Below are 111425 nucleotides of genomic sequence, written 5' to 3'. Positions count from 1 at the left end.
TCTGAGGGCATCTTTACTCCCTCTCTGTTCCGTCCGGTCATGTCTCATCCCATCACGTCCCATCTACATACCAAACGATACCTTAAGGACCAATCAGACAAGGGGGAAAAAATGACCAATGGGAAGATGAGAGAAGCATCCCTCCCCATTTCATCAACCCGTGCACACCACACAACCCAGTTCAACCTCTCATTTTTCAAGTTTGATTCCGGCCAACTCCGGTGGAGTTTTTCGACGCCACCACCATCGCCATCTTGAAGCTCTCACTCTCTTCTACAAAACCCACCCAAGAACCACCTTGATTAACCAGGGTATGTGACGGTTTTAGGCCACGAAAGTCGACGAAAATCAACGGTGCTTCGGCCACTCTTTTCAATATTCCAACGAATCGGCAAAGCGATGGCCGATGCCACTACTTGAGCTTTGTAGCCCATCATCTCAGGAGAAAATCTCAACCAACCTTGACCCCGTTGGACCACCATAGACGATGAATCAACGCCGGGAAGCTTTAGGCACCAGTCGGCTTTGTGAACAAAATTGACCACCTTCCGTCCACTTTTGGACTTCGTGGCAGGTGAGGATCGTTCGTGACATCTCGATGTTCGTGCTAGGGAGTCGTAGCGCGAACCTCAGGTGAGTGGGTCTTTTCTTTTTTTCGTATATATATATCTATGATTAATAATTCCACAAATATTTTTAAATTGATTTATGCATTTTATGCCCTGTCATATATATATTTATATATTCTAAAATTCTATGTTATGGCTAAATTTTAGATTACATTATAGCATATCTATATGCATATTATCTACACATAATTACAGTGAATGCTTTGAAGTACTAAGTTGAACTACGAATAGCTTGATCCCGTTTGAGAGTACGTAGGCAGTCTAACAAGACAGTTAGATGCAGCCATAAAACAATCTAAATTTAACATGGTACTTGATTTCTTTAAAGAAAGAAGTTATGAAGGTTAACAGCGTAAAGATTAACCTTGATTTTATTCTGGCCTATCACTGGGTATAGTTCCGATTAAGAATGTTGGGACGTTAAAGTGGTTATGCCAAATAACGCTGCAGACGCCAGGTAAACTTCAGGTGAGTACATATTGATGATAGTGATTGCAGTGTGTATGGTTATGTTTATATTCATTTAGTGCTCATTATCATGCACATTGATGTTAGTGCTCTGCCCGAGGACAGGGGCTATCCTTCACGTGATCGTTCACCTCCCACACTACACGCTCACATTGGATCCAAAGTAGGTGCTAGCCTGTCGTACATACCACATTAGGTGGCTCCGACTCGTAGGTGACTTGCGATACTTCGTACAACCTTCACGTAATTGTAGCACTTGAACTTATTTATTTACACCTTGCATGTCCTACAGACCACTTTAGGTGGTTCTGACTCGTGTGCAGGAATTGATTAATGAGATATGGGTAAGTCATACAGGTCACTATAGGTGGTTCCGACTCGTGTGCAGGAATTGATTGATGAGATATGGGTAAATCGTACAGGTCATTATAGGTGACTCCGACTTACGTGCTAGCATTGATTGATGAGATATGGGTAAGTCGTACAGGTCACTATAGGTGACTCCAACTTATGTGTTAGCATTGATTGATGAGTTATGAGTGCAGTCGTACATGTCACATTAGGTGACTCCAACTTACGTGCTAATATAAATTATTAAGTACATGATTATTTATATTGCTGATGAGATGCTGTGTTGTGGTATATTTATGGAATTACTGTTGATATACTTTTGATTTCACATGGATACAAGGTATGATTTTCTAGAAACTATACAAGTGTTGTAGCGAGGGGTAATATAGTTGTTTGGGCCCAAAAATATTGGTTTGGGCCGAGTTCAAAATTGTTCTCGACCCAGTATTGGTTGGGTCGAGTGTAGAATTGTTCTTGGTCCAGAGGCCGTGTCTAGGTGTCATTGGGGGTTATCCAGCTATAGGCCGCGCAGTCGAAGCTGACCGTATCCTGTCGGGAACTTGTGGGATGTGGTTGAGTCCTATTATGAGAAGAAGTTTTGACAGGATAAGGATGTTGGAGTTTGAAATTGAATGCGGCCTGATAACAAGTTAAATTCAAAATCCTAGTAGGAGAAGGACTGGCCGAGATAAGGTTGGATCGGGGAAAGGAGTTCTAATCCGAAAATGATTGGTATTCAATACAACACTACTATAAATAGGGAGAGAGGATATCGAACAATGCCCCTCCAATTCAACACACAAACTGCCATGCGCAAACCCTCACTATACGTGAAACCTCTCAATAACCTTGAAATTTTTATTTTCCTTTTTCGCCAAAACATCTTCAGTTTGGATAAACAGCACTGTGAAGGCAACCAGCGAGCATTTTCAGTTTGGATAAACAACATTGTTGTCGTAGAATTAGCCGATCGCGAATCACCTTCAGTTTGGATAAACAGCACTGCGACGATGCCAACTGGTTATCTATCCAAGTCTTAGTCGAGAACGATTTTCAAATCCTTATTGGCATATGACATCTCATTAGCCTTCTCGGCGAAGTGAGGTGTTCCGAATTAATGGGCTTGGCACTTTGAACGCCGAGTTGTTTTATGATTGGATACTCACAAGTAGGCTTTAGAGTTCGACATGCTGACGGTCGAACCACTTTTACAATTAAGACGTACATTTGTTTTGAGTATTTGTGTCCCTATACTTTGGTATTGATTCGGTGTGCTTATACTCTCACGAATATAATCACCGTGACCGAATCAGGTGCCGACGATTTGTGAACTTCGCAGAACTAGTAGCCATGTCTTCAGGCTCTAGAACCCGAAGACCGAGAGTGTTCCTTCCTCGGTCGCAGTCGCAGGATTCAGAAGTCAACAGCGCACCCAACGTAACATCAAAAAATTTTACTCCTCGGTCGAGCTCGGCCGACGAGTTGGCACGTCCCGCATACAACCGAATGACATAGTTAACTTACTAATTACTTGGCCTGTGTGCCACGTAGGCTTGGTAGTTTTTAAGGTTAACATTTTGGCACTTCTAGTGGGACTCAGTGCTAAAACTACGAAGTTCATGACCATCGAGACACGATCAGTAAAAAAGAAAACAACCATGGGAAAATCAGCGACTGATCTACCGGTTCAGAGTCCTGGACAAGAGGTGTCACATGCGCGAAATCCTATCGTTGCTGTGACCCCTGAGGCTGCAAGTGTGACACACCAAAAAAATGAAATGTGCCTTGGTACCCAGCCTCGAAATACAGAAGTACCCAACCGAACCACAAGCATTTTCATTGAAGGGATAATGGAAGACTGCGACGAAGACGGTGATGAAGGCTCTAACCCTCCGACTAGGTCGTTTCTTAGAAGACGACTTGATGAGCAATCTTGACAAGTTGAACAGACAGTGGGTCAAAAAATGAACAGTTTGCTTGAAGTGATACAAAGCAATGGTGAGACCCAAACCAGATTGCTAGAATTATTAGTTAGCAAGGTCTTCGAATGAGGACCTGTTGATCAGGCTTGGCAGCTTCCATTTAAAGGTAATCCCCTACAGGTCGAAGTAGTATGTACTGGGCCCAAAACAATTGACTTAGAAAAGAGGGGAGAATCAAGTAGTAGGTCAAATGGATCTGACCAGAGAGTCAGACCAACACCCGTCGATATGACCGAGGTCCAACGGATGATCGATTCGGCCATGAAAAAGGGCTGAAGTTCCCGAAATTCATCCACCCACATCCAGCTTATTTGGAAAAGTTCGAATATCCTAAAGGTTTCAAGATTCTAGATTTCAGCCTTTTTGCTGAAAAATCGTCCTTATCTTCGTTAGAACATGTGGCTCATTTCACTGCGCAATGCAGAAATGTCAATAGTGATTTTCATAAACTACGGTTGTTCAACTTTTCGTTGACAGGCTCAACATTTGCATGGTATATCAACCTCCCACCTAATTCTATCCAAAGTTTGGAGGAGTTGGTCGAGAAATTTCACGAACAGTTTTATCGCCTAGGGATGGAAATGTCAGTTTCTTCATTGGCTAGGATGGCTCAAGCATCTAATGAGTCACCAGTGGATTATCTTACAAGATTTAAATCGGCCAGGAATTGGTGTCGAGTACCTCTTCCCGAAGTCGAATTTGTTAGGCTTGCTCTGAATAGGCTCGATGTAGAGTACAAATAGAAATTTTTGGAAGCAAACTTTTGGGATATGTATGAATTGGCCCAGCATGTCGAGCAATATGATTATTTGCTCTAAGAAGAAAAGATCTCAAAATCTCTATCCCGATGAATGATTTACAAGAATTCCACGGTCGGCTACACATCGATCGAAGGCGAAGACTCTCAATATGTCAGCGTGGACGCGACCGAGATAGTGATAGATAAACCATACGTTTACAAGGCACTGACTTAAATTAATTCCAAGGATGCCAAAACCCACTCGGCCACTGAAGAGACGGCGAAAACATTGAAAGTTTACACTTTCGATATCACAGAGGTCTAGGCAATTTTCGACCAATTGTTATTAGCAAAGATCATCAAACTTCGACCATAACATAACATTTCTAAGGCCGAAAAGCTTAAATGAAAGACGTATTGCAAATATCATAACTCGACCAAGCATGCCACAAACAATTGTGTCGTATTCCATGATGATATCCAAAGCTGGAAGGCAAGCTAAAATTCATTGAAAAACGAATGACGGTCGACACTGATCCATTCCATTCGACAACAGTTGGCATGGTAGACGCCCATTTGCCCAAAAGCAAAGGGAAATGGAAGGTCGAGTTTGTTCCAGTACAACACGTCCCAAAGAAACATTCTCAGCCACGGCTCAAGATCGACCTATTTTCCAATGAACCATCTATCGAGTTTTCGAGACCGACTGTAGTTGAATCCATGTCAGATTCCAGTGTAGAAGAAAATGACGGGCTGATAGTTTTATGTAGTAATTGTAGAGCACGCGTTGTATTAACTGAACCCAAGGAGAAACTGCCTCAGACTCAGACTCCGACATCACGACAACAATCTACGGCCACGGCGACACCGTCGAATGAACCTAGTGAAGGCCAGCTTCGGAAAGTGTTCGATAGGCTCAGCCCCTAGAAACGGACGGACGACCCTACCTCGGTTAGACGGCGCCTTGATTTCGACGCACCATTTTATAACGAGGATTATTATTCGCGTAATTCCAGTAGCTCAAGCTCATTAGCAAATCCAAAAACCTTCAGGCCACTTGAACCACGTGATCAACGTTGGTATAGTTACAATTCTCCCACCGGCATGTATACTGCGCTTTCAAAATCTCAGAAACGTCGACGTCAACGTATCGATTACATAGCTCGACGACAGCTGAAAAAGGTGGTATGGACTGACTGTTTTGACCACTAAATGGCAGCAGAAAGAGGCGGTAGGGAGCGGAGATGATCGGCCAACCCTAAAAATCATGGTCGAATGACAAGGGCAGAAGGAAACCAATCGTGACTTCGAAACTACAATCGAAGAGTCCGAGAAGAGCATCAAACTCCTCATTCGGCTCGGGGGGATGAAAGCTTGCTTCGAGCAGTTTAGGAAAGAGGCCGAAAGCCAACTTTCCCCATTACCTCCTAAAGAGCTGCTAATAAGAGTTCGGCAGAATCTACACCCCCCATTCCTCGGTGAATCTTTGGAGTACATGAAAGAGTTTCATAAGAAATATTTTGCCAACGATTTTTACGATTTACCTAAGGCGTGCCAAGAAGCTCTTGACATGGCAATAACTTGCCCTGATGCTAAACAAATCATCCAAAAAACCACCGATCTAGCGATGAAAGCTAGATTCCAGCACATACGAGAAGCTAAGGTTCTCGGCTTCGAGGTTGACCCATATAGGGACATTGATATAGCCGAGCTCTTTTTTTCTCTCGAATACCTTCAACACCTTCAATATCACTTTGAAATCTTCTTGGCTGTATCCTTATTCAGTTTAATGGCCGATGAGAAAGATCGGGTGGCATGTTTGGACGCCTACCTAGATACAAGAGACGTCCGGATCATATATGAGGAACGCGTTCGTAAGACACTACAGGGGAAAAATCAGACACCAGACGCAAGTGGGCCCGACAACGATAATCAAAAGGAAACAAGGTCGGATTACATGGCACAAGAGCAAGAGCATGTTGAAACACACGATAATCAAGTTGAGGATGTTTTAACGCACGATGCTATAGTTCTTAATAACCTGAAAGACGACAACCAAGATCCAATGGGCCTTTCAGTCATTGAGAATATGGAAATCAACATGGTCCATGTTCTACTTGCTGAATTCCAGCTAACTACACACCAACCAAATTCCTTGGATGTTGATGTGGTCACCAGGAAGCAACACAAGTTGATTTCGTCACCGCCACTGAAGATGAGCCAGCAAACAACGACGATAAACTTAAAACAGCCCTAACCATCTTGTTTCCCTGCAACTTATCGGCTAATCTTCAGCATTTAAAACCCTTGTATGTCACGACCCACATTAAAGGTTACCTAATCTCTAAATTTTTCGTCGAATGCTGGGCAACGGTCAATATCATGCTTATATCTATCATGAAAGCATTACGACGATCCAACGACGAACTCATTCCTTTAGGAATAACCATGAGCAGCTTCGTTGGTGACAAGTCTCAAACTAAAGAAGTACTCCCTCTAGAGGTGAACAATGCAGGTCGTAATCACATGACTGTATTTTTTATAGTTGACTCCAAGATCGAATATAATGCTTTGCTCGGGAGAGATTATATTCATCAAACGAATTGCATCCATTTTTCTTTATACCAAGTTCTTATTTTTTGGGACGGCAAATCGGTCGTGGTCCACCCAGCCGATAATCAACCATTTGAAACCAACATGATTCAAGCCCGCTATTATGACGACTACATCAACTACATTACCCTACAGAGTATTAATGAGGATGAACGGCTGACTCGGATCTCAGTCCAAAAAACCATCGAGGTAAGTGCCCAGACTGTCCACCAGGATTCAGCAAGACTCGGCTTGGCCAACTTGATCCATACCATTAATGATTGACGTCAAAGGCGAGAGGCGTCGGGCCGCTGTTTCATCCACGATGGAACGTCTGCTGGCCCATTGGTATGCTATTTCCAAGCACCCACATTCGGGCATCAACTTAATTGAATTTTTGGCCAATGAAGATAACGGCCCAGTACTGTCATTAGACAAAGTTCAGGCCGCACCGGCCGAACTCGAAGATAGTCGACCCCAAGTTAAGGACCCCTTAGAAGAAATAAATGTCGGAACGACCGATAACCCTCGGTCGTTATTTATTAGTGCATTGTTACCCCATGACATGAAAGTCGAACTTTGTCAGTTACTCAACGAGTTTAAAGATTGTTTTCCTTGAAGTTATCATGAGATGCCAAGTCTTAATTGGTACCATCGTTGAAGTCTACATCGACGATGTGGTCATCAAATCAGTACAGCGGCAGACGCATTTGGATGACCTCCGTCAGGCATTCATGCGTATGCGCCGACACAATCTGAAGATGAATCTTGCTAAATGTGCTTTCGGTGTATTAGCTGAAATTTTTTTAGGCTTCCTCGTACATCACCATGGTATTGAGGTCGACGACAACAAGGCTCGCGCAATCATTAATGCTTTACCACCGACGACTAAGAAACAATTATAGTCATTGCTTGGCAATATCAACTTTCTTTGACGATTTATTGCTAACTCGGCCAGGAAAATGAAAGCCTTTTCCATGCTTTTGAAACTCAAGGACTCCGACACCTTCGAATGGCGTGCCAAACACTAAGAGGCGTTCACGCATATCAAAGTCTCTTTAACGACTCCATCCGTCCTCGTTTCACCACGACGAGGTCACCCTCTTAAGCTATATATCTTGGCGACCGAAGAATCCATCAGTTGCCTTCTTGCAAAAGACAATGACGACGGGCGAAAACAAGCCATCTTTTACCTTAGCCAAAACCTCAACCCACCAGAGATTAATTACCCCGTTGTCGAGAAGCTTTGTCTTGCCCTATTTTTTACCGCGTCAAAACTCAGACATTACATGCTCCCATCAGTCACTTAGGTGATCGCCTAGACTGATGTCATTCGTTACATGCTCACTCAACCGATCGTAAAGGGCCGAATCGGCAAGTGGACGATGGCCCTTTCTGAATTCAGCTTGCAATATGTCCCCCTGAAAGCTATCAAATGTCAAGCTCTAGCCCATTTTTTGGCCCAACACCCTTCCCCGTATGAGTTCGAGGGCAATGACGTTGACATTGGCCAAATACAAACACGTGATAATTACTGGACGATGTACTTTGATGGTTCCAGTACTTCAGTCTCGGCTAGCGTAGGGATCGTTATTCAATCCTCCACTCATAATCGTTGGTATTTTTCTATCAAACTCGATTTCGAGTGTACAAATAATCAAGCCGAATACGAAGCCCTTGTTATTAATCAACTTAACGGGATTTTTCGTTGCATGAATTGTACTCTAGCGCCTTACCACATGGTTCCCAGCTATTTGGAAGAATCCTTTGACGGTGTAACTTTCAAACACATTTCATGAGTTCATAACACTGACGCCGATGAATTGGCTCAAATAGCCTTTGAAGCCCAACTTATGGGGGCAAATTAGGTCGAGAAATACCTGTGTCACGACAAGCACATTCGGCCTTGATTAATCAGCAAGTTCTCCAAAATGATTGCGTGATCCATACATGGGTCATGTCTTTACCTTCGTTGTTAGAACGGAAGGACACTATTAAGGTTTGTGCCATCGAGGCATTACCAGACGATTGAAGAAGGACGATTATGAGATATATTGATAACCTTAACGAAAAACATGACCGACGGACAAGGGTTCATGCCACAAACTACATATTATACCAAACTGAGCTGTATCAAAAAGGTAAGGATGGGTTACTGTTACTGTGCCTCAGCCCGTAAAAAGCTATTCAAGCAATGGCAGAAGTACACGAAGGAATTTACGGAGCTCACCAATCTGGACAGAAAATGCGTTGGTTGCTTCGATGACAAAGCTATTTCTGGCCGAGTATTCTGAAGGATTGTATTGAGTATGCAAAAGGGTGTGTACAATGTCAAATCCATGGAACTATACAGAGAGTACCGGTCGAATCATTACATTTGGTCACCAAACCATGATTGTTCCGAGGATGGGCCATGGATGTTATCGGTAAAATCACACCATCGTCTGGTGCAACCAAACATGAGTGGATACTTGTTGCAACAGACTACTTCACCAAATGGGTCGAAGCCAAGTCATATGCCGAGCTAACGTTTAAGGAAGTTTGTAGTTTCATTGAAGAAAACATTGTGACTAGATTCGGCGTGCCAGAAACAATCATAACGGATAACGGTACGATTTTTACATCCGACAGATTTAAGGACTATGCAGCAAATCTAAAGATTCGACTCGAGCAATCTACGCCATACTACCCTCAAGCGAATGGACAGGCCGAAGCAAGTAATAAGGTTCTTATTGGTATTCTTGAAAAGATGATAAAAGAGAGGCCAGACATATGGCACTTAAGGATAAACGAAACATTATGGGCTTATTGAACCTTTATATGGATAGCCACCGGAATGACTCTGTACGCGTTGACTTATTGACACAACGCAATATTACCCATCGAGCTAAGTATAAACTCGTTGCGAATAATTGAACAAAGTAATTTGTTCAGTGCCGAGTATAGTCAAGCCATGAGACAAGAGCTAGAAGATTTAGAAGAAGCTCGGCTTGATGCTTATAACTTATTAGTGGCTCAAAAGAAGATCGTCGAGCGTGCATATAATCAACAAGTTAGATAAAAAACGTTCGACATAGGAGAACTGGTTGGCAAATCGTACTACCCGTAGGAATTAAAGACCCAGGTTCGGCAAGTGGTCGCCGAATTGGGAAGGGCCATTCGTTATTCATAAAGTCCTCGGCAATGAGGCATACCATCTTAAAGATCGAACCGGTATTGTTCACAAGTTGCCAATCAATGGAAGGTTTTTAAAGAAATACTATCCAGTCACATGGGAGATGCGAGAATAAAATTTCATTTCATTAAGTTCATTTTATTGGTCGATCAGTTTACAATCAAATAATTCTAGGGTGATGAAGGAAGAAAAGATTCAAGAATAGCCTTCAGCTCTAACCACCTCACCTCGCCCATCGTGACCTCAGCTTGCCGATTCCTCTTGTCCATCTTTAGCTGCTCGACTCACTTCACGCTCGTCGCATATTCGGTCAGGCAAGATTTACCGCCCGACTCAAAATCCTTCGTAAGCTCAGAAGCAATTGCCGACCTTCGATTTTGAAGTTCGATAATTTGATGGTCAAGGTCGGCCAGGGTCTTCTTTTTCACCTTTAAAACTTCGACCTTCGAACGAAGAGTGTCTCGAACAGTTGTTACAGCTTTCAAGTCATCATCAGCCCGAATAGCTTTCTCGAAAATACTGAAATATTCTCAGGTCCATTCCAAGGCGGACGACACTTGAACGATAACTTCTCCGCTCAATTGACCATCAGCTCCGAGATCGTTCAGACATGCACTCACCAAATCAAGGCCCTTGCGCTCGAGGACTTGCGAAGCTGAGAGAGACAAAAACTCCTCCAACCGAACAAGAATTGTTGATTCGGCGGGTTCAGTCGTAGCCGCTGAATAACCAGCCACTCCCAAACTGCTCGATAGGAGATCATCAAATTCGACTTCCCATAAAGGCTGCACATGAAAATAGTTTAGGCGCAGGGAACTGCTCCTTAATTCACGCGGCCGATGAATGTTATCTATGTTCGATGGCTACTAAGGTGGCCAGGAAATATAGATAACGCCTTTCGGCGCATAAAATTCTCGATGAAATGAATAACTGGGCACCTGACAATTAATATTTTCTTGGTTCAGATTTGTTACAACAGAATTGACAAGAGAAAGTAATCAAGCCTTACAAAAGTCGAGGTCACTTCTTGAGAGGGGATGCCGAGGTCTTAGTCCTGTGGGTGAACTAGAGTTTCAGGCGTCGCTTCAGGCTCGACGAAAGGTCATTTTCCACGATCGGCTATTGGATGATCGACTTAATCAGCCGCCTCAACCACAGAAGAGAGGTCGATGGAAGAAGGTTCAATTGGTCAAAGGCAACTCGATGGCAGAATCTCGTCGCTCTCGTCATCCTAAGATAAAAGAGCTGTCAGCACTTTAAAATTTAGTGAGTGAAGAGAGTTTGCCAACATAATCATACATCTTCCAAAATGAGTGTCGATTGTTTTGGATTCTTGGGAAGATTCTTCTCGATTAAAGAGGTTGCCTCCCCCAAGACATGAGCTCCAATCGACCCTGGGGTTGCAGGTGTCTCGACCAACGGGATAACAACTGGATCAACCACGACCTCGATGACTTCAGGAGCCGGGTGAGTTTGAAAGGTCAGGCCGGTTCGAGTTGGCCGGTTCTCCGATGATGCCTCGATAATAGGAGCATGAGGGGAGGTGCTAGGAGCGGTCGTTCCGGTAGTATGGTTGGAGATAACATGAATCTCCTAGGCTCCCTTCTTCACCAGTTTCTTGACACGTTTTAGGGGACGGGGGGCTTCACCTGCCATTTCGGCGTCTGGGTGAGACCGTTTGCTTAGTGTGTTTTGAGCGGCGAATTTGGATTTCTTGAAGGAAAATGGCCAATTTTTTCTTGACCATAACCGGGGTGACCACGTCTACTTGTTTCAGTACCCGGCCAACTGAGAAAGCAAAATCTCGTTAGCAAAATAGTCCAAGTATTTGAAGAATAAAGGTAAAGACAATCGTATACCTTGGGGCGTTTCTTTAGATTGAGAAGTAGAGGTTTTCTTGGGCCAATCATCAAAAATCTTGTTGACTACGTCCTCGGTCGAAGTGCCAAAAAAGTCGTGGGTATATGCTTCCCACCAGTCGCTGAAAGTGTCGGTGTCGAGAGATTCAGGAATAGTTGGTCGAAGGTGGAATTTCTTACACCGTTCCTGAAACTTTTTCTCGATGTCTCTTCACTCCCTTTCGGATGAGCCAGATAGGCGTTTTCGATTTAAAAGGGAGTGGGAAGTAAGTAAAGGCATCGGGCAACCTTGGAGGTAGCCAAGTTGTCAGGCAGCAAAGTGGGGGTGGTAGACTTCCCAGCTTGCCCGACAAGCATTGCAACCAAGGGGAAGGTCACGAGTTAACACGAATAACCCCCAGTTTTGACGAAAATCGGCATCTTCATTTTCGTTCCAGGTTGATGTGGGAAGTCTGATGGAGTAGGGGTGTTCCTGACGACGACATACCAAGAATTCATCGTCGGAAATGACATCTAGGCCAAAAAAATGTTTAAAATTTCTTCAGCTCGGTGAGGAAGCACTGGTCGATAAGCCAATTGAAGGCTAAGTGCCGCAGTAGATTGGAGGTTGGAGATTTCTGGCTGAAGGGTGGAGAAATAGACTTGTAGCCAGAGTTGGAATACCTAGAGAGGTCCATTCTGGTGTGGGTTGATCTTATTGGCAGTTGTCTCAGCGAGGTAAGGCAGAAGACTAGCAATGATAGCCGGACTGAGTGTCAAAGAATGACCACTGGCCAGGGCTTCCGCCACGGGCATATTTTCGATCGGACACTTATTTGACTTGGTACAACAGATGAATTTTTTGTACCAATAAAATAGGAAAGCTTCATGTTCGCCTCTTCGTAGATTCGTGTCCTATCGACCAGCAAAATGAAGGATGAGGGTGTTGTAGTTTAGAATATTCTTGTGCAACTTTTGAACGTCCTCTTTTGAAGGCTGTTGACCTTCTTGGCTCAACGTATCGACAGCTTTTTCGTTGAACAACATTTTAAGGTCGAGGTTGGATGGGCATCCAACAAGGGTGACGTTTATTGGCATGCCAGAAGGAGAAGTTCCGAGGATGGCCGAGATGTCGAGGATAGTGGGGGGTCATAGGGCCAAATGGAATGACCATGGTGTTGGTGGCTGAGCACCAGAAGCTTAGAGCCGCCATGAGAAGTTTTTTATCCATGGTAATCTCCATGGTCGAGAGTTTGATGGCATCGTAGATACCAAGGGCTTCTCATTCTTTGCCAAAGAATTTCTCCATTCGTATGACCCAGGCCACCCAGTTCACATTGGTTGAAGGCCAGGCTCCTTGGGCTTTGTCTGGCACCACTTTGACCAGTCAAATCCTTGCAGCAAATATGTCAGGCAGTGTTTTTTGAATAGTTTTGTGATGGATGACGGTACTGTGCCTTTAAAGAGTGGGCCCAGAATTTGGTGAGTATTGTTTAGGTCACTCTCGAAATGCAAAATCTTGATGGCGTTCCGATTTATGAAGTCCTTGCACTTGTCGCACTCGGTGGAGAGTTCTGAAATGAAATAGGCCATTGATGAAGGCTTAAAGATTTTTGAGATGAAAGCTTAGGATTTTCTGATTTTTGGAGGTTTTTGAAAATAAAGTGATGAGGAAATTTCAAGGGTTTGGAAAGCGTAAGGTACAAACGGAAGGGATTCGGGTATTTATAGGCATTTGGAACGGAAGGCTAAATGTTTGATTTTCAAAATCAAGGGTAGAATCAAGCGGGAGAATCACTAATCATTATACATGCTCAGAGAATCAAGGCAAGAAGACCAAAGTTTTCGCAGTTTGAGGACGCACGATGGCGTGTTGTGGCGGGTTTAGTGCAAAAGAGGCGTTTCGGCGGTTGCATGTTTTCGAGGATCATGATTGAAAGCTGCTAGGGTAATCAGGGTGCTGACATGTGGCAAGACAGTTGGGAAATCAAGATCGTGGGGTTACGTCTCATAAATGCGCATGGTGGTGTTTCCCAAGAGTCGGTTTCACTTCTTCAAGGTCGAGGCTCGAACTAAGGAATATGGGTTGACGACCTCAGAAGTGAGGGGGCATTATTTGGGCCCAAAAATATTGGTTTGGGCCGAGTTCAGAATTGTTCTTGGCCTAGTATTGGTTAGGCCGAGTGTAGAATTGTTCTCGACCTAGAAGCCGTGTCTAGGTGTCGTTAGGGGTTATCCAGCTCATGGGCCGCTCAATCGAAGCTGGCCATATCTCGTCGGGAACCTGTGGGATGTGGTTGAGTCCTATTATGAGAAGGAGTTTCGACAGGATAAAGATGTTGGAGTTTGAAATTGAATGCGGCCTGATAATGAGTTAAGTTCAAAATCCAGTAGGAGTAGGACTGGCCGAGATAAGGTTGGATCAAGGAAATGAGTTCAAATCCAAAAATGATTAGGATTCAATACAACACTACTATAAATAGGGAAGGAGGACATTGAACAATGTCTCTCCAATTCAACACACAAACTGCCATGCGCAAACCCTTTCTTTATGCGAAACCTCTCAACAACCTTGAGATTTTTATTTTCCTTTTTCGCCAACACATCTTCAGTTTGGATAAACAGCATTGTGAAGGCAACCGGTGAGCATCTTCAGTTTGCATAAACAGCATTATTACTGTAGAATCAGCCGACTACGAAGCACCTTCAGTTTGGATAAATAACACTGCGACGAGGCCGACTAATTATCTTTCCAAGTCTCAGCCGAAAAGGATTTTCAAATCTTTATTGGCAGAGGTCATTTCATTAGCCTTCTCGGCAAAGTGAGGTGTTCCGAATTACTGGGCTCGGCACGTTGAACGCCGAGTTGTTTTATGATTGGATACTCACAAGTAGGCTTTAGAGTTCGGCATTCTAACGGCCGAACCACTTTTACAATCAAGACGTATATTTGTGTCCCTATACTCTGGTGTCGATTCGGCGTGCTTATACTCTCACGAATATAATCACCGTGACTAAATCAGGCGTCGATGATTTGTGAACTTCGTAGAACTAGTAGCCTTGTCTTCAAGCTCTAGAACCCGAAGGCCAAGAGTGTTCCTTCCTCGGCCACCGTCGCAGAATTCAGAAGTTAGCAGCGCATCTAACGCAACATCAACAAATTTTACTAATTGGCCGACGAGTTGGCATGCCCCGCATACAACCGAATAACGTAGTTAACTTACTAATTACTCGGTCTGCGCGCCACGTAGGCTTGGTAGTTTTTAGGGTCAACAATAGTTTAGAAGGTTTCTATTCAAATTTTATTTCCAGGGCCACTCACCCTTGTTTTGTTTTCACCCTCTAGGTTTATTAGCTAAGCTTTCATATCAACGAGGTTTCGTGGCAAATCTTAGTATTGAAGATTTCTTTCGATGGTATAATTCTCCACCCATCCTACGATACTTACTTATGCTCTAACGTCACGTGTGAAGTGGGTTTATTCCTTCTCACCAGCGCACTCTGGTTCTTAGGCACTCTTAGATTTAAATTTATTCACATTTTTCCATATCATCACTTTATGGCTTCGTCACCTTCCTAGTGTCAGCCAATACAGTTCGATTCGGAGTCCTAGTGGACATCTCGAGTCGGGGTGTGTCATTTAAGAAACAACAATATTGATCAAGAAATTTTAATCGCACGTTAAGAACGTGCACAAAATACGAATGTTAATATATAATTATAAAAATAATAATTTTAAATGACTAAATTGATAACAACAGTATTGATCAAGAAATCTTAATCGTACATTAAGAACATGCACAAACTACAAATGTTAATATATAATTATAAAAATAATAATTTTAAATGACTAAATTGATATCATATAAAGTTTTTACAAATAATTAAAAATTCATAATACTGAACTCTAGCATAATCCGTATCAAAGCTCATATAGCTCAAAATAACCAAACAAATCTCAAGGTATTTTAGGGGCCACATGATAATTATTTCGTTTTCAATTTTTACTTTTTAAAATATTAAAAACTGAAATCATTGTTTGGTATCTACTTTTAGTTTTAAAAAAATGAAAACTCAAGGAGCCATTTAATAACCATTTCGTTTTTACTTTTTTTTTGTTTAACTGAATTCTTGTTTGGTAACTACTGATAGATTTAAATTCTTAAAAACATGAAAACTGAAAACTCAAGCCTAATTCCTTGTTACTTTTTTAAAACTGAAAACTGGAAAACGAATTGGTTATCAAACGACTAATTTTCAGTTACCAAACAAATTTTTAATTTTTAATTTTCAAAAAAGTGAAACAAAAATCTGAAAACAGAAACCAAAAAAGTTATTAAACGGCTTCCTAAAATCACATATACCATGAGGGTGGTAGTAATTATCCAATAATATATAACGCAAGTTGTCAAATATAATGTATTTAGAATAATCAACATAAACGCCTTTTTTCTTATGGCTAAAATTCAATGAAAGGTTAGGCAAATACCACCTACATTTTCTTTAGAAACGAAAGAAGAAAGTAGGCATAATATAAAGGGGTTTTTGAACATTAGTCCTTGTAAAAAATTAAAACTAAAAAAAAAACATGGTACTAGATTATATATCCAATTTAATCCTTTGAAGTGTACTTTTTTTAAATTTTATATTCAATTTTTTTCATTTAATGGGTATATTTATTTAATCTCTCCACATTAAATTTTAATTTTATTAATATACACATATTTAGTTCTTTAATTATCAATGAAAATAAATGAGAAAATATTAAAAGAAAATTGTGATACAAAAATATGTAGATAAGCAAGTGTACAAATATGATTATACCGAAGTATATAAAATTTTCTTTTTTGTACCGAAATGTTTGTACCTAAATGTTTATACCTAAATGTTTGTACCGAAATATATTATAATGAACCTAAATGTATAAATGTATTATATTGAAATAATGTACCTAAATGTATATACCAAAATGCATGTACCAAAATGTATATACCAAAATATAGTATATTGAATTAGTGTACCTAAAAGTCAATACCCAAATGTCACATCCTGGCCCAAGCCCTCACCACATCCCGGGCTCAGCTCCGCCGTTGTACGATATTGTCTGCTTTGGGTCCCGACCACGCCCTTACAGTTTTGTTTCTAGGAATTCACGAGCAACTTCATGGGATTGCTCTCGCGCGAACTCGCTTAACTTCGAAGTTCTGATAGAACCCGAAGTCAATGAGCTTCCAAAAGGCCTCATGCTAGGTAGAGATAAGAATATACATATAAGGTTTACAGAAACCGCTCCACTGGGCTATGTGGGATGTTACAATCCACCCCCCTTAGGGGCCCAATGTCCTCGTCTGCACACATCCGGCCAGGGATTGGCTCTGATATCAAATTGTCACATCGCAACCTGGGTTGCTACCACACCTCAAGCTTGACTCTGCCGTAGCACGATATTGTCCGCTTTGGGTCTCGACCATGCCCTCACGATTTTGTTTCTGGGAACTCACGAGCAACTTCCCAATGGGTCATCCATCATGGGATTGCTCTCGCACGAACTCGCTTAACTTCGGAGTTCCAATGGAACCCGAAACCAGTGAGCTCCCAAAAGGCCTTGTGCTAGGTAGAGATGAGAATATATATATAAGGCTTATATGATCCACTCCCATGCGCAATGTGGGATGTTACACCAAATGTGTGTACCAAAATGCACCATATTGAATTAATGTATCTATATGTTTGTATCGAATGATATACCGAAATATTCAAATGTATTAATATACCTATATGAAGAACATACAAAATTGTTGTCAAAATATATTAAAAAAAAATAGTTTGCCTAATAGACATTAAAATATATTATGATGAATGAAATGAAAATTAAATTTAAATGTAATTAATACATTAAAAAGAAAGAAAAAGACAATAAAACATCAAAATATAAATAATAAATAAGATGATTAAATGTATCAGGAACTAAAATTGGATTTTAATCTTACACAAGGTTATAGTCTAAAATTCATATTTTTTAAGGATTAAAATGAAGTTTTCCATAATATAAATCCCCACCAACTTGATGATAGGGAATTAGGCTTTACCTATCTGAGTAGCCAACTCCACCTATCGAATGGAAGAGGGAGCAAGGACGGACCACATCACTAGCATAAAAAATAAGGAAAACTAATGAAAAGAACTTGAAAACTTTGAGTTTTAATGAAAATGACAAAATAAAGAGTAAAGTGAATAGTATTGAGAGCTTTTCAATAAAGTTATCTAAAAAATATTACCAATAATCCTAGCTAGCTTGAGAATGCATGAATGGAACTAACAATCCTCTAGCAAGCTTAGCTAGTGAGTGGATGTTCATAGTTAGGTGAAAATAAGGTCATATTGTCATGTATAATAGCAAAGAGATGGACAATAAAACCTGCTTCTTCCAAACCAACTAGTTCTTAGTTTAGCATGTAGTAGACCTCCTTTGTATGTTGAAAAAGATATGTCCATTGTGGGATATACAGTGTAATGGGTTTATACAACTTGATTTTTTAGTGTCATTTACTCTAAACTATGATGACTTTGCAAGAGGTTTTTGTTAATACATATGTTGTGGGACATGATGTGGAGGACTCGTGTCGCACCCCATATTTGGTGCCAACTAAACCATCGCTGGTGATTTTTCACGCCACTTTTAAGAGCAAAGAGTAAATACTTCAAAGTCTCAAATATGAACATAAACAAAATCATTACCATTTCTTGTATAAACCTCAAGTGATGAACTACAAATATTCTAAAATCTAGCACAAAGGTACAACCCAATGTTATCAAAACAGCCACAAAAACATCTAAGGTCTTCCAAAACGAACCAACATCTTCAAAACAAGTCAACTTCTCACCCAAGTTGATCTGAAAGGAAAGGGGAAAAGGGTGAGCTACAAGGCTCAATTAAACACATGAACTCAATGAATCAATATCTGAAACGATCGAATGCACATTCAAAGATATTGGATTCAAGAGTTGCAATACAATCAAACACATGAACTCAATGAATCAATAACAACACAAATATTTTTTTGCAATTCTTCATCGCTAAATCTAATGAGGTCTTACTCTCATAGTGGTCTCATGGGCCTTATTGGTAAACTTTATAGGCTCAACATGATCCACTACCACTATCACTAATGTTGTCATAACTTAACCACCTATTAATAGGTGAGTTTTATCACAAAATGCCTTAGTGATATTGGGGGTGAAATCACCCCCTGTATTAGTTATATATAATTTTGTCATATGTCGATGTGGGATTTTATAATCCAACATACCCCCTCACAAATTGCCCCACACAAGGTAACAAGGAAAACCAATTCCTACATAAAAAAGTTGGTCAAATCATTAAACCCAGGCTAACGCCAATCTTTTCGAGAGCTTGGTCGGTCGATATTCAAGCACTAGACAACATTAGTCGTTTTGAAGGCCCAATTAGTATTCAGTCATTGGAACCAATGCCAACTTTTTGAAAGCCCAATTATTCAGTTAATACCCTTAAGTTGGAGCTAGCGCAACTTTTGAAAAGCCCAACTTAAGGAAGCATATTTAAGCCCAGTAAGTTGGGCCCATGATATTTCGAGAGAATAACATGCTTTGATACCATGATAAACTTTATAGGCACATCATGGTCCAAGACCAATATTACTAATGTTGTGACAACTTAACCACCTATAAATAGTTGTTGGGTTTTACCACAAAAGGCCCCGGTGATATTATGATTGGAATCTCCCATATATTAATTGTACATAAGTGTGTCATATGTCTGATGTGAGACCTTATTCTCTAACACTTGTTACCAATTGATCAAAGGCCAAGATTCATCTGATAAAGGGACGCAAACACTATTATTCAGAAGAATTGAATCAAGACTATCAATCAAAGAGACTTGTGGTATATGCCTTGACCCTCGGATGGGCTAGTCTCCTGTCCCCTAAACTTTTGGCAAACAAACAAGAAGAATTGAATCAACCACATGTTCAAATGTTAGTCGATTCGATTACAAACACTTTGAACAATGAAAAGAAGGCAATCATATCTGAATCAACAATCAAATGAGGTACGAATAACAAAGGAGGTAACTATAAATTTAATCAAAGCTTAATAACGACGTAGGTTAGAGATTCAAAAAGAAGGAAGCAAAACAAACAACACAAGGATAATTACATGATTCACTATGTTCCAAACTATGAGTTTCAACAACTAACAATTTCTCCAGGTATTTCTTAGCTTAGATCCTTCTCTTACAAACAAACCCCTTTATTTTTTGTTCTAAGATATGTCAAAAAGGGCTGAAAGAAGCAAAATTTGTCAATAAAAAGAAGACAACTTTCTTTAAGCAGGTGGTGGAAGCTTATATCTGTTGTGGGTTAGCTTATCAAGAAGTGGCAGCTTACTTTACATGAGAGTTTGCTTAAGGAAGAGGTGGCAGCTTAACTTTACAGATGGTGTCTAGTTGTTGTGCTAAAGTCTATCATTTTTCACCCAAACAGTTTGGAAAGTTACACTAAGGCCTCAAAAGAGCTAGGTTGTTACAACTCAAAGGCGTTTCAACTTGGGATCACTAGAGCTCCTGATGCCCTTACGCGTCGTCAAGCCAATGATTCTGCCCATCGTCTTGCTCGACATGCTCTTAACTTGGAGTTGGTTTTTTCATGGTTTAAAGAACCTCCAAACCTCATTTGAGATATTTTAATTGTTTGAGAAATGTAATAGTGGTTTGTGTTGTTTTCTTATATAGTTAGCTTTTTTTTTTTTTTTTTTTTTATGTCAGATCTTATAATAGTTAGTTGGGTTGCCCCAGTTTTTTGTGTTGATCATGAAACTTCTATCGTTGTCTTCAAAGAAAAAAGAAAGTTCAAATTATTCGTTGCCAAACATCGATTAAAGTATAGTCCAAAGTTGTTAATAACATTGACATGACATGTTCATTTGTCTAGATTAAGCATTTCATACTCAAGTATGATAAGCCAAGTCAGCGGTCCAGTCAGCGCCTTCAAACCTGCTGCTGTCTTCCCGCTCTTCTCCGCAGCACCAGTGTTCAAATATAACTCCAACTCTTCAGGAGATCACATCTGTTGGATAGTTCAAAGTCCTTCATTATCTCATGAATTTATCCTTGTAGCTGAATATCCCATGTAACCAATATATATGGAATACAGTGGCTCACTTGAGGGTTTTCTGAGTTGAGTTGATAAAACTGAAACCGTGTTCTTGCTGCAACTTACTGTGCACTGATATCTTTCAAAGTAACGAGAGCAACAACACTAGCAAGGGACATTAGTGAAACCAAGATCACGTGATGCTGCCTCAAATAATTAAGGGTGCTCTATAACTATTACTTCTACTAATAATTGATCATAGTATCTACTGTTTCTCTTTTTCTTTATTTGTTCTTTATATTAGGTCTTATTATTCCTTTGCTCAATCAAATCTCATGGCTACCCTTTTACAACTATAGCGGCTTGAATCCCTTGAGTTTCTAACCAATTTGTAACTGTGTCCCCCAACTATGGACGACTATTTGGTGGAATATTTTGGCATGCATTCCTTCAAATGTTACTGGATATTATAAAAAGTCATCATACACATCTCTCTTACTAAACATGAATAAAAGTATCTAAGACCTATCGAATTGGTAAGAGACACTTTCTCCGCATTCGCTTAGCAAATTCATTTTTCTGTTCAGTTTTCTTATCCCATTCAATTGTACACAACATCACTTTTCTTCCTCGTCTTTGTTCATAGCATAATCTTTACGCTGAAAACTTCTCTAGATCTATGCCATCGTCTGATTGGGGTTTTCTGAATTGGACCATGCACGTAATGCTTAAGGATGTGTTGTGCGGCTTTTAACTCGCTTCATTTCAAGAGGAGGCAAGTTCAAGAAAACCGGCTCTCCTTTTCCAGTACCTTCTCTTTAATTTCAAGAGAGCGCCTTCGTAATATGTCAATAAAATTCCTTTCTATATTTAATTATGCAAATACTTCAATAGTTTATTTAATATGTTTAGATGAATTAGAGAGAGAGTAGAGTTAAAAACTGAACTATTGTTGGTATGTAGTCCACAATCCACAACCTTATTCTTTCTTTTTGGTTTAACTTTTTTCTTCAAACTGCATCTTACCTCTATCTCCTTATTTTGGTTAATCAACGAATTATTATATCCTAAGCTTCTTGAATCAGTTTTAGATGGAGAAATGTTCTCATGTAATCAGTGAGGTCACATGACAAACATATATTGGATACTAAGATGATTTTTTAACACGTGATAATCATTCAATAAACTGATAACACTAATGAAATGATACATTAATTGTAAGAGAGAATCTCAGTATATGAGTAGAGCTAGTTATCTTAGATTCCCTACAAAAATTAATCTCTTATCCCGATATTATCTGTAAACCTCAGAGAAAGACCCATGATCGTCTTGTATTTGTAATCTATCAGATTGTTATTATAAGTATTCATGGGTTTAGTTTACTCATAGCTGGCAAGTTAATTTTGTAATTGATTTGTTTTTGTTTAACGTGCCTTTTCATGCCTCGATAAGCTCTCTCTATTTCTTGAATCTTGATTGGAGCATGCATCATGCATGCATTGTCTTGATCGAATCTAGTTGCACTTGCAACTCTACTGCCGTACTCATCCACAGTTAATAAACCGTGTTTAGGGAACTACGACTTTCTCTTTACCGATGACACTTGTTACTTTTCCTCGAGAGTGACATGCTTTACGAAATCTAATTATAATTTGAGAATTATAACTTTCTGACTTGGAAGAACAGTCATCACAAAAAAATAATACGTATAAGAAGATAGAATGCACTAGTAGGGCCTCATTAAAATTAAGGAAAACTAATTAAAAATGTTTGAAAATTTTAAGTTTTAATGATAGGGACAAAATAAAGGGTAAAATGAATAGAACCAGAATTAACTTTTTAATATAAAATATGGTTTTTTGTTAAAGTGAACAAAACCAAGAGTTTTTCGTTAAAGTTCCCTTAAATTTATATATCGTGCGAGGTTTAAAAAATTGATACATACAGGGGCGGTTCCAAGGTGGTACCCATGGTCCTGAGATCCTATGAAGATCGAGAAATATGGGAGAAATATCTCCAAGAACCCTATGACCATCTGATATAAGACCTGAAAATGCCCAAACAAGTTGATGAAATGCCCATTCAGCAAAATTTGGCATGCATTGGCAAGTGATACTTGATAGGTCTGAACATCAAGTGGGAAGACAAATCTATACATAACGATTGGGCCACAAAGTGTTCAAATAAATGCCTCAATAAAGAAGAAAAAAAATTTAACGATGCCCGCGTATGAATCTTTCACATCGAGTCTGTGAGATTAACGTCTTAAATCCACCACAGGATACAGTACCTCTCTATTTTCATTAAAACCTTGATTCTGGCCAAACGGATCTTAAAAGGTCAAATCTATACTATCTGGAAGGGGATTTGGATCCTCGCCCGATCCCCTCCCTGGGGATCCTAGGGATTAACACACATGGACCGTCGATCAAAAATCATGCGGCCCCAATTAAATACTTTTTATATTTTTAAAAGTAAAGTAGCCTCGTTTTACGTGAAAAATATAAAAAATGAAAAAATTGTGACCGCACGATTTTCTATCAACGGTCTACATGCATTGATCCCTATGATCCCTAGGGAGAGGATCCGACGAGGATCCCTAGGGAGGGGATCTAACAAGGATCCAAATCCATCTGGAAGGGATTAAATTTTACAATTAAAAGTGCCACGGGCCATATGGTCCCTTGATAATAAATAAATGACAACATACAATGATGAGATGGTTGTGTGCGTTTTGGTTTCGATATAAAAATAAAGAGGAATGCTAAAAAGACTCTTAAAATTGAGATTTTCTATTAATTTTTCGTCATTTCATGTACTCATCTTGAGTCTTTAGAGAGTCCCATAAGCATTTCTCAAAAAAAACTAAATAAAAATGATGAGATTGGCTCAAAGCTTCGATTAGAAATCAGTTGACCCAGCTGACAGATCTAATATACACATTCAATAATATAAAGTATTCTGCAGGTTAATCAGAAACCATGGTTTGCACACATATCCACACCATTAACAGCTTACGCTCACATGTAATGCAATTGAAAATCGTGATAACAACTAGAAGCGATTTTAGTAAAAAAATATTAAGGAGATTAAATAAGGAATTATTATTAGCACTTTAAAAATCTCATTTGACATTCTAAACTTTCTATAATTAGTAAGAGAAATACATTTGTGAGGAGTGTAGAATGAAATTTTTGGGGTTCTAATAATAATTCCCATTAAATAATGTGATTATTAATTATTTTATTATTATTTAAATATTAATTAACGTGCTTATTTTCTATTGATGGTGATACATCCTGTTAGTAATACATATAAAACTATTATTCAAATTTAAGTGTCTTTTAAAAAGAGAAATGCTAAAAAACCTTTCTTATACGTAAAACTCTTCAGGAGCTCTTTATCACTTTATATTTTTTTTAAGGTATTACTTTCAATTTTTCATGTCAAAAGCTGCCATAAACCGTTTCGGTTATTTGAAAACGCTTAAATTAACCCTAACTATCAAGCAAAACCTAATTGGTATTTGAAAACATTTTTAATCTTTTTATTTTCACACTGACACAAAACCTCATTGATTGTAGTGAATTTATGTGATCATACAACGAATGAAGATTCTTTTCGGATTCTCTTTATGAGAATTTTCTAATCATATTCGTTCATTGTATATCGTGCAGCAAAAAATTATTGTAAATTTTTTTATTTAAAATTAAACACAAACAATACTTGACGAAAATTAACCGCATGATATACGATAAACGAAAGTTGTTTATATCATACTTAACCAATCCCGAAACTACTGAGCACCGGTCAATGTTATACCGTCAAGGACCCAGAAGAGTTTCCCTCCAACCAGGAGGCCAATCACAGCGCGACACGTGTCGACATCAGAAGCCAATCATAGCGCGACACGTGTCAACATCACAAGCCAATCACAACACGACACGTGTCAATGTCAGAATGAAACTAGAAACTCTCTTCTATAAATAGAGATCATTCTCTCACAATATTTTCGAATGTCATTTGTACTAAATCATTCACTTGTACTCACTAAAGGAGAGCTTGAACCTAGGTACTTGTGTAAACCCTTCACAATTAATGAGAACTCTTCTACTCCGTGGACATAGCCAATCTGGGTGAACCACGTACATCTTGTGTTTGCTCCCTTGTCTCTATCCATTTACATATTTATCCACACTAGTGACCGGAGCAATCTAGCGAAGGTCACAAACTTAACATTTTCTGTTGTACCAAAGTCCTCACTGATTTTGTACATCAACATTTGGCGCCGTCTGTTGGAACGACACTTATTCCCACTCTCTTCAGCTTTGCCAAGCTGGTTTCCACCATTCGTACACTCTCTTTTGACCAGGCATCCCTCTCCAACATGGGGAGCGAAGGAAGCCACAACACACAGAATGACACCCCTCTTGCACTTAGTGGGAAGCAACGAAAGAAGGAAGGAAATAGGGTTGTTCTTCAAGCTAAAGTCGATGAGCTAGAAAATCAGAACAACAAGATAGCAATGAACAATGAGGTCATCCAGGGGCAGTATGAGAAGTTCTTTGAGACGCTCCACGAAACTAGGCATATAAACATGGGAGCTCGTTGCCCCTGTGGACATTAACCATCATCTGGGTGCCCCCTAACATGGATGGTTACCTCCCTTCGACATGGGTATCCTTGATGAGGAACGAGCTAATCATCAAAACATTGATCAACACGAAACTTCTCTCAACCCAGATGCTTCGACTCGAAGTAGAAGAAGTGGAGGAAGACACCTCATTGAAGAAGGGTTGGAAGGATCGAAAGCCGTTTATCGTGACTGCCGAGATTTCCTAAAGCAACGTCAAGAGAATCCCTTCCATATATGCTCGAAGATCAATGACCCAAGGGTTTCTAAAAGACTCGGTCCCTTCCCACGACCCAAGCCAGCTGCCAATCTTGGGAAGGAACGACAGGTCCCAGCGGAACATGAAGGTACGGGGGACTCTGAGGTATTCCGACAGACTCGCTCTAGAAGTCAGTACGGCGAGTCCAAGAAAAAACCACACACCCTTACTCAAACTTTCCTACTTCCAAGAGGCAATGGAGACTTACGAAAGAAAACTCCCGTGGTACATGACTCCACTCAATACCCCCTTGTCCTACAGCTCATTAAGGAAGTAAACAAGTTGAAGGCCGAACATCAGGCCGAGATACCTGACAGGAACCAACCCAGGCCTGGCCCTCTCATAAGAAGGATCATCACACCCCCTTCAAGCGAAGACAAAACAAAAGCTTGGTTTACAACTCTATACTGGAAGGGAGGACCCAATTGAACACCTTAACCTCTTTGAGTCCACCATGGCATATCGGATCCACACCGACGAAGAGCGATGTCTTCTCTTCCCCTCCACCTTCTCTGGCGGAGCTCTAAACTGGTATTGCCGTCTTCTACCTGAGACAGTAGACTCATTTGAGGAATTGAGGAAACTATTTGTCTCTCAACACATCTGCCAGACTGATCACTTGCATTCTGCAGATGATTTGTACACTATTCACCAGAAGCCGGACGAGTCACTACGAGAGTATGCCGGTGGCTTCAGCCATGAGTATTCTCGCTGCACTGAGGCAGATGACAAGACCGCCCTCAAGGCCTTCACGGCATGCCTACGTGATTGTTTATTCAAGTATATGATCAATGCCAACACTTGGAAGACTTACTCTGAGGTGATGGCACATGCTTACAACCACGCCTCCGCCGAAGCAAAGACATACCAAGGGAACCCCCATATGGTTAACCCCTATCAACAAATGGGAAGTGGAAGTCAAGTTCTACCAAGTGAGGAGATATTGGCCATTCAGACGCCCATTGCATCATCTTCTGCCTCATTTCGCTACTCGCTAAGTCACCAAACGTATATGTCTCTTGATAGCAACCCATTACAACAAGAGGGATAAAAGTTCGTATCAAGATAACCAGGGGTTAACGTACCGTCGACTATTATGACTATGAGGCCAAGCCTCACTCTTTCAAAGTGGAGGACTAGGTACTGAAGGAAATGCTATTATAAGAAGGCATACACATTACAAATGTTTTGACTCTCAATCGCTTGAGATCTTTTGTCACACAAGCCATTCGACAAATATTTAAAGAAGAGGGAATTCAGGCAACTTCTTCTGAGTCTTTTGCGTTCCTAGCTCTAGAACACTTGGTCTACGCTGACCTACCCTTATACTCCAACTCAGAGCTTCAACATGCATACTTTGACACAAAGTATGTGATACTAAGTGTTACAACCAACATGGTTCACATATCAAAAGCATGGATCCTTTCATGCATAACAAAACATTCATAAGCATCACTCATATCAATCAACATAAACATTATACATTCCAACACATTCATACATAAATATCATACATTCCAACACATTCATACATAAACATCATACATTCCAACACATCCATACATAAGCCAACTATGCTTCGAAAGGATTCAACATACTTTGTGTCTTCGACACTTGCTACAATGTGCCTCGACACCTTACCCTTATTCTCACCAACCAGGTGATGAAATGTGAAGAAGGAACTCATCTTCATGCCACCAACTAGGTGATGAAATGTACAACCCGTACTCTCATTCATGCCACCAACCAGGTGATGAAATGTACAACCCGTACTCTAATATCTTTTGGCAACTTGCCACTCATGCCACCAACTAGGTGAAGAAGGAACTCATCTTCATGTTACCAACCAGGTGATGAAATGTACAACCCGTACTCTAATATCATTTGGCAACTTGTCACTTATGCCACCAACCAGGTGAAGAAGGAACTCATCTTCATGCCACTAACCAGGTGATGAAATGTACAACCCGTACTCTCCTTCATGCCATCAACCAGGTGATGAAATGTACAACCCGTACTCTAATATCATTTGGCAACTTGTCATTCATGCCACCAACCAGGTGAAGAAGGAACTCATCTTTGTGCCACCAAGCAGGTGATGAAATGTGATGAAAGGTGATGAAGGAACTCACCTTCGTACCACCAAAAAAGTGATGAAAGCAACTTACCATTCATTCCACCTACCAGAAGACGAATGGTACAACTTGTACATGTGAACTCCTATCATTCATAAATAATAAAAAAACCCTCAAGCTTGACAACTCAACTAGGAGAGCACTTATGCCCAACAAGAGTTATAGTCACCAACAAAGTCTTATTGCAAGCCAACAACAACTTTAGTGCATGGCATACTAAGATCAAGCTATTCAGCACTCTTACATCTGCTTCAGACATTTCCCCTATGTAACAATGCAAACACTACAACTTGTAAAAAGCTTCACACACTCTTGATCAAGACAGTGTGAAGCAAAACCAATTTATGGTGCCAACAAGAGTTTCATCAAAAGAGTTCAACCACAATTCTCAAAAGCTTCACACACTCTTGATCAAGACAGTGTGAAGCAAAACCAATTTATGGTGCGAACAAGGGCTTCATCAATGGAGGGCAACCACAATTCTCAAAAGCTTCACACACTCTTAATCAAGACAGTGTGAAGCAAAACCAATTTATGGTGCCAACAAAAGTTTCATCAATGAAGGGCAACCACAATTCTCAAAAGCTTCACACACTCTTGATCAAGACAATGTGAAGCAAAACCAATTTATGGTGCCAACAAGAGCTTCATCAATGGAGGGTAACCACAATTCTCAAAAGCTTCACACACTCTTGATCAAGACAGTGTGAAGCAAAACCAATTTATAGTGCCAACAAAAGCTTCATCAATGGAGGGCAACCACAATTCTCAAAAGCTTCACACACTCTTGATCAAGACAGAGTGAAGCAAAACCAATTTATGATGCCAACAAAAGCTTCATCAAAGGTGGGCAACCACAATTCTCAAAAGCTTCACACACTCTTGATCAAGACAGTGTGAAGCAAAACCAATTTATGGTGCCAACAAAAGCCTCATCAAAGGAGTTTAACCACAATTCTCAAAAGTTTCACACACACTTGATCAAGACAGTGTGAAGCAAAACCAATTTATGGTGCCAACAAAAGCTTTATCAATGAAGGGCAATTACAACTCGTAGAAAGCTTCACACACCCTTGATCAAGACTGTTTGAAGCAAATTCAATTTATATGGTTCATCCAAACCTTCGACTACTACAAGGCGTGACTTGCATCACAATCTCTTGCTCAACAATGTGGAAGCAAAATTTGTATATGTTGTCTCTCTCACATTTTCAAATTTCTAATTTTCCCAAAAAAAAAAAAAGGAAATTGGGAAATTCAACAAATTTCTAGTTTTCCTAAAAAAAAAAAAAGAAATCGGGAAATTCAACAAAGTTTCACCACAAAAGCTTCACCAACAAAAGCTTTATCAATGGATGACAACTACAAATTCTCAAAAGCTTCACACTATCTTGATCAAGATAGTGTGAAGCAAAATCAATTCATGGTAATCAACAAAGCTTCACCACAAAAGCTTCATCAACAAAAGCTTCATCAATGGAGGACAACTACAAATTCTCAAAAGCTTCACACTATCTTGATCAAGATAGTGTGAAGCAAAATCAATTCATGGTACCCAACAAAGCTTCAACTCCAAAGCTTCACCCACAAAAACTTCACCCACAATAGCTTCACCTACAAAAGCTTCACCCATAAAAGCTTCACCCATAAAAATTTCACCAACAAAAGCTTCACCTACCACAAAAGCTTCACCCACCACAAAAGCACCCAACAAAGCTTCAACTCCAAAGCTTCACCCACAAAAACTTCACCCACAATAGCTTCACTTACAAAAGCTTCACCCATAAAAATTTCACCAACAAAAGCTTCACCTACCACAAAAGCTTCACCCACCACAAAAGCTTTACCCACAAAAGTTTCACCTACCACAAAAGCTTCACCTACAAAAGCTTCACCCATAAAAGCTTCACCTATAAAAGCTTCCTCATAAAAGCTTTACCTACAAAAGTTTCACCCACAAAAGTTTCCCCCACCACAAAAGCTTCACCCACAAAAGCACCAACAAAAGCTTCACCCACCACAAAAGTTTTACCCACAAAAACTTCACCCACAAAAGCTTCACCTACAAAGCTTCAACACAAAAGCTTCACCTACAAAAGCTTCACACTATCTTGATCAAGATAGTGTGAAGCAAAATCAATTCATGGTACGCAACAAAGCTTCATTTACAAAATTTCACCTATAAAGCTTAATATATATATATATATATATTTTTTTTTTTTGGAAATTTTTACCTAGGCTTCCTCTTCTTTGGGCCTAACAACTTTCATAACAAATATATATGAAGGAGGAGTTTTGGGCTACCACTTAGAAAGGAAAATGGTGAAGTTTTGTTACTTTGGAAACTTGGCTACTAGCAAGACACGACCGGAGACTTGCGGGACTCCTACCATATGCTACTGCACCTTGATACTCGGAAGTCTCACGACTACTCAGTGACTTGGATTTTTTCAAGTCTCAAACCGAGAAGTTTTCCTCACTCGGGAAATTAAGGGAGCACTATCTCTACCTACATGCTTCACTCACAAAACTTCAACATACAAGCTTCAACAAAAGGAAAAATTCAAAGAACTTAGTGAAGAAGGCCTTGGTGTATTTAACACAATACGTTAAAATGAAGCAAAGCTTGTTTATTGATATCTCCGATAAGTTACAAATATGTACATATACATGAATCAAAATAAACAAACAAGAGGGAGCCTTCACAAAGGTTGCTCAGGAGAAGTCTCAGCAGTCGGCAGAGCCCCAGAAAGAGGAGGCACCAGAGGATGATTATTCGGAGCCTCAGTACTAGGCAAAACCCCATAAGGAGGAGGCACCGAAGGTTGATCATTTGGAGCTTCATTACGCGGTACAACCCCAGAAGACGAAGGCAATAAATGCCTTTGGAACAAACCCACAAACCTCTGATGATTAAGTAAAATCTGACCATCAGATTCATGCAGCTGGTCGAGCTTCATTTTCATGTTTGTAGCATAGTCATGTGCGAGCCTGTGCAACTGTTTATTCTCATGCTTGAGCCATATGATCTCCTGTTTGAGACTTATCACTTCACCCGCCAATGATTCAACTTGGCGGGTTCGAGCAAATAGGAGTTGGGCCATATTAGACATAGAACCTGCACACTGAACACTGAGCCAGAGAATCCTTAACAGCCAACTTATCAGACCGTTTGGAAAGTAGTCTGTTATCTTTGGGAGTGAGAAGGTTCCTGGCCACCACCGCAGTAGTCATATCATTCTTCATCATAGAGTCCCCAATAGTAAGATGACCAGTATGGGATAAAAAGGATGGGCGCCATATGTTGTCTTGAGAAGGCATGGTTACCTTTTCACCAAAGTTCAAGTCAAAACGACGGTCAGATGGGCCAGACATTCTCAGAAATGATGAAAGAGAAATGAGGTGCAATAAATCTTTGAAGTAAAGAGAAAATTCCTACAAGCAATAACTCTCTGAATGTACTTCTTGCACACAATTGGTGCCCTTATAAAAGAAAGGGCAACAGGGTCGTTGGTTCAAACATCGAAGAGGCACCACTTTCCACACGCAACAGCAGCTCCTAGGGTACTACAAATAACTTTGTCAAAGATCTCTAACAAAGTTTAGACACATAAATTTTGAAGGTTCAGCTACCCTACCATTACTCACAAGGGTAAAAGAACAGCACCACTGCTTGATAACTGGAAAGTCTCTGTGTGTGTTAACCTCTGTGCTCCGTGGCAAGGCAGATTGGCAAAAATACCAACCTTTACTCACATCGAGAAAACACTCCCAACATGATTACTTGCTCAAAAATCAAAGAGGCACCGTTCCCCGAATCTCGATAGCCAAACTCCCAACAGGATTACTTGCTCAAAAATCGAAGAGGCACCGCTTTCCGAATCTCAAGAGCCAGACTCCCAACATGATTGCTTTCTCAAAAATCGAAGAGGCACCATTCTACGAATCTCAAGAGCCAGATCCCCGACATGATTGCTTGTTCGAAAACCGAAAAGGCACCGCTTTCCAAACTTCGAGAGCTAGATTTCCTTGGATAAAGCTTGTCTGCAATCTTCACACGCAACATCAGCTTTCCAGTTACCACAGACCACTTTTTCAAAGTGCTCTGACAAAGTTAAAACATGTGAATCTTGCAACTCCCACTACATTGCTATGATCGAGAAGGGTAAAGGAACATCGTTACCACTCGCTGTTAGGACAATTCCTATATATGTCGACCTTCATCTTCCACAGCCAGGTAAACCTGCAAATAAAAAAAAAATGCTCAACTTTTCTTCACATCCCAAAGGGCACTCTCAGCAGAGTCTCTTGAAATACTCAGCTTCTTTTCCCCCGATAATACCTCTGCAAACAAGCCACACCAGAGTAAGAGTATCTCATATCATCAGGCTCAAAAGCAAGAGTATCCCATATCATGCTTTTTCCATGTCTTTTCCTTTGGCCTTGTTCTTACTTGCAAGACAAGGAGAAAAAGTGCAATCAGTCAGCACTTGGAATCAAGCTTCCAGTCATGAACTGACTACCTGGAACCCTTTGATTGACTACTTACCTATCATTGCTCTCGAGTACTCATCTTCAACATCTTATGCTTTCAGAGAGAATACCACATCTGCCTGAGGAACAGATAGGGCAAATGAGAATGATACAAGAAAGTATGTGGAGACAAGCGTAACAGAACATGTGCCGACACATCTACTACTTTGTCAACATCAAAAGTATCCCATATCATCAGGGTCGAACGTACTCTAAATTTGATGGACTTGTTTCGACCCTCAAATTCTTGAGTCGGCCTTATACTCTGGAGGAAACTAGAAAACCCTCCAGCCCAGTTCAAGAATAAGCCTGTGGAAAGTTACTTCTTCAAAAGCAAAAGTATCTCATATCATCTCTTCTCCATTTGTTTCTCCTTATCCTTGTTGCTGTTTACGATACAAGAAGAAAGAGAACAATCAACTGGAAGCCGAAGTCGAACCTCTGATCCAGGTTGCTTGCTTGGAAGTCTGATTACTTACCTTGTCTGTTACCTCATTCGGCAAATCTCCTAGCTCGGCGACTTGGGGGACTCCTACTATAGGGTTTGTATAGCATTTGACCAAGCTCGAAACTACAATTAAGCTTCAAGTGAAATTGATACATTACCTTGTGCATCTTCATCGGTTAAAGATACCACCCCTGGATGGAGGAAAAATACTTCCAGAGAAGATGCCACATTTACATAAGAGACAGATAAGGCAAGTGAAAATGATACCACACTTCGGTACTTAGAAGTTTGGTGATTACTCAATGACTTGGATCTTGCAAGTCCCTAACCGAGGAGCTTCCCTCACTCGGGAACTTAGGGGAGCACTGTTTATACCATACTTGACCAATCCCGAAACTACTGAGCACCGATCAACGTTATACCGTCAATGACCCAGAAGAGTTTTCCTCCAACCAGGGGGCCAATCACAGCGCGACACATGTCGACATCAGTAGCCAATCATAGCGCGACATGTGTCAACATCAAAAGAGAATCACAACACGACACGTGTCAATGTCAAAATGAAACTAGAAACTCTCTTCTATAAATAGAGATCATTCTCTCACAATATTTTCGAATGTTATTTGTACTAAATCATTCACTTGTATTCAATAAAGGAGAGCTTGAACCTATGTACTTGTGTAAACCCTTCACAATTAATGAGAACTCCTCTACTCCGTGGACGTAGCCAATCTGGGTGAACCACGTACATCTTGTGTTTGCTTCCCTGTGTCTATCCATTTACATATTTATCCACACTGGTGACCGGAGCAATTTAGTGAAGGTCACAAATTTAACATTTTCTGTTGTACCAAAGTCCTCATTGATTTTGTGCATCAACAAAAGTAATTAGAGAATTTCTGGAATCCTCTCACAAACGATCCGGAGAGGATCCTCGCCTGCAATCCAGCACACAGTGGCACCTTGGATTCTTCGGTAATTCGACTAATGCACTAGTTAACTCACAAGATATCTTACATATTATACATGAAGTAAACCCCACCTTTCACGTTTCGGACACGTGACACTTAACCATACATGCATCAATCTAATCAGTACGCACTAGTGTCATCAAACGCAGCAGTCAGCCAAAATAGAGAGGAACGATTTTTATTCAGAACACTATTCTATCATTATTATTTCTTTTAATTATAATATATATTTTTCTAAGGTTGTTTTCCTTCCGATTCTTAGCCCAACTAATTATTAGAATGAAATCTTGTTTGTTAAAACAGTTTGATCGAGATTCCTAACATCATTTAAGTGATTTAATTTTTGTACTTATTATGCATTTAATGTTCTACAAATTATAAAATATAAGCAAATTCAAATAATATTTTGAAAAATATAATAATTACTTAACAATCAATAATCGAGTAATATTTTTCTTTTCATAGTTCTAAAAAAAATTAATGCATTTGCATAATTATTAATATATTTAAAAAAAATATTATTGATATGGGTACATTCAGCAAAAAAAACCATGGTACAAATTATATTAAGAAATATGGGTGCATATTAAAATTTAAAATTCATGTGGGTACAAATAAAAAGTAAAAACAATATTGATACATTATAAAATTGGTACAAAATAAAAATAGAAGTATATGAAAAATACAAAATGTATATTTGGAATGGTTAATTAATAAATTTTTTATTTTTAAAATTGACATGTAAATGATTTAATATTTAAGTAATGACATGGACGAAAGTCAAAGAACCTTGATAAAAAAAACAAAATACAATTAATGTGAAATGAAAATTTAATTGGGAATTGTTATTGGCATTCCAAAATTCTCATTCTACAATCCAAACTTTCTATATTTAAAAGAAAACTACACTTGTGAGAAATGTAGAATGAGATTTTTGAAGTGCCAATAACACTTCCTATTTAATTTATCGTTTTTCCTTTATTATACAAGTGGAACATTTTACTCACGTCGTTTATAAATTAGAAAAACCAAAATTTCTAAGCTAAATTTAATTTAAAATTTTGATTCACTACCATTATCTTTTTTTATTATAATACTTGAAAAGAAATACGTCACTTGTACTCATAAACAGAGAGAGAAAAGAAAAGTATGGGATTCAAACATGGGAACCTGCTTATCTGCACTTCTCATACACTTTAATCCTCTTTTATAAGTATGTCAACCATTTATATTAATTTTTTTTATAGAAATAATAAAATAAAAAATAATAGTAATATAAAAGGTTAATTTGACTTAATTGTGATCATATAAATAGAAAATAATAAAAATGTATGAAAAGTGGGAAGGCAGATAAGCCAGTTCGTGGAAACCCCCATCATCCCATGTGAGCTTCAAAACCCAGATCCACTCAAATTTTAACGTACAAAACACGACCCACCACCTTTCCAAAAAATGATGGACCACAAAAACCCTCATCACGCAAAAATCATTATCAAGTAGCTTAATTTGCTCAACACACCAAAATGGAGTCGTCGAGGACGAGAAAAGATCCGACCAATGATATGACCAAATCCAATCCTCACCCTCACCGCCGTCACCTCCACCAAAAATCACAAACACTACCACCCTCACCCTCCCACTCCTTCCATTCCTCCTCCTCCTCCTCCGATTTCGAGTTCACCATCTCTCTCTCTCCTCGCAAATCCTCCAACGCCATCTGCCCCGCCGACGAGCTCTTCTACAAAGGCCAGATCCTCCCACTCCACCTCTCCCCTCGCCTCTCCATGGTCCGCAACCTCCGCCTCCCCTCCTCCGCATCCTACTCTTCCTTCTCCGACACCACCACGTCGCGTGACTCCACCGGCAGCTCCTCCAACGAGTCACGTGACTCCACCTCCTCTTTTGCCAGCGACCTCGTACTCTTGGCCGACCAGTCATGCGACTCCTCCCGCCGCGACAGCTCCGTCGCCGAGGAAAACAACGAGGACTCGTTGTTCAAGCGCGCCTTCAACTACAACAATAACAAGTACGTGAGCGTCCACTCCAACGACAGCGTTTCGAAGAAGAAGTACTTTTCCTTGTCGATATTCTCCTCCGTGTTTAAGAAGGAGCCGAAAGTACAGAAGAACAACACGACAGATCCTCACAACAACACCGCCAACCCCGCCACGGCGGGACTCGGGTCTAACAATGCAGTGAAACCTAAACGCATGAGCACTACTGCCAAGGAGGTTATTAGTAAGTACTTGAAGAAGGTGAAGCCCTTGTATGAAAAACTCTCCCAAAAACAACAACAACAACAACAACAAATGGGGGGAAGAGGAGGAGGATTGGGGATCATGACCACAACATCAATATCAACACCGAAAACATCCGACAAATGCACGGGGGTGGCGACGGCGAGGAACAATAATACAGATTGTGGTTCTAACAATCATGTATTAGTTTCTCATTCCTTCTCGGGTAACCTCAGGTACCCAAGAAGAAGAGAGTACATTTCTAGCTGCCCTTCTTCAATGAGGGGATCCCCGAGCCACTCTGGGGTTCTTTCCCGCACTTTGGGTCTAACGGGCTCGGGTGGTGGCGGCGCTAGTAGTAGCACGTCGTCGTACGGCGACAGATCGTCGATGGAGGAGCTTCAGAGTGCAATTCAAGGCGCAATTGCTCATTGCAAGAACTCCTTGGTTCATGGCAAGAGCACTATAACAATGGTCAGTCATGAGATTTGAGATCCAAGTTAATTAATTAAATGTAAAATAATAAATTATTTTGTTTGACTAATTAGACCTCAAGTTAATTGTAAGTGTTTGCATCTCTGTGTTTGTTTCCAAGAGAGAGCAGGTCAGCTGAAAAGCTGCATGCATGCATGATGATTCGAGGACTTATGTGAAATAAGTGTACTATCATTATCATTGTAGTAGTGTTTTGATTCAATACTATAGTACATGTGTAAATTTAACTTACATGCTTTAGGTTCTTGAACTAAAACGTTACGTAGTATATGTTTATATGCAAGTTGCTCTCTGTGATGCATGTGATGGGTGGTATTTTGGAACCCACTCATTTGGTTTTGGTCCCAAATATTAAGGAACAGATCAAAATGAGTTTAGTACACACTTGCCCTTCGAACTTGAAACTTATAATCTTGTTTTTCTAAGGCTGTGTTTGGTTTGTTAGCTTTTGGTTTTTCGATTAGTGACCCCAAAAAAAACCAGAAATGTTAATTTGACGCGAATTATTGTAGCATGGAAGTTATGCTTTTGGCTTTGCTTTTTCCGTGTTTGTTTGTGAGGATTATTTCAGTTGTCATAACCTTTTATAGCTCTCTGGATTCCTTCCACCTAATCACCTAATTTGAACTCTTAAAATTTGATCTAACGGCTAAAGTTATTATAAATTTTAAAGGGACCTCCTATTTGTAGCCATTTGATCAAATTTCAAAGGCCAAAATTGATTGATTTGGTGGATTTGATAGAAGGGATCATCCCGATCCCTTTGCTTATAGATCAGCTTTTTCTGGAAATGTGTATGATTTTTTTTACTTTTATATATTTTGTAACTTTTTTTGTTTTTTGTTTTCCTATAAACTGGGAATTGCATTACCTGGGCTAATAAGCCAAACATACATGGAGAGCTTACCGTGAGGCAAGCAAACAACATAGCAAAAGAAAAAAAAGGACATCATAGGGAGTTACAAGACCAGCGACAATCCTGAAAAGCCTCCCCTAACCGTTTAGCATTCCCTAAGGAAGGGTAGGCCTCCCAACTGCCATTCGCGATCGAATCCGACAGAGAACTAATAGAGTTATGGGAATTAGATTCAACAACCTTTGTAAGCCTCATTGCCATACCAAATTCACAACCTTTGAGGATTGCCACAACTTCAGCAGTACCCACAGACGGAGCCCTAATAGCATGTCGTATCGTAGCCACGAAAGAACCCTCAGTATCCCGAATGATAATCCCCACAAAACTAGAGCTCAACCGAGCCGACCAAGTAGCATCGACATTAACTTTTGAGTATGTCGCGGTAGGAGGGAACTAGCGAGACGACCGATCAACCACCATCAGAGGTCTAGGGGGCTCTGAATGCCTGCGGACAGCTTCAGAGAAGGCTCCAATCGATGTAGTGATAGCACATATGACCTGTGAGGGATTGATTTATCTCTGATCATGCAAAAAGATACACCTAGCTTTCTAAATATGCCAGCAGGTGAAAGCAACATACGATAGTAAATACATTTGGTCACCACTAGAACCAACATGCAAATTGGAGAATGAAAATAACCATTCCACCCAATTTGAGACTTCATACCTGTTAATCCTAAGATTTAAAATCCCACCAAACCAGATGGATTCCACCCATGGGCATTGTAATAATAAATGTTCGATTAACTCCACCTGGTTATGACATATTGGACAATTCGGATGAAGGGTGCAACGCCGCTTACAAAGCATTCATCGTGGCCAAAGCTCCATATGGAGGGTCCTCCACATAAAATTACAGATCTTTGTCGGGGTTTGGAGCTGCCATATGAATTTCCAAACTCGGCTCAGTTAACACAAGATGAAGCAAGATATTACAAAGGCAGAAGGTGAGATCGAGATTGCACCCAGTGGTATCTAGTCTTCATAGAGTACCTACCATTCTTGGTAGCTGGCCAAATGAACTTATCACAACTCCTCGAATCTTCAATGTGTGTGTCACGAATAACATAAAGATCATCCACAGATAAGAAGGGTTGTAGGGAATGGAAATCCCATGATCGAGATGATGAACAAATAAGAGTTTCCACATACATGGGCATCTATGGTGATCGGCACCGTACCAGCCGGAAGATGATGGTTTGAAGGTAGGGATGGGAGCCACCGATCAACCCAAAGCCTCATAGTCCGTCCACCCATGATTTGCCAATGCGCCCCTTGCAACAGAATATCGCGTCCCACTAATAAGCTAGTCCAAGCCCAAGATGCCTAGCTTTCGCACTAAGTATCAAGAAGAGAACAATGTGGGAAATACCTGGCCTTGAGAACCGAAACCCATAATGAAGTCGGCTCAAAGATTAACCTCCAACATTGCTTAGCAAGAAGAGCATCATTGAAGGTTTTGAAGTTCCGAAAACCCAAACCCTCATCCCGCTTCGGGAGTCCCAATACATCTTTTGAAACCCAATGAATTTTCCGCTCTCCTTGCTTTTGCCTCCACTAGAATCCAGCTCATTACAAATTGCATCCGGAAATTTAAAAAGATTCATCGGGTACTGTGGGGTAGCTTAAGCCATGGCCATAATCAACACCTCTTTACCAGCCTAAGATAGAGTGCACTGCTTCCACCCTTGAATTAACCCCAACAATCGAGCTTTCACATAAACGAGCCCACGACATTTGGACCAGCTCCATATAGCTGGAATTCCTAAATAAGTCCTAGGATTAGAAACCACCGGTATACCAAGAACATTCCCCAACTCTTCTGCAATAGCCAGTGAGGTATTGGCACTAAAAAATACACACGATTTTTGAAGATTCACCACCTAGCCCGAAGCAGAGCAATAAGACTGAATTAAACAGCCCAAGTATCTGCAATTTACCGTATCCGCCTTAAAAAAGATTAAGGTGTCATCAGCAAAGAAAAGATGGGATATGGACGGGCCATGAGCACTCATCCTTACCCACTGCAACTATTTAGTATCAATAGCCCGACTAATCATCTTTGATAACCCATCACTAACCATTAGAAACAAATATAGATAGAGCAGGTCACCTTGCCTTAATCCGCGGGAGGGAGCAAATTTATTCCCAGGTTGCCCATTAAGGATTACAACAAAGTTATCCGAACTCACACACCCCATTATGAGCTTCCGCCAACCTGGGTGAAACCCCATCTTTGCCATGACCTCATCCAGAAAGTCTCATTTAACACGATCATAGGCTTTATGCATATCAAGCTTGATACCAAGTTTGAACTTACATTTAGCTTTCCTCAGCTTAAGGAAATGGAAAAGCTCATGCGCAATCCTAATGTTGCCTTGGATTTGCCGTCCCCGACAAACACGTTCTGCATGAGAGAAATAAGACTGGGAATGAGAGGCTTCAGTTTATTAGTTAAAACATTAGATAATACTTTGAATGAAAAATTGCAAAGACTAATAAGCTTGAATTGATAAACCAACTCCGGGTTCGGAACTTTTGGTATTAAAACAATATGAGTCGCATTAATTTGCCTAGGACACACATCACCAGTCATAAAAAATCTGACAAGCTAATTAACTTCTGTGCCAATATTATCCCAAAATGAGTGGTAAAAAACACTTGAAAATCCATTCGGACCCGGGGCTTTTAAGCCTCCCATTTGCCGAGCAACCTCTCTGATTTCCTCATCCATGATAGGAATCACCAACGCTTGATTCATAGCATCAGTGACCATCAGAGTAACACATTCCAGAACCTGCTCTCAATCTCTCTGCCCAAACGATGTAAATAACTTGATAAAATACTCATCAAATAGTTGATACACACGGTATGGGTTCTCCTCCCAACCTCCATCATCCTGCTTTATAATCTCAACTTTATTCCTCCGTCTTCTTTGCAATGTAGATTGATGGAAGAAAGTAATGTTGGCATCACCTTCCCTAACCCATCACTGCCTTTTCACTGAGTCGGCTCACAATGGATTACAATCGGGGAATGGTCTGATGCCACAACTGGAGCATATATAACAGCTGTGTTTGGCCACCTAGCCAACCATAATTGATTACAAAGCCCCCTATCTATCCCCTCGTCCACTAACTCCTCATTTCGAGTCCCTCGCGATGTAAATTGTGGTCCATTAAATTTAAGATCCATGAGCTCCATTGCTTCCATAAAATTGGCCAAATATCGGGGCCTGTTATATAGAACTGTTGCCCTTCCAGATTTTTCAAACTCTCAAATGAATTCATTAAAATCACCCTCACATAGCCACAGAATGTCTAAAGGCTGGAAGTGAGAGTGCATCCATTCCCAAAATTCTTCCTTCTCCTTCCTATATGATGTACCATAGATTCCAGTCACCCTTACACACCTAGTATCTCATATTCCCCAAACTCTAGCATCTATGATGTGTTTTGAAGAAAACATGATATCAACTTCCAATAAATCATCCCACTAGAGATTAAGACCACCAGCCCTACCAACATGAGGTACATTAAATCCACCATAAAAACCCATTCTTCTACAAACCCCATCAATTCTATGATCCTTTATTTTAGTTTTCGACAGAAAGATCATAAAGGGTCGATATTTTCTAATGAGCCCATATAGAGGTCGAACCACTGTGTCCGACCCAAGACCACGGCAGTTCCAAAATAAGTGTGCCATGGCAATCGTGCAGCTGTTTCAGGCCAGCCGCCACCACTTTGAGTACTCTTTCCCCATTTTCGCGCTAGAAGCTTAGCCCTTTCAACCTTTGATGCTTCCTTCATATAGTCCCACATCTCCTGATAATCTTCCGAAGTCTCCAGCAGTTCCTCTTCAGCATATAAAGCTCGTTCCATCATCAGGCACCTTTCCCTAATACTTATACCCTTCCATTTACTTGCCATTCTTTGTTTGCGTTCCTCTCTGCTCTCAAAATTCTTACTATGTTTTTTAGGTGATGGACCTATCTCCATATCACAGGGCTTCGCACACTGCTTCAACAGATTACCTTCAATCCCCCCACTAATATTTAACAGTTCATCCTGATTCTGTCCAAGCTCCTCTCGAATCTCGTCAATATCCACAGAGGACGGGCTTCCTTAATGCATCTGCATGACTGTAAAGTGTGACTGTGAAATACCTACATGACTATCATCCACCAGAGCATATCGATTAAAATAGTTGTGACCCTCCTTAAATTGCCATGTAGACTCATAGTCATCTTCCTATGTCCTCTGTCTTCTCTTCTAACCTCTGCTAGGCTGCTGTGTAAACTTCTGGGTCCTCAACTCCACACGACTGCTTCCTTCACTACTTGTATTCCCCTGACCTTCCATCGCCGTAAAAGGTAAATTATTTGACCTCTTTCCTCTTCTTACCGTACTAGCATGTTGTCTCTCACCCATGCCTATGGTTATAGGTCTGGAGTTATCCAGCATCTCACAGATTGGAGCCACCTTAGTCCACTCTTCTAGAGAGATTTTTTAAAGTACCTTTAATATAAAGTTGTACATCATGTATCAGAATACGAAAATAATTCTATTAAAAGTGGAATTTTTTATAAACTCCCTGTCACTTCATATTTTTAACACAATATTTTATAATGATGACACAAGAATTGATATTAAAATGTGAGATGGTAGAGTCTATAAAGAGTCTCACTGTTGATAGAATCCTCATAATATTTCTCATTATAATATAAGTGAAATGACACTAAAATTATATTATAAAATAATACATACTAATTTTGTTGTCTATTTATATTATAAAATGTAGTGTAACACCTTGTACACTACACACAAAACTCTCTCCAAGTTCCCATTTTGCATGGCGCTTATTGCAGTAGCATAAGTAATTACATCTATATACTCTGGTGCATATTCGATCTCCACCAATATTTTTTTTTATCAAACGATAGATTTTATTAGATTAGATGTTAGACTAGCCACTAACAAAATTTGAACTCACATTGTCATGCAAATGCTCAATATTTTTCTAATTTTTTTCCCTAACAACTAATTATTTAACTGCACAATAACGAAATTAAATGGGAGAAAGTTAGGCACATGGTCATTTCGGTTTGTTGAGGCTTGAGTTGAGGTCAGCCATGTGCAAAGCTTGAGAAGTTGTGATTGGATAAGATGGTGGATATTAATACGGGAAGCAGCTGCGAAGCCAACTTCCAATATATGACATTTTTCAAATCTTAGTTCCAGAAGTACAAAAATTTCACGCAACAGAGTAGGCCCCTAAATTTTGGTTGGAAACAGATGGGTAAGGTTACCATTTCCGGTAAGTTGAGTTTGTTTTCCGGCGTGTTTTGAGATTCCGCGAATTTGTTTGGTTGTAACTTGTATGATGAAAATTTTGAACCTATCATACTCTTAACTCATTATATTAACGTCATGAGAATAAATGCATTTTTGTTTATTTTTTTATTTAGTTGTTGCGTGGTGAGGTTTTTCGAAGCCAATATGAAACAAGAACAAAATTTTAATTAATTACTATGCTTAAATTAACTCTAGGAAAATGATCCTAAAATATTTCATCATTACATCAACATATATAATTTGAAAGAATAAAAATAAAGGCATGATAGTCATTAGGATTTATCATTGGATCTGTAAATTTATTTGATGGACTCTATATATTGTAAATCTAAACTCTAAAAGGAAAAATTTTCAATGTGCTTGAGACACAGTTTCAAACACCAAGTGTCATAATACAAGTGGTTGAAATTTTTATTTAAATATTTAACCACTTATATTATGACACGGTATACAGTACCGTGTTTTAAACACACTAAAATTCTATCCTCTAAAAATAATTTGCATTAATTAAACGTGGACTAACGATGCTAACGCAATGGAACGGGAACTACTAGAAAGACGATTAGTGTAGTTTACCCATATGAATTATGTTCGAGGCACAATTTATAAAAAGTTCTATGTCACATTAGCATATAAAGATATTTATGGATTGAATAATATTAAGGAGATCGAATTTTTATATCAAATTTACAAATTAAATAATTTGTCATTAATAAAAAATAAGCACGTTAGTCAACACTTACTAATATAATGATTCAATCATCAACTATATCATTTAGTTATAAAATTTGATTTAAAAATGGGAAAACTTGATATAAGTCCAATTTTTTTAGCCAATAGTAGGAATAGTCCAATTTATTAAAATAAGTCAAATTCCTTAAATTTAATTATTTTATTATCAATAATTATCTATTCAATGAGAGAATTTATTATAAAAATCAAATTTCTTCCTAATTATCTATTTGATTATTTATTTTTTATTTTTTGTTATTCCTTGTTCTTCCTCCTGCTTTAAACCCCGTTTATAGATTTTATTTTTAATTTTTATAATCAACCTATATTACAGGTTAATTATTTTTATGTATCTATATGACAGATTCTTTTTTATAATAAACGTGTCACAAATTAATATGTCTTGCTTGTAGGTATATTATGTTTTTTCCTACCTTTTAGTTCGGTTTCATATCTCGCTTATATGTATAATATATATTCATATATTTGTTACTTGAGTTAAGGTATAATGTTTTGTAGATAATTTATGTTAGTATATTAGTTTTTGTTGTTGTAAGATATTAATTAGATTTTTTGAAGTTGAAAAATGCATGATATTAGAATATTTTAATTGATTTTTAATATTTAAAAAAATATAAAATGAGTATAAAAGAAATAAAAACATGTAATTAGATAATTGGACCCACTCTTAAAAACCATCTATATTTTTTAACCTAGATCTAAAAGCCCCTTTAAAAATTTGTTTGCTCTAACATTACCTTTATAGATTTTTTATTTTTATGGCAAATATTCTTCAAAAACAAAAACAGATGGAGATAGACAAAATCACATGAATTCGCACCTGATCGTTTGTCTTTGTCAGATCGATGAGACTCTTCTGAATCTAACTTGTTTCCATGTGGACCTAGCAATAATGCAATGGCATGGCCCTCCCCATGAACATTAGCCACACCTTTCACACCACGTACTGATAGTACTTGACGGTTGAGAGGCAATGTATGTCAAGTTCGAATAATATCTATCAACTCTTGTAAAAAGTTTATGCATGATATTGTACCAGTATTTTAAATTAATCAAACATTGTAATACATAATGAATGTAAAATACAACGGATTGTGCGATTGTCTTTTTGGCAGGGCAAGAGAAGAACCATATTTTAAGAGGCCCTAAAATGCGTATATTAGTTAATTATGTGTGGTTTACATTAATTTGAAAGGAAAGTTTCACAAATGACATATGAAGTTTTCCAAATTTGTCCAATCACAAACTAAATAACTTTACGATTAACCACCCAAAGTTTCTTTACTAAAAAAAAATTAAAAAAAAAAAAACCACCCAAGGTTCAATTCGTCTTACAATCAGACGTATACGTCCAGTTTCGTATGTCTTTCCATCAAATAATGATATGGACAAAAATAAGACCTATTTTTCAAGTCCATTCACCTCATTTCACTCGACTATGTAGTGTTTATAGTTGATAAGTGTTAGACAAAATGAAGGGAACATGTTGAGCTATATGAAGAAATTAAAAAAAAAATCCTTATATAAAATAAATAATTTATATATTCTAGTTGGTATTAAGGTGTGTGAGTAGAGCACCTCCTCACTTAAAAAGTGTTAAGGCAAGCGGTCTCATTCAAGGTGAAGAAATTGAATGCTTTCTGGTTGTCTTCAAGAGTATAAAGATACTTGAAAGTTTCAAGGATTGTGTTTGCTTCGAGAGATAGCTCGTCCACGATGGAAATTGTTGTAATTTGGATCATTGTTAGTTTTGGTTTTCAAGAATCAAGGCCATTTAAGTTGGAATTGATTTCAGGAAGTTGTAGCGACCTGACATCGTGTGTCGGGTTACCGATCGAAGTCGTTACATGAGGAACGAGAAGCAAGGGTGATTCATTGGCATGTGCAACCCAATCGGTTGATTTGTACAAGAGCTTCAAGTTGCAAGGATCACGTGGGGAGAGTGGTAGGTCTAGCTAGCAAGCTGATCGATGCGTAGATAATGTAAATTTAGTTTCTGAACGACCAAGCAGCCGAGACTCTTTAGGCCAAACTAGTTATACAACTCCAACGCCATCTAATCCGGTAGTCGCTTTGGCTGGTTGATTTTAGAAAACGCTTGCTAACCAGGCAGTCATCGTTTGTCGATTGCCAACCCAAACCTATCTAACTAGATTGAATTTGCGTTGGCTGTCAGTGAGTAGTTAGTGCTTTTCTCAAAAATGTGAAAGGTTTATCATAGAACATTAACTTGTGTGTTGAGTTGAAGGTTCTTCCTATGTTGCAAACCCTCTATGATTTTATACCCTCCATATGTGTTTGGCTACCAAGTAGCAGAACTCCACATGATAACTCCATATATATATATATATATATATATATATATATATATATATATATATTATTCCAAATAATATTATGTTGAAATATGATCTTATCTTCTGCAAACTTCAAATGAAAAGACATGCGCCTTTAAATGATGCGTCTTATGGTCTAAAATATCTATAATATCCCGATATTTTCATCGAAATTTCCGTGTTTTTAGACTACCGATATTTTTTTGGACTACCGATATTTCCGATATCATCGATATTTTAGACCTTGCTAAGTCACTCATGTATCTTACCATGCAATGTATAAAGTGTAAAATATTGTACTAATTCATTATATATAAATGATTATGGTGTGTTTAAACTTCTTTCATTAATTACTACATATTTTCTACACTCACAATGTTTGCCAGCTCGCTATATAATCAACTTAAATAAGTTATATCTATCATGCAATGCATTTCCTTCCAATTTTTTGTGATAAACTAATAGATAATTGACTAAATAAACATCCTGCAAAGTTTCAATAAAAATTTCCAAGTTTTTCTTACAATTTCCGTGGTTTTTATTCAATTTTAATCGATATCGATAATATCTCGATATTTCCATCGAAATTTTCATGTTTTTAAATTACTGATATTTTCGATATCATCGATATTTTATACCTTGGAACCAAAATGACTCCCTTCTCCATATTGCATGCCCAATATGCCCAAGCAATCACATGCAAATGAATTAAGTAAAATTCCTATTGCAAATAAATTGCAAGGCTGCTTGTCCACATCTGATTAATTAATTAGGTACTTTTCTGCCCTTTATCTGACAACTTTTATATACATGGCAGCCAGCCAAATAATAAAGTCCATGCACTCTTGGACTCTTCTCGCTCTTACGTTATGCAAAAGATAATTCCACAATATTCATGATAAACTCCCACATGTATACCTTTACCCAAAGATATCAGAAAATACTAGTAGTAGACGCATTAGAGTAAATATTAGATTTTGGATACTTTAGGAAATTGAGTCCTAAGTTCCCTCTAAAGAACAAGGGCGAAATAATATAAACGCAAAGTTAAAACACAAGATTAAACCAATCGCACAAACAAACATAAAAAATTTCATCAATACGTGCTAGTCCCCATATTGTTCCTACATTCTCACTCTTTATACTATTTATTAAGCAAACCTTATTTCTCAATCAAAATCTCTACACATAACATAACAAAAAAATTGTACGTTATTAAATCATGTGTAATTATGTCAAACAACAAAATGACTAATTTCTTTTTAATTTATAGAAAAAATGAATGGGGTGTGCTATCCACACACCCCATTCTACTTCTCACACACCTCTTGATAATTTATGTTCATTGATCTTCTTCGATTCATCCGATCTAACGGCCGAAAAATAAAAAGATGTGTGAGAAGTAAAATATGATGTGTAGATATCACATCCCAAAATGAATTGGTTAAAACTAAAAAAAAAAAAAAAAAAAAAATCCACGTTCTAGAAGTCCACCATCTCAAATAATATTAACACACATTGTGCGTGCAACAATGTTAGTAAAAAAAGGAGAAGAATTACAACCACTTGAGTGTTTCCTCGTAATCGCCGAGTAAAACTTAAAAAAACATACATGCATGCATATGTAAAATACGATTTTAGAAGTATTTAGTGTTACCGAAGTTTCTCTTTGAATTAATATATTTTTTTCTCGAAAACAATAGAAATCTAATATATTATGTACAACACCTAGGTGAGTTGTCTTACTTCATTACAAGCAATGCAATGATAGGATACTTGAACTAATTGGAATCTCGTCCAAAAAAAGAACTAATTAGAAAACGCTATGTTTGTACAACTCGATAAATGAGGAGTTCTTTCTCAAGATACTTTGTTACCAATTCATAGAATTTCATGCTTATGATCATAGTTGTTTATATTATAAAATACTTTGTAATGATTTATAAATATGATATCGTTTAGGCATCAAACTGTATAAAAACAACTGGTCGAATACGGTAAAAGCATCGTGAACCTTCTATCTATTTACTACAATTGACTAACTAAACAACCTTATTTTAAATTAATTTTTTACAGAGTGGTTTATCACATGAACGATTCCAATTACAAACACAAAATTTTATGAATTAGTTACAAATTATCTTAAAGATGAACTCGTTTAAGGAGCCAAGCTTTCCTTGTTGGTAAATGTGGGTGGAATTAATTTGAAGGCGTCGGAGTGCAGCATCCGAAAAGATATATAGCAGAAGATCTAGTTGAAACTTGAAATACTGCATGCAGAGATTAATTAACACTCCACCTTTTAAGTAATCCTATAATCACGGCCCGATGAAAATGCTCATGCTAGACTGCAGGCAGGGGAGACACTCTAGTCTGGGTCTCACCCGGCCTATTTGTTACCCGTTTTTGCCTAATTTTTCTCCGCCCTCAAATATTTCTATTGTAATGCTAATAAATAGGCTGGTTAGAGAGCGTTTTTGTAGGAATCACTTCTAATTATAAGCATTTTTTAAGTAAGTGACCTTAGGTTTAATAGATTTCTGACGTGTAATATTGCTTCACAATCTTCACAGTTTTTTTTTGTTAGAATATATAACAAAAGTTCTGTTATGAAGCACTAAAAGTATCTTGTCTTTACGACCTAGAGAAACCAATCACTTGCAGAAGATGATGATTCAAATTCAATCCACCAAGCCTATCTATTATACTGTCTGAGTGTCTGGCCTGGGTCTTACAAATGACAGTGTATGTATCCAACTGTAAGTAATTAAACAAACACGAGGTCAAAGAGCTTAGCTCTCTCTCTCTCTCTCTAGAGTGTGCTGAACCTGCATGATGGAGTATTTAAAATGGTCTTGTAATCCTCCCTATACGTTAACAGCTGGGCTTTGCATGAAACCAGAGTAAACCTCCTCTTAATCTTTAACTTAATACAGTGGTCCATCATCTCTATATATGCTAATTAATAATTAATGGTCCCCCATTCTTGTAGAGTCTTTAGCCAGCCACATTGCTTTGCCTTGGAGTTTTTATTTCTGGTGGTGATTTTTGCACTCCCTTTTTGACTTCTGACGTTTTTTCCTCTGTTTCTAACTATTCGAATTGAATTAATAAGCTAAAGAAGAATCAATAGACAAAATTAAAAATGTTTTGTAACCTCAAACAAAAGAATTACTCTTGTATTTTTTTCACCTTTAATCCTTACAAAAATAAGTACGTCTAGAACATCAAAACTTGTGGTCCCCTTTCTCCAAAGTTATACAATCCAATGGGTCACGTATTTGACAGATAGGAAGGGTACGGCCTTTTACTCTCGTCTGTCACAACACTATACATAATAGTAACTAGTTGTTTGTAAATAGTACTCACTAGCTTTCAATTTCACGAGGCGCATCTCAATACAGATACGAACATTGTCGGAACCATTACATAAAAAATATTATGTTAACATGTCATATGACATGCACTTCTCTTTACCTTAACCTTGATTACAGAATCATTTCCCAGTCATCTTGTCACGTCAACATTACGTATGAGGTACATTGTCGCGCCTCGATTTCCAAAGACGCCTATGATCGATATATGGCAGCAGAACGTGACAGTACGATAATTACATAGAGTTTATTAGAACTACATAACAAATAATAAGTGGAAACGAAATTACAATAAAAGGTAACAAACCTTATTCTCGACCACACTGCACACACCAGCTGCACCCTTGATATCCTATATCTCTAACAACTACATGTACCCTCCAATTAATCATGGAAACGGTGCACCTCGCAAAGCAAAAATTCGAATAAGCTACGAAGCTCGTGTGAATGATAATAATACAACATATATGATTATAAATCAATCAATCTTAGTCATAAAACATATCATAAAATCCTTTGCATATATAAAACAATCTTTACTCACAAATCTTGATTGAATCCACCCAGACTCTTTCATATATATAATAAAATACTAGGGCTAGTAGGCTAGTACAACCCGGCAGTTTCTGATGCGACACAGTGATACGACACGAAAATAACGGATTTCGGATCAACATGATAACTAATCGGATCATTATTGGGTGACCCGTTAAGAACCTGTTAATAACAGGTTCTTAACGGGTATACACGCGGGTAACACGTGGGTAACCCGTTTCGACCCATTAAGAAAAAAATTATTTTGATAATTTTAAAGTTTAATTACTAAAAAATTTATTATAAAATACAATAACCATATTAATAGATACAATATATTCTATATTAAATATATAGTTTTGTATTATTATTCTATATAAGTTTAAAAAAAAAAAGTTTTAGTCATTATTTATTTTTATTATGAGAGTTCCTTATTATCATAACTAGAATAAATTTTATTTAACATGTTGTTGTCCAAAATTAAAATAAACTAGTATAGTATTTGTTTAGGCAAGAACTAAGAAGACATACATACAAGTATGAAAAATGTGAAAGAATATATAAACACTCGTGATTCTTCATTATTCCCCCACGAGTAGATAATGGTTACACTTACATTATTTAGATTTTTAAAATCCTCCAAACCCTCGTGAATAATGTTTTTTATTTGAGGGCAAAATTAATAAAATTAATAATTATTATAGTAGAAGTGTAAAAAAATGTAAAAAAATATACAATCACTCATAGTGACAAGCTTTACAACTTCCATGAAAGGGTCAGCTTCGAATTCCAACACTATAATCCATAAACCTTGTTTGTACCATACTTGACCAATCCCGAAACTACTGAGCATCGGTCAACATTATACCATCAAGGACCCATAAGAGTTTCTCTCCAACCAAGAGGCCAATCACAGCGCGACACGTGTTGATATCAGAAACCAATCATAGCGCGACACGTGTCAATATCAGAAGCCAATCACAACACGACACGTGTTAATGTCAGAATAAAACTAGAAACTCTCTTCTATGAATAGAGATCATTCCCTCACAATATTTTCGAATGTCATTTGTACTAAATTATTCACTGGTATTCACTAAAGGAGAGCTTGAACCTATGTACTTGTGTAAACCCTTCACAATTAATGAGAACTCCTCTACTCCGTGGACGTAGCCAATCTGGGTGAACCACGTACATCTTGTGTTTGTTTCCTTGTCCCTATCCATTTACTTACTTATCCACACTAGTGACCGGAGCAATCTAACGAAGGTCACAAACTTAACACTTTCTGTTGTACTAAAGTCCTCGCTGATTTTGTGCATCAACATTTGGCGCCGTTTGTGGGATCGACACTTATTCCCACTCTCTTTAGCTTTGCCAAGCTGGTTTCCACCATTCGTACACTTTCTTTTAACCAGGCATCCCTTTTCCAACATGGGGAGCGAAGGAAGCCACAGCACACAAAATGACACCCCTCTTGCACTTAGTGTGAAGCAACGAAAAAAGGAAGGAAAGAGGGTTGCTCTTCAAGCTAAAGTCGATGAGCTAGAAGCTCAGAACAATAAGATAGCAATGAAGAATGAGGTCCTCTAGGAGCAGTATGAGAAGCTCTTTGAGACGCTCCATGAAACTAGGCGTACTCAAACACGCGAGCTCATTGCCCCTGTAGACATCAACCATTATTTAGGTGCCCTCCAACAAGGAATGTCACATCCCTTCGATATGGGTATCCTTGATAAGGAGCGAGCTAATCATCAAAACATTGATCAACATGAGACTTCTCTCAACCAGATGCTTTGACTCGAAGTATAAGAAGTGGAGGAAGACACCTCATTGCAGAAGGGGTAGAAGGATCGAAAGTCGTTTATCGTGACTGCTGAGATTTCCTAAAGCAACGTCGAGAGAATCCCTTCCACATATGCTCGAAGATCAATGACCCAAGGGTTTCTGAAAGACTTGGTCCCCTCCCACGACCCAGGCCAGCTGTCAATCTAGGGAAAGAACGACAGGTCCTAGAGGAACATGAAGGTACATGGGACTCTGAGGTATTTCAACAGACTCGCCCTAGAAGTCAGTATGGCGAGTCCAATAAAAAAACCACACGCCTTTGCTCAAACTTTGCTACTTCCAAGAGGCGATGGAGACTTACGAAAGAAAATTCCAGTGGTACATGACTCCACTTAGGACCCCCTTGTCCTACAACTCCTTGAGGAAGTAAACAAGTTGAAGGCCGAACGTCAGGCCGAGATACCTGACTAGAACCAACCCAGGCCTAGCCCTCTCACAAGAAGGATCCTCGACACCCCTATTCAAGCGAAGACAAAACAAAAACTTGGTTTACAACTCTATACTGGAAGGGATGACCCAATTGAACACCTTAACCTCATTAATTCCACCATGACATATTAGATACACACCGATAAAGAGCGATGTCTTCTCTTCCCCTTCACCCTCTCTGACGGAGCTCTAAACTGGTATTGCCGGCTTCCACCTAAGACAGTAGACTCATTTGAGGAATTGAAGAAACTGTTTGTTTCTCAACACATCTTCCAGACCGATCACTTGCATTTTGCAGATGACTTGAACACTATTCGCTGGAAGCCGGACGAGTCACTACGAGAGTATGTTAGTCGCTTCAACCATGAGTATTCTCGCTGCGCTGAGGCAGATGACAAGACCACTTTCAAGGTCTTCACGGCAGGCCTACGTGATTGTTTCTTCAAGTACATGATCAATGCCAACACTTGGAAAACTTACTCTAAGATGATGGCACATGCTTACAACTACGCCTCTGCCGAAGTAAGGACATACCAAGGGAACCCTCATATGGTTAACCCCTATCAACAAATGGGAAGTGGAAGTCAAGTTCTACTAAGTGAGAAGATATTGGCCATTCAAACACCTATTGCATCATCTCTTGCCTCATTTAGCTACTCGCTAAGTCACCAAACGTATCTGTCTTTTGGTAAGAGGAAGGATTTTTACTCTCAGCAAGCCCATTACAACAAGAGGGATAAAAGTTCGTATCAAGACAACCAGGGGTGAACGTACCGTTGACTATTATGACTATGGGGCCAAGCCTCACTCTTTCAAAGTGGAGGACTAGGTATTGAAGGAAATGCTATTATAAGAAGGCATACACATTACAAATGTTTTGACTCTCAACCGCTTGAGATCTTTTGTCACACAAGCCATTCGGTAAATATTGAAAGAAGATGGAATTCAAAAAACTTCTTTTGAGTCTTTTGCGTTCCTAGCTCTGGAACACTTGGTCTATGCTGACCTACCCTTATACTCGAACTCAGAGCTTCAACATGCGTACTTTGACACAAAGTATGTGATACTAAGTGTTACAACCAACATGGTTTACATATCAAAAGCATGGATCCCTTCATGCATAGCAAAACATTCATAAGCATCACTCATATCAATCAACATAAACATTATACATTCCAACACATTCATACATAAACATCATACATTCCAACACATTCATACATAAACATCATACATTCCAACACATCCATACATAAGCCAACTGTGCTTCCAAAGGGTTCAACATACTTTGTGTCTTCGACACTTGCTACAATATGCCTCGACACCTTGCCCTTATTCTCACTAACTAGGTGATGAAATGTGAAGAAGGAACTCATCTTCATGCCACCAACCAGGTGATGAAATGTACAACCCGTACTCTCCTTCATGCCACTAACCAGGTGATGAAATGTACAACCTATACTCTAATATCATTTGGCAACTTGCTACTCATGCCACCAGCCAGGTGAAGAAAGAACTCATCTTCATGCCACCAACCAGGTGATGAAATGTACAACCCGTACTCTAATATCATTTGGTAACTTGCCACTCATCCCACCAACCAGGTGAAGAAGGAACTCATCTTCGTGCCACTAATCAGGTGATGAAATGTACAACCCGTACTCTCCTTCATGCCACCAATCAGATGATGAAATGTACAATCAGTACTCTAATATCATTTGGCAACTTGCCACTCATGCCACCAACCAGGTGCAGAATGAACTCATCTTCATGCCACCAACCAGGTGTGAAATGTACAACCCGTACTCTCCTTCATGCCACCAACCAGGTGATGAAATGTACAACCAGTACTCTAATATCATTTGGCAACTTGCCACTCATGCCACCAACCAGGTAAAGAAGGAACTCATCTTCATGCCACCAACCAAGTGATGAAATGTACAATCCGTACTCTCCTTCATGCCACAAACCAGGTGATGAAATGTACAACCCGCTATCTAATATCATTTGGCAACTTGCCATTCATGCCACCAACCAGGTGAAGGAGGAACTCATCCTCGTGCCACCAACCAGGTGATGAAATGTGAAGAAAGGTGATGAAGGAACTGACCTTCGTACCACCAACTAAGTGATGAAAGCAGCTCATCATTCATTCCACCTACCAAAATACGAGTGGTATAACTTGTACATGTGAACTCCTAGCATTCACAAATAATAAAAAACCCTCAAGCTTGACAACTCAATTAGGGGAGCACTTATGCCCAACAAGAGTTTTAGTCACCAACAAAGTCTTATTGCAAGCCAACAACAACTTCAGTGCATGGCATACGAAGATCAAGCTATTCAGCCCTCATGCATCTGCTTCAGACATTTTCCCTTTGTAACAATGCAAACACTACAACTCGTAGAAAGCTTCACACTCTTAATCAAGACAGTGTGAAGCAAAACCAATTTATAGTGCCAACAAAAGCTTCATCAAAGAAGTTCAACCATAATTCTTAAAACCTTCACACATTCTTAATCAAGACAATGTGAAGCAAAACCAATTTATAGTGCCAACAAGAGCTTCATCAATAGAGGGCAACCACAATTCTCAAAAGCTTCACACACTCTTGATCAAGACAGTGTGAAGCAAAACCAATTTATGGTGCCAACAAAAGCTTCATCAATGAAGGGCAACCACAATTCTCAAAAGCTTCACACACTCTTGATCAAGACAGTGTGAAGCAAAACCAATTTATGGTGACAACAAAAGCTTCATCAATGGAGGGCAACTACAATTCTTAAACCTTTGAGGCAAATTCAAGACTATTCGAAGCAAATTCAATTTATATGGTTCATCCAAACCTTCGACTACTACAAGGTATGGCTTGCATCACAATCTCTTACTCAACAGTGTGGAAGGAAAAATTGTATATGTTGTCTCTCCCACATTTTCAAATTTCTAGTTTCCTAAAAAAAAAAAAGGGAAATTCAACAAAGCTTTATCAATGGAGGACAACTACAAATTCTCAAAAGCTTCACACTATCTTGATCAAGATAGTGTGATGCCAAATCAATTCGTGGTACCCAACAAAGCTTCACCACAAAAGCTTCACCAACAAAAGCTTCACTAACAAAAGCTTCACGAACAAAAGCTTCACCAACAAAAGCTTCATCAATGGAGGACAACTACAAATTCTCAAAAGCTTCACACTATCTTGATCAAGATAGTGTGAAGCAAAATCAATTCATGGTACCCAACAAAAGCTTCAACTCCAAAGCTTCACCTACAAAGCTTCAACTCTAAAGCTTCACCTACAAAGCTTCAACTCCAAAGCTTCACCTACAAAAGCTTCACCCACAATAGCTTCACCTACAAAAGCTTCACCCATAAAAGCTTCACCACCACAAAAGCTTCACCTACAAAAGCTTCACCCATAATAGCTTCACCTATAAAAGCTTTACCCATAAAAGCTTCACCCACAAAAGCTTCACCTACCACAAAAGCTTCACCCACAAAAGCTTCACCCACCACAAAAGCTTCACCCATAAAAGCTTCACCCACAAAAGCTTCACCCACCACAAAAGCTTCACCCATAAAAGCTTCCCCCCACCACAAAAGCTTCACCCATAAAAGCTTCACCTACAAAAGCTTCCCCCACCACAAAAGCTTCACCCACAAAAACTTCCCCCACCACAAAAGCTTCACCCACCACAAAAGCTTCACCCACAAAAGCTTCACCCACAAAAGTTTCACCCACAAAGCTTCACCCACAAAGCTTCACCCACAAAGCTTCAACACAAAAGCTTCACACTATCTTGATCAAGATAGTGTGAAGCAAAATCAATTCATGGCACCCAACAAAGCTTCAACCTCAAAGCTTCACCTATAAAGCTTTATATATATATAATTTTTTTTTTTTCGGAAATTCAAAAATTCAAAAATTCAAAAATTTGAAAATTCAGAAATTCGAAAATTCGAAAATTAAAAAAAAAAAAAATATGCCTAGGCCTCATCTTCTTTGGTCCTAACAACTTTCATAACAAATATATATGAAGGAGGAGTTTTGGGCTACCATTTAGAAAGGAAAATGGTGAAGTTTTGTTACTTTGGAAACTTGGCTACTAGCAAGACACCTCCTTCGTCAATTCCCTCGATTGGAGACTTGGGGGACTCTTACCATATGCTACTGCACCTAGATACTCGGAAGTTTCACGACCACTCAGTGACTTGGATTTTTTCAAGTCTCCAACCGAGAAGTTTTCCTCACTCAGGAAATTAAGGAAGCACTACCTCAACCTACATGCTTCACTCACAAAGTTTCAACACACAAGATTCAACAAAAGGAAAAATTCAAAGAACTTAGTGAAGAAGGCCTTGGTGTATTTAACACAATACGTTGAAATGAAGCAAAACTTGTATATTGATATCTCCGATAAGTTACAAATATGTACATATACATGAATCAAAATAAACAAACAAGAGGGAGCCTTCACAAAGGTTCCTCAGGAGAAGTCTCAGCAATCGGCAGAGCCCCAGAAAGAGGAGGCACCAGAAGGTGATTATTCGGAGCCTCAGTACTAGGCAAAACCGCAGAATGAGGAGGCACCGAAGGTTGATCATTTGGAGCTTAATTACGCGGTACAGCCCCAGAAAACGAAGGCAATAAATGCCTTTGGAACAAACCCACAAACCTCTGATGATCAAGTAAAATCTGACCATCAGATTCCTGCAGCTGGTCGAGCTTCCTCTTCATGTTTGTAGTATAGTCATGGGCGAGCATGTGTAACTGTTTATTCTCATGCTTGAGCCCTCTGATATCCTGTTTGAGACTTATCACTTCAGCTGCCAATGATTCAACTTGGCGGGTTCGAGCAAATAGGCGTTGGGCCATATTAGACACAGAACCTGCACACTAAACATTGAGAGCCAGAGAATCCTTAACAGCCAACTCATCAGACCGTTTGGAAAGTAGTCTGTTATCTTTGGGAATGAGAAGGTTTCTGGCTACCATCGCAGCGGTCATATCATTCTTCATCACAGAGTCCCCAACGGTAAGATGACCAGTAAAGGATAAAAAGGATGGGCGCCATATGTTGTCTTGAGAAGGCATGACTGCCTGTTCACCAAAGTTCAAGTCAAAATGACGATCGGATGGGCCAGACATTCTCAGAAATGATGAAGGAGAAATGAGGCGCAATAAATCTATGAAGTAATGGGAAAATTCCTATAAACAATAACTCTCTGAATGTACTTCTTGCACATAATTGGCGCCCTTATAAAAGAAAGAGCAATAGGGCCGCTCGTTCAAAAATCGAAGAGGCATCAGTTTCCACACGCAACATCAGCTCCTCGGGTACCACAGATAACTTTGCCAAAGATCTCTGACAAAGTTTAGACACATAAATTTTGAAGGTCCAGCTACCCTACTATTACCCATAAGGGTAAAGGAACAACACCACTGCTTGATAACTAGAAAGTCCCAATGTGTGTCAACCTCCGTGCTCCGTGGCAAGGCAGACTGGCAAAAATACCCAACCTTTACTCACATTCGAGAAAACATTCCTAACAAGATTGCTTGCTCAAAAATCGAAGAGGCACCGCCCTCCAAATCTCGAGAGCCAAACTCCCAACAGGATTACTTTCTCAAAAATCGAAGAGACATTGCTTTCCGAATCTCAAGAGTCAGACTCCCAACATGATTGCTTTCTCAAAAATCGAAAAGGCACCGCTCTCCGAATCTCGAGAGCCAGACTCCCAACAGGATTACTTGCTCAAAAATCGAACAGGCACCGCCCTCCGAATCTCGAGAGTCAGACTTTCAACAGGATTACTTTCTCAAAAATCAAAGAGACACTACTCTGCGAATCTCAAGAGTCAGACTCTCAACATGATTGCTTTCTCAAAAATCGAAGAGGCATCGTTCTCTGAATCTCGAGAGCCAGATTCCTGATAGGATTGCTTGTTCGAAAATCGAAGAGGCACCGCTCTCCGAACTTCGAGAACCAGATTTCTTTAGATAAAGCTTGTCTGCAATCTTCACATGCAACATCAGCTTTCCAGATACCACAGACCACTTTTTCAAAGTGCTCTGACAAAGTTAAAACACGTGAAGCTTGCAGCTCCCACTACATTGCTATGACCAAGAAGGGTAAAGGAATAACACTACTACTTGTTATTAGGGAGACTCCTATATATGTCGACCTCTATCCTCCACAGTCAGGCAGACCTACAAATAAAAAAAATGCTCAACTTTTCTTCACATCCGAGAGGGCACTCTCAGCAAGAGTATCTCATATCATCAGGGTCAAAAGTAAGAGTATCCCATATCATGCTTTTTCCCTGTCTTTTTCTTTAGCCTTGTTTTTACCTACAAGACAAGGAGAAATAGAGCAATCAGTCAGCACTTGGAATCAAGCTTCCAGTCAGGAATTGACTGCCTGGAACCCTTTGCCTGATTACTTACCTGGCATTGCTCTCGAGTACTCATCTTCAACATCTTATGCTTCCAGAGAAGATACCACATCTGCCTGAGGAGCAGATAGGGCAAATGAGAATGATACAAGAAAGCATGTGGAGACAAGCGTAACAGAACATGTGCCGACACATCCACTACTTTGTCAACAGCAAAAGTATCTCATATCATCAGGGTCGAACATACTCTAGATTTGATGGACTTGTTTTGACCCTCAAATTCTTGAGTCGGCCTTATACTCTGAAGGAAACTAGAAAACCCTCCAGCCCAGTTCAAGAATAAGCCTGTGGAAAGTTACTTCTTCAAAAGCAAAAGTATCTCACATCATCTCTTATCCATTTGCTTCTCCTTATCCTTGTTGCTGTTTACGACATAAGAAAAAAGAGAAGAATCAACCAGAGGCCAAAGTCGAACCTCTGATCCAGGTTGCTTGCTTGGAAGTCTGATTACTTACCCTGTCTGTTACCTCATTCGGCAAATCTCCTAGCTCGGCGACTTGGGGGACTCCTACTATAGGGTTTGTATAGCACTTGACCAAGCTCAAAACTACAAGTAAGCTTCAAGTGAAATTGATACATTACCTTGTGCATCTTTATCGGTTAAAGATACCACCTTTGAATGGAGGAAAAGTACTTCCAGAGAAGATGCCACATCTACATATGAGACATATAAGGCAAGTGAAAATGATACCACACTTCGGTACGTCCTCAACTGAGAAGCTTCCCTCACTCAGGAACTTAGGAGAGTACTATTTGTACCATACTTGACCAATCCCGAAACTACTGAGCACCGGTCAACGTTATACCATCAAGGACCCAGAAGAGTTTCTCTCCAACCAGGAGGCCAATCACAACGCGACACGTGTTGACATCAGAAGCCAATCATAGCGCGACACGTGTCAGCATCAGAAGCCAATCACAACACGACACGTGTCAATGTCAGAATGAAACTAGAAACTCTCTTCTATAAATAGAGATCTTTCTCTCACAATATTTCCGAATGTCATTTGTACTAAATCATTCACTAGTACTCACTAAATGAGAGCTTGAACCTATGTACTTCCCCATTCACAATTAATGAGAATTCCTCTACTCCGTGGACGTAGCCAATCTGGGTGAACCACGTACATCTTGTGTTTGCTTTCTTGTCCCTATCCATTTACTTACTTATCCACACTAGTGACCGGAGCAATCTAGCGAAGGTCACAAACTTAACACTTTTCGTTATACCAAAGTCCTCGCTGATTTTATGCATCAACAAACCTTAAATTTACATTTAACCGTCGATTGTCATTTATGCTGTATTCTTCTTACTGAATTTCATTTTTAAAATTTTCTTTTTTGAAAACATGATCATCTGGCGGATGTAAGAAGATGAACGGTTCATATCTTTGATATCACGTTTCGATATTTACAGTTAACTGAAATATGAGTCGATGTCATATAGTTTGTAGAAACTTTATAAACATCCAGCAATATTTTTATTAACCGTAAAACTCTGAACATAATATCAACGATCCAAACCGTTCATCTTCCTGCATCCTCTAATAGATCATGTTTTCAAAAAAAGGAAAATCTGAAAAAACAAAATTTGATAAGAAAAATGAAGCTTAAATGTAAACAACAATCAACGGTTAAATTTTGATCTATGATTTATATGATTATAGTGGTGAATTTCGAAGTTAAGCCTTTCACGAAAGTTGTAAAGCTTGTCATTACAAGCATTTATATATTTTTTTTTCCATATTTCTTCCACTCTACATTAATTAAAAAACAATTAAAAAAATGTGCAAGGTTCCACTGTTCTAATGTTCCAATGTCCTTAATTTTGCAAATCTTTTGAACATTTGATATTTTGTAATGTTCTAATGTTTTTTTATTATGCTCTTATTTTGGGTATGTAAATATATACTTAAAAGAAAAATCCGTTTTTGTATTTTGGATGTGACAATATGGTATGTATATACTTATTTAGTATTATGTTTTTCATTTGATTATTTATTGGTTTAAAATATATCTTCCTTAACGGGTAACGGGTCGGGTCATATTACTTGTTAATATTATCGGGTCGATTTCAGATTGGGTCATTTTACCTGTTTATTTTAACGGGTGCTACACGATATGACCCGTTAAGATATCGAGTATGACACGAAAATGACACAAACACGAAAAACGCGACACGAATGCCAGGGCTTCACAAATCACAACGTTCCGTATTCCAGACACACTTATGGCAACAATAGAAAGAAATATATAGATATTGGATTCCAGACTTACTCATGGCAACTCGAGTAGAGTTTATGTCCCAGACTTACTTACACACACACACATACATATATATATATACAGGCCCTTTAAGGGAAGGGATCCCCATTTTTCAAAAAAAATGGTGACACCCTCTTAACCATTAGATTTGGCTTTAATGAAATTCTGTGGTTGAGATTAAATCACAGGCCACAGAATCTCAAACACATGATTTCATTAAAGTCAAATCTAACGGTCAAGAGGATATCCCCCTTTTTTTTTGAAAAAATGGGGATCCCTTCCTTTAAAGGCTTCTTACATATATATATCATTTCACAAAACAGATCGATGACCGGGTAATACACGTTTATAATTCCATGTCATATCCACAAAGTATATCAAGATGAGGATTTCCATAGACAAAATACTTATTTTTACATAATATTAAAGTAACTCACCCGAATTCTAGACCACTACCAACTAGCACAAAGATCGAAACACTCATACATGATCAACGCCCAATAAAACACACAAGTCTTAACTTAGGATTTAGTCAGATACTAGAATAATTCGAGGCATGTTGACTAAAAAGTCAATTGTCAGTCAAAGTAGGTCCCATTAGGGTCATCAATCCTAGATTCTCAAATCCGGAGGATTTGAACGTTAGATTTTCATTCCACAAGTTTTCAAAGGTTTGATAATCAATAAATAACATACTAACAAAATTGAACGACGATCCAACAGTTAGATTGTTTTTACTACGAAAACCAAGCAGCGGTACTATTATCCCAAAAATTGAATAATCGAACCATCACATCGAATCTCAACAAAACCTTGAATATAGGCTCAAGACATTGAGCATATCGTTTTGGCCAAAATCCATGTCACTTGAATTTCTCACACGATGCCGTGAGCGGTGGTTTCCGGCGAATGAAAACTCAAATTTTCGACTAACTTCAAGTTTCACCAAATTTTACAAGCATGTAGAGCTTAACACCAGGAAAAACTTATGCTAGAATCCATAAAATTTTGTGGCCTCGTAACGCCACGTGTGGTAGTCTATCGAAGTGATTTTTGGATGAGTTTTGTAGAGGGAAATGAGAGCTTCAAGTTGGTGGTGGTGGCATCGACTAATTTGTTGGAAATAGCCGGAATTTGTGTCAAAATATTCGAAAGGAAACGGGTCGGTAGGTCATGTCGGGCTAGGTTATGGGTTTCCGGGTTAACTTTCCTGATTTCGTAACTTTTCAAATTTGGCAAGTTCATAATTTCTGAAACAGGAAACTTACTATTATAGTAAGTAGAAAAAAGGCAAAAATGCCCCTCACTTTCAATGCTCATAACTTATTTGTTTCAACTCCGATTCATGAACGGTTTGTGCCTAATCGCTCGTAGAATTGATCTCTACTGTTTATTCTAAACCACCTTCAAACACTAAAGTAAAATTTAAAATGGTCAAAACTCCCTTAAAATCGTTTTTCCCAAAACTGTAAAATAAATAAACTATAAATTTTGAGACAGGATATCACATGCCTAACACCATAAACTATTTATGATTTTGAGCTTATTTAGAGCTACTTATGTAGGAAGCATTTCTAATCATAAACACTTTTACTAAAAGAGGTTTTAGTAGAAACATGTTGAAATTTTTATTAGAATTCAAAGTGCTTCCTGAAAAAATCTTGAGGAAGGTCAAACTTAGGCTAATTCCTAAAGTTAGGATAAAGCTTGAGTAAGGTCAAACTTATATGTGCTTTGGTAATCAACCTATTATGAAAATATGAGGGAGCTTTAATTAAGGGATACTTTAAATAACCTTATTCGAGGAATTCATTCCAAAAAATTGTGCTATTTGTCTTACATTTTCTACACATAATCATACTTGTTTAATCTTAATTGTAATCCACACACTTAGTTCTCTTTGTTTACACTTTCACCAAGAGTGGTTTGTAATGAAAATGCTAGCATTAATTGATGACTGCTAAAACCAAGAATAATTTGGGCATCACATGATGGTTAATGTTGTTTATTAGATTAAGTAAGCACTCTGGACACATTATTGCCCCCCTCAAAAGTCATACAACAAAGACACACCAAACAAGAAATTATACAAAGAGAGGACAGAGGGTGGACCACTCAACATCTGCAATATTTAATTACCCTTAATAATAATAATAATAATAATAATAATAATAATAAGATGAGAAATGTTACAGAGACTTTCTCAAATTGAAACATTTTATATATTTTTTGTCACCTCATAATTTAACGGCAATTTTCAGATCAATATTATAAATCATTGTACAAAAAACATGAGGTAGTAGAGAGTCTATGAATAGTCCCACTATTGAAAGAATCTCCCTAGCATTTCTCAAATAAGATTTACCCCCAAATGTTCATTAGCTGTCGTGATTAACCATAACTACCCAAATCTTAAAGGAAGCTTATTAAGCTATTGGGCATGATATCTACCACTTCATAAGCCTTTCAAAATTACTGGAAAACCAACCCAAGATGGGCAATTCACATGAAATACCAGGAAGGGCCAAAACCAATAGAAGGGTATTTTGGTCATAAAATGTATCTATGATTCAGAATTTCACATGGAAGGAAATAACTCTCATGTGACCACATGCTTGGGACCCCTCTCCTTGACTAATCCAAACTCATTAGATTAATTGCCACTAATCTATGAGATAATCCTAATTAAAGTTTCCTAAACCAAATGTTTTGTTTTTAATTTGGAAAGCAAAAGATCCCCATCTCAAACTCAAAGATAATCACATGTATCTTGCAAAGTTCAGGATTTACCCCAGTTTACAAGCTAGAAAATAATACAAGACAAAGCATGAAAATAATTTAGAATTACAATTCTAACATCTGATATGTTATATTGTGAGATTATGAATCAAAATTATATGTTTAGCATAATGAATTGCCCAACTCATCAATGTCACAGTGTATACTTTATAGGGAAATAATTTCCAACACTTCCCTCTTTTTTTCCAGCCGTCGAATTAAATAAACCAAAAGAAAATTCATAGTTCAAAACAAAAGAAAGAGTGTAGATGGAAAAAACGGAAGTGCAAAAATCATTTCTTTTCTTTATAATATTGTAGGTTAAACCCTTACCCAAGAAGTTACTTTTTACTTTTTCTAATCATATTTGGGTTTTAGAAGAACAAGAAAGAAAACACTAGTTAGAATTGCATAATAAACTACGGTTAAACTTTGTTGTTTTTATTAAGTTCCCAAAAAGGTAAAGTTGTCCATGTGCCTGCTTCTATATTCTAAACACCACCTGAGCTCTCATGTTTCGCCTTCGCCAGACCACCTAACTTTTATAATCTCAGCGTCGAAACCATGATTACTAACCCAATTAGCAATCACAAATCACACAGATTAACAATTTACTCAAACATTAACATTAATAAAGCATCTCTTCCTTCCTTTTATATATTACATACCCTCATGCATTTGCTCAAAAACACTCTTTCACTACCACAAAAATGGGGTCCCTAGAAATTGTTCCAGCAACCCCTATATTTGCCGACTCGATTTTGAGTCTGCGGATTTCATTCTTGGTCAAGTTTCTCGACGATGAGAACTTCATCTCCATCACCCCGAATTCGCACGGCGAAGTACAAGATAAAAAAATGGAGTGTGGTGATCACCAAAAGGTATGTAACCCGGATTTTGAGTTTCTCTCGAGTAATGTGAGCAGCCATGCCATGTTGTCTGCAGATGAGCTATTTTTCGATGGGAAGCTCCTACCCTTTTGGCAAAAGCAGCACGCCGAACAGCTTGCAAAGCTCAACCTCAAGACCAAGGATGTCGAGGAGATGAGAATGAGGAGGTGGTGAACAAGGAGGAGAGCCGAGGGAGTTGGTTTGTGGACGATGATCCATCTTCGAGGCCACCTAAGTGCACAGTTTTATGGAATGAGCTACTAAGACTGAAGAAACAACGCGCTTCATCGTTTTCCCCGTCTTCCTCATCCTCGTCTTCCTCTTCTTCCTTAAACTCGTTGGCGGATGTAGCTACGATGACGGATCAAGAGAAGGAATGGAACAAAGAGAAGTATATGAAAAGGATAAAGAAAGGGTTGGAAAGAACAAGATCAGCAAGCATAAGAATAAGGCTAATGGTAAATGTGCCAATTTGCACACAAGTGAAGAGCAATGCCTTGCCACCTTTGTTTCCTCTCAGAAAAGGAAGAGTGCTAGGGAGGTAGAGATGTTGGTCTGATCTGCAGGATTAATTGTCCAATACGAGAATTTTACCATGCTCTGGTACTGTACAACATGCACCAGCTAAGAATCCAACAACCAAGGATCCCGGTGCATACTAGAAAATCCTCGTCCAAGATGTTCGCAATTTTCGCAATATTTTTTTTTATTTCATTTAAAATTTCCGTCTCATGTTTAGAGTGTTACTTATGTTGGATTTGAAGAATCATAATGTAAATGCTAACTTTTCTAGTATTTTGCCACAATATTAACCAAAATTTGTTTGATTTATTTATTTATTTGCCTTAATGTATTGTCCAAAAAGTACATACATTATCTGCCAACCGGCTCTCCCAAATAAGTGGGTAGGAAAGGGAGAAGACATTGCACATCTGTGACTCAGTCGGTCCAACATGTGAGCCATTGCAGCACTTGGAATCTGATTTTTGGCCTTAACCACCAATGAATATTTGAATTATTTTTAGCATATGAAGAAAGGGAAGAGGACCACATTGGTAGGATTCTCTTTGAACATGGTTTGAATGTAACAGGATTCAAATTCCGATTTTAATTTACGGGGAGGGAGATTCAAACTTAGGTGCAGGAGATGGACATATTGCCAGTTGGCCTAACGCACATCTGTAAATGTAATAAGGACATTTGACTAGAACCATAAGAAGAAATTGAGGTAGAATGTCAACCATAGACCTAAGTAAAAACAGATCAACACCAATCACTTCAAATAAGATTTACAAACAATACACTGTGTAGATAAGGGAAAATGTGTATTAAAGAACAAGAAAAATTAATATGGACAACAACAACATCGACTAATTACATAAAGAACACGACAAATCAACGTGGCTGTATATGAACAATCGGGTACAAAAATGTAGGGTAAAATTTCACTGAAGATCTCAAACTCCACCAAAGCTAAAGAAACATAGGCACGAGAGCTTTCGACTACAGATCCAAAGAGCTGGCAAAGGGAAAATTTGCAGTCCAAATTTTGGAGAGCTCTTTATGTTTAGAGTTTGGATCAAGTTTCTTGGAAAAAATATTTACCTTTGAATGCGTAATACTAGCTGTTCAAGTAGGCGGCGGCGCTGAAAAAGAATTTCCAGACGTCCTGAAACGCAAGGAAAAACAATCAGCTTAAGGTGCAACGTAAGGTTTGAGTGGTAAGACCAGTGAAATTTCAACTACCTTAGGTCCAGACCAGATTTTCCAACAAGGCTATCAGGAACTTCACCAGTCAAATTATTGTTTTGTAAGAAACTGAAAGAGACGTGGAAGCAAGTTAGGACTCAGAAACATCAAGTATCACGGCAGAATCAACGCATGTGCAAGACGAAAGAAAGGGAAAAAAAAAAGATAGTTTGCCCAGTTGTGATGTCATCTAACAGCATTGTGAGCTTAAAATCGGCATAAAACCTGAATTATCCAACAAGAAGAAAAAAAAGATGTAGAATATCTTCCATAAGAATTGAAAACAAGGTATCAGTCAGATAAATATCTACATCTGAAACCATAACAATATGCCCGCATAAGTTCATAACATATTAGTCTTATATACTGAGATCAATGCGCCGTGCGTGCATATATTTCTGAAATTGGTGAGAATCCTTTATCAAATCACAAGGTTTAGACCATGATAGACTTCTAATGGTATTTGCTTCTGACCAACAAAACAGATAGAACATGTGGACGCCCTAAAGTATTCGTCTGTAATATATAGCACCCTGAACGTGCAAATTTTTGTAGCAGCCATTCAGATTCAAATGCTTTAAAAAGTAGGTGTTTCCAACAACAAGAGAATCGAGAGGTATCAATACTAGGGTTATACCATAACTTGAACTCTAATCCATAAAGTTCACAAATCAGTGACAATTAATTTTTTTCGACAAATAAATTAAAATGCTAACATTTCCACAATTAAACAGTATAGAACATAAAATTGTTTGAGAACCAAATTCTTCTCATCCATTTTCTATACAAATAGACATTTTAGAAACTGTGAGTAAAAATCTCAAATTGATACCAAGAAAGAACAAAGAACCAGCTTTGACTGTTTGACATCACTTACAGTTCATGCAAGCTATCAATGCTCCCGAGCGATGAGGGGATATTTCCACTAAAATGATTATCTTCCAAGTGCCTTAAATGAGGGAAAAAGAAAAATTGGATTAGAGAAAGCCATTTCATGCAACAAGGAGACTCAGAATATTCAGATGAGACAATCAATGCAATGTGAAAGTAGCACAAAACCGCTAAAATAGATAATTAATCACTTAATCACACCAGTACAGTTTCAGGCCATTGACTTCCAGAATTCCATTTATAGTGGCTAATGCTTCCATATGCCACAATGTGTTTCATTGCAAATTTAAAAATAAAATGATCAAGAGGCAGGGGAAAAACATGGGAAGTAAATTGTCACAACTTACAGTTTCTCCAGTAACTTCAATGAACTTAGATCGGGAATAGGCCCTGTAAATTTATTGTTCCTAAGCAAGCTATCAGAAGTGCTAAATCGTCAATCAGGCATTCAACAAACACTTGTGAACAAACTAAATACAGTTAAATTTTCAGAAATCTACATATTAGACAATGCGGTCATATTGGCAATGCTAGGTGATAGCGATCCTGAAATGCCCATACTCGTCAGATTTCTGAAAGCATGAGGAAATAGATGTAAGTTTTGGCCATGTTGAGATGAAAAAGAGAAAGGGAAGCAGACTATAAGCAATACCCAAATCAAGCAATGAAAAATGATTACGACAATTTTCAACTCACAAAGAGACCACTCGAACCCGAGGGCCTAGAGAGCATGTAATGCCTGTCCACGAGTACTGACGGGGCAAACAAGGATCACCACTCCAGTCAGGTGGAGGGTTCTGAAGACTTTGTTTTACTCTTTGCAAAGCAATAACTGTGAAAAGAAAATGGCCACTCCCATTACAAATTCAGAATTGATATCACTAAAATGAACACCATCAAGTCTTGCATCAAGCCTATGTACAAATGGCATCTAAACTTTGCAATTTGAGTGGGCTTATGTACAAATTTCTAACATGGGTTAGTTCAAAACTAAAATATAATCCCAATAACATCAAAAGATAAGCATACCATCTCGAGTAAGAGTTGTTCCTCCAAGGGGCAGAACATCAAACAACCCGCCGGCATTAATCAGAGCACCACCGCTTAACCTCCCAGAAAGGGTCATAGTAATCCTAGTAGAACCAGAAAGTAGCCACTACGTCGCATATACAACAAGCCCTCCTGGCTTCATATCCAAATCCTTGTAATACAGTACACCATTGATGCTAATGTTGATCACCCTTGAACCCGAGGAATCCCCTGATGCAAAGTATAGAGCTATGTAATAATTCGATTCAGGAACCGACCCAGGAGGCCAATCCAACTCCATGGCCTCAGCTTGCCCTGTCGTCAATTCGCTTTTAAAAACTTTCGAAGGGGGCATATTCCACATGCCAGAAACAGACGCATTTGAGTTGCTCACATTGATCGAAATCAGCGGATTATGCTCTTCAAATGGCGCCCAAAAACGATCAAATTGGTCATCAGGGTATCTGAAAATAACCGAATTCCAGTTTCTAAAATCTTTACAAATTTGACCTCAAAGTCACTGAATACACAAAATTTTGAATGTAAACAAAAGATAATGGTGCATTTTTGCTTATCATCGCATTGATTGTCGTTAGACGAAAGCCAATTAATCTATAAACTACAAAAAATTCGAAATTTAAACTTGCAATCATTGGGGTGGTAAAAAATCATTCATCGGATTGTGCCCTCCAAATGGCATCCAAAGCTGATCAAATTCCTAATCTGGTATCTGATGACTGTGGAGCCTAAAATAATCCCAAATATTCTAGAGGCGACACGTAGATTTTTATTCAAAAAGACAAGATTGCCCTAAAGACAAGATTGCCCTTTGGAGGTCTGATTAATTACCCAAATCTTATCTTTAATACATTCCTAATTTAAGATTGACTCAAATAAATTAGGAATAATCACACCATTATCTCAAGATATTATTTCCTATTTAATATATTGGGAATATTTAGAGAATATCTCTCCATTAAACACTATATGGCCGACCCTAGCCCTATAAAAACCCGGTATTCTACCATTAGAGCTTTTGCAACCCTAAAAAACTCTAAACACTTTACTCTCTCAGAGAAACTAACTTAGGCATTAGAGATCCGTTGACCTAACCCCCCTCGTGGGCGCGTGAGGGCATCGGAAATCCGCTGACCTAACCCCCTATCTCAGGCGCGCGTGAGGCTTAGGTCTTTGATCAAAATTGTAGATTGTTTTGCAGATGCATTTTTGTCAAGACTGAAGAAGGCGAAAATTTGCATCTACAATGATAACCCAATTTTGGATTCTAAACAAACTCAAATTTTGACTTCAAAGTCACTGAATTTACGGATTCTACAAGTTAAAACAAAGAGAAGGGCGCGTACCGAATGATGGGTCCAGTGTACCCAAATCTGTTTCGGGCGACCAAGCAAAGGCCGTACGACTTAAAGTTGGTGGAGTTGTAAAGTGAGTCTTCGAGTATCACAAACTCCAGGGCGGATATAAACGGGTCAGATTCGATGTAATTGTTCTACCCGAGGCACACGTTCATGGTCTTGGCCTGGGCGAGAAAGACCCCACGTAGTATGATGACATGTTGTTAGAGTAGTTCTCGGTCGTGTTAACGACAGCCCAGAAAGTGCCGTCCACAATCTGGTCGAACACCGGCGGCGAGTCGCTGCTGTTGTAGTAGTAGGTGGTCCGGACCATGTACTTTGCATTGCGGTAAACCTGGACGGTGTAGCAGAACTTACGGTGGGGATAGTTCAGGAACAATCGGGTGGTGGAGAGGATGGGGACGAGGCCCGGGGTCATTAAGTTCAGCGAGGTCCCATTGGATACAAAGTCGGTATCCGGTAGCCATTCGCGGCCGTCGATTTCGGATTTGAAGGCGGCGCCACAGTTGATTAGAGTACCTGTTCGAAAATTTAAAAAATTTGAAATTCGAACGCCAGCATCGAACCCGAAAATCAATTGGCAACTAGAAAATAAATATTATATTATATAATTACTATACAGGACTTGACATTTCCAAATTAAACCCTAGGGCTAAGTCTTCCCCTCAACGAGGATTTAGTACTCTTCCAGGTGAAACCCTAGGGCTAAGTCAGGTACATTTCTTATCTCCAAGGCCTCTTTTTGCCTCAAACTGTATTCTTGTCTTGACCTGGTCCTTTTGGCTTTTCGCAGCAAGTCCTGAAAGAGACTTTCCCCCAATCGTCTGGTCTGTAAGTCAAAGTGCTCCCGTCCTCATTTATCTTCTAGAGGTACAGAGATTCCCCCTTCTAGAATTGAGAATATCAGGCAGACAGAGATTGCCCCCCCAGTGGGCATTGCTCCATTAGAGGGAGCTGCAGTGCAGGATCCTCCTTCTTTTCCATCCTCAAACCCTGCTAAGTTGCCCAAACTTTTTGAAGCACTCGGGCGGCTTGAGACGAGGTTGAAATCCTCAGGACATTCTTCAGCAACCTCCAGTTCTTCAGAGCAACAACGAGTCTTCCAAGAATGGGCGAGGAAGGACTTCACTGCATTATTCAGCCTCAAGGCTCTTTATGATTTAGAAAAGGTCATAATTAAGTCTTTCAAAACTGGTCGGCTATCAAAACCTCAGCACGATTCCTTTCTCTCTTTCTTTGAGAATTTAAGGGCTCTTAGGGAGCAATACCAGAGAGCTGATAGACAAGCTAATCGGGCAAGATGCTTTATGGAAAAAGAGTCAAGCATCTCCGCTCAAGTTGATCGGTTGATGGATGAAAGCTTGCAGACAAAAGAAAGGGTTAGAGTTGTTACTTCTGAAATCCAAAAGCTGGAGGAACAACTGGTTGCTCTTAAAGCTGAACAAGCAACTCTTCTGGATACCCTCGAAAACCAAATTGAGGGAGTAGAGAAGTCAAACTCGGAGTTAGAGCATACTAGGTCCCAACTTGTAAATAGCCATATTGTTTTGGCCGAACCTAGTAGGATATTTGCCATTATGCAAACATATCATTCTCGAATAGTGACCCTGAGTGAAGATGTTAATTTTTTAGAATAGGATGATTTGTAACCCTTTTCTTATTGGAATGAACATGTGTTTTGTCTCCTGCTCTGCTCTTGGTACTGTTTGAATTGACTTCGTGCAGCTCTTTCCCCCCTTGATTACTTTCTTCTTTCTTCTACTTCCCTCGTCAGCACCAATCTTAGGGCCTGATCTTGATTCCTTGGTCCCCTTCATGGTACTTTTATTCATGCAGGGGTGTTGGGACAACCCGGGATCTTTTCTTTCCTCTGCTGTACCAACTGGTGACCCTGGCTCTTCTTTTTAAATGAGGTTGATCATATTGATAGGAGCCTCCGGGAAAGGGTTTGTATCCACCATCATACTGGTTTGGGGCTTGTCAAGTAACAGCTTTCCCTTCACTATCAGGTTTTGTATCCAATCTCTAAACTGGACACAATTGACTATGGAATGGTTGAAGGTATAGTGTAGCTTACAATACTTCTTCCCTCTGAGTTCTTCTGGTTTGGGCATCTTTTTGGTATTGTCGGGCAAAATTACTCTTGCCCGCACCAGTTCTTCATAGATCTCAGGTGCCTTGGCCAGATCGAACGAATAACTCTGGTACTTGGGTGGTTTCATGGGGACGAAACCACCATCATTCATTACGATCTTCTGATCTTTGACAGGTTGGACTAGCCCTTTTACCGTCAGCGGTTTGAAAGGTGTGGTCATTTCAGCGGCACATACGTCAATGTCTTCTTTATCATGGCTACCCTCACGTTCTGGCCTGGTTTCTCCTACTTCCACACGATGAATTGCAGCTTTGTTTTTGTAGAAGGAAGGGACTTTGGAAGTGTGCTTCACTTGTTGCTCTTCTTGCAACAACCTCTCATACTTAGTGGCAGCAATTACCAATTCTTGTAGCTCGTTGAATTGTGTATCATAAAATCTCTTCCTCAAAGGTAATTTCAGAGCCCTTTGAGCAATCGATATGAGCTGCGCTTGGTTGACGGGGAATTGGCATCTCATCCTTGTTTTCTTGAACCTCATCATGAAGTCCTCAGTAGATTCATGATCGTATTGTTTGACTTCAACAAGGTCATTGATAGTCAATTCTTGCTCTATTCTGTAAAACTGTTCGTGGAAAGCCATCTCCATTTGCCCCCAGTTGGCAATAGAGTTAGGGGGTAATAGAGAATACCACTGAGATGCTAAACCCGCCAATGAATTCCCAAATAACCTCAATTTGTAATTTGGGTTGTTTTCATATGCCACACAATGATTGGAGAATTTGAAAATGTGATCTCTGGAGGACACACTACTGTCTTCATCTGTGAACGTTGGGAATGCAGGCATCTTGAAGTTGAGAGGGAATGGATTTAGCTCGTCAATATATTCAGGATAAGGCTTTTGGTAAGTGACCCTGAACACTGGGTGAGCCCGTGGTTGAGCATTTTAAGCTACTGTCCTTTTTAGCTCCGCCAATTGCTCCATCAGCTGCTAGTAGCTGAATTATCATCATGACCGATGAGAGCAGATTCGATCTTTGGGCTCCGGTCGTTGCCCGCACCTGCTTCTCTCCTTGGTTTGGGCTTCCTCCAGTTAGTTCCCCCTCCCTTATTAGCCAACGGGGGTGGCCGGTAAGGTAGAGGTTTATCTGAGGTAGTGGTGCCTTCCTTTCTGCTAGTCTCCCCTATCATTACAGGTATTCCGTACTTCGTTCTCTCTTGCTCTCTTTGCCTCCTATTATTAAATGATAATAATGGGAAGCTGGAAAGCTCTATTTCCAGAACTAGCTCTATCACAGGTTGACTCCCTTCAGGAAATACTTTATTCTTTCCCTTATCCTTTTCTTCTTCTAATAGTGGGAATAAAGGAATGATTGGTTCACTTATCATGGTAACTTGTCTCATCCCACTTTCCTGAGCCCCTTTTGGAGTAGAAAACTCCAGGTCAAGTCTTCTCTGTAGATTCCCTGTTAATGTACAGAGCCTACTCACTTCTCCCTTGGTTTCCAAGGAGATTCTTTCCATGCTTTTTAATACTTGGATCATAGTAGCTTGTAGTTCTTCACTAGTTCCCTTCCCTTCCAATCTCTCAGATGAAGTTGGGCTTTCTAGGACCACTCGTCCTGATGGGGAATAAGGATTTCCTGATTGATCTGCCATTTGTAGAAGAAAAGGTTGAGAGAAACCCTCATTCGGATTCTTTTTACCAATTTTGTGGCTTTTCTTTTTGGATAAGCAAGATCAAAAGGTGTATAATCCTACCGGGCGTGCTAAAACTATGTTCGCGTCAGGAATTTCCGTCGGGGACGTTTCCTGGCCGACGAGCGCACAGCTCCCCGGGAGGTTGGCGCCGGTTGAGGGTTGCTGTCGGGCTTCTGCTTCACTGTCGAGCTTTGTCGAGCAAGGCTCGTTGGGAAAGGCTTGTCGGGCAAGACTCATCAGGCACGGCTTGTCGGGCAAGGCTGGTCGGGCAAGACTCGTCAGGCACGGCTTGTTGGGTAAGGCTGGAAGAGAAGGACAACGTTAACTTTGAGAGGTGCCTTTTTGGGGCTTTAGGTGTAGGCCTTGAGGCTCACAATCAAGATTAACTTCTAAGTACTCAAGCGTGCCACTGCCATCTTTAGCATGGCAGATGTAAAATGTATGTCGAGTTTTACTTATATATATATATATATATATGTCTGAGAAACCGTGTTAGTTATAATAGGTGCCTTTGTGGGGCCTTAGGTGTAGGCCTTGAGGCTTCCCATCAATAACTAAACCAGTGCTCGAACATATAATATTTGTTCCATTGATTGCAGGAGCCTTACAACTATTATACTTCTGATTACCTGAATCTGAGAGATAGAACGAACCCAAATAGGTGCCTTTGTGGGGCCTTAGGTATAGGCCTTGAGGCTTCCCATCAGAATTCGTTCTTATACTCAAACGTTCTAGACCGCGGAATGGAATGAATACAAATAGATGCCTTTGTGGGGCCTTAGGTGTAGGCCTTGAGGCTTCCTATCAGAATCCATTTCATGCTTAAGCGTTCTATGATAATCATAATATAATAGAAATAAAACTAAGGGGTAGGTCGATTACTTGCGCCCCAAGTAACTTCGGACTTCTTGTTTATCAAGGATTATCGTGGATGGGTTAAGTCCACATAAGGTTCTTTTTTATGCCTTGAGGCCAAGGACTTTCAACTGATCAAATTTACATGCCCGAGGGCTTAGAACTTAGATCTGGTTTGAACAATGAAGATATATTCAAATCGGATCCAAGTACTAAGAGACTCTTTTAATAGTCATCTTACTAGAAATAACTTGAATACAACTGGAAGTATACAACATATTGCTAGGCTAATGAATGAAAAGACAAAAACAAAGAAGGTCGGGCAAAGTTTAACCTTGTCGGGCAAGCCTGGTCGTCTTGCAGGTTCCTATCTTTGTGGTTTATCAAGGGTCTGAGAGCTTTTAGGGAGAGGTAAGGTGAGGAGTTTACAAAGAGAAATCGATACTACAGAAAGGTTGAACAGGGTAGCAGAGCTATTACAAGGGTTTAAGTGAAGGCTTGTCCCGAGAGGGATGAAGGCTTGAGCTGACTACAGCTTCGTTTTGAAGGCAAATCTGGTTTTGAACAGAGTTTGTGCTTGCATTTGTTTGTTTGTTTGAGTGTCTCTAATCCTGATTTCTCTTTCTTCTTTTATAGACAACTCAGCTTGGCCTCTTGTAGTAGCAGCCTTGCCCGAATGCAACTTGAGAGGCAGTGACTCATCAGCTATTTTACTTGTTCTGCCATTATAAAGTACTTTATGGGCTGTATAGCTGGTCAGTCTATACCACTTGGCCTTTGGGTAGGTGAGCAAGTGGTCTTCATGAGCTGCACCAAGTCAGAAAAGCCCATTTTCTACTTTCTGGGTTTTGGCTGGGCTTAGGCCGACTCTTCCTTTAGGCATCCCTTTGGGCCAGCCCCCTCTCCTGAGCCCAAAGTTCAAGTTTTGATCCAAACAGTGTGAGACCTTGTGTTTTTTCCCAAGACGTTACTTTCAGAGTGCTACTTTCCCGTGCTCGTTTATTCACATTCGGGTCGACCCGATCCAGCATCTCGAACGAAAGTCAGTCCCACTTCGTCAACTACCAGCAAGCACGACGGCTCTAGCATGGCAGTTGGCGGGTCCCCTGGATTCTGGCGGGCCCATCCATAACGCACCACGCGCACGTTAGCTGATATCGCCGTCCCAAACGTTAAATATTTTATATTTACTAAAAAATATTAAATAAATGGATATGTAGATATAACAAGGATTTAAATATCGATAATATCGACGAAATATCGCCAATATTATCGTTTTTTTGAAGATCCGAAATTTTTTTAACTATCCAAATGATTTTCGTCAAAATATCGCGATATTATCAATAATATCGCAAAATAATACTAAAAAATACTTAAATATGTTGAGAAAACTCAACATATACTTCACTTGATCATAGCCCAAAGGCCAATCAAGTTAGGATTTTCTCAGCTGGGGGAATGTGGATTTTATAGGAAAAATTGCTTGCTCACTGCCCTCACATGGGCGATGTGGGACTCCCCCAATGGGAGAGAAAATCAGAATTTTGGCCGAAATTTTACACCCACTTTAAACGGCCATAACTTTGTCAAAACTCAACGAAATCAAGCAAGACAAAAACGAAAGTTGTAGCCCTCGAAGAGACGAAGAGAATAGTACCTCACACGACGTCTAAATCGTCGTGGTGTGGCCGGAAAATGCCTCGAAAGTCACTGAGATCGGCGGAAACTGGGTAAGATTCAAATGAGTATAACTTTTTTAATACTCAACGAAATTGAGTGAAACAAAAAGGAAAGTTGTACTACTCGACGAGACGAAGAGATTGATACCTTGCACGCCGGCCAACTCGCCGTGGTTTGGCCGGAAATTGCCTCGAAAGCCACTGAGGTCGCCGGAAATTGGATAAGATTCAAATGAGTATAACTTTTTCAATACGCAACGACATTGAGTGAAATAAAAAGGAAAGTTGTAGCCCTCGAAGAGACGAAGAGAATGGTACCTTACACGACGTCTGACTCGTTGTGGTTTGGCCGAAAATTGCCTCGAAAGCCACTGAGATCGCCGGAATCTGGGTAAGATTCAAATGAGTATAACTTTTTCAATACTCAACGAAATTGAGTGAAACAAAAAGGAAAGTTGTACTACTCGACGAGACGAAGAGATTGATACCTTGCACGCTGGCCAAAATTCAATTGACACACTCCTGGCTTCCAAAATTCAATTCTTTTACTTTATATAAACTTGAAAAAACATAATCGGCATCCAAATTAAAGTTTAGTCTTATTCTTATGTGTAAGAAATTTAAAGTATCAAATTCGGCACATTATTCTTCATCATTTTATTCACTTCCCTTTTTTTTTTAATATCCTAAATAAAACCTCCAAATATTGTACTAATTAATTATATATAAATGATTATGGTGTGTTTAAACTTCTTTCATTAATTACTACATATTTTCTATACTCACAATGTTTGCCAGCTCGCTATATAATCAACTTAAATCAGTTAAATCCATCATGCAATGCATTTCCTTCCAATTTTTTGTGATAAACTAATAGATAATTGACTAAATAAACATCCTACAAAGTTTCATTAAAAATTTCCAAGTTTTTCTTACAATTTCCGTGGTTTCCATGTAATTTTTATCGATATCGATATTTTACCGATATTTTCATCGATATTTCCGTGTTTTCGGACTACCGATATTTCCGATATTACCGATATTTTCTTCCTTGGATATACCGGAAATCATGTGGCCGGTTTTGACCCGACACAGCTCACCGGAAAAGAAAAGAAAAGGAAAAAGCAACAAAACAGAAAAGAAAAAGCTTTTACTTCTTTTTTTGTTAATCCTGAAATTCCGAAAATACCCTTGGATCTTCCCCTCTCACTTGTCTGTTTCTCTGTCTCTTACCTGTTCAAATCCAAAGTTTGTTTTTCCAATTCGGATAGCTGCTTCTTCTTCTTCTGCTTCGCTTCCGTCGCCGTTGATGGAATTGCAGAGGGGCCAGGATCAGAGCCGTCCGGAGCGGAAGGGGCAGAAGCGGAAGCTGGAGGAGGAAACCGGTGGCGAGCGGGAGATCTCGGTGAAGTCCGGCGAAGCAAGAAAGGCGCTGCTGAGCGAGGTCAGCGAGCAGGTGAAGGTCCTCAACTCCACCTTCTCTTGGAGCGAAGCCGATCGAGCTTCGGCCAAGCGCGCCACGCACGTCCTCGCCGAGATCGCCAAGAACGGTTGGTTAAAACAAAATCCCCAAATAACCCTCCGATCTCGCCTCAATTTCATTTTCTTTCCTCATTTCTCATCGGTTATGGAGTTTTCGAGGTTCTTGAATTGTTCGGAATTGACGATTTTGTGTGTTTGTGTTGGAGCAGAGGAGGTAGTGAACGTGATCGTCGAAGGCGGCGCGGTTCCGTCTCTGGTAAAGCATCTTCAAGCGCCGCCGTTAAGCGACGGCGACCGGAGTTCGAAGCCGTTCGAACACGAGGTCGAGAAGGGAAGTGCCTTTGCCCTGGGCCTTCTCGCAGTTAAGGTCACTTTACTCTTACTGTTTTTCAAAATTTCAGTCCACTGTGGTCAAATTTTCTGTGGACTTGGAACTTTCCTTTTGAGCGTGTAATTTACTCACAGAGGTTCAAGAATTGGAATTTATGTTAGTTGGTTTGGATACTAACTGAAGTTGCAAAAATTCAAACTTTTGTATACAAGTACAATTAGTGTTGGTGAAATTACAATTCGAAAATCCGAAATAATATTCTCTCCCAAAAAGCACACAGACAGTGCGGCTTTATGAACTATGAATCTAAGATTTCCCAACAGATTGCGTGTTGCGGTAAAAGTTATATTTTTTGTCTGTGGTACATGTAAGGAGGTTTACTGCGATTATTTTTTGTCGGGGTGTTTGGTAGTTTCTTAGTTGCTGGTATGTTATAGCAAGTCGGCGTGTCATGGTTGCCGATATGTCTGCTTGCTTTTGATTCTTGGTGTATCCAGTATTACTCTTGACCTTCTATATGTTGCACGGATATTTATACGAGACACTCTTGGATAGGATATAATTCACCATCACACTGACAGTACGTGTAATTGCTGAACCTCTTCTTTCTTGCTGTCTTATGTGTCAACAGCCTGAGCATCAACAACTCATTGTTGACACTGGTGCATTGGCTCATCTTGTGGATTTGTTAAAGAGGCACAAGGATAGTCCTGTATCTCGGGCTCTGTATAGCGTCATTCGTAGAGCTGCTGATGCCATCACCAACCTTGCTCATGAGAATAGCAGCATTAAAACCCGTGTCAGGTTCGCTTATGTCTGAAGTACCTTCTTTCAAATGAAAATTTTGATGGTAGCAACACTATTCTAATGATCATCAGGACTGCTTATACAGAATGGAAGGTGGAATTCCACCTCTAGTTGAGTTGCTTGAATTTGCTGATACCAAGGTGCAAAGAGCAGCTGCTGGAGCACTACGAACTCTGGCATTTAAAAATGACGAGAATAAGAATCAGGTCATAGATCTTTCTTTTTTTAAGTTGCTTATGGGAAAAGGTTGGTTTGAAGAGGAACCTGATGGTGTCAATTTATGGCTTTGCAGATTGTTGAATGCAATGCGCTTCCTACTCTCATTCTAATGCTTCGGTCTGAGGATGCTGCAATACATTACGAAGCAGTAGGATCTTATTTTACTTGAATTTATATTATGCACTTTTGGACTTATGTTGGTCAGAATTAGGTTGTCGCACTTCATGTTTCTCATCATCAGATTATTTATAATGTGATGCAGGTTGGTGTTATTGGAAATCTGGTACATTCATCTCCGAACATAAAGAAAGAAGTTCTTCTTGCGGGAGCTTTACAACCTGTTATTGGATTGCTTAGGTGTGTCCCAGTAGTGTCATGTCACGTGATATAGCTAAACTTTTCTTGTGTCTTATCCATTTTTTTGTACATTGAAGAGGTTTCTGAAATCTTTTATATTGGGTTACAGTTCCTGCTGCTCTGAGAGCCAAAGAGAGGCAGCTTTATTAATTGGACAATTTGCTGCAACTGATTCAGATTGCAAGGTGGGTTAACTATATTTCTTTCTTTCAATATTTTTCCATGATTTGAGTCAATTTCTCACCCATGTTTTGCGTTTGGCACCACAAAAATGTTAGGAATCAAAGCACCATTAAGCTTCTTTTTCTTTGTTCAAATAATGATCCTATTACTTGCAATCTTTGCTTTATCCTTGTAGATAGAGCTTTGTTCCTTCCATATTGATTCCTTGCTTTTGGGGACATTGCCCTTGCCCTTCCACTGAAATAGTCAGGTTTTTTGTAGGTTCACATTGTACAGAGGGGTGCTATTCGGCCTCTGATTGAAATGCTTCAGTCCCCTGACGTACAACTAAGGGAGATGTCAGCTTTTGCGTTGGGGAGACTCGCACAGGTTATTATTTCTTCACATATGTTGTTTCTTTTGTGTAAATTACATTTCTTTGGTCAATATTGTCTTTATCTTAGTGGATGTATTCTGCCATTCAAGGATGGATTTTGATTTTGCGCTGAGAATTTACTTAACCATTGATGGACTTATTTCATGTTCCGCTAGAAATGAAGATGAATTTGTGGGTCATATGTTTTGACAGTTGAGCAGTAGTTCTAGAATTCAACTCCTGAGGAGTTTCTTTTAGTCACTAATATCATTACTAGTCTCAGGTTTCCTGACAGAGATCTGATGAATTAATTTTCATGTATTATTGAAATAATGCTTTTTCTGTCTTTTGGTGCTATGTGATATGCTCTTTGGTAATAATGATTCAAGTTTTTGCTAATTCAGGACACAAACAACCAAGCTGGTATTGCACATAATGGTGCTTTAGTGCCATTGCTGAAGCTTCTTGATTCGAAAAATGGTTCTTTACAACATAATGCTGCATTTACTCTTTATGGTCTTGCAGATAACGAGGTATGGTATAATTAATGAATTTTCATGAAAATTGTGTCAAGGTAGACATTTAACATCATTTTACTGTGATGTAATTTATTGATTCGTTTTCCCTGCTAGGATAATGTCTCCGATTATATTAGGATTGGAGGTGTTCAGAAGCTGCAAGATGGAGAATTTATTTTTCAAGTATCTCTCTCTCTCGCTCTCACTAAAGATTTTATTTATATTTGTAGTTCCGTAGATATACAATGGATGTTTTCAGTTCTTCCATTTTTCTTCTCTCTTTGCTTCATATTATAATTGTAACCTGCAAGAATTGACGAGTCATATTATCAGGCAACAAAGGATTGTGTGACCAAAACATTGAAAAGATTAGAGGAGAAGATTCGTGGACGAGTGAGCATTGTCATGTCTATTTTTAGTTTTTATTTTATTTTGTAATTTCTAGCATTTTGTATGCTTTAAGTATTAAATCCAGTAGATTGTAATTTCTTATTTTCTTAATGTAGGTTTTGTCCCATTTGCTATATTTGATGCGTGTAGCAGAGAGGGCAGTCCAAAGACGAGTTGCTTTGGCTTTTGCTCATCTTTGTTCACCAGATGATCTGAGAACAATATTCATTGACAACAATGGCATGTCACATCCTCTGTTTATATCATATTTTTTATGGTTGCTTTTGCATAGGAACTTATATTCTTTATATACTTCTGCTCGTTTTGGATTTTCTGATATTGATATTATTAAGCAGGTCTGGAGTTGCTTCTTGGGCTTCTTGGTTCCAGTACCCATAAACAGCAACTTGATGGTGCTACGGCTTTATATAAGTTGGCTAACAAAGCCATGACTCTTTCTCCTGTGGATGCAGCTCCCCCATCTCCAACACCACAGGTTGGGGCGTTGTTCAATAACTGCTGGTTTTTTCATGCTTGCGGAATGAATTCTTTAAGTTTTTGAACATAATATAAAGTCTGTGGTAGCAAAATATATTTTTTTTGTTTTCCAATTTATTCACATTTTTGTTGGCCATTTTGGACCTCGAAAACAAAAGGGAAGATAACCACACAGCTCATTATCATTTCACTTCTCTAAACAGTTCCTGAACTTTTTGAAATTTCCTTCTTAAGGCATGTTATACAACACTTTGCTTATACTATATGATAGTACTGTAAGATTCTCTGTCCTTAAAAGAATACAATTCAAATAGTGTTTTCTGATGCATTTGAAGTACCGATTAAAATATAACAAAACGTATCAAAGCGTAAGTTGTCAAAGTGGAATCTTTTCTTTTTAAGTTCACATACCGATTGCAATCTAAAAGAATTTTCCAGAAAGAATTGAATTCTAAATTCCTATTCAATGGTTGCTTTCTTGCAATTAAAAGTACTGTCATCTTAAGCATTAAAGTATTTATTTGGCATGAATTTCGTGTGATGGTGGATAAATCTTCGTGCAGGTGTATCTGGGGGAACAGTATGTAAACAATCCTACGCTGTCCGATGTTATTTTCTTAGTTGAAGGTTTAAATCTCTTATGCTAACAGAATATTTAATTAGCATGGGTGATTGTATTGTTAACATAAATGACCTCTTTAAACATTTGATTGTTTACTGACCAATTGCAGGTAAACGGTTCTATGCTCACAGAATTTGCCTGCTTGCTTCTTCAGATGCGTTCCGTGCAATGTTTGATGGTGGTTACCGGGTGGGTATCTGCATATAGTGATTTCATCCTAGATCACAATTTACCTACAATTAAACACTGTAGTGCAAGTAATAGAGTAAAAATGTTGTCTTCATGTTCGGTAGTGTGCAATATCTTTATAATTTCCAGTTAACCTATTACAGGAGAAGGATGCGAGGGACATAGAGATACCAAATATTAGATGGGAAGTTTTTGAGTTGATGATGAGGTAAAGTGAAGATTGTGTTTTCTTTGTCTTTCACAAAAGCTGTCCGGCAAGCTTTGATAACTCAGAAACTTCCGACTTTACACAGATTTATATACACTGGATCAGTCGACATTACTCTTGATATTGCTCAAGATCTCCTCAGAGCTGCAGATCAGTATCTTTTGGAGGGACTCAAGCGGCTTTGTGAGTACACAATAGCACAGGTGACCTGACAGACTCTCTCTCTCTCTCTCTCTCTGCTCATGTCTTGCTCTGAGTTGAAAAAGGCAGCCACCTAATTACAATTCTACTCTTTTTTGACTTAGGACATATCGTTGGAGAACGTTTCAAACATGTATGAACTTTCAGAAGCCTTCCATGGAATGTCATTAAGGCACACATGCATTTTGTTTATCTTGGAGCAGTTCGAAAAATTGAGTGCCAGACCAGGGTATGTGCTCCCTCCATCCGTTCGTTCGTATTCAAAGAGATTAATTACGTATAGTCCGCCTGAGTTCCTAGATTTAGTCTTGTTTTTTCTTAGCGAAAATTGGTATCGCCTTTGCTTCTTTTGGCCGAATCCTCATTTTTTGTTTTCATCTACTGAAATTGTGTCGATGCTGCAACACTGCAGGCACTCTCATCTGATCATGCGTATGTTACCCGAGATCAGCACTTACTTTACTAAAGCGCTTACGAAGCCTAACCCACATAGCTTGCGGCTATAAGTCTCTGCCTTCAACCCTTGAGTTCTAACACCCCGATGTACAGAAAACGGTACTAGATGCTCTTGCTGTTGTCGAGCCGTGAGATTTCTCTAATTCTTTGATTGTAGTTTGCTTACAATCGGTCATGATTCAATTACTTGTAAAAACGACGCCACCTTTGTAGTACAATTCTGACATTTCTCGGAATATTTATGATCTTCGCCCGCATGGTCTCTTCAACAATCTCAAAAGTTTCTGAGCCGTTGGATGTAGCAGTGCAGTCGAAGCTAGAATGATTGAAACTCTGTTCGTATAGGAAATGAAATAGGCTGAATCCAAAATCATCTAAAAGTTATTAAAATTGCTGGTGAGTTGTTTACTATTAACACTTTATAGCTGTAATATATGGATTCGAACAGAATTTGGCCGAATGAAGCCTGTAATTGATGAAAACGGGATTATATTATTATAGTACAATTTTCATATTTTGTTATTTTTCTATTTTTCTATTTCCTTTCTTATTTAGATACCTAAGGCTACTAGGTTTAAAAACATTATAAATAGGTCATCTTGGTCTTAGCCTTGTTATTAATTCATATTATTATGTAAGGAGGAGCATTTGAATTTGAATACAAAACGGCCAACTAGCTGCCTCAAAACATCTCTAAAGGAGATGTCAAAATTGTCGCATAAACATACAACAGTAAAAAATGGCAACAAACTCCATCCAACCTTGTCTTTAATTTCTTATGTGGGGTTGAGTTAATTGACGAGAAAGTCTTATGACATCAAATTTGATAGCTCCTATCAAATTGATTTAATAATGTTTTAATAGGCGTGATGCCTCTTTACTTGTAAGTGAAATGTTTTAAGTTTGATTATCGCCAATTGTAAATTTGAACCATATTGTTATAGCTAGCCCAGTGTTAGGTTTAGTCGACTCTCCCACCTCCCTTAGTCTAGATAATATCGTTTATTCCAAGTATAACAAATGTTGATGTGTGTTCTAAGTATTTGATTGGTTGTCTCAATAATTAAACCCACAAATGTTGCTGTGTGTGATGCAATATATAACAGATGTTGCTGCGTGTTCCAAATATTTGATTGGTTGTCTCAATAATTAAACCCACAAAGAAATGGAAAAATAATAATAGAATGACAATTTTGTTTAACATATCGAGTGGAGTGGAGCAAAAGATTATACAAAATTTCAAATCATTACCAAAATCATCAAATATTATATTGACGTTTTATGTTTGACGGTTCTTTTGAAAATATGTTCTAACAAGCTGGCGAAACCACATCTAAACATAATCAAATGTTTTAGGTGCACCTACTCCAATATTTACAAATTTAGAAGTAGTTTGCGGGCTCAAAGTGCCCACAATATTTTAATTGAAAATGGCAATGATCCACACTTTTTAAATCAAAGGCACCTCTTTTAAAAGCCTCGGAATTCCATGATTCACACTTCAATTCCATACTTTTTCCGTATCTTCTACCAAAGTCTCTGCAATGTCTTCCAGCACCAAAGAAATAGGCTCGGAGTTCCTTCCCTTCATCAGATTCTACAAGGATGGCTCGGTGGAACGCCTTTTGGACTCTCCATACGTGCCCCCATCTCCAAATCAAAACCCTGAAACTGGTGTCTCCTCCAAAGATATCACCATCTCAGACAACCCCAATATCTCCGCTCGCCTTTACCTCCCAAACCTCCCTCAAAACCAATCCCAAAAGCTTCCCATCTTGGTCTACTTCCATGGTGGTGGGTTTTGCATTGAATCCGCCTTCTCATTTCTTGACACCCACTATCTCAACCGCTTGGTCTCAGAAGCCCGAGTCCTAGCCATCTCTGTTGACTACAGACTCGCCCCGGAGAACCCACTTCCTATTGCTTATGAAGATTGTTGGGATGCTCTTCGATGGGTTGCTTCTCACTCAAGCAACAATGACTCAGGCGGTGACAAAGAGCCATGGTTAGTCAGGTATGGAGATTTTGATAGGCTTTACATTGGTGGTGATAGTGCAGGTGGAAACATTGCACATAATATGGCTATCAAGGCAGGAGTTGAGAGCTTGTGTGGTGGTGTCAAAATTTTGGGTGCATTTTTATCCCACCCTTATTTTTGGAGTTCCAAGCCAATTGGGTCAGAGCCTAAAGGTGAAGACTTTGAGAAAGCTGTCCCTTATTTGATTTGGGACTTTGTTTATCCATCAGCTCCCGGTGGGGTCGACAATCCGATGTTAAATCCGGCGGGTGAGGGAAAACCGAGCCTGGCTGGACTTGCGTGCTCTCGGCTGCTCGTGTGTGTTGCTGGAAAAGATGAGCTGAGGGACCGAGGTGTTTGGTATTACGATTTGGTGAAGGAGAGTGGGTGGAAAGGAGAAGTGGAGCTGTTTGAAGTTGAAGGAGAGGACCATTGCTATCATATCTTCTGTGAGAGTGAAACTGAGAATGTTAAGAAAATGATAAAACGCTTGGCTTCTTTTCTTGTCTAGTAACTATCATGTCAAGATAGTATGATCAAATTTATAAAATAAGTTTTTAATAAATATTGTTGTGTTTTTCAAGTATTTTATTGGTTGTCTCAATATTGTTGTGTTTTTTAAGTATTTGATTAATATTAATATATAATAAATAGGGATGTGATATCCACACACCTTTTTTTACTTCTCTCACACTCTTTTAATATTCGGCCGTTAGATCGGATGAGTTGAAGAAGACCAAAGGATAGAAATTAATAAGGAGTGTGAGAGAAGTAAAAAGGAATGTGTGGATAGCCCACCCCAATAAATATTGGATCTTGGATTCATGACTTACTACTAAATCTTGGATCTTGGATCTTAAAGCTGCGACAATTGTCAAATTTGAGGTGGTGGTTTTGTGGTTTCTGCTCTTAGCAAATGACTATGAGGAGGAAGCTTGGTGTTTGGGGGTGACTCATACTAGGATTTTTATGTTGATGATTACAAGGTTATCAAAGGGTGGTGCGGTCTTACCTCGTGGGCGCGTGAAGCTTTTGGCCTTAACCAAAGGTGTTAATTGTTTTGTAGGTGCAATTTTATCCAAGATCAAGGAGGAAGAAATTTGCATCCACAAATTGGTGCTTTCATTGAGAGAAGAGTCACACACTCATAGAAGCCTCCCGCATCAAAAGGTTTTTCTATTTTCTTGTCCATTTGTAGATTTTTCGTACTTTCTTATTATTAGAATTTTTTATTTGCAAAGATTCTTTGATAAAACGTAAAATCCACAAATGAAAATTCCAATATTCAAGAAATGGGACCACGACGATCCATGAAGCTAAATGTGATTATAGGAGCGGCACCATCGCTACGGGGCTCCACCATGGTAACCACCGCAGTGGCCACCACGGTCACCACTACCCGTGGCGAGGTCTATGGCATCACTACCACAGCCCGAGATGTGCCATCCAAGGCTCACGGCACCAAGGCCACGACCCAAGCCATGTCACTCCAAGCCCAACACGAACTCAATGCTTTGCCAAGCCGAGCCCAAGCCTCGCACCCATGTGCATCACACTCCGAGCAGCCCACTCTCGTGGCCCAGCATGCTCTCGTGGCCTTCCAAACAGCCTAAATCGATTCAAGATTAGTTCAACCGTCCAAGCTCTAAATTTTCGGACCAACGATCGAACGAGAAGCATTTTCACCACATTTTTCTACCGATTTGACATTTCCCAACTCAAATCTCGCACCCGGAGTTTACCACACTCCCACTGTTTAAGGAGATGCATTCATTCCAAGTTATTCCAATCTAAATGGAGAACAACACTTGTCTCGACAAGTCATAGAGTTGACGAGCGCCCTATCACCGTAGATGACTTTGGTGAACCAACTTTTACAGCTCATCGAGATGCAATGTGCCCCAGACGATGTGTCCTAAAGTAGGACAAGGGCAGACAAAGAACCTCTCTAGCAGTATCCCGGTAAGCAGCCACTCGACCAGCCACGAACCGAGTGTTTGGGCAGTGTACACTCCCAATTGGGCCCCTGAGATAGCGTATACTCTCATCTTAGCGCGTAGAGGAGCATGCATTATTGACTAGGCCTATGTACGAGCATACATTCACGGTTGGGGTCACACTCCGATAGTCAACATAAGCAACATTCCAGGTGAAGTGTTCATTCGCGGCTAAGCCCGCAAAGAGCATCCTCCACCTCACATCGGAGTAGACAGCATGATGGACGGAGAGAAGCAATCACTCAATCCAGCTTAAGTTCAATAGGCAGCCTGCGAATAACTCGCTCGCCTGTTAGGAACACACCACATGCACCGCATCCGTGGCATAGATGAGCCAAGCATATGGAAGAGCAGCCTAGACCAGCAAGTCACAGCTGAGGGCAGCCGAGAGTTCTGCTACCCTAACAAAGGCAAATTCAGGAAGAAGTAGAGAGACTTTTGACCAATAGATTGCGTAATTTCCAATGCAACGAGGTCACCGACAAGGCACTATGATGGAACATGACCAACATAAGGAGGTCACCCTTCACGGATGAGATCAAGCAGACAGAGCCTCCACGTGAGTTCAGCATGCCACATTTCATATCTTTCAAAGTGGATGAAGACCCGAAGATACACTTAAAGCACTACCTAAGCACAATGATCCTCTATCGAAACAACGATGATCTTATGTGCAAGATATTTACAACCTCTCTACAAGGCGAGGCATAAGATTGGTTCTACACCCTGCCCCATAATTCACCCGGAGTTTCGATGAACTTTCTTTGGTTTTCACCAAAGAATATTCATCCTATTGCTCGATAAAAAAGAAGTCCAACCATTTGTTCAACGTCAACAAGAACCTAAAGGAGTCGCTTCGCGACTATGTGAAGAGGTTCAAGCAGAGAAGGCAAGGATAGTCGGATGCAACGACTCGATAGCTAGAGCAACCTTCCAAAAAGAACTTCCAGCATACCACCTGCTATTTGGAAAATTGATCATGAAAGAATATCTAACTATGGCAGACTCTTTCGTTCTGGTAGAGAATCATGCCCTTTGGGACGAGGCTCGCCAATGCACATTCAAGGACTTGAATAAGTACTCGACATCACCTCCTTACTATCTAAACCGGAAGCAGCGGATGACTTATTCGCATGTTTGACGGTATCTAAAGCAGCAATAAGCTCTACCATCATGCGAGAAGAGTTGGGGGGGCCTGACTACTTGTATTCTACAGTTTAAAAGCTCTCATCGATGCTATTAGAAATTCAAAAGCTAACTTTGGCGATAATTATTGTAACCTGGAAGCTCAAGTTTTACCTTCAAACGCATGTAGTCATCCTCATGACACACTATTCTGCCTAATCCAGACACGTGACGATAAAGACGTAAGACCTTGGTAAATGCAAAGTTTTCTGACGAATGCAACAACTCAGCCCAAGAGATATGCCAAGGGCAGACGAATACTGGAATGACACACTCGAAAGTAAGTTTTGCACTTGTTGCCCCAAAAGATTCTACATAGGAGTAACATGTACCGACAGTTTAGCACCACTTCTTACTACATGTCACACGATCCCAGCCGACCCTTGCTCTATAATTCCACTCTAGAGTGGTCCAATACCAGCAGTTGAGCATCTCTTGTTGCGTGTAACATGGCCCCAGCTCCACGACTCCCTACCACACATTTATGACAAAACAGAGTGGCCCAACGACGCCCCGGAGGTAGTCGAGCACGCCATAGCCGTGATTGTTCCACTCGATGGAGACTTCTGGCATTTGCATGTCCACGATGCATCCAACTACAAAGGTTCAAAAGTAGGTGTAGTCCATTAGGTTTCAAAGTGTCTAACAACGAAGCAGAATACGAGACCCTACTAGCAGGCTTCCAAATGGCAAAAGACTTGGCAGTGAAAAAGCTTGCAATTCATTATGACTCCCAGCTAATCACTAGCCAGACTGCTTGAGGCGTTTCAAACTTACACCCTCACTCAAGTTCCACAGGCAGACAACGCTCACCTGGACGCACTAGCCGGCCTAGGCTTCGCCCTTGACCATTAACTCAAACGCTCTATTTCAGTGGAGTATTTAGACAAGCCAAGCATAAAGGCGAAGCCAGCAGCCGATGTGTCACAGGTTAGTACAACTCCAAACTGACAAGATTCCATTATAGACTACCTGGTCATTGACACATTCCCCACGAAAAGATTGAAGTCTAGGAAACTCCAAATCAAGGTAACACGATACTACATGTGGAACGATATTCTCATCTGAAAATCCTACATCAGACCACATCTTCGTTGCCTAGCGCTTCCCGATGACTTGAAGGTTCTAAGCTCAATTCGCGAAGGCGTTTGTGGAAATCACTCTAAAGGTCGATCTTTAGCACAGAAGGCTCTTAACTCAGGCGACTACTGGCCTACCATGCACTAAGACGCTAAGGAGTTAGTACAATGACTGTTGCCAACGCTACAAGTCGGTATCAGCACTGCCTGCCAGTAAGCTACATCCACAGACGAGTCTTTAGTTGTTCATGTAGTGGGCAATCAACCTGGTAGGACCTATGCCGCCTGCTACTGGAGGCAGAGACATGATGATCATAGCAACCGACTGGTTCACCAAAAGGGTAGAAGCAGAGCCCAAGATAACCACGACTCAAACAGACATAGAGCACTTCATATGGAGGAACATCATTTGCTGATTTGGAATCCCTCAGTCCATCGTCACCGATAACGGCTAGCAATTCGTGGGCCAAGATATGGCATCAAGTAGCACATGTCCATGCCAAGATATCCTTAAGGCAGTGGAGGGCCGAAGTATCCAACAAGATGATCCTTGACTGCCTCAAGAAATCCCTCACCAACAAGAAGGGAAAATGGCCAAATGAACTCCTCGGATGTCTATGGGCATATCGCACCACCAAAAGACGAGCAACCAGTGAGACTCCTTTCTCTTTAGTATTTGGCTCAAAAGCAATCATTCAACCTAATGTCATCAAGCTAAGTATCACCGCTTTACTACTAAGTATTGAGCGGAACGGTAAAGAGATGGCCACAAGCTTAGATCTAGTAGAGGAGAAGCGTGAGCAGACCATCACCTGCATTGTAGCCTATCAGCAACAACTCATTTCTAACTACAACAAAAGGGCCAAGATCCAGTAGTTCCAGCCCGAATATCTAGTCTTAAGAAAAACATTCATCATTGCCCGCAGAGAATGCTCCAAAAAGATGGATCTCATCTGGAAATATCTGTAAAAGATCAACAGAGTAGACGACAAGAGTAATTACATCATCGCCATCATGAAACGATAAAAAGATTAAAAGGTAGTGGAGCGCCTACAATATGAGGAAGTACTATATGTGACCTCCCGCTACATCAAAGCCCGAAGACTCAAGCAGCTCGACGGGCACCACCTCACAAGCCAAAGACTATCCGATTGTTATGCAGTTCTTACCTTACAACTAAGTTCTCGTTCGTTCCACTCATTTTTCAATGAGGAATTTAGAATTAATCACAATTTGGCTCGACTGCATGCTTACAACAACTGATCATTCATGCATTTCAAAAAAAGACCGTGCCCTTCTTAGGGACTCATCACAGGAATTGCGCCTCCCGATGGACCAACCATGCTTTTCAGTGCGAGAGGGTAAACCAATTCCCCAACACCTACATGGGTAGCTCTCTAAGACGGGAGGATAAACTCTACACTCTGAATATCCAGACGTGGATAAGCTTGGTTGCTCTAGTATAACTAGATGCACGAAGGCTTGTACCGGGTGTTGATACATAAAATCGGAGGGGTCTTGGAACAACGTAAATTCGACCGTGAATCTGCAAGAAAGTAAAGAACACAAGATGTATCGTGGTTCACCCCAATGTTTGGGCTACGTCCACACTGATGTTGATATTGTTTCACTCTGGATGATGAATATACAAGAAGGCTAGAGGCAGTGTGCTCTCTAGCCTATTTTCTATGTGCTCTCTTCCCATGGCCTAAGATTTTGGCCTCTCCAAATGAGGAGAGTGAGGAGTCCTTTTATAAAATAAGGGTTCCTCACTTATTACATATTTGCCCATTCATTTATTATATAATTACATTTGAGTCCCCCGAGTATTTATATGAGGTCTAAATACGGAGGTCCTAAGTATGGTACAAACAGTAGTCCCCCAAGTCTTCAGTCAAGAGAGTCTTTTGGATGAAGACTTGAAATTCAGTCCATATGTAGGCCGAAGTAACTAGATGTCATCTAGAACTGATACTCGATATGAGGTGGTGCTCAATCTGAAATGTTGCTCAACTAGAAGTAGCATATGTTGCGAGGCTGCTCGGTTTGTGGCTTATGTTGCCTCAGTTGGCTCGGCTTGTACCGTTGAATTTGAGGGAGTCATTTTTATAGAATAAGGGCTCGTTCCTCAATACATGAATGATGGGCTAGAGTTGATGCTCACGGCGAGACGGTTATTCAGCAGGCGGCGATGCTCTCTAATGATGATGAGGGAGTCCCTTTTATAGAATAAGGGCTAACTCCTTAATACATAAGTGATGGGTTAGAAGTGATGCTCGCGACGAGGCGGTTGCTCAGTAGGCGGCGATGCTCTCTAATGATGGTGAGGGAGTCATTTTTATAGAATAAGGGCTCGCTCCTCAATACATGAATAATGGGTTAAGTCCCCCGAGTATTTTTCATAAGGTCCAGTTGCGGAAGCCCAATATATGGTACATAGTGTAGTCATTCAAGTCTTCAGTCAATAGAGTCTGTTGGCTGGAGACTTCAAATTGAATCCATGTATGGGCCGAAGTGGCTGTTGTTCGGAGGCAGTATTTGTATACCCTACACTGAAGCTTTGTAAGTGAAGCTTTGCAAGTGAAGCTTTGAAGCTGGATCTTTTGTAAATGAAGCTTTTGAAGCTGGAGCTCTCGAAGCTGGAGCTCTATAAATGAAGCTTTTGAAGCTGATTGACATGAGTGATGATCATGAATGTTGACATGAGTGATACTCATGAATGTTGACATGAATGATGGTCATGAATGTTTATGTAGGATTGACATGAGTGATGCTCATGAATATTTATGTATGATTGACATGAGTGATGCTCATGTATAATTTTGGAGTACTAGACGTACTTTTGATCACCTAGTTGGTGATAATAGTGGCAGGATGCCGAATAATTTTTGGAGTACTGGATGTACTTTTGATCACCTGGTTGGTGATAATAGCGGCAGGCTGCCGAATAATTTTGGAGTGCTGGACGTACTTTTGATTAGCTGGTTAGTGATAATAGCAGCAGGCTGCCGAATAATTTTTTGTAGTACTGGACGTACTTTTGATCACCTGGTTGGTGATAATAGCGGCAGGCTGCCGAATAATTTTAGAGTACTGAACGAACTTTTGATCTCCTGGTTGGTGATAATAATGGCAGGCTGCCGAATAATTTTTTGTGGTACTGAACGTACTTTTGATCACCTGGTTGGTGATAATTGAGGGCCTGGCTCTTTTGGGCATATGGGCATTCGCCCTCCACATAACATTCCAGCCCATTATTTTGGACTTGCCGTTTTTTATTTATTTATTTATTTATTTTTATGATTACCCTCTGATGGGGTTATACAGATGTCTCCGAAAGATAAGAAAAATAAATCACATCATTCAAAAATAAATTCGACCCTCTGCTCAATGGGTCACGCCCATAATTTCCTTTTTTGCATGCCATCACCGCTGTAATTATGTCTGCTTCTTTTTATCTTCTTTTGTTTTCTGCTTTTGCTTTCTGCTTTTACTTTCTGCTTTTACTTTCTGCTTTCTTTCTGCTTTATGCTTTTGTTTCCCACTCCATTTCCAGACATCATTTTGCTTTTTCTTTTCTCTTTCCAATGCGCCTCTCTCTCTGTCTCTGTCTCTACGCAGTTGTCCATTTGTAAAAAGCATCTTTGGAGGTCATCACTCATGAGCTCCGCAACCACTTCTTTGGGGGTCATCAACCCACTTGTGCTTGCATGCAGCTGATCTAAACCCATTTCGTCCTCAACGGTGGGTAGATTACGAGAAAGAAAGGTAGATTACGAGAAATTGGTTAATCCCCACTGGTAAATTGAATAAAACCAGGAATAAAGAAGAAGAGACGGACAAGAAAGACTAGGAATGCAGCCCATATACCATATTCACCCTTAATCCATGAGATGACGGTATCCGGCATTTGTAGAAGAAATAAGGGAACAAGAAATGATTTCTGAACAACAGTCATTTTTGCAAGGAATAGAACCGTAGTAGAAATGGTGGAGATAAACTGGAGGGTGTTGACAGAGAGAGGTGTAGCGTAAGTGTAACACATCGCACCCGATCCCCTCATCTTACCCTTCATCACCACGAACTCCTTCTTTCCACTAATTGAAACTCTGAGAGGGTTACGGTGGAGTGAGCTCAGACGAAGACAAGAAAGCTTGGCCGACCTCGATTGAAAGGCAGAGAATTTGGAGGTGGTAGCGCCGCTGCTGCCAACACTGTAGAGAGAGACAGTTGGTGGTGAAGTGGAGGAGAGTGAGATCAATGGATTTGTAAGAAGAAGAAGCAGCAGTATGCTCAGAGGCCTGAATGTTCTTCTTCTCCAACTGAGCTGCTGGCTTTGGCGACAGAGGAACAGAAGAAACCTCATTCTTGGCTAATGGAGAACTCAAGCCTGCTACTTTACCCACATCAACCTCAAATCCATTAGTCATGGTAAAAGCCCATTTCTCAGAACACCCATCAATGGCGTCAGATAATACCCTTTTAGCCCCTGACACAGGGTTCTTTTGAGGGTTTGGAGAAAACCCAGTTGGCTTGTTCTTATTCCTCTGGTCTTTTGAACAATATCTGGAGTCTGGCCACATTAGGCTAATCTCAGAGAACCAGCTAGGAATAACAGCGGAGACAGAATCTGACTCCTTGCCACCGTCAGCCTCCATGGACACGGCTGAAGTAGCAGCTTCCGCGCCATTTTCTTCTTCCTCCCTGGGCCTCTTCACGGGCAAATCAGCGGACCCCACCACAATCTCATCCGCCATAGCCAAACGTACCAAAGGAATGAACCAACGAAACTTAAGGAGGCGATATGAATGAGCGAGCCGCCAGCGAGCGAGTTTCCAAACAGTTTAAGGACACTTTGAGACAGAGGGTGTGGTAGAGAGAGAAAGCAGAGTGACAGAGAGTAAGGTAGAGAGAGAAATAATAAATAAGAGATGGGGGGTTGAAGTTGGAGGTTTAAAGTGTGTATGACAGTTTAGCTAGTGGTTCTTGGAGGAGAATGAAGCAGACCGGAGGTACTGATTCTGCTTCTCAAAGAAAATGGTGGGACGTTTTTCGGTGTATTTTGGGTTTTTTGCAGATTCACAGTGCAGGTGAAAAAATGAAAGAGAACCGACATAGCTTTTCGTGTGGATTCCCACAAACGACGCCAAATGTTGATGCACAAAACCGGAGGGGTCTTGAAACAACGTAAATCCGACCATGAATCTGCAAGAAAGTAAAGAACATAAGATGTATCGTGGTTCACCCCAATGTTTGGGCTACGTCCACACTGATGTTGATATTGTTTCACTCTGAATGATGAATATACAAGAATGATAGGGGCAGTGTGCTCTCTAGCCTACTTTATGTGCTCTCTCTGCGCTTGATCCTTCGCCCTTTGGCCCAACCCACCTACTTATCTCAAAAGGGGCACCTTCTTTCAAGGAAATAGGGTAGCAGATCGTCTGCTATTTAAGATTCCAATTCAAAGTTGGTAAGCTGCTACCAAACCGGATTCTCACCTGCTTTAAGGTCCCACATTGACTCTCCAATCGGATATCTCTTTTCGGCTTAGTCGTGCAATTAGTTGTGATAAGAGGAAGTCCCCGGATCTACCATATCTAGTTCCAATGTAAGCTGGTGAAATGCTACCTTCAATACAACTGACCAGGGCAATCCCGCCTCATCGGGTGCTTATTGGGATGCCACATCGCTTAAGATTTTGGCCTCTCCAAATGAGGAAAGTGAGGAGTCCTTTTATAGAATAAGGGCTCCTCACTTATTACATATTTGCCCCTTTATTTATTACATAATTACATTTGAGTCCCCCGAGTATTTATATGAGGTCTAAATACAGAGGCCCTAAGTATGGTACAAACACCGGGATTCCTAGAAGTAGCCATAATGGTCTTTTTCAAGGCTTAGCTAATTGAAGGGTTTTGGGTCTCTTGGCCTAATCCGCTGGGAACCGGGCCCTAAAGACGGAAGGGGCACATTACGCAGTACGCCCTACAGACGGCTGCCCTGGAACCCTAAAGCTGCTACCGAGAGCACTAAGGTAGCCTATGGTTTCCGGAAGACTGCCTACGGCTTGCCCTTTGAGCAGTAAAACCACGCTCGACTTATACAACCGCACATTCTTATGAAAGGTTAAACAAGTTAGCGTGCATATATGAAGCTTTATCCACTGCCGACATGCTACATAGTGGATAAGCTTTACCTCTGCCAAGCGCAGAACAACCTACACCAAGTTCTAAAGGGTTGTGATACTTGTTACGCAACCTACGGAATTGGAGAAAGCCAAGGTTAGCAGCCTAGTGGTTACGCAGACTTGTCTACTTCTGTAAGTAAGGCATCAGGCTGCCAACCCTATGGCTAACAACTTTGCAAAATTTTACACCAACACCTACGGCTGCATAGGCTACGCGAGCTTGTCTGCTTATAGAAAAGTAGCACACCTACCACTGGTCTATAAAGTCTAAAGGTTAGGGCATGAACAAAAGAAGTGAAGATGAAGAAAAGCAAAGGAAACATGTTTATAAACAACTAGTAAAGGCCTAAGGAGTTCAAGCAAAACAAGAGCTACAAGGAAAAACAAAGAAAATCCTAAAGGCTACCTAAAAGACTACAATTCAGCAGCTTGGACATCCCACGAGTACTTGATCGCCACACCTTCAGCATGCACGACATTCTTAGCAGTGGCATCATCTAGCGCTTCACCCTCGGCTGCCCTAGCCTGGGCATCAACTTCTTCAACTACGTCACCAATGGAAACCTCAAAAGTAAAAGCAAACAAACGCAGACGCACTGCAGCTTATCCACTTCCTTCTTTAGACTTTCGTTGATCTTCAGTACACCTTGAAGTTCCAACACTTGGGGTTCAAGCCTATCGACGATTCTCTTGAAGTGCATCACTTGATTATAAGTAGCAATCAACTCTTCATCCTTTGCATAAGCAGCGAGACGAAGCTCAGAAACTGCAAACTCGAGATCTTGAATCTGAGCTGCAGAGAAGTGGGGGGCAGAAATATTAGACCCCTTTAAAGCAACGAGCTCAGAATCCAGCCTCTTGATCTCCTCGGTCGAGGAATAAGCTTCAGCTGCCATAGTCTTCGCAACCTCCTTGGCAACTTTGCTATATCTGCATCATAGCAAACATAGCAGTCGTTCTATATTGGGTTGTATGCTTCGCAAAGGAATTTAGGCAAACAAACATTTCTAAACTCCATAAACAAACTTGGCACAAACATCCATGTCTTCAAGCAGACCTAGTTTCAAGAGCACACAGATCTCAGCAGCCTCCCCAGAAGCAGGCTTAGTGGATTTCTCACAGCTACCCATGCGAGCAGTCAATTCCTTCCTAGCAGGCGAATCAATCTCAGCAGCAAAGGGAGTGGGCCTTAGCGTTACTTTAGTAGCAAAGTCCACCTTATCGCTCTTCCTAATAGCAAGCCTCTTCAAAGGTGAACTAGACTTGGCTCCCAACGGACGTCTTGGTACAGACTTCGGAACTGGGGACATAATATGACATTTACGCTGAGCAATATTATCAACAATTGTACAAGCCATTCTCGACATGGCAGGCGTCACATACTTAGATCTAGCAGCCTCATTTTTTTCCCATTGGAAGAAGTCATGTCAATCACAGGACTCTCGGTAGCAGGCGGACCCTCACAATTAGTAGAGGAAGTTTTCAGTTTTCTCAACCGGAATCTCTTGAGCAGGCGGAGAAAATCTTTTCTTTCCACCTTCATTCATAATAAGCTCCACAACAGCGTTCAGACGAGCCAATGCATCCGCCTCAATCCTCTTTACCTTCTCTCTTGGGAGAAGCCCACCTTTCTCCTGGCGAAGAAAACTAAGCAGTTAATGCCATTCACTGTACTCAACAGGGAAGCTCAACCCATACTGGCTTTTCCCTTATTTTTTCTCTCAGATCAGCAGGCAGAAGGCCTGCATGCCCAGCATTTTAGTAGCCCATGAGGCCCACGACCTTTTCATTTATCTCAATTGCCGGCCTGGCCTGCGTTATGACCAAAAGCCCAAAGGACAAGAACCATGCGATTGCATAGCACTGCACCTCAGCACCTCAATCCGCAACCCCAGCCGTGCAAGCTGCCCTTGGCACTAGCCAAGCCAAGCGACCCAAGCAGTGGTCCCTGCTACAACACCTCATTGGTCCATGTCGAGCCAACTCCTGGCCCTACCAGCCAACGTGCCGCACCATCCCGACAGCTGCCCCGAGACAGCCCTATCCAAGAAGAAGACAAGGAAAATTAAATTTTTCTTACTTCGGTGCGGCGCGGAGAAGACGAAGAAAGCAACAAAAGATGATCCTTTGCACGAGCAAGATGTAGAAGATTGCTAGAACAGGGGGAACAAATATTCTCTAAGCTTTCTCTCTCTTGTAGGATAGAATAAATCGCTCTCCAAAGTTGGTTTAATAATCCACTTAAGGTGGACTTAAATAGGCTTTGAGAGAAATTTATTTCCCTTTTCTAGAAAGATCTAATTTCCAATTAAATAGGGAATTTACATCAAAATAGGAAGCAATCCTATGTTTCCTAAAGCAAGAGATCTCTACACCTGCTGCCTTTTCCTGCAAGCAGGCCAACAGGTGTGGGTGCATTTGTGGAGCCAAAAATAATCACAAGACGACATGTGGATTTTTGGGTAAAAATGACAAAATTACCCTTGAGGCACATCAGATTTCCTACGTACGAGCAGTGGACAATCATCCCTCAATCAAGTCAAAAGTGCCCAAAAAAGGTAACAAATTCAAAATTATTTCATCCATCCTCATCTTATATTCCCTACAAGGTAATTATTCCATAGCCTTCAAAACATTCCATATAAATTGAGTTAATTGGCCACTTAATGGATTAATTACCTAATTAATCCATTAATTGCCAAATAAATCACCCATTACACTAAAAAATTACCCAAAAGGCCGGCCACTCTCTCTCCCAAGAGGGCCGGCCATGCTCTAAATATTGAACCCCATTTTCTCTAAAAACCTAGGTCCACACTCTTGCAAAACTCCAAAAACTCTCTAAACACTTTTCTCTCTAAATTCTAACTTTGGCATTGAAGGTTCTTCGACCAAAGCCCCCTCCCATTCATCGTGGGTGCGTGAGACTTTTGGCCTTAACCAAAGGTGTTAATTGTTTTATAGGTGCAATTTTGTCCAAGATCAAGGAGGAAGAAATTTGCATCCACATTGTACTCTCTTTCAGTTGCATTGTGTAATCAAGGAATTGAATTTCATGTGGATGGCGTTCTTCATTTTTCTGTTGCTATGGAGATTTTGATAGACTTTACATATATAGGTGGTGACTATGTAGGTGGAAATATTGCACATAACCTAGCTATGAAAGCAGGAGTTGAGAGCTTGCATTGTGGTGTGAAAATTTTGGGTGCGTATTTGTCCCTTTTATTTTTTTAGTTCTAAGCCAATTGGGGGAGAACCCAAAGGTGAAAACTCTAAAAAGACTATGCCTTATATGATTTGGGACATTTATGTGTCCATCGGCTCCCAGAGGTATTGACAATCCAATGGTGAATCCGGTGGGTGAGGGTGCACCAAGCTTTACTGGACTTGCGTGCTTTCGGCTGCTCGTGTGTTTTGCTAAAAAATGATGTGTTGAGGGATCGAGGTGTTTGGTACTACAATTTGGTGAAGGAAAGTGGGTGGAAAGGAGAAGTGGAGCTATTTGTAGTGGAAGAAGAGGATCATTGCTTTTATTTCTAGCTCGAGACCGAGACTGAGAATATTAAGAAAATGTTTAAACACTTGGCTTCTTTTCTTGTTTAATTAATAATTATCTTGCTAAGTTTCCTCATGAAAGTATGAAACAGAGAAAGACTGTCTTTGGTTCTACAAATAAATAAATAAATAAAACTAAATATGTTCCTTGTTAGCATGCATGAAGTATCCTAACTCCCTTTTTTGATCAAAGTAAAATAAAAAGTGACCAAATTCTGGTCCTAATTCTTTATGAAATATTATTGAAGCGAGCAGATTCTTTCAATCCTAACTGCTCAATCAAGAATTCAACTTAATTCTGGAGGCGACATTTTTTTTTTCATTGGTAGGGTTTAGAAATAGGACTTCGAATTGCCTAATCTCAATGGACCAAAAATTCCAGCAAAAAAAAAAATCCAGCGAATTGAGTTATCCTTTAGGGTGGCAAAAGAAAACCATAGACCATTAGTGCAGTTCCACTGTGGGCTATTGTCGGTGGACTGGCATTCGAACATGGGCATATAGCCTGAAGGACTTGGTCCAGCGTATTTTGGCGATGGAGCCCGAGCGGGCCCGAAGGAAAGGTCCGGCACGAGTTGCCAGCCCGAGAGCCCGAAGGCAACATGACATGGGATGACATCAGGGCGACGTCAGCCACAATATAAAATTAATAAAAATATATAATATTAATAAAAAAAGTAAAATTAAAAAAATTAAAAAAATTGTAAAACCCAGCAAGCTTCGAACTCAACGGCTCTTGCCGGAGTTCATTGCCGAGACTAATGAACACCCATAGACAAATGGTAGAGATCCAATCCCTCATCTATCGCAACTGCCGCCGCACCCCACACCGCCTTCGTCCCCATGCACTCGCGATCCCCCTCCTTTCACTGGCATGCCCAGATCGCACAATTTGGGATTTGTTTTTTAGAGAGAGAGAGAGAGAGAGAGAGATGGAGAGTTTGGTTAGGGAGCGGGGAAGATCGGGATCGTTGATGGAGGCTAAGGTGGGTGGGATGGTGAAGATGGGGGAAGAGAGGTGGCGGTGGGGTGGTGAAGATGGAGGAAGAAAGGCGAGGAGGGTTTGGGTGCGTTGGGGGGGGGACACGGGTTGAAAATATGGGTGTGGGTGTTTATTTTGGTTTTTTGTTTTTTTTAATATTTAATTAATTATTTTTTTAATAGAAATTGGTACAACGAGACCGATTAAAAATCCTATCCAAAATTATAAATAAAATTATTTTGTATTATTTAAAAAAAAAACTAATATTTTATTGTCTATTGCCAGAGCTATTTAGTGTAGGGATGAAGATGCAAAAGGCAATTACTGTTCACTGGGTGGATAGCATAGTGGATAGCCCTATGGGGCCTTAGAAACGGTGGAACTACTCTTAGGGTATTTTTGTTTGGAAGAAACGAGAAATTTGGAGTGGTTTTAAGAGAGGTTACCCGCCACCGCAAACACTGCTGGTGCGAATTTGTCTTTTTCTCCCGCTCTTATGCATTAACTTGCTTCATTGACCTTGTACAGTGTTTTTTTCACACCGTCGATCCGATGTGTCACCCACATAATATTTGAGGGACTAATTTTTTCTTCATTATTATTGCTAATCTCGATTTTCTTTGTGTAAAATTATAAATAGTTTACACATGGTTGGAGATGCGAGATCGTTTTTTTTTTTTGTTCAAAGTTTGAATGGGTTGTGGTGATGGAGAAATGAGGAGATGGAAATGGAGGTGGTTGCTCAATCGGGTGGGAAGGGAAGAAGAAGATGAACAACTTCTTTTTTTAATAAAATATTATTCTCAAAGTAATAATTAAATTTTTTTTTCTTAATTTGTTTTTGTCCACATGGTCTTCTTCTTGTCCTAAGTGTTTAATGATTTATAATTTTTTATATAATTATAAAGTTTTTCTTTATTAGTTTCAAGTAATTAATAAGGGTAAATTACTAAATTTATAAGCAAAATTTTGACTCAAGAAGTTATATGGAAGAGAATTAAAGCCTAAGGAGGTCTTTGTATAATGTCTCAAACGTGAGGGGTTTTGTGAAACCTCGATAAACCTCAAGAGTGTTAGTGTACTTACCAAGGTCAAAACATTATAAATAGGTCATCTTGGTCTTAGCTTTGTTATTAGTTCATATTATTATGTCAGGAGGATTATTTGAATTTGAATACAAAATGGCCAACTCGACGCCTATGAACATCTCTAGAGAAGATGTATTAAAACTGACACATATACATGCAACAGTACAAAATGGTAGCAAACTTCCCAACATTGCCTTTAGTTTCTTACATGGAATTGGGTCAATTGAAGGCAAACCTTTTGGCATCAAATTCGGACAGTTGCTATAAAATTGATTTAATAATGTTTTAATAGGTGTGATGCAATTTATAACAAATGTTGATATGTGTTCTTAGTATTTGATTGATTGTCTTAATAATTGAACCCACAAAAAAATGCAAAAAAAATTATAGAATGACATTTTTATTTAACATATCAGGTTGAGCAAAAAATTCTACAAATATTAAATTACCACATAAGCCATCAAATATTGTTTTAGTATTTTACATTTGACATTTCTTTTGAAAGGATGTTCTAAGAAACTGACGCAACCACATCTGCCTAAACGAATGTCTTTGGTGCACCTGCTGCAATATAAAAAATTTAGAAGGAAGAAGAAGTTTGAGGGGTTAAAGTGCCCACAATGTTTGAATTGAAAATGGAAGAACATGATTATGTTTGAATGATGAAGTGTCAAAGAAGGCATCTCCTTTTATTAGCCCGGATAATGCACTTCCAGTTACCACAAAAAAAAAAAGGCATCCTTTTTTATTAGCTCACACTTCAGTTCCAAACTTTTTATAGATAGGAAATTTTATTTGAACCATATAACCTTTCTTTACACCTACTTAAATTTTAAATGTGAATTGTCTTTTTTACACTATTGCATAATTACCATCAAGTACATGATAAAATTAACAATAAAACTAACATTTATCAATAAACCCACACCCATCACCTAGCCACATGGGTTTGATTCACACTTCATGTTCTGAGAAATAATTACCATCCAAAAAGAGGAAAAAACAGAGTTTTGTCTAAAGAAGTTTGAGAAATATTTTATGTACCTTTTACCTAAGGAGGAGGATTCTCTACCCTCCTAATCTCTCTACCCTTCCATCCCCTCCTATTTGAACGGTCACGGTTAAGCCACGTCAACATCTTATATTGATTTCTTTTATAGAGATAATAAGACAATAATCAATGTGTGAGAGGAGAGGAGGGAAGGAGATGGGAATAGGAGAGTAGAGAATCCTCCTCCTTTATGTAAGTCTCTCCAATGTCTTCCAGCACCAAAGAAATAGCCTCAGAGTTCCTTCCTATGATCAGAATCTACAAAGATGGCTCGGTGGAACGCCTTTTGGGCTCTCCATACGTGCCCCCATCTCCAACTCAAAACCCGCATACTGGTGTCTCCTCCAAAGATATCACCATCTCAGAGAACCCCAATATCTCCGCTCACCAAACCTCCCTCAAAACCAAACCCAAAAGCGTCCCATCTTGGTCTATGATATAGGAATTTTTACCACATGTAAAAGTAGGGATAAAAACACTTAAAAATACTTGTAAGAGTACAAGGTTGTCGTAGTATAGTAGCTCAAGTAAGGTCGTTCTCCACAGTGATTGAATGAATAATTTATGTTAAAACCAAATCTTAATTAATTATTTAAAAACAAAGTTTGGAAGAGGTTGGTTTTATGACCTAAAATATTAAAAACGAATTTAATTAAAAATAATTAAATAAAATTGAGAAAGTAAAGAAAACAAAAGAAAATAGTTTTGAAAATAAATTTGAGCACTAGAGTTCCGCCATCACCTTAACAATCCTACGTGATTCTTCCAATTACTTATGACTTACAAATGCATATTTGAAGGTTAGGTTTTCCTACAGTATATCCTACTTGGAACCTCCAACATAGAACGTATATCTAACATGCAACCCGTTCATGGCATCCAGATCGAATGTGAACATGCAAGACTCATTAAGTTTTGTGAAAACCTTTTGAAAAACCATATAATCCTTAAGACGTCTGTTTATACCATATTTAGGGCCTCCATATTTAGATCTCGTACAAATACTTGGGGGACTTAAATGTAATTATGTAATAAAGGAAGGGGCAAATATGTAATAAGTGATGAGCCCTTATTCTATAAAATGACTCATCACCCTCACAATTAGGGGAGACCAATTCTGAAGGCCCCTTCATCCTCTCAAAGCTCTCACATTACAAAGCTCTCCCTCTCCTTTCAGAAATACAATATCAGTGTGGACGTAGCCCAAACCTTGGGGTGAACCACGATACATCTTGTATTATTTACTTTTTTGTAGATTCACGGTCGGATTTACGTTGTTCCAAGACCCCTCCGGTTTTGTGCATCAACATTTGGCGCCATCTGTGGGAATCGATACGAAAAGTTGTGTCGGTTATCTTTCATTTTTTTACCTCCACCGTGAATCTGCAAAAATCACAAAAAACCCATAAACAGAAAAGATCCAAATCTCAAACACTCATCAGCTCTCTCTCTCCCCCCATGTTCTCAATCATAATTTGCAAGTCCTCTGCTTTTGCAAAAAAAAAATCCAAAACCCATTAGTTTTCATCCATTTGAATTCGAAATCTCCCCCTCCATGGCTCCAAGAAAGCTTCTTGATTTCTGGGTCGTCGTCTTCTTCCTCATAGCCCTCTTCCTCCACCATGGCTCCGTCGAGAACGTCAACTTCTACTTCCCCTATTTCAACTTCTGAAACCTTACCTTCCAACGACCCGCAAAACGGCAGTAAAACCAAAACCGAAGCCTCCGAATCTCTCTCCGAGTCCGTTAAATCCCAAGAAATCGACATCGACAACGACGACGATGACCCGCCTCCCAAGAAGCAAAAGCAGCTATCTTCCCTCACTGCGGAGCCCTTTCCCGACCAAGATCAAACCCCACTGCCCCTGCCCATCTCCAACGGAATCGCTATCGCCGCCGCCCCAACGGCCGCCGATTCGAAGAAATCGAAGAAGAACAACAATGTGTAGGTCACTAAGTCGACCCGCAAGGGGAAAAAGAAGAGCAAGGGCAATAACAACAACCATAATGCCCCCGGGGACGACACCGTGTTGATCATTCCAGTCACGCGGTTCCTTGACAAAACTGACGGGAGTAAGGTGCATAAGGATTTGAGGGAGAAGTATGGGGAGGAAGGGTATAAGGAAGGTGATGTTATTGGGCTTTATATAAATTTGCCCGATAGGGGCTCGAATGCCCCAAAGCTTCCCCATTTGGTTTGGTACAAGGGTCAGTGGTACGCTTGTGCCCCTGATATGAAGAATGATCCTCCGAAAGTAGTGCCTGGAGCTTGCATGATGTACCGTAAAATGTGGTTTGTGGCCTGGTAGTTCAGCAATGCTTGGGAAGGCACTGCTGAAAAATGAAAAGTCATATACACAGGAATCTGCACCTGATCCTCTCTTCTCACCATTTATCTGCAATATATATTTTCCAGACCCTACAAGTATCCCCAAAGATGTTTGTTCCGATATCAATTCCCCTGTCACTTGTGGCCTAAAAAGGTGGGTTGATGACCTCCAAAGAAGTAGTTGCGGAGCTCATGAGTAATGACCTTCAAAGATGCTTTTTACAAATGGACAGTAGCGCAGAGACAAAGCAAAAGAGAGAGGCGCAGTGGGAAAGCAAAAGCAAGCAAAAGATACCTTACAAAACAACATGGTTGGACAGAGAATGAGCGGGGAGGAGAGCAAAAGCAAGGAATAAACATCCACCAGAATTATTATCTGTCGGAGACATCTGTATAAACCCCATTAGAGGGTAAAAAAAAAAAGGCAAAGCCCAAAATAAATGGGATGGCATGTTGTGTGGAGGGCGAAGGCCTATATGCCCAAAATAGCACCAACCAGGTGACCAAAAGTACACCCAGTACTCCAAAAAATTATTCGACACCTCGCCGCTATTATCACCAACTAGGTGACCAAAAGTACGCCCAGTACTCCAAAATTATTCGACACCTGCCGCTATTACCACCAACCAAGTGATCAAAAGTACGCCCAGTACTCCAAAATTATTCGGCAACCTGCCGCTATTACCACCAACCAGGTGATTAAAAGTACGCCCAGTACTCAAAATTATACATGAGCACTACTCATGTCAATTATACATAAATATTCATGAGCATCACTCATATCAATCATACATAAACATTTATGAACATCAATCATGTCAACATTCATGAGCATCACTCATGTCAACATCCATGAGCATCACTCATGTCAACATCCATGAACATCACTCATGTCAATCAACATAAACATTCATGAGCATCACTCATGTCAATCAGCTTCGAAAGCTTCATTTACAGAGCTCTAGCTTCAAAAATTTCATTTACAAAAGCTCTAGCTTCAAAAGCTTCATTTACAGAGCTTCAGCTTCAAAGCTTCACTTGCAAAGCTTCACCTACAAAGCTTCACCTACAAAGCTTCAATGCAGGGTATACAAATACCGCCTCTGAACAACTGCCACTTCGACCCATACATGGATTCAATTTGAAGTCTCCAACCAACATACTCTATTGACCAAAGACTTGGGGGACTACATTATACACCATATATTGGGCCTCAACTAGGCCTAAAAAAAACACTTGGGGGACTTACCCCATTATTTATGTATTGAGGAGCGAGCCCTTATTTTATAAAAGGGACTCCCTCACCATCATTAGAGAGCATCGTCGCCAGCTGAGCAACCGCCTCGTCGTGAGCATCAACTCTAGCCCATCATTTATGTATTGAGGAGCGAGCCCTTATTCTATAAAAGGGACTTCCTCACCTTCGACGCCACAAGCCGAGCCAACCAGGGTAACATAAGCCACAAACCGAGCAACCTCGTAACATGTGCTACTTCTAGTTGAGCATCATTTCAGATTGGGCACCGCCTTATATCGAGTATCAGTTCTATACGACATCTAGTTACTTCGGCCCACACATGGACTGAATTTCAAGTCTCCAGCCAAAAGACTCTCTCGACTGAAGACTTTGAGGACTACTGTTTATACCATACTTAGGGCCTCCATATTTAGACCTCGTATAAATACTCGGGGGACTTAAATGTAATTATGTAATAAAGGAAGGGGCAAATATGTAATAAGTGAGGATCCTTTATTCTATAAAAGGACTTCTCACCCTCACAATTAGGGGATGCCATTTCTTAGGCCACACCCTCACCCTTTCAAAGCTCTCACTCTGATAGAAAAGCTCCCTCTGCTCTCCCCCTCTCAATCTCTTCAACATCTCAGAGAAATACAATATCAGTGTGGACGTAGCCCAAACCTTGGGGTGAACCACGATACATCTTGTGTTATTTACATTTCTTGCAGATCCACGGTCAGATTTACGTTGTTCCAAGACCTCTGGTTTTGTGCATCAACAACGTCCATCTTAAGAAGTTACACATATTAACCACAAGAAGCCAGCGCCAATTTCAGAGACAACCCTCCGCCAAAATTGCATTAAATTACTTTTCTAAATATTCTAATGGTGGCCAATTATCATTAAGACAATTAGATGGTTTAAACCGGTGATTAATAATTCAAAACCTGCATGCATAAATTCATAAGCAAATTGACATAAACTACATATTCTTGCTAAGTCTCGTGACCTCGCCCTAGCAAGCGAAACTAGTTACTAACAACCATAAAACAAAATATTATTAAAAACATGGATAGAAAACATCTTGAAAATAAATTTGAATCGTCAAAGGCTTTCTAAAGTGTGCGTACGTTCTCCCCCTCTTCCTCTAATGGCTAAAAAGCCTTATTAATACAACTACAAAATAAAATCCTTACTAGAAAATGTTTTAGAATAAAACTAGGAAACATAATAAAATAATAAAACAGAAAATAAAAGGTTTCCTATTTGAACTAAAATTCGGAGTTATCAGAAAATTAGTCTTTTGACTGACCCTACAAATGTCTCTTTTGAAAGCTGAAGACGTCCCTTACAAATCCTCAGATGGAATCTTCCTCAAAATATGTCATCTTGACCTCCAAAATGCCCAAAACATCTAGAAATGTCAATCTGGGAAAGCTGCGCCCTGGGCCTTCATTTCTTTGCCACAGTCAAACGGCTTAGTAGAAAAATCTGGAATTTTGATACAATCATCTTGAAAGACTCACGAACATCCTTCAATTGGAATCACTCCAAAATTCATCCGTTTGATAACTTTTTGCTCCAGAGGAAATCAAATATCCTACATTGAAAATAGGGTTAAACTCAGTTTACTACCCTCAAGTTTCATGGTTTTCAACATTTAGTACATCAAGTTTTTTTCGTCCCATAGTCATACCTAAAGTGTTAATTTTGGGACAGTCTCATACATCCGTTAGTCAATCTGTTAACTCTGCCGTTAAATGATGACATGGCGCCCACGTGGACAATGACTGGGCGCCACGTGTCATTAAAAAAAACTATTAAAATAATTAATTAAATAAAGTAAAAAAAAATAAAAAAATCTGCAGATCCCCTTTGTCTTCCCCACCCCGACCCCCCTCCCTTCTCCCTCTGCACATCCGCACATCCATCCTTCCCACTTCTCCCCAGATCCCCTGAATTCATCGGCATTTCAGCAAACAGCTGCAAACCAACACACAACACAAAGCCAAAATTAACCAAACCATCATTCAATTTTCCACGCATAAAAACAAATCTTTCCACATTTGCTACATTGTAAGCCAATAAAACACAATCGAAAAGGGCAAAAACGAACCTCTTCATCGTCGGGCTTGCAAACAGTCTTATCGATTTCCCTGGTGTTCTCAATCGCCTACGGGATCTTCTTCGCCGGCTGCTACAAAGCGCAATTAACAACACTAATTAGCTAATCAATCCTTTGTCTTCCCCACCCCGACCCCCATCCCTTCTCCCTCTGCACTTCCACACCCCCTACCACCCTATCCCAACGCGCCGCCTCAAAGACCACGAATCTATGGAAACAGCTTCTTCCACTCCTTCCCTGTCCTCCCATTTACACCTGCTCCAATTTTCCATTTCAATAACCCACAAAAATCATAAAAACACACCCACAAAACTTATAAAAACAGAGAAACAGAGAGATAGAGAAAGAGAGAGACCGCTGGGATTGACGACGAAAACGAGGTCGCGGTGGCGAGCGGAGGAAGACCCATTTTGCAGAATGGAGCGGTCAGCGCACAGATCAGGACCTTTGGGGAGCTCGGCTCTCACAGCCCATGGTGTCGCCATTGAAACTCTCATTCTTCTCACAGCCCATGGTTTCGGTTTTGGTTCTGTCTGTGGAGGGGATGGAGAAGACGAAGGGGGTGGAGGGAATGGAGAAGACGAAGGGGGTGGAGGGGTGGAGAGGTGGAACCGTGGAGGGTCTTCCAGAAGGAAAAAGGGGTTCCAGTGGGGAAGACAAAAGGGGAAGGAAAAAAGGGGGGTTTTGGTTTTTTTATGTTTTTTTTTTTTAAGTACTTTATTTAATTAAAATTTTAATTATTTTAATTTTTAAATTTTTTTTAATGACAATTGGCGCCCAATCATTGTCCACATGAGTGCCACGTCATCATTTAACGGCAGAGTTAATAGTTTGACTAACGGATGTATGAGACTGTCCCAAAATTAACACTTTAGGTATGACTCTGGGACGAAAAAAACTTGATGTACTAAATGTTGAAAACCACGACACTTGAGGGTAGTAAACTGAGTTTAACCCTTGAAAATATATAAGAAAGTATCAAAATTCTATCAAAATAACCAATAAATTATAACTAAGAATAGGGTAAAATATATAGTATAATATGGACTCATCAGTCTACTTGCATGGCGGTGGGTTTTGCATTGAATATGCCTTCCCATTTCTTGACAACGGTTATCTCAATCGCTTGGTCTTGGAAGCAAGAGCCCTAGCTATCTCTGTTGAGTATAGACTTGCGCCGAAGAACCCACTTCCTATTGCTTATGAAGATTGTTGGGATGCTCTTCGATGGGTTTCTTCCCACTCAAGCAACAAAGATACAGACAATAACAAAGAGTAATGGTTAGTCAGGTTTGGAGATTTTGATAGACTTTACATTGGTGGTGATAGTGCAGGTGGAAATATTGCACATAATATGGCTATCAAGGTAGGAGTTGAGAGCTTGTGTGGTGGTGTCAAAATTTTGGTTGCATTTTTGTCCCACCCTTATTTTTGGAGTTCCAAGCCAATTCGGTCAGAGCCTAGAGGTGAAGACTTTGAGAAAACTTTACCTTATTTGGTTTGGGACCTTGTTTATCCATCAGCTCCCGGAGGGATTGACAATCCGATGTTGAATCCGGCGGGTGATAGTGAACAGAGACTAGCTGGACTTGCATGCTCTTAGCTGCTTGTGTGTGTTGCTAGAAAAATGAGTTGAGAGATCGAGGTGTTTAGTATTACGATTTGGTGAAGGAAAGTGGGTGGAAAGGAGAAGTGGAGCTGTTTGAAGTGGAATGAGAGGATCATTGCTATCGTATCTTGTGTGAGACTGAGACTGAGAATGTTAAGAAAATGATCAAATGCTTGGCTTCTTTTCTTGTCTAGTAACTATCATATCAAGATAGTTTGTTTTTTGTTTTAAAAAGAAATGGACCAACTGGTGGCTTCGCCACGACACTCTACATTTCTGGTGGCCTGAAAAACTCATAGAGACATATTAAAGTAGTTTATTGGATAAACGGATACTTCTTGTTTTAATTGATCAAACTTGTCTTTCAAGGGGGCTTTGGCTTCACTTAATTCACATTCTGCAGAATGTGATCCAAGTGGTCGTTTGTTAACCATTTTTTCAGTTTTCATCTTTTTGAAACCTAAAAACTGGAATCTTATTTGGTAACCAATTTTAGTTTTCAAAAGAATTAAAACTAAAAAGCAAAAGGTGAAAAATAACAAATGTAATTACCAAAGGAGAGTTGGGATCGAGGTGTTTGGTATTACAAAAGAGAGTTGGGGGAAAGGAGAAGTGGAGCTGTTTGAAGTTAAAGGAGAGGATTGCTTTCATTTCCAACTTGAGATGGATCCTGAGAATGAGAATGTTGAGAAAGAGTTCAACCGCTTGGTTTCTTTTCTTGTCTAGTTAATTTATAGGGAAGTGTTATTGGTACTCCAAAAATCTCATTCTACACTCCAAACTTTCTATATTAGGAAAGAAAAATACACTTGTAAGGAGTGTGGAATGAGATTTTTGGAGTGCTTATAACAATTCCCAATTTATATCATGCTAGTAATTAGTTTCATCACAAAGCCGGGAATGACTGTCTTTTGATTCTATAAATAAATAAATGCATATTTGTTGATTTGTCCCCTAAACTTGTATGAAGCTGCCAATTCTCCATGAACTTTAATTTTAGCCAATTACCTTCTTGAACTTTTATAATTAGCCAATTTCTCCCTCGAACTTTAATTTTAGCCGATTACCCCCCTAAACTTTTATAAATAGCCAATTTCTCCCTACATTAGATTTTAAAAATTTACATCCAATTTTCCATCCATCTTGATCACATAAACAAAACAACATATGACAACTATATGAGGGCAAAAATGATGAAAAATTGGATGGATGAAAAATTGAATGAAAATTTTTAAAATCTAATGCCAAGGGAGGAATTGGCTATTTATAAAAGTTCAGGAGGTAATCGGCTAAAATTAAAGTTCGAGGGGGAAATTGGCTAATTTAAAAAGTTCAAGGGGTAATCGGCTAAAATTAAAGTGTATGGGAGAAATTGGCAGCTACATACAAGTTCAGGGGACAAATCAACAAATATCTCATAAATAAATAAAACCAAATAAGAATTATGTACATCGTATCAATCATCTCATCTTGTTAGCATGCGTTAATTATATACATCATATCAACCATCTTGTCATCCCTTCTCCTCTCATCAATGTGAGATTCATTATGTTTACCCTAAAAACTACCAAACATACATGCCGTGCAAGCCGAATAGCTAATGAGCTAACTACATCCTTCAGTTAAAGGTGGGCCAACTTGTCAATCGATCTTGGTCGGTGAGTAAATGAATATTTTGGTGGTGTTGGACGTGCTTCTGACTTGTGATCTGAGCCATTGCGGTTGAGGAAGGAACTCGTCTCGTCTCGGCTTTCAATGTACGGAACACTAAGTAACACCTCAACTCGCCGAGAGGCTAATGAGACCTCTTCCAACAAGGACTCAAAAACTTTTTGCTGACCGAGACTTGGATAAATAACCAAATGAACCAGAATCAGTGTTGTTTATCCAAACTGAAGGTGCTCCTTAATCACCTGATTCTACAACTCCAGTGTTGTTTATCCAAATTAAAGGTGTCGCCAGTTGCCTCTACAGTGTTGTTTATCCAAACTGAAGGTGTCACCGATTTCCTCCACTATGCTATTTATCCAAACTGAATGTGTGTTGGTGGAGTTAGGGATGTTAGTGTTTTTCTCAAAAGTTTGAGAGGGTTTCACGTAGAGCGAGAATTTGCGCAACGCGTTTTTTGGGTTGAGTTGAAAAGCTTTAAATGTTGCGGACCTTCTTCTATTTTTTGGAGTGATTTTCATCTGGTGCCGAAGTAGAGTCCTACTCAAATTGTATTTCCTTGACAT

General features: G+C 39.7%; 3 protein-coding genes and 3 pseudogenes across 4 annotated transcripts; 5 read left to right on the top strand and 1 right to left on the bottom strand.

Annotated features, from left to right (window-relative positions):
• The first annotated feature begins 35255 nt into the window (after nt 1–35255).
• Nucleotides 35256–36850, top strand: LOC126597140 (probable membrane-associated kinase regulator 1). Its single transcript, XM_050263908.1, has one exon. It carries the CDS (start codon nt 35411–35413, stop codon nt 36614–36616), a length of 1206 nt encoding a protein of 401 aa, XP_050119865.1. The 5' UTR covers nt 35256–35410; the 3' UTR covers nt 36617–36850.
• A 27307-nt stretch (nt 36851–64157) lies between these two features.
• On the top strand, nt 64158–65374 carry LOC126597143 (uncharacterized; annotated as a pseudogene).
• Nucleotides 65375–65805: 431 nt separating this feature from the next.
• Nucleotides 65806–70146, bottom strand: LOC126597145 (receptor-like protein 4; annotated as a pseudogene).
• Nucleotides 70147–76988: 6842 nt separating this feature from the next.
• On the top strand, nt 76989–83258 carry LOC126596877 (ARM REPEAT PROTEIN INTERACTING WITH ABF2-like). 2 transcript variants are annotated; one of them, XM_050263557.1, is made up of 19 exons: nt 76989–77478; nt 77620–77771; nt 78373–78545; nt 78634–78754; nt 78841–78915; nt 79030–79124; nt 79234–79309; nt 79569–79676; nt 80067–80195; nt 80295–80363; nt 80514–80573; nt 80687–80810; nt 80927–81066; nt 81632–81695; nt 81800–81879; nt 82023–82087; nt 82173–82290; nt 82393–82517; nt 82701–83258. In XM_050263557.1, the coding sequence occupies exons 1-19, from the start codon at nt 76998–77000 to the stop codon at nt 82792–82794; spliced, it is 2349 nt and encodes a 782-aa protein (XP_050119514.1). In that variant the 5' UTR covers nt 76989–76997; the 3' UTR covers nt 82795–83258. The 2 variants fall into 2 exon arrangements, with proteins under 2 accessions (XP_050119514.1, XP_050119513.1); XM_050263556.1 differs by having other exon boundaries at nt 77620–77777.
• Nucleotides 83259–84235: 977 nt separating this feature from the next.
• On the top strand, nt 84236–85443 carry LOC126595648 (2-hydroxyisoflavanone dehydratase-like). Its single transcript, XM_050261948.1, has one exon. The coding sequence runs from the start codon at nt 84289–84291 to the stop codon at nt 85270–85272; it is 984 nt and encodes a 327-aa protein (XP_050117905.1). The 5' UTR covers nt 84236–84288; the 3' UTR covers nt 85273–85443.
• A 16650-nt stretch (nt 85444–102093) lies between these two features.
• LOC126595279 (2-hydroxyisoflavanone dehydratase-like) lies at nt 102094–109385 on the top strand (annotated as a pseudogene).
• The last annotated feature ends 2040 nt before the right edge of the window (nt 109386–111425 follow it).

Source organism: Malus sylvestris, chromosome 13 (genome assembly GCF_916048215.2).
Source record: "Malus sylvestris chromosome 13, drMalSylv7.2, whole genome shotgun sequence".
Lineage (NCBI taxonomy): Eukaryota > Viridiplantae > Streptophyta > Magnoliopsida > Rosales > Rosaceae > Malus > Malus sylvestris.
The sequence above is the reverse complement of the archived record's forward strand: the minus strand, read 5'-3'. Positions and strand labels throughout refer to the sequence as shown.

Bases quoted from the DNA above. Each gene is read 5' to 3' on its own strand.
- LOC126597140 (XM_050263908.1), top strand. From the start codon at position 35,411: ATGGAGTCGTCGAGGACGAGAAAAGATCCGACCAATGATATGACCAAA.
- LOC126596877 (XM_050263556.1), top strand. From the start codon at position 76,998: ATGTGGCCGGTTTTGACCCGACACAGCTCACCGGAAAAGAAAAGAAAA. The intron at 80,364-80,513 runs GTATCTCTCTCT...TCATATTATCAG, and splicing joins ATGGAGAATTTATTTTTCAA to GCAACAAAGGATTGTGTGAC. The intron at 82,088-82,172 runs GTAAAGTGAAGA...GACTTTACACAG, and splicing joins GTTTTTGAGTTGATGATGAG to ATTTATATACACTGGATCAG.
- LOC126595648 (XM_050261948.1), top strand. From the start codon at position 84,289: ATGTCTTCCAGCACCAAAGAAATAGGCTCGGAGTTCCTTCCCTTCATC.